The sequence below is a fragment of the Alligator mississippiensis genome, chromosome 2 (genome assembly GCF_030867095.1).
Source record: "Alligator mississippiensis isolate rAllMis1 chromosome 2, rAllMis1, whole genome shotgun sequence".
NCBI classification, from domain to species: domain Eukaryota; kingdom Metazoa; phylum Chordata; order Crocodylia; family Alligatoridae; genus Alligator; species Alligator mississippiensis.
In genome coordinates this window covers 7,354,681-7,476,576 of record NC_081825.1, presented here as the reverse complement: position 1 = coordinate 7,476,576, position 121,896 = coordinate 7,354,681, and the positions used below count along the sequence as shown (strand labels likewise).

Below are 121,896 nucleotides of genomic sequence, written 5' to 3'. Positions count from 1 at the left end.
AAAGCTGCTGGAAGCAAACCTGACAAACTAACTGCCCCTCAAGAGTTACATGACATGCAGAAAGGACCAGGGCAGGGAAGCAGAGAGCCATTGCAGCAGAAAGCTCCTCTCGGGGACAAGCCCCAGCTGCCTGCTTTAAAGTGAAGGGAGGTGCAGAGTGTGGCTGGCCTGGTGATTTGCATTGATCTAATCCAAATAATTTGCATTAGCCTCATCCACGGGCAGGGCCTTGTGCCTGGAGTTACGCACAGGTGGGAACTAACAAGCCCTTGTGTCTATCCAGGGGCCAGTTGCACGTGGCTCTCTCGCCACCCTGCCCATAGCGATCCAGATGCAGAATTAGCAAGGATGGAGTAGGATGGAGGAGGGACTGCAGCCGGCAAGGGCTGGTCCTGTCCCCGTGTGGGTGCTTCTCCTTCTGGGGCTGGCTCTGGTCCACCCCAGCTTGCCTTGCTCTGACCTCCACCTCCCCTTCGGCAGCGGCTGCGTAGATCCTGACGGCTGTTGGCTCTTCCCTTCTTCCTGGGGGCTCTTAAGTTTTTTTCAGCTCAGTCCCATGCCATGCACCTTCACCTGCTTGCGAGGAGGTATGCTGGGAATGTTTTAGTTCCTTGTCAGGGTGGAAACATAAGTCAACCCCTGCCTACCCTAGCACCTGGCTGCCCCATCCACCCCTGGCATGTGCCAACTCATGGGGAAAAACAAGGCTGAGACTGCCAAAAGCCTGAGTACCGCGGTTCTGGAGGTCTCGAGCTGCAGCACTGCAAAGGGGCTTGCTTTCCACCAGGGCCTGAGCCCCCATGCTCGGAAAACCAGGCTTTTTAAAGACCTCTCCAGGTGGTCAATCAAATCACTACCCACTTTCAGGCACCTGGACTTGACTGCTCAGGCGATGCCCTGGCCTGCCCACGCTGCCAGATCCCTCTTGCACAGGGTCTTCATGCCTTACTGGAGGGGATGTGACCGGTTCAGGACCCACATGTCCATGGGGACAGAAGGGGAGACACCCACCCCTCGGCTGGAGGGAGGAATGGAGGAGGAAACTGGACCTGGCTACTAATTGCTACTAATTGCCAGAGCCCTGAAGCCGAAGGATGGGGAGAACACAAGGCCCCCGTCCCACCCTCTTCCCCCACATTGCCCTGCTAATGTGGCTCAAGCCAGCCCTGGTGAGGAGTGGAGGGGGCTTCATCTCCCAGGCCCGTTCCCTTTAGGCTCTCTACACAGGGCATCAGTGAAAGGGTTAATCAGTGCAAATCTCGGCAGCTTGTTCTTGTGCGCGAGGTATTGGCAGGCGGCTGTCGGCACCTGGCCTGGGATGAAATCATCGTTCGGCGAGTGGGGGGAGAGCTGATTCATTTTGTCAGAAGTCACAATTAGGCACAACATGCCTGGCGATTAGCATGTTTATTGGGATAAAACATTTGCGTGTTTAAGGGCCCACAAATGAACAATCCCGCGTGGGCCAGGAGCTGCTTGCAAACCCCGCACGGCCCTGCCCACCCGCCCCCTTAACTCGAAGCAGTCACACCAGGTTGGGGTGGCCTCACGTGGATGCTACAGGTCCATCATTCAAAAGTGACACGTGCTTATCACGGACCCTGGATTGCTCTCACCTTGCAGTCCTGGCTGGGTTGTGATATCCTCTGGTTCTCTCTCATTTTATACAGGGACTGCGTCCTACATAAGCCTGAGAGCCATATGTGAGTCCTGGACCCTCTTTCTGGGGTGTGTTTAGAGCTGCTAGGTGTGTACCGCCCGCCCCAGGGTGTTGGGTGCTACTGCAAAGCAGATAACAAAGGGTTAAACTGACCAGGGCTTGACCAAAGCAGGTGTTTGGCTGGTGGGTATTTCTAGTATTGCTTAGCCTCTTGGTAGCACCTCTCATGCCTCGACCTCTGACTGCTCTGCCAATAGCTAACCAAGGCATCCCATGTCCTGGGTTGCAACATGTTGCGCCCATTTCACAGCAGGAAGGAGTGAGGCACAAGCAAGCTAAGGGGTATCTTTTTCAATGTGGCCTTAATATGGGAGATTTCCATTTTGCAGAGTCCTAGTGTCACGTGCAAGCGGTCCCATTATCCCAGGGACTGCCATGCCTTTCACGCCTGAGACCTGCAGCTGGGGCCGTGGGCCCTCTCTCTTTCTAGCTCTGTGAAAAATTAAGCCAGGGACTCTGAAAGACAAAGACCCTGCAACTGAGGGATGCATCAGAGGAGCCCAAGGGGGCTTTAGTGATGGTCACTATGCAGTCAGAGTCAGTGCTAGGGGGGAACTCGGGTCTCCCGGACCCCCATCCTGAGCTGCTCCCATTGAACTATGGCTCCTACCTCTTGGGTGTCTGAAGGGAGCTGGCACGGAGAAGAGCTGGAGCTGTGCAGTTTAGTGCACCTACTGTTTACTGTGTGCATGCATCTCAAAGCCCCCGTGCAAGAGCAGACCCGTGGTGCATCGAATCCAGAGGCCTGACTCTGTCCCCGGCCAAGCCAGGAGGTGGCAAGCCACCGACCAGTGCTAAGTCCTGGTGCTCCCACCGCATCCTTTGAGTGCTATGGAGGAAATTCTGTCCCGAGCTCTGCACCGATGCCCTGAAACACAAGACTCAATGTCCCCAGTTCTTTGCAACGTAGATCTGCACGGGTTTGGCCTGAAGGCAGCAGGGCTACCTGCCTGAGTAAGCACTGTCTTGTTCCTGGCCCTACAGCTATACCCACTGCCCAGTTCACATCGCCTGGGAGGTAGCTCTGCTGCGCTGCCTGGGCCTGTGATGCAAAGCGGGTGGAAGAAGCATCCCTGGCTTAGCCCTTGGCAGCGAGGACTGCGACGGGCTCTGGTCCCTATGGGAAGTCTTTCCACTGCCCGTGACTGGCCGCCAGTCCTGCACAAATGCACTTTGCTTTTGTCACGGGCGGCTTCCTTGGGCACGAGGAGTGGTTGGCGTCGCCCTTCATCTCGGAGCTTCCCACAGCCTTTGAGGTATGCTTGATGCCCCTTTGCTCCGATTCCAGGGGATAGCACAGGTCACTCATTACATTGTGCAATGCATCTGTGCTAGGGGGTGAAACCCAGGCTTAACTGAAATCAATACGGCGCTTGTGTTGCCTTCAGGGCACCAGGATTTCACTGCATCGATGTTGCTCCACTAGTCCTGACCCTCTCCCCACCCCCCAATCCTACCCGGCCTGAAATGGCCGCGTGCTCTTCCTTCCTGGAGCAGCTTTCCATCTGAGCATCTCCGTCTCCCCTGTGCACGTTACTTAAGCCTCGTGCTGCCCAGGCGAATGTTTTAGTCTTCACTTTAGCTCTAAAGATGCGGGGATGCAGATTTCCTAATTCATAAGACTAATAAATTATGAGGAAGTCACAGCCAACCCTCTCCCTTGACGTGCCTGGCAGCTTGGAGGCTGGGTACTAACTCATCAAGCTCATTTTAATTAGCAGCCTGCGGGAGCTTTTGAAAAATAAAGGCATCTCGAGGAAGTTGTCAAGCGAGCCCTGGCAGACCTGGCCAGGGGTTGAGTTTCACAGGCACGAGCGCTCAATTTAACGGGGAGTAGCCAAAGTATCTAGCGATCAGAGCGTGGAGCCAGGAAGGTGGGTTCGCTTTCTAGCTCTTCCTCTACCCAGGCTAGAAATTGCCCACAATTGTCTTTTACCTTTGCAAGAAGTGCAATGGGATCTTCTAATGCCCGTAGCTGCTCAGGACTTTGGGTTTATGCCTGATCCAAGAGATCCAGCCAATTCCACAGATTTTTTGGGAGCGGGGGGGAATAGGAACATAATTAGTCACTTGACCTGTGATGTAGATGCCTAACAGCTGGCACAGGACCTGGTCCAACACCTCCAGTAGTCCAAGAGCCACGTCAAGGATTGTTTCAGTGGGAAGGCAGCTATTTGGCAGATCACCACCAGGTATCACTACCATTGAAGTAGAGCAGGACGCTCCTCGGTCAGCTTGTGGGATACGAGGAGCAGGATCAGATCTAAGCAGGATGGAGCTGCTCAGTGCTCGGATGGTGATACCCACATTACCACCTACGAGCCAGGAGGTTTTGCTTTGAGACAGAGTAAAGGAATCGAAAGCATACCCCATCTGGAAACATCGCCGGGCCGAAGAGATGTGCATGTTCCTTGGAGACGTGTTTGCATGGGGACATTCACAGGCCAGGCTTTCAGATCCCCCTTATCGACAGGCACCAGAACTAGAAGAGCAATTTGGTGTCACCTCTGATCCCAGAGCCGGCATCCAAAAGGGATGCTTGATCTGGCGGCTAGAGCATGCGCTTGGAGCCAGAGCCGCGGGGTTTCATCGTTCCCTCCCTCTGATCTTAGGGAAAGTCACTTCATGGCTCAGCGGTTCAGTTTATGCATCTGTTAATAACACAGACAATAATTTCATACCTGGAGATAATCGTACTTGCCTGCCTCGCTGGACTGCTGTGAGGAACTGTTTGCGTTAGTCAAGTGCTCGGATGAAGCTCCGACGAAAGGTGGGAAATGGGAAACATTAAGAGAGCAGAACCGCCGAGAAACCCCATTCATTATCTAACAGCTAAATGCGTCTCTGAGACAGGCTGCACAATTGTTTGAGCGAGGCACGAGCCGGCCGCTAGAAAGGACAGCCCGTTTAGGCAGGTAAAATGCCCTGGCTTTGCACCCCTTCGCACGAAACCTGGATGTGGTCCCACGCCGTGTCACCTCAGTGCCTCGTACGTGCATAATTTGCCCTTCAGCTGAACAGCGCTGATGGATGCGCCACGAGGGACCGGACCCCAATGACAACTCAATGTTACGTTTGCTTCTAATTGCAAAAAATTGGGTATGCAAATATATGGAAACGACCGTAATCATTTTCCTCTTGTAGAAACTCGATGTGGTTACCGTGCACATTAGCACATGCTAATTAGCTCCCATTACTGCTCCAGCCACAAGCTTGAAGATGGATTATGCCACGCGTTAATAGGCAGCTTATTTACAGTTGTAACACATTTGAGAGCAAGATTAAAAACAAGCAAGCTCATAAGCACCCGGGGATTGACCACGTAGGACCAGCAGGATGGGAACTAAACTACTGGCACGTCCAGCTCCTAGCTTTACTGGTCTGAAATTACGGCAGACACCTTTTCCTCCTGTCCTCCCATTTTTTCATGGCTTCAGTTGGCAACGTAGCACTAGCATATGCACGGGCTTGCTTCCCGAGCGTCACTTTTTGCAAGAAACAGAAAATAAATAGTGAACCGATAACCTTGGCTGGTAACCAAGCACGCCAAACCTCCAGACTCCTCGCCTCCCCGCTCCTGTACATGTGGGTGAACTGGAAGCTGGCACGCTTTACCAGGAGCAAAGGCATGTTGCGAGATCAGCTGTTTGCTGGGAAGCGATAGATCATTCTCTAACCTTGCCTTTGCCCTCCACCGCTGCTCCCTTCTTGCCATAACGAAGCACTGCAAGAAAGTAAGATGCTGCTGCCCTCTCCCGGGCAAGCGATGGATTGGCTGGTATTTGGGAGAGGCGAGCATTTCCCCGACTTACAGACACTTGGGACACACCTCCTAGCCCTGTTTCGGGTCGGCAAGTGTGTTGTCATATAGGGGAGGGCAAGCAGGACCACTTGATTGTGCGATCTCATCCCTTCTACGGCACAGGCCCTTGGTAGAGTCAGATATCCTCTTGCACACCCACTGGCCTCGTCCACTGGTTACCTTATTACCTCGCATACAACACACCCCAGAAGAAGATGCGTGCGTCATTTTGGAAAGATAAAACAAAATCTTTCCTTGTAGGAAATAACTGGGTAGCCGTCACAAGGGAGCCCACCCTGCTCTTCATCTCTTCGGACTGCAACCTCTCTACCATAGGGACTTTATTTGTACGGTGTCTAGCACAACGTGCGCCACTTTTTGCCTTTTGGGGGTCCCCATCATAGGCACATTGCATAATAATGTTGTCTTTTAAGTGAACATTATCCCCATAGTATTACCACTGTTAATGATTACTCCTCCTGATGGTTTCTGAAGTCAAATCCTGCCAAGCGGAGTTTACAAGCTGAACACGTATTGCATGTGACAATGCTCTTTGCTCATGATTGGCTTCAGTAAAACTGTTCATACACGGAAATAACTCAATATGAAAGGGTCTTCAGGAATATAACCAGTGAGAAACCAAACTATAAGCAGGGAACAAAGCTATGGGGTGTCACTAAAACATTTTTTGCACTTGTTAAACTCAGGGTGGGTGCATGGTGGGACATGGTATTTACTTCTTTTAAGATAAATGGATGATGCTGTTGCTAATGTCGTGTAGTTATTGTGCCAGGCTGGATCTAAAGGAGGTCTCATTGGATAGGTGTCGGGTTTTGCAGATCAAGAGGCAAATCCTAGGCGTAGGAAGCGGCAGAGAAAAAGTTGTTCGTGGAAGATGAGGATGAACAAACCACAAGTGTTTTAGTCATGCTGCTTAATGCTCTAAAGAGAAGGGTTGAGGGCAGAGCAAAAACCTGTATAGGATAGGATATTAAAGTATTATTAGCAGATCAGAGGGGATAGGAGGCAACATGAAGGGACAGGATCAGCAGTGGGAAAGCAAGAGAGATGTGGGAGGTTTCAGAAATGATGAAGACTAAGAGTCACGTTTCCTCACTGCTACAATCAAGGGCTGGACCGTCTCGGCAGACCGCAGCTGGCCTCCTCCATTCAGATACGCGAGCAGCCTACCGAGCACACGGCGTTGTCTGGTACTTGAATCGGGATAGGGCCCCTGATACTTAACACCTAAAACTAAATTAACGACGGGCCGCACGGTAGAATGGCACGAGCCGCGCAGCACGTACTCGCCAGGTGATGGACGGAGAAAAGCACGGCCCGCTTGTATAGGCAGGCTGTTTCGTGACGCGAATGCACCCGAAATGAAGAACCGCCGACACCAGCCACCAAATCGTTCCAACTTTTAATAATTTTTTATGCAGGAGAACATAAGGGAATCTAATATCCGCACGCTGAACGACATACTATTCCTAGCACATATTCATTGCTCAAAATTAAAAGGCTATGTACTCTACTGCACACTTGAAAGCCCTAAAACACCGAACAAAATGCAAGTAATGGCAAATAACAGATTCCTCCTTCTGGGGAAAAATGGGGCAGAGTGAACCTAGGCATGGAAAGCTTTCGCTCCACGCAATGTCTTCTGATGCAAACGGCCACGGTGCTTCTAAGAAATTGCACCACGAAAGCCTTCCCCGGTTGCTTTCTCTTGTCTGTGTTGTGTCTGAAAACCATTTCTGGAAAGGATTTGGTCTACTGGTGTGGGGTGGGCACCTATGACTTGAAGAGAGCGTTGCTGGTTTCCTAGAGCTGAAGATCCCGACCCAAGTTTGCTGCCTCCCTTTTTTCACGCGCTCTGAGCCGGATCAGCAGGCGGCTGAGGAGGAGGAGGAGGAGGAGGACAAGACGGAGCAGGTTCTTTCCTGTAGACCAGCAATGCCCAAATGGCAAATAAAGACGCCAAGCTGGCTAAAGCAAAGGCGATGGTGGTCAAGTAGAAACTAACTCCTAGAACCGCTACGTAGTTCTTTTTCGGGAGCCCCTTTTCGGCCACGGCACGCCGGACCACGGATAAGACCGAAACACACATCCCCAGGACGAAGGCAGTAAAAAAGGCTGCGGAGAGACAGGAAGGAAAAGAGAGCGCTCTCTTTAGTGCCCCCGAACTCGTCTCAGAGCAGATCTTCCCAACTTTGGGATCTTGTTCAGTGACAGCTACTCTCGTCTTCTTCCCCCACTTACGACGGTGCCTGGAGCCCCTTCCCTTCCTGCTCTGCAGACCCTGCCTACCCGTAACATCTGGACATGGCAATGCCCAAGCTATGGCACAGGCCAGCGAGTGTGTAAAGGATGAAGGATAAGGCAGAACCAACGTGACTCAGCTAGCTAGTTGGGAATGGGAATGGTTTGGGGGAGTTGGGACGTGCCGGGAGGGGGGGTAGCACCTCCCATTTCGGAAGCAGGACATGGAGAGTAGTCTGATTTTGGGGGGGCCTGGTACAATTGTACACTTCCCTCCCTGCTCGTACTCTTTGGCGGAGAACGACAAGGGTGTGGGATGGCCCTCTGGTCCCCCCGCGCAGCCCCTCTCGAGGATATTGCCAACCGCACTTTCTTGAAGCAAACCATTCTGGTTTAAATTAAGATGAAAGAGCCTTTGAAGAAGAGTAGGGAAGAAATCTTCTTTTCAAACGGCAGGGTTACCTGTCAAGATATGTAGGGCAACTGCAATGATCAGACGTTTCCTTCCTAACTTCTTTACCTCGATGAAGTCAAGGAGGAAGGAAGTGAAGCCCGTGATTAGAGCCAGAATAGAGCCTGCTATTATCCCATCTACCTGGGTCCAATCATCTCGAGCCCACAGCATGATATCTGCAATAATTAAAAAAAAAAAAGAGACAAATGGTTAACACTTTTCCTCGTGCCCCCGCTCCTCCCCATGTGCTGTGGTGCCGCTGGCCTTCCATAATTTGTTGAAACGAATGAAATGATGTAGCTTACCTGACGGGTAGATGGGAATAGCCAGCAGCACACACTAACTTTGGGGACCTGTTGCTGAATATACCCAGAATAGTCAGTGGAGGACTCGTTAGCTCACAGTTTCCTTAGCAGTTTCATCTCTTACTTTATTTTTAGTTCTGTCATGTCTTCAGAGAAGGGATCATAACTTTGTTAACTATTTGAATAGCGCCCTAGCACAATAGGATGTGTTGTCATACAAAATTAAAACAAACCTGTATTTTCTCTCATACGACATATATCTTTCCCCCCCCAGATTCAGCTGCTGGACATTTCTGACCTGCACTGTGAGGCAATACGGGACTAGCGGTGTCTGCTTCTGCAGGGGTAAGCCCCAGGAAAGCTGCACGTGTTGGATGGGGGGCAATGTTCTGGCAGAGGCTCGCGCGGCAGAAACTGCTGCTCACTTCTTGCCACTGCGTAGCAGGATTTTTATGGGGAGATCATTTTTCTTCATTCTGCCTTTCAAACCCAAGGTATGAGCTTGACATTTTACAGAAATTACAAAAATTTTCCGGGTCACGTTGTATGCAAGCAAATACGGTAGTTACAGACTATACTCGTATGCAACACAGCTGGAGAGAGGCGTGAATTCTGCTGACCCCTATTCTCAGACTCCGTCCGTGGAGGAAGGGGAATCCTTGCTACCAACTCTCCCTGCAGAGAAGGACGACCCTAAACTAGCCAGCCTAAGCGTGGCTGCCAAAACCGCTCGACTGCTGGTAGATACGGGGAATAAGGATGCCAGCAAACCCAAGTGATACCAAGTATCCCTGACATTAAACTCCTATAATTCTCTATCCCACCGGTGCAACCGAGAGGCCCTGCTGCAGAAAAGACTCTGGCACATCTTTGCAAGTCAGTCTCTCTTTAGCAAAACACTCAGGCCTGTATTTATTTCTTTGCAGTCTCTCCCATCGTTACTGGAGAATGCTGCTCCCTTACCTTGATTTCTATCTTTCCTGGACAGCGCGTTCGAGTGCATGTTCCAGTTGGGATTGCCATTTCGCCACGTTTCTAACTATGACTCCTTCAGCATCTGGTTACATGACCTCCACTAGTAGTTTAAGGTCCTCCATGTTTTTTGCATGCTCTCGGCATTTATATACAACCATTTCAGTTGTTTCTAACTGGCCACACTCCAGGCCCTATCAGTAATCAAAGGGATCCTGGTTTTCTTTGGTTTAAAAAAATCCCCAATTTTCGATTAAAAAACAAACAAACCAATCCCAGATCCACATTTCTCCATGATTAAAATGAAACGCTGCTATACACACACACACACATATATATATACATGTACATATACACATACACACACATAATGTATTTTATATATATAATATAGATGTGTATGTATGCATGCATGTATGTATGAGTGGTGTTTCATATAAATCACAGAAAAATGTGGATTTGGGGTTACTTTTTTTTACCCAGAAACTGGGGATTTTTTTTAAATCGGAGAAAACCAAGATCCCTGGTAATCAATCGCCTACCCGACCGCTGTCCTCATCAGTATTAGCACTTCTGTCCTTGCTGTTCGTCCGTTCGCATGCTGACGCCCCTTTCTCCATTCCAGATCCTCGTTGACATGATTTTCCTCCTCCTGAAGAGTAAAACCAGGCATGAGGATGACATGAGTTTCCCCCAACACTTAAAAGCTCTTCCCATCCGTTGTGCCAGCCTCAGGCCCACGGAGCCGTGTCCCCCGGTTGTCAGGTGGAGACCATCCTTCCATACGAGCCCTCTCAGTGAATGTCCCAAACCTTGCTCTAAGTACCAGTCCAGGTTTGTCCAGCATGTTGGCCACCCTGACATAGTCCAATGCAGGAGGAATCCTGCTGCTTCATTTGTTCTCACATAAAGGTCGACTCCTCTGCTCTTTCAAGAGTCCTTTCAACCCTGCACCCATGGCTCTTACTCTTGCTTCTAGCAGATGGCACACCGTACTGTTTTCTGGACATGTTCTGGGTTACATGCCTGCCATTTCTTCTTAACAGGGAGTCCCCAGTGATGCAGACCTTCTTCTCATTGGTGTTGGTGGGAATATCCTATGTTGTCTCTTGCAGGAGGCTTTCTGTTGTCTCAATCTTCTGTATATCATCCTGGTTCATCCTCTGGCCCCAGTTCTTAGCTACCACGTCTGCACTGTCTCTTCCTCTTTTCTGGTGGGAAGAGCTGTTCTCCCCTTGCACAATTCGGAAAGAGTTAGCAGATGAAACTGCAGGACTGGGAAAAAGTACATCCAACAACTTCATCAAGTCAGGGGTGGAAGCACGTGCTTGGAGAGTACAGATGCAACACGTAGACTTTAGAAGGGGGAAAATGGCATTTGGACAACTACTGGCTTGTAAGTTTGATTCCCCACAGCATGCACGTTCTTAGAGCAGATCTTGAAGGAAGGGGTAATCAAAAATAGGAGACAGGATCGATCCTAGGACTAATATATTTTCATTATGATTAACGATCTTGGCACACAAAGCAAGGATTAGCTCATAAAATCTGCTGATGATAAAAAAGCTGGTCGAGGCATCATCAGTCCAGATGAGGATCTGGATATCGCACAACAACAGGTGACTGAGGATTGAAGTGATAGAAACGGGGTGAAATCCAACGCTACAAAATGCAAGGTCACGAACAAGCAAAACTTCTGCTTTGGGCTTATAGCTCAAGAGCTGAAGAGGGACTTGGGTGGCATAGCTGATCCCAGAAGGGCTCCACGCCAACCAGAGCATCCTGCATCAGCCACGAGAAAGGCAAATGTGACGAACCCTAAGATCATAAGAACTATTTCTAGTAGAGAGGGAGGGAAGTGTTAATAGCATTGTGCAAACGCTAGCGAGACTCTCTCTGAATGACTGTTTGTGCTTCCCGTCGCCCAAATTCAAGAAAGATGAACTGAAACCAGAGCTGGGGAATGGAAAGCCTACCTAACACGAGGGGGTGGGAATGGCTCGGCTCGTTTAATCTTACAAAATGAAGGCCGAGAGGGGCTGTGATAATGGTGCAGGAATACTTGAGGGTGGATAATATTGGGAGGTAACTAGTTAACCTTAGGGACAATGTTGGTACAGGAGCAAACGGGCTCAAATTTGGCTGTGAATAAACTTAGGCTGGAAATTTCAAAGAGTAGAGTAGTGAGGGTCTCCGACTTCGGGAGTAGTTGGGGCAAAAAAGCCCCCCAGACCCTAATCACTTAGGAAACGGGACATACTAAACTCGTGCCAAGGCTGGTTTGATGTGTCTGCAGCAGCAAGGTACCAGGCACGAGGACTTAGGAGCTCTCCTTCAGTTCACATGCTTAAATGCAGCGACGTCGGAAGCAGGGCATGAGGAAATGGTGTTCTGGGAGTAGCTTTAATTGGTTTTCTCTAATTTATGGGAGGGGATAGACACCCGTAATTTTCCATGAATGTAAAGAAATAATGAAGTCAGTGGAAAGGCTCACAGGGACTTTAAAGGAAAATCGAGCAGTTTGTTTAAAAAAAGGGTGCTGTTCACATGCACAGATCTTTCGAACTCTCTGGGGAGAAAGGGACCAGGCAAAAGACCCCCAAAGTTTGTCGCTCGAAGACAGCACTGAGAGGGGGCTAGTTATGGATGGTTTCTTAGAGGAATGCCCCATGACATTAAGCGAGGTGTCTGTATATGCTTGGGCAGGGAGAGACACAATTGTTATTAGACCCAATGGACACTGGAGAAAACCTTTGGGGCATACACCAATATATCTGATGCTGACAGTATGGCAGGGAAAAGTTTTTAGGAAACCGTCAGTGTTCGGCAATCCTTTCATCTTGATCGGGGGTCTCTCAAGAAGACCGTGAAGATTGGACAAATGCCTTCAGGACATCACCAGGGGAGGTGTCATGGCATGCTGTTAGTCACGGGCAACACTGGCATCTGCTTGATTTAATTAGTTACACAGGCAGATTTTTTTTTTTTTTTAAATCTCAATTCATCGCTTGCCCTTGCAGCCTCCAGCGCTTATTAGGAGATTTCTCTTCTTCTTGGACCGTCTCGTACAGCACGGGTGGAAGATGTCTGCAATTCTCTTGCCTTTCCAGGGCTGCGGGAAACACGATCCCTTTGGGTTGCAATAAAAGAGTCGGGCTATTCATTACATCAGCTCATCTCTTATCAATGCCCGGGCTCTCTCCGCATCTCTCGCCACTGAACTAGATTGTTCTCTAAGGAAAAGTCTTGTTCGTGTGACATACGCGGCGTACGGCAGACTCAAATAGGGAAGGACTGGTTGACTCCTTTGCTGTTAGCAGAGACAGACTGGGAGGAGGAGGCGAAGTGATAGTGGCTTGTGGAAGTGGCTATCTAAGGGGCCGGACCGGAGGGTCCTGCTACCCTATAGAAACGCACCTTTTTTATGCATCAGAATAGGAACATCACACTCCTACCTTGATTTCACGTTGGCTCATCAGGTGCAAATTTCCAAATTCAGCTCTCACTTACCTTGACTATGGGACAGCTGCTGATCTGGACTCCTCTGACCTAAACCAGTCCATGAAAGCAGGCAGGGACGTATCAGCCCAGGAGGTAGGAACTTTTTGTCTTCTGGCTCTGAAAGCTGATTTTTTTTCTTTGATAGAAACATGCTTTATTACTGTTTTTTTCTCTTCTGGTTGGAAGGGCAAGTTTGCCCTTGCAGGCTTTTGTTTTGTGGATCACCAAAAGGATGATGTTCCAGGTCTAATAAAAGATGCTGGCTTCACCCAAAGAAGCTCATCTGCCTATGTCCTTAGACCAGCATGGTGACAACCTACCCCCCAGCCCCATAGGATACCTTTTAGCACTCCTGGAAATCCAATGCTTGGTACTGGGCCCAAGGCAATGAATAAAATCTTCTGGCCTGTGTTAAGCAGGTGATCAGAGTAAATCTCAACTGGCCCTATGAATTCATGAAAGCCCGGTTTTACCGTCGTGTGTAGGAGCCCTTGTTCTGGACCAGAGGTTGGGAAGGAAAAAACAGCGATGGACAGTGCTTAATAGTAAGGAAAAACATAAAATTAGAACATAAAAGTGAAAACATTTCAAGACAGAGAAAGGAAAGGAATATTCCAGCCTTTGAAACAATTAAAACCTGCATTGGGCAAAGCACTAGAAATCAAAATATGCCAGGACCAATCAATCCTGAGCTCTAGCAAAGATGAACCAGATGACCTACCAGAAAACCAATCCGAATGACAACCTAAATACTAAGTCATCTATGCACCGGCCTTAATAGCCTTTAGAGTGCTTAGCAACCTATAGCACCCCGGTGCTTATTTACTAATTACAAACCTAATTAAATAAAGCTGCTTAGTCCATTAATTAATCCAATCCATTGCTGCTAATGCTGCAGAGCATTCAATAATGCTGGTGTCAGGAAAAGAAAACTAGAACGGTTTGGCTTGGGAAAGAGAAGCGTTAGAGGACACGGGATGGAAAAGGGTATTAAGAGATCGGCGCGGAGAGCAGTAAGCGGCCAGACCTCTATGTTTGGAACGCCTCACTATGGGAAAACTTGGCTTTAACCATGGGAAGCATATTTAAAACCAACTGAAGGAAATATCCCTGCTGGTTAGAGTCACCGTCCCACTCAGCCAGGCAGGGGTGTGATGCCCCGACGCCATGAGGCTGAAGTTCACTTTGAAGGCTCAAATGCACCCTCTGGAAACTCCTGGGAAAGCCGAGCTTTTGGGATCAAGTTTAACCCATGCCCCAGACTATTGCATCTTACCCTAAGGCTGCATTGCCAGACAGCTCCCCATCTCTCTCCCCACAACCTGGGTCCCCCCTGACACGCGGCCCCCCAGGTCCTTTGCTTGTAAAGATCACCCCTTTCCTTCCTCTCCTGGGTGTTACCTTGCTCCCAAAAGTTGGGCGCCACCGGGTTGAACTCCTCCGCCGACGTGTTCAGCCAGTACGCGGAGTGCAGGCTGAAGGGCACCCCGAAGGTGTAGGACACGGCCCAGCGCATCACCAGGCGGTCGTCGCTGTGCGCCCTGTACTCCAGCTCCACCCAGCTCAGGTAGGAGATGGCCACGCAGAGGGCCGCCAGGGAGATGCACTGGGTCGTGGCCGCCGCCAGGCCCTGCTTGGCGGTCAGGGGCAGCTGCCACAAGGACTCGGGCTTCTGGTCGAAGGCTCGCTTTTGGAAGGGGAGCGAGCGCCGCCATGCAGCTTTCTCCGGCTTGGCGTCCTCCGGCTTGGCTTCCTCCGGCTTGGCGTCCTCCTCGACTTTCACTAGCTTGGCTTTCCCTGGCTTGGCGTCTTCCAGCTTGGCTTCCTCCGGCTTGCCTTTGCCCGGCTTGGCTTTTTTCTCCGGCTTGGCGGTCTCCGGCGGGGCGGTCTCCGGCTGGACATCCTCCGGCGGGGCGGTCTCCGGCTGGGCCGCCATCGAGCCCCCCGGCACCGTGCGTCCGTCGGCTGAAGATGGCTTCCAGGCGGCGGGGGAACATTCCACCCCAACGGTCCACCGGCCGCCGCGGCCCCAACTGCTCCCGCCAAGCCCGCGGCGCCCGCGAGCCTCGAAAGCCAATCCCCTTCACCCACGCCAAGTGCCGGGATCCCGGGTTTTACCCACACGCGTCACGGAAAGCCAAGGTTAAAGCTATAGCCCCCTAGCCCACCCTGCGTAGCATCCAGGCACTGCCCCGTCTCAGCTCTCATTAATCCCCGTGCTAATTGTTTGCAGAAGTTTAAGGCTGGAAGGGACCTTGGGAGATAGTCAGATGTATGGTGCAATTTGAGATGCGCCTGTCACACCCCGGGGAGCTGGGTAGCTTATTGCTGATATATCTCAAAATGCAAACATTTCTCCCAAAAGTCTACCTGACCACCTGTGCCAGCACTACATAGACCGTCACCTACCACCTGGGCAGACCCAAGACGGGAAGGGCGGCGTGCAGACTGGCAGCAGGTCTTCTTGGATTTGCCGAGTTCTCCAATTTTCCCTCCAGCCTATATCCTGTGCTTATGGTCGGCTTATTCTAATAGTCTACTGAGCATCCTCCGATTAGTTTTATTTAAATTTATTTTGTTAAAACTTTGGGGGCCAGCCTGAACTAGATCTCTCGTGCACTTGGAAGGTGTCAACTGGTGGGGAAAAAAGAAGGGTTTCTTGTATCCTTCCTTCACCATCATGAAATACTGCTTAACACTCCTGTTTTCTCTTCACCATAGTTTATAGGTCTTCACTGCCGAGGCCGCTTTTTGACAACTCATCTAAGAAACTTAAAAATGTCCCGACATCAAATACATCTGCTTACACAACCCTACCTGCTAACATTTTAAGATAAGAGTTTCATAGTTGGTCGGGTCGGAAGGGACCTTAGCAGATCATCGAGTCCGACTGGAAAAAGTACTGGGGTCAAACGACCCCAGCGAGGTGTTCGTCTAACCAGTTATTCTACTGGATTTGGATGATCAAATATAAGGTCTTCTTTCAGGCCTTGCACTTCATTTAATTTGATCTCGTGACTGGTTTGGCAATGTTGACCATTTCCTTTCATGTCGTTGTCACGTTCACTCTGCTGTCACTCAGAACCAGGCTTTGGGGCCGTCTGCTTTAGCCACATTTCTGCGGCTTTGCTCGGGCCCCTTGCAAATGGCAACAGAGGAAAGCCCCAGGGAACTAGAGCGGAGGGCAATCAACCAGGAATTCCCAGGGCCGCTCCTGTTGATGTCCCACAGGCGCACCGATTAATCTCTGCACCGCAGATTTCCTACGTGAAAAATGTCTCCCGTTTAGGAGGGCTGCGGTGTGGCTAATGATCACAACTATGGACTGCACAGACGTTTTAGCAACCGTCATTGGGAGAGGAGCCTTGAACCCGAGGTAGTGCTTCCTTTCTTCAGAAAGCAGGGTGTTTGGTATGGTTTCTCTCTTGCTCTTCCTTCCTCACCTCCGCATGAGGCTGGTGAGCTAAAAGGAACACTTTCCTGGCCATTTCAGTAATTGCATCTGATCCTTGCTTCCCGGTACTAGATTTAATATCCCCAAAACTTCTTTGAGCAAACAGTCCCTCCCTCCCCTCCAAAACATTTGCAACGCAAACTGTCCTAGGCCCTGCCTTGCCTGGTCCTAAACTGCTTTCACTGCATGTGCTTCTAGATAGTTTGAAAATCTTTGAACACAAAAAAGGTGTTGTGACTAAGCTATGGAGGACGTTAAGTGCTGCACTGGAATGATGCTGCTATGGTTTGGGGGTGAACAGCGATTTCTGCCTCTTCCCCTTCACCACCCATCCCACAGGCACCCTTCCCTAGGCTTGCACTTTACTCTGTGAAGTGCCAGGTCCCCTACCTCCCCCCGAGCTTGCCAGGAATATTCAATAAAAGCATTTCCCTTGGGATAAGTGTGTGTCGGGATATCAGGGTACCCAACACTGAGTGAATTTGTGCTTACTTGGGTTTCTGTATATGCAGAGAGCTTGGAGGATTGCACATCTCTCAAAATCCAAAGCAGCTCAGTGCTAGTGGCAGGACTCTTTGAATTAATTAAGTGAGGTTAGCAGCGCTGCAGAAGGAAGCTTGCATTAAAAACACAGAAATGGTTTTGAACTCTGCTACGTCCAGAATAAGCGTGTACGCAGTTGGAGTAACCCCAGGGGTTTCAATGGAGGTCTCTGGACTTAACCCTGGGTGCTGGAATATGCCGCAGTCTCCATGATTTCTCTCACTACTTAAAGCTTTCTAAAACCCACTCATGAACGAAAAAAACCCCACACACTCCAACGCGTGCAATTTTCTCAAGTGGCTTTATTTCACTACAAGAAAAGCCTATTCAATGATAGGACAGAACAAAATAGCAATGCACCTCTGAACCAATTTGAAATCATTCAGACACCTTAAAAAGCTTTAAGAGCAACCATCTTCTTTGATGATTACCGACTCTCTCTGAGATGGTAAAACAGACCAGCTTTTGCATCAAACATGCATGGCAGCACTACTGCTCAGTGTTGCTGCCCAGAGCTGCCATGTCCAGCAGTACCAGCTGTTGAGAGAACCACACTTGATTTGGTTGTTGTACAAGTATCTTATCTCATTTACAGCAAGATGTCTATCCAGCTTAGTTCTACCTCAGCATAGCGTGTGCAAATAGAAGTCTGGTACAGCGAAAACCCCGTACCCGATTACTATGTCACACCCTCAAGCGCAACGTGTTTAATGCAGAAAGAAGGAAAAATTAACAAAGCGCTTATATGGTTACTTTTTAAAAAAACGTTAAACACGTCTTCCATACTGAAACTCATTTTTTCCTCTAAAGTAATTAACTTATTTAAAGCAAGTGATACAATAGCAACTTAGTAATATGCTGCTCGTGGCATTAATTGCATCACTGAAAGTCCTTCAAGGCAGTTCTCTGTGTTACTAGAATTTGAATACCCAAACCAGCCGATACACAGGTGTTTGAAACCAGCAGTGTCTCCGACTTGGCACAGGCCTTCAGATGGGTGGAACATCAGGATGTAACAAGAGAAACACACAAGGCCGGCAGTAATTAGGACCGACCTGTAAAATAAGATGGGGAGCTCATCTCTGCGTGTGTGGATGTTCCTGTCTTTCTGGCTACAGACACAACAAAGAGGGTTTTGAGCTGGCTAGCGTGCTTTTGGCATTCTATGCCTCCGATGGAGGTCTTTTATGTGCCACAGGCTGCAAAGATTCAATGTTTGAAGTTCTCTGAACCTGGGAAGTGCTATACAGAGAGAAAGGTCTAATCTCTTCTTTTTTATCTTCCTGGTCAATTCTGGAAGATACAGCAAAAGCTGCAGGTATCATGATAGATCTGTTTTCCTCACCTGAATCCAGGCATGCTAGACTACTTTAAAACTAGAATTTAGGCTGCACAACTAGCTGGATAAACCCCCTGCAATTTTGTTATGTGGATGTGAAGTGGGCACAGGAATCTGGGAGCCAATGGGTGTCTGGGATGGTGTGTACTTACCCAGAACAATCTTTCTGCCCACAAACAATGCAGGTTTCTGAGTCTTGAGAGGGATCTGGACTGCTTAGATGTGCTTATGGGTGTGCCTGGGGGTGAGGGCTATGCACTGACATGACAAAGTAATCAGGCACTATAACTGAAATCCCTGAGCCAGAGCAAAAGAGAGAGAGAGAAAGTGCAGTTTTGCCAAGTTCTTCTCCAGCATCCTTTGCAAAACAAAATAATGAAACCCCGTTTTATTCCAATTACCTACTCTAATCCATTTGGAAGCAGAACTCCTGATGAAGTCCCCCAATTCATGTTGGGATGTGACCATCATATCCCCTCTCACATCATTAAAAACAGACAGGTTTTTTGTTTTTTTTTAAAGGCCAACATTGCTGTGTCCTCCCACACCGTGGGATGTATCCTCATGCCACAGTCTGAGTTACTGCTTTGCTGTCAGGCTGCAGGTTGATCAAGGAATCGCTTGCTTGGGCCAGTTCGGCAATGGAGACTCGTCCTCTCTGTGTGATGTATTGAGCCACAGCGGCCATCTCCTCTGGGGTGATGTAGATGAACTTTCCTCGGTCATCGATAACACCTACAAGATAAAAGGTGACCTGGAGTCAGTACTGCAAGGCTGACTACATTTCCAAGTACAAGGCAGGAGAGGGTAGCACTGTAGAGACTAATTGGTTCAGAGAGGTATGAGCTTTCATTGGCAACAGGCTACTTCATGAGATGCCACAAAAATGGATTTGGAGAAAGACAGCATTTAAAACAGAGAGGAATTTACATACAAAGGAAAAGGGCAGGGGGAAAGGACACTGTGGTGATAAATGCCTCGTGGCATGGTCAGAACAGCCAGTGAGGTAGGTGCCTAAACATTTCTGAAAGACACGTTAGGCCTCTAAACACCTTTGCAAACAACTGGTCCTATACATTTTAGCTTGCTTTGCAAAAAAAGACAGTGGATAGACTTGAAAACGAGACACCAAATTACCGGCTGAAGTAACACACTGCACAGGGAGGTGTTTTGCAAGTTCCACTAGTGCATCTCAATCCTCACCTACATCATCTTTTCAGATCCAGTCCTGAACTTCGTTTTTGCACAGTGTGTTAAATGCACTGAAAGAAGCAGCCATTCTGTAATGCTGACAAGTGCTCCCTAGGCACTAGGGTGGTAATTAAGCAAACCGCTCAAGCCTGTGCTTAAGTATAAATGTGCGAGATGTTCCACTGATTCCAAATGGGACTATTCACCAGCTTTAAAGTTAAGGGCATATCCAAACGATCTGCTGGACTCTCTAGATAAACCCTGTGGACCAAGGGGGTCTTGCTGGTGGCTGCAGAGATTTACATACAGACAGCAACATGATGATTATGGGGGATTATGACCCCAGCACTTGTTCCTGCCCAGGGCAGGGGGCTGGACTTGATGATCTGTTCAGGTCCCTTCCGACCCTAGAAACTATGAATTTATTAGAATACAATAGGCTAAAATAATTAACTGTTGTTACAAGACTTCAATAGTAGAAAGCAAGTGCTCTAACCACTGGGACTATCCTACCTAGCACAGATTTCTTTGTGTTCTTCGGTGAAACAGGATACCCTGTGAAGCGTGGAAAATCTGCTTAACTCATTTTTCCACCCTTATACACTGGCAGTAACTTTTAACAAAAGAAGATAGGCTTAAAGAACAATATTTAGCAACAGCTTTATCTATTTTGGGCGCATCATCCATTTAAAAAGAGGAATGTGGGATTTTAGAATGACAGAATCACAGAAAAATTGGGCTGGCAGGGACTTCATGAGGTCATCTAAGTCCAGCCCCCTGGCTCCAGGCAGGACCATCCCTGACTAAACCCTTGCAAAAGAAGACAAGCACCGGCTGAGGGACTTATGGGTACGTCTACAACCAGGAACTATTTTAACTTAAAATTAAAAAAAAATATATAAATAGGTTTCAGGTTGCCAATGTCACCATCAGCTGGGGAGAAGAAACCGTGCTCTCAACCGTGGCAAAGTTCATTGCCCAGACTTTACTAATTTGGCTCAAAATGGGCAAAGCAACTCAGGCCTTGTCCAACTCTGGTCTCTGGGCTTTCACAATGTCCCTTACTGCTCCTGCAGGTTGTCCCCTTCTGAGACATCCCCCCGACAAGTATGAAGGGTTCTCACCCAAATCCTTTCTAGCCTCTAGATCTCTCCTCTCTGCCTCTTTTGTCTACAAGACACCTATTTCTGTGGAGCACAAGCGCAGAGGCATGCATGTGGCCTGTACCTTGAATTCCCAGTTTGGAAGGTCCCAAAGGCTTCAACAAGCTCACTGGGATGCGTACCTCTACTTGGCTCTGTTACGGCCACTGCCCCAGCCACCAGAGATTATATTTTTCAAACAGGTTTGCAAACTCCCTACACACACTTCATTTAAGATCTCTCATTCTTAACTAATTTAGATCCAGGAGACAGCAATTCACACTTATGTGCAGCACAGCAGTGCCTGTGCTATTTAAGGCCTTCACAGTAGGACTTAAATGATACACAGGCCTTGTGCAGGGTCTCTCTGCAGGTGAATGGCATTCAGGGTACATTATTTTAATACCACGCCACAGTTACAACCTTGTACCAAAGAGCTAGAGAGCCTCCCTCCAGCACTGCAGGCCAGTTTAAACAGAAAGACTTGACACAGGTGAAATTGGGGTAATATAGCACATCTACTACTTATGTCTAGTTGGAACATTTTCTTCCTAGCAGGTGAAGCATTTTCTAGGTCAACGGGGGCCAACCTCTTTGGCAGGCATGCTAGGAGTGAGCCCTGCACCCTCTGCAAGAGCCAATCCAACCACAATCCTCTGCCTAATATGTTGCTCTGCTTTCTTCTCTCTGCCATGTGCTCCCTGCCCAATCTGCTACTCTTTTTTTCTGTTTCCTACACTACCTGCTGCTATCCCTTCCCTGATCTCGTGTGTGCACGCATAAAGATTGCCGGTGCCACTTGTGGCATGTGCCCCAGAGGCTGGCCTTCTGCTCCTAGGTTATCTATTCACAGTCTAACCCAAGTAGATAGAAACATGCAATCTTTCTAGTGTCACCTGTCAGAGTACCATCTGCCATCAGGTCTTGTATTCTATTAATTGCATCCTGTTGGGGAAAGAAAAAACAGCCGGTTAAGAGACGAGAGGAGAGATTTCATGCTTTTAGACATATCAGAGAAATCGTTATTTCTGAGCGCTGAACGTTCAGATAAAACATGCATATCAGCATTCCCGCACAGGCGTCAATGATCAGCTGGTTGTCGGACAAGTTTCTGTCAGTCTCTGTAACTCTGTTTGCGTAAGGGGAGCCTAGAGACGTGCTCGTTCACATTTAATTAGAACGTGTCGGAGCAGACGCAACACCTCACTGTCACGTAGGTTAAGCCCCCGCAAAATGGCCACTGGGGCACTTTATCTAAACCCTGTCCAATGAGCTTTAAAGCATCCTGCAGCCGTTTCGAAACGCACAGGGGCTTAATACACATGACAGTGAGCCGCTTTAATTAGAGCGGCTATCCAGAAACGGCTCTAATTAAAACACGCCCCCTCTACCCCCGAGCACGTGTATAGGCAGCCAAGTAGTTTCCCCTTTGAAAAATTGTTACTGCAAAGTTATTTGGAGGTCAGGGATACAGTTCAACTATTTCTTGAAAGTGCACTGCACAGATTCCCAGAACAAGAAAGTTTGTGAGCGGGTGGAAAAATAATAAATAAAATCAGCCACATCAATCGAGCCACGTGCATTTATATTATATGCATTTGTATGCCTCAAATACATATACAGAATGTATTAATTCTGTTTAAGGTTCTGGCGTTGTCAACAGGACAGAGGAAACGCGCTAAATTTATCTCTAGAAATCCCTACGGCCCCGTGAGGGGCTGACTCAGTGTAATCAGATGAGGTTTTTATTATTCATGCAGAAACTGCACTGTATTAGATGCCGTGGAAGAAAATAAAACATGAGACCCCCCCAGAGTGCAGATGGAAGCAAGACAGAATAGGAATAAGCACAAGAGCAGAGGGATGGAGAAAACCAACTGGGAGGCAGAGGACAACGGGTATATGATACTGTGAGTTCACTTGGGAGGGGTCTGCGTAGGGTTTGAAGGGAAGTTGCTAATGAGTAAGGATCATACTACGAATATAACGATTTAAAATTATTTTTCAAAGTGAGCGACATGGAGAAGGAGAGGAGGAAAGAGGACAAGGGGATGCCAGCAAGGAATGAGGCTGTCAGGACAAATACTTTGGTATGAACAACACAGCTAGTGTTGCAGGTCTCCCACTCATCTGGACCGCTGCCGTCTTTCTCAACAATGAATATGCTGCTAGCTACATATTTAGGCAGCTTTGTAACCCAATCTACCCTAGACTGGTAAATCAGGAGAGGGCACGCGAACGTGCATTGGATGAACCTCAGAGAAAACCCAATGTATCTTCCACAGAAGCAGACCCGCATGGGAGGAACCCTACTTGCCACCTTCCCTCCTTCCTCCAAATGTACCATTTTCCATGTTCATTCAAGCCTTTAATCTTTACCTGTGTCCTCAAACCCAGATGGGAAGCCAGGTCCTCCAGCTGAACCACCTTTGTACTCTATGGGAACAAACAAAAAGTGAAATGCAGCTGAGGAAGTACTGGGTTAGCATGTTATTTGGCTAGCTGCAGAGATGTGAAGGACGCAGCTAGGCAGCAAGAAATTGCAATTTAATTCCACTTTCCTAGCCAACGTTTGCCTGGGGAAATAACTGGTGTTGCATCGTTTGAACGAAACAGCTTTGCTTCAAGAGAAGCTGGAAGCTCTTGCCCACCTGGGGATGGAGATTTGAATGCGTTTCTGGGCATCTGTTTTGAACAACCGCTTATTTTTACAAAGGCAGGATAAGCGCAAGCACAGCTTGGATTCTCTGTATGCAACGCCTTGTACAATGCCCCTGGCTCCGTTCTTCCTGCTACCTGTATTTCTTTCTATCCAACCACACTTAACTCAAGCTTCCAGGCGGCATGCTGGAGACTCCTTTTTATTTCAGTTTCAAGGATGGTGCAAAATACCTTTAAAAATTAGACTTGGGCCAGAACTCCTGGTGGCTCTAAGCTCTTTAGTGGTCTGTCTGCTCTTTGTGGTTGAATCTCCTTCACAAGCTAATCCCTTAGCTAATTTCTTACTAGCAGAAGCATATACCCAGTGCTATTTCAGAGAGGCAGCGCACACAGACCAGTGAAAAACCAGGAACTCTTGAGTTTTGATCTCCTTCTGTGACATGAATCGAGTCATTTAGATTCCAATTCACCACTGCTTTAATCTAGTTTTACTGTTCGGTGCAGCTCCATGTTGTTACACAGATGACTGGAGTAATGCCATGCAGTGGTGAATCAGGATCTGAACTTCCCCATGCCTTGGCTTTCCCATCTGTAAAATGGGTTAACAACACATACATCAAAATGCAGTGCAAAAAATTAACGCTGGGGAGGAACTTTTGAAAACATAAGAAGTGTTAAGTAGTCTTATTTATTTTTTCTTTTAGTCCTGACCATGATTTGCAATACTACAGGGAGCGGAACAACTTCAGATGCAAGTTTTGCCTTTAAATGATTGGAGATAATGCTTCCAAAGCCATGTTGCATTTGTTTTTGGCTTCTTTTAAGACTGCAGCGATTCTAACTCAGATGGACCTCTAAGAAATAAAAAGGCTGCAAAACACTCGCTGCTTTTCATTCAAACACAAGAAAAGAAAAAAACCACAACCCCGGCACCCAGATTTACTAGTTGTGAAGTCAGATACAGCCAAGCTAGAGAACTGACTACTATGGACTGAAGATATGAAGAGGGAACCAGTCCATGGAATTCAGTTCTCAGAGCTGGGAACTGCCAGATTGTGTCACATCTTCTTTTAGAAAGGATAGGGTGGGCAAAGCCACATTTAAGAAAAATAGTGAAAGAATAATAAAACAGAAGGACTGAAATCTTAACCTACACATATGCCTGCCCTGGTTTGTCAGGGGGTTTACTGGAAGCTTTCCAACTTACACATTTCCCACAGACAATATGCTAGAAGACTCGTTTCGCAACAATATACTGCAGTTATTAAGCCTCAAAGTCGGATTCAGCACAGCACGAAAGCGCACGCCGAATTTTTGTAAGTGCACATTTACAATGGGTAAAGGTCTTTGCTGAACTGGGGCCCCAAACTAATTTAATGGCATCAAGGGCAGGATCATCCTTGACTAAAGCATCTTACCCAAGTGTCTGTCCAACCTGCTCTTGAAATCTTCCAGGGATGGAGATGGCACAGCTTCTCTAGGTGCCTGTTGCAGCGCTGGACCACTCATGTAGCCAAAATGTTCCTCTTCATCTCCAACCTAAATTTCTCTTGCTGAAGCTTGAGGTCATTGCTCCTAGTCCTTCCTCTCCCCTATGGCCAGGGGCAAAAGCCCATCTCTATCCTCTGTTATCCATATCCATTTAATCTGTAAGCGCCCTTTAAGTATCTGAAGACTCTTACCAAATCCTCCCTCGGTCTCTCTTCTCCAGACTCACATCATCTTTAAATTTTGAAGTGTACTGCCTTCGTAACTATTAAAACCCCTATTAAGAGCCGGCGCCTCTCCTTTTAAAAAGAAACAGAATCGTCTACCATGACAATCGGCCGCTGAAGAAAGGAAACACGATGTTGGGACCCGCAGAGGAATTTAACAGTCAAGGCTGGGATTTTCCAAGCAGCCTGAAGAGCATCAGGTACTCAACCGCCACTGAATTTCATCTCCTACTCCTTTCAAGCTCTTGGAGAAACCTCATTAAAACACCCAGCAAGGCACAGGCACCGAAAGAAGAGCCTGCATGTAAAAAGTCTCTAAGAAAGGAATGAGACAAGCTGCCTCCACTCAAAACTTCTATTGTCAGACGCTATTTGAGAGAATGGCCAGCTTCAAATCATTTCATTGTTTCATATGAAACGATGAAATAAATAAATAAATGAAAATCAGTTGCTCGTTAAACTGATGAAGCCCAAAGAATTTGTAGACGGGTATTAATAACTTAGCACCCCTGGAGTAGACAGCTCTTAACGGCTACAAAAGGCACCAATTGATCCAGGTAGAATGGATGGTGTGCTGCCCTCATCTTTTATGAGCAGAGTATTAATTTTCAGATATAAAGGGAAAAACTATCCATTTTGAAGAAAACAACGCTCTGGCTTTTGGTCTCAGTGCTGCCAACCGTCTCCATTCAGCAAGCCACGTGCTTAAACCATGTGCTGAAGTCCTCTAAGAGGAACCTTAAGCACGTGCTTAAAGTCCAAGGGATATATATCAAAGAAAGGCAACTATAAATGGGTACTTAAACACTGAACAGAGGCTTTAGCGACTGATCATTGCAACGCAGAGAAGTGGCTGCAGCACCTCGTGGATTCGGAGCCAAAGATCCCCCTCCCCATTTTGAGTAGAAGGACGTGGAAGGAAAGGGCCTAATCAGTCTGCTCCCTGCTCTTCTGGTGCAGTTTATTTAGGTTGTGATTTGATGGGATTTTAATGTGCGCGTGCGTTCAAAATATTTGATCAAAACCCAGCTTTCATCACAGATAACGGCGGACACAGCACATGAAACAAAGCACGGTGCAGACACTTCAAGGCGCTCCTTTCCATCAAAGAGCTCCCGCTGACCTCGGGGGAAAGCAAAATCTCCAAGCTATGCTGAGGACCCAAGATGCGAGTTTTGCCCTTTGAAGGCCCATCTTCATGATGGAGTTACTTGAGTTTTGTCCCTGTTCTCTCCACCCAAAAACCTCTAGGCCAAGTTCAGTGGACTGGCCCATCTCAGATAGCCGGCCCACCCTTGGGTGAGGGCCAAAGACCAAGTACTGCTTTCGTTTGGTCCAGTGAGCTTCCCCACTCTGCAATGCAGACACAGACTCAACCGCTCAAGTGCGCGTTGGCCTACGCTTGCCAACAAAGCCACCAGTGCTCTCAGAAGGATATGCCGCATCTCACAAATTCACTGACAAGGAATGACACAGCACCTCAGCTTACTGCAGCACAAGCACTCATGTAGCAGAAAAAACCAACGGCGTACGGAGATGTATTAACAGGACTTGCACTTGCAAATCAAGGGAAGGGATTCTTCCATACGATTCAGTACTGGGGGGTTTCAACTGGGGCACTGGACTGCATCCAGTTTGGGGCCCCACGCTGCAAGAAGGATGTGGTCAGTTTGGAATGAGATCAGCACAGAGCAATCGAAATGATTAGGGGATACCTGGGAGGCAAGACTAACGAGGAAAGGCTGAAAATAATTGGGCACTTTTACACGTACTCCGGGGCGAGGCGGGAACTTTAATTAGAGCTGCTCTACTTAAAGCACCGCAGCGCCTCGTGTATCAGTGTCCCCGCACTTCAAAATGAATTAAAGCTCATTTGACCAACTTTAAATTATTCGACAAACACTTGAACTAAAGCTCATTTGACAAACTTGAGTTCAAATTCTGCTGTTTTGAAGCACGGGGCCGCTGATACACAAGGCTGCTGGAGCACGGTAATGACCACAGAGACTTGATTAATCCAGCTGCTCCGACTCGCTGCAATTGCAGCGTGTCCCAGCAGCCTCCCAGCATGTCTACAGGCACTCACTTCATTTGGAGAAGAGAAGACTGAAGGTAGGGATTTGACAACAGTCTTCAAATACCTAAAGGGCAATTAAAGAGAGGATGGAGATGGGAATTTTTTCCTCCATGACTGCAGGGGACAGGAATAGGAGTGACGGCCTCAAGCTGCAGCCAGGAAAGTTTACACTGGAGATTAGGAAGAACTTTCTGACTATGAAGGTGGTCAAGCATTGGAACAGGCTGTCTTTCCTTGGAGGCTGAAGAGCAGGTTGGACAGACGCTTGGCTGAGATGGCTTAGCCAGGGACAATACTGCCTTGACCAAGGGGGCTGGGGACTAGATGAGCTTGTGAGGTGCTCTCAGCCCTACTTTCCTACAATTCTTTTGTTCCTATGAATGTGCAGGTCCTAACACCACCCATGGCACGATACAACACTTGTGAGCATCCAGCACGTTAAGCATGGCTTTGCAGTATGATGAGGGCGGTGACCCAAAATGACTGTACAAAGACACACACTGTAGAGAAAAAAAAAATCTACTGATCACTCTGGATTTCCACCAGCGTCACCGATATCTGGGGTGGCTTGAAGCCAGATGCCTGTGCATGCAAGAGATATGAGTGCTAATGAAACTTTCCACGTGTCTGTTAAGCCGAGAATCTCGTTCCCCATAAAACTGGGATCAAGTTAACCAGGACTAATACAGGTAACTGCACGAACAGAATGAATATGCTCTTCTCCCTCCAGCTCCAGATAGGAAAATGTACTTTGAAAAGCAAAAAACCCCCGTGAGAGTTGGGGATTCTATTTTTAATTGAGGAGCAAAGGGGGGGGGGGGGTGATGTTCAAGATGATTCACAAACTTTAAAAATGCAACTAGACGAACAGCACATTCAAAAGAAGCCTAAGGCACCCTGACCTTTTCTATAATACACCTCTAAAGGTTAAGATGACACCATGCTTCTCAGGGGTATGAAGTTAGAATGGAAATCATGTTGAAGGCTTACATGACCTTTTACTGTGCATGCGTTTCAAATATACACAAAAGCAACAGACTACACACAGCTACCACGATCCTTATTCTCACTCAGATGCGACACCTTGGCTATAAAGGAATAATTGATTTTTTTTTTTTAAATCAATGCTGCGTGTTCACATTCAGAAACCCAGGGGCTGATTTAACCAGGCACTGAGCACCTTCAAGCATCTTGACTTCAGCATGAACAGGATCAGGTGCCACGGTACTTGCAGACACTATTTTTTCAAAGATAGAAACTTTTCCACTTAAAGTGCAGGGAACCTAACCAGGATAAAGGCGGACTGTTAATACACTGCTGAAGCCAGCCTGCTTCTCTATGAATTCCTTTTTTAGGCTGCATAAAAAGCTATTGCCAACTATTCGGGAGCATCTGATTTCTTTTTGAAGCGAGCTACTTGAAATGGAGCACGTACTTCAGCCACAGGAAAAAAAAGAGAAAATTTCAATGCAACATTTCCAAAGCGTCTTCTTATTTTTAAGGTTTATTTTAAACCCCTAGTTCCAAATTGAACCCCAGGTATACAGAACTCCACACTTCGGTAAAGGAGAGCCGTAAATTTGTATGTAAGGGCCAAAAACATGGCCACAAAATTAAAATCGAAGGTAAAAACTATTCCAGCAATTATGAACACAACACGAGCTGCTAGAGCACATGCATACTGGAGTAATTGGTGGCATTAGTTGGATACTTGCTTTATTAAATATATGTTTAGAACGTGACCGAACTTGTCTTCCTTTACACAGTTCTCTGCCAATAAATCATTTGACGTAATAAATATAAAGCAAAGAAACGAGACAGAGAAAGAGAGCGAGAAAAAAAATAGGAATGGTGGCTTACCTTGATGTAGGTGAGAAATTCCATTAGCAAGCTATGAGACTGGGTACAGCAAGGAAAATAATTATTAATTCAAATGAATAAAAATGTAATTCTTTGCAACTCCAAATTACTGAGAAAAAAATGGCATTATAAAAAGTGTTCCCTAACTATAAGTATACAAGATGTGCATACCCATGTGTGTGTCCAAGGACCAATTTTGATTTATGAAATGAGAGCTAAGGTAGTCTATGAACTTGAAATGGTTTGGTTCGAGGATCATTGGTACTTAAAATTAATGTTTTATTTTTGTCAAAGTAACTCAAAACCATCCAGTATCTGCACTGTGCGTCTTTATGGCACAAACAGCGGGCAACATCTCCTTTTAGACTGCGTTACTTTCTATATTGTCTAATAAATTATATCAAGTTCTGCTCTCTGATGTGGATGCGATTCCAATTAGATGCTGCTCGTATATACCAGAGGGCAGAATTTAGCCCATAACAATCATTGCATGTACAAACGACCCCATTTTTTCAAGCTTCAAAGGCAAAGGACACCCACTAACTTGAATATCGGTTGTGGGAGACACTGGGGCTAGAAATTAAGCCACTTTTATTCAGTGCCTAACTAAGTATTTAAGTGCATGTCTTGAGACACTGAAGTTTATTACAAACCCACGTGGGACAGAGCATGTGGTTGCAGCACGATACCAGGATGTTGCAGTACCTTGTACAGAACAAGGCAGAAAGGCACCTGGTTTTAGCTACATTATCATTCCTATACAACTGCATATCTTGGAGCATTTTTTACTTAATGGGTGTTTGGAAAAGGTACTTTATCAGTCACGTGTAACAAAACACAGGTTTTAGGTTGACAGTAAGGAACCCTTGCCCCAATTCCTTAAGTGTGTAACCCTCCCTCTCTGCTCCCATGGACACAGCTTCCCACCAAGAACAAACGAACTACAGTTGCATAAGCCTCCTTAAAAGGAGGTTGCTAATGAGACAGCTTTACTTCAGCTGTAAAACCATCTTCTAAAACCACCTGTGGTGCTACAGGGCACAGCTAACTAACTACAGCAGGTCACTTGGAAAGAAGCCCATCTTACCTGTGTCATACTCCTGGTAGGACTTTGCTACTTACAAGTTTCAAAAAGCCAATCACACAGTTTAGGGCTAGATTTTTTTTTTTAATGCCGGTTGGCGTTGGATTTGCAAATAGCTCAGAGGTGCTAGGCATCCAAACCCTAGTTTAAAGAGGAGCCAGGTATCTGACTGCCCTGTCGGTCTTTGAAAATACACCTCGCAGGTACTAACTCTAGGCGACTTCTATTTGGTCTTAATTAGGCACATGATAAAGCACTCCTGGGGGACAGACTTGGCTAGAGGAAGAAAGAAAGAAAGAAAGAAAAACAACACTCTTTGCTCATCATAATCCTATAGGCCCAAATCTGCCTCTACACAAGCCCTCTGGCTGTAGGATTAGGACAACGATCCAGTCGCTTGGTACTTTTAAACAGATACACCACAGTCAGATGCATTCAGTTGTCAATACATGGGAGGTGCAACCTCCAGGCCCCTCTTCATTTTATAGCAGTTCAAATTACAACCAGGAAAAATGCTAAACAGGGAATCCTGCCTTCCAAAACAGCACTGTAAAAAATGTTAGATAAAGTACCACATTTTATCGGCAGCATCCAGAAACAAGTTTCTATGTGGCCACAGAAGATGGGTGTTATGAGCCCTCTGCAGAGGGTAAGGCATTAACAACAGCAAAAAGATTAGCATTGCAGGGTGTACAGTGGCAGAAACACAACCAGAAACACTGGGGAAAGGAGCATCTAAAGCTTCATTTTATAAACCATATTTAAACATCAGCTTTGTTTCAGTTTTATTCATGTGACACCTCTCAGGGATTGAAGTTGGGAGTTAAAAATGTATTCGACTATCAATAGCAAATTGGAAGCAACCCCTGTATTCAACGTTACTTTTGCTCCCTGTTACCTGGCACTCTAGTAGCATGTTTTGTGTGTATTGCAGGGTTGCTGATTTTAGGAAGGCATTTGGATTAAAATCAGTCTAATCCAGCCCTCTTGCAAAAGAGGCAAAGCCCCACTCATTGATATATGGGCTGCATTTATTCACATCTACTTCTAAAGACTGGAATCAAGTATTCTAATGCTCCCCAGTAAATACTCTAAATTGACAATTATTATATATACACATATCTCTGCTGTTAAAGATGCAAGAAAAACCTATATGCACACTCTGCCTTCCCCCAGCCAAGTGCTTTTTGCAGGATATAAAATGCAAGAAGGATAATTTATACAGCCACAATGAGCCAGGGGGAGGGAGTCAGGGATTCTAGCTGCAGAGACAGCCCGACATACCTCTTCTTCGGTCATTGCTTCTTCAACACCTTCCTCTTCCACAATAAAACTCTCCTTCAGCTTCAGGTACTCTTCATACTCCCTCTGTTCCTCCTCCTCTTTGGCTTTCTTCTTTTCCTCTTCCTGCAGAAAAATGAGAGTGGTCAATTCTTTCCTCCCAAAGCCACGAGGACCTCCATTATCTAATTGCCTTCACTAGGCCAGGCCCAGAACAGGAAGATTTTTCTCAAAACTGCAGCTTTTAAATTCTCCTTTGATTGCCTCATTAATTTCACAAGCTGTTTGGATCCTGTCATTTTTTTTTTTTTAAAACAGTGGCTGACTAACACCTGGCAGCACAAGCTCAAAGTTAACTGATGTCCCTGGGCTGGCTCATAAAAAGGTCCGATGAAAAGAGAGGTACTCTTATATAGCAAACAGCTTCCTCAATTTGCATGAGTGTGTTTCTTTTACAATGTGGGTGGCAGGAAGTTCCTGCCCCCAAACCATACTTTGATGCAATTTAGCCATGTTCAGTTATCAGCCCCAACCCTGCACTTGCTCACATCAGTACAAATCAGAAATAACGACAAGGGCCTACTGAGTTATGCTGGTGTCAGATAGGAAAGAGAAAGAATCTGGTCAATAAAAATGTTCTTTCGAGGACGCACAACAAGAGCTGGTTCTTTGCAGGGGACAGGATGAATTGCATGAAGGATCTCTTTTAGGAACAGAAGGCAAGGCATGGCTGTACCGAGGCAAAAATTCTCCTGGGTACTCCGATTAGCCCAATTCTGCTTTTAAATCATTTGTAAGAAAAATACTTCTACCCCAGAAACCATTTTAAGTCTTGTGAGTTGTAGGCAAACAGCCAGCGCATCTCCAAGCAGCGCTGGCTCCGAGGAATCGCCACCGACGTACACAGGTGGGAGAACCAAGCTATACATAAGAAGCGACTCGTACCGGGAGGTACCGTGAAACGGGCAGAGACGAGACAAAAATCTCAAGGCTCCGTTCTTAAAGCACATCGTCCTGCTGCTTTCCAAGAGATTTTCATGCATTTTAGGACTGTCCAACTTCAAAACACAGCAGACGCTTTCTTTTTTTGCTTTGGAACAAAAAACACATGCATCGACGTGTTATGTTTGTATGGTACTGAATTAAACCATGCTCTGCCTGAATCAGGCCCTGGGAGCTATCACAGTAGAAATGTTAAAATTCAAAAAAAGTGTTTGTTTGATTTTTCTTTCAAACCCAATGCCTGTGCATTTTTCCTTGGCAAGGCCAGAGGAATTAACACCACGCCAGCATGCAAGCAATTTTTAAACAATTCTGCCGTCTTCGTTTCCAATTGCTTATGGTTCTTTCTATTCCATATTCCTTAGCCTTGCAATTATACAGTAATTACTTCTCAAATTGGGGGGAAGTGGAACAATTGCTCCATAAGACCTTTTGGGGTTTTTTTTTTTCTCCCTTCCCTTTTTTTGGCATGGAAAACTTTAACATGAAAGGCATCCCTAGATGCATGCACTAAAGATGCTATTTTGTGGCCAAACCCTGTAGGCTAGACTTAGGACCCTGGAACAAAGCATGAGATGCCAGTGCTGTAGCACAAACAGCCAGGAAAGTGTTTGTGGCTCCAACTCTCTTTGATCAGATTCAAAACAGACTCACTTGTGGGACTGTGGTGGTAAAGTGCCCGTACGGTGAAAATGTGACTGAGTAAAAGCACCTCATTACTTCACAGGGTTGATCTTTTTGGGCTTACAGTGTTGCAGAACAGCTTTGATGAGCAGGAAGGCTGTCAACCCGTCAGCTTTACTGCAACTTGTGAGAGCAAATGGGATATTTTCTTTTTCTGGGCCATGCAACATTTTAACAAAAAGCCAGTTGCAGAGTCTTTAGTATTGGTGAGGCATGAGCCAGAATCAACACTGACCAGTATTTGGGGCCGGTGCTGAGTCAGTAAGAAGGGTGGGGGGGAAAGCACTTTTTCACTTGCAAACTCAGCCAGTTTTGCCAGAGAATTACTGAAACAGGACAAAAGTCTGTCACAACCACCACTTTGTCCCTTCCCATTTGTTTGAAAACCCAGACCCTGCCTATGATTTTTGGATCGTGCATGTATGCAAGCCTGCTTTAAGGGAAGGGAAGGGAAGTGAAGTGACAGTAGGGAAGATTTCCCAGGCAAAAATCCAGAGGAATTGCTCTTAAAGCAAATAAAGAAAAGGGCAACCTGACCCATTTATAACCGAGAGACGTATTAACGGAGCATCGCTGTTCCCATTTCTAAAAGAAGCTGACAGCGAAACAAACCCTGTCTCGGTATCTCACACGCACGTGTCCTTGACGAGCTGTGCCTCTGGTTTCATGCAGACTAAAGCCTGCCAGTGTTCACACTGCAGTAAGGGCCTCTGTGCTAACACACGAGGGAAATGCACTGTTTTTTGGTCTCTTTTTACAGCCTGATCTATGAGTACTCCCCAGACCCGAGGTCCTTCTGGCCCGGTCTGCAGAGTGCTGCCTGGCGGTCTGAGAAGCTGCTTTGGTAGCAGCAGCAAAGCAGCTCCCAGCCCCAATTCTACCTATTAGTCGCCACCTTCTCTAGGACGCTTGGAGTTTCCAAAATTAAAACAAACCAAGTGTAAAAATCAGTCACAGCTATTTCATGAGCTCCAGTGAAAATTCAACCCCCAGGCAAACCTGCGAACACATAGGGAGAAGAGAGACAAACTTGAAGAAGCTCTGGGGGGGATCAGAGAGGGGTGAAAATAAATGCACGGAGGTGGACAACGGGCAGCAGAGGTGGAAGCTGGAAGGGGAGTGATGCAGGTCTGTCTGCTGATAGACAACGGGCTCTTCCCTGGCATCCTAGTCATCACCTTTCACCGCCCAAAGTGCAGCCGTGGAAGGGGGAAGGTGTGGGAGGTGCCCACGCAGGCGTCTGTCTCCTCTGCAAGTGTTCCACATCAGGAAACCCTCCAAAGGCCGCGGGTTTCTACTTGGTTTATTGGCCATTGAAGACATGGCTATATCCACGTTTGCTGAGAAACAAACCTGGCATGCTCATGCATGCCTGAGCCCACAGCACAGATAGCTCGAGTGGCCTCAGTGAGTCAGAGAGCCCAACCATGGCACTGGGCTATGCATGCACTTGAGCCAGGAACTGCCTTACTTGCAGGGCACGTCAGGCACGAGCGTGCTCATACTCGCGTGGGATGAGGGCAAAAGGGACCTTCAGTCCTGGTCCTTATTCCCAAGGTTTTGGGAAAGGGAGGTGGGAATTCGGGGAGAAATGTTTCTGTATGTGTGATGCGGGGAGATGAAATTAGAATTGAATTTCTGGACACAGTCGGCTCTCAACGCACTGCTCTCCAGCGCAGTTGCCAGGAGCTCAGGAGAGAGATAATGGCCAAGCTGCCTCCCATGAAGATGGGTGAAGTGTGGGGAAGTCCCAGCACCACGGAGATTCAGTAACTACCGCCGCTTACCTTCTTCATCTTTCAACCAGATATGTCTCATTCCTCTCCCGCCTCAGCATTACCCACATTGAGAGGCTCTTTATACCTTAAAGGATGTTCTCTGATCCCTCTGATGACGTGTTCACCTCCCCCCCTTACCCTTCAGGCTCTGACAAAGGCGCTCCTCAAAGCTACAAAAAAGGAAATCTCTTAAACGAGAAGAAGTTCACACTCTTCTGGGAAGGACGTCACACCCCGTTTCGAGACCCCTGACAAAAATCCCCATGTCTTCATGCTGGAGCGCTCCTACCTCTTGGTGCTTCTTAAGAATCTGCAAAAACCCTGTGTTAAGGAAGGAGCCAACAACTTCTAAGACAGATGTTCTCAACCTTTTCTGAATTTAGCAGGACCCCATTTTAGTGTATTTATTATACAGCTTACCCTCCTTGCACCCTGCAGCACGCGATTTGAGAATCACAAGCTAAATGAACAGCAAATGCAGTCTAGTCCAGATAACTGCAAACTAACAAACCTTACAAAAGAGACTACACGGAGGAAGTGTCTGGCACCCTCATTCTCCCTCTGACCCCCACAGTTTGTGTAATCCCCGAGCACAGTGGGCCTTGGGCTAGGACTGTGATAAAAACCACCCTTACTGTTAGATTTTGGTGCAGATTTTGTCCAACATGTCCATGGAAGCTGGTGGGATACCGCACAGCACTTTGCAGGGTCAGAGCATTGCACAAATCATGCTGCACCTTGCTTCACAGCACACGTGGGGAGGAGTGGGTTACTGTCCCCATTTCACAGGGATGAAAGCAAGGATGGTTGAAGTCATTTAGTAGAGCTGTGGCCACAGCTCAGGACATCCAACAGCCCAATTGCCATTCAGGTGGCTGCTGATGGTGCCTCAAGCTCATGCTAACTTCTGCTTGGTACTAGTCACACCTGCTCCTGTAGGCTGCAAAGTTTAAATATCAGGAAACTTGTCCTGAAAATGTCTCTTTGCATTCTAGCTAGAGTTGGCTCTTTCTGCTGTCTGCCCCCCGTCTATATGCCCCTGTCATCATGGCTGCTCCTCTGAGGATTTGCATGCTGGCACTTGTGGCCCCTCCGGTGAGCCCTGGGGCACAGTGGGAAAAGTGGGCACAACGAGCCAAGTTGAAAAGCGTGAATCCATGTCACCCACCTGTCCGTGGCAGAGCATGCTGCTCAGAGCACAAGGGCACAGCAGGCGCCCCCAGAGGAGCAGCTGTGGGTGCTGCTGGTTTGCGGGATACTGGGGTGGGTGCCAGGCACTTACCTCCTTGCACGCAGACCAGGTGCCACGGCATGCTTAAAAGGATCTTGCGGTACCTCAGGATGCTGCGATGAAATAATCACTGTCCTAGGCAGACAAGGTTCCTTGGGTGAATTTGATAATCCCTGTCCTAGAGCTTTTCAGCAGGAGCCCAATAATCCCAGCAGCCTGGTGCAGCGTCGACTCTCTGGAGCCCTTTTCAACAGATCTCCCCTTTGCAGCTCACTTTTCTCCCTTGATCTGCCCTGCACAGGCACCTGCTAAGTCAAGTCCAGATACCCTCCCTATTGCTAGTTGTTCTTTCACCCATCTCTGCCCATGCAGATGCTGGCTTGGCCATGAAGTCCCTTCCTGTAGTTTACTTCCCCCATTCCACATCCTTTTGCCCCATCTCTCTCCAAACCCTCTTGGTCTATTGTTTCCTTTACATCAGGTCCCTCACCACCAGCGGTGGGTGCAGGATGCCCAGGCAGCAGGGCTGGTAGCAGCAGCCACCCTCAGGGGTTTGCCAGGAGGCCAAGTCCAGCCGCTGCACTGCCCCCGCCATAACCTGGGCTGCTCCTCGCGCCCGGGCTGGGCAGGGCTGAGGTCCCACTCTGGGCTGGACAGAATCCCTTGGTGGGCTGAATCCAGCCCACAGGCCCAGCTCTGATCTATACACTGTATTACATTTTCACTCTTCATGCAACACACACTAACACTGTATTACATTTTCACTCTTCATGCAACACTCGCTATTTTTTAAAGCAGTTTCCCAATGCTCAAGAGCAGAAGGAATTTTGTTCGAGCTTTCCAAATAAACGTAAAGGAGCAAATAAATGTACCTTCTTGCGACCAAAGCCTGAGAAGTTTTCAATACAGCACGAATGTCTAAGAAGAGAGACTTAAAACTGAAACCATGCTGCAACTGTAACCAGTGTCCAGCGTGAATAGCGTGTGTGGCATCTTCTATACAAAACACACTACTGCAGAAGGTGGCCCCACTTTGTAAAAATTCAAGATTTCTGCCAATAAGCGTAAGAGCTCATTTTTAATGGTTTCTAGAAATCACTCCCATTACATCCAATAAAAAACTGCAAAAATCAACATTTTAAAACTGGATGCCTAAATTTAACATGCTTAAAGAGCGAATGAGGAGCCAAAATGCAAGTGGCCCAAATTGCAGAAGCGTAAGACACCCACAAATCCCAGTTAAATCAGTGGATGCTGCTGCAGGTCTCTGCCTTTGAAGTTGGGGCCATTTTTATGTCAGTATTTTAACATGAAGCTAGAAGCCTAAATCTTGATTACTCAGGGGAGAATTTCTGGCCACAGCCTTGAGTATGCAACTTTATTATCGATAACACTGACGCTAAGCTCCTCTCCATCAGTGGCGCAGCTTTTCAACACGCAGCATTTACACTGAAAAGAGCCGTTTGAAAGAGGAGCTAATCTTGTTTCCTTCTGCACGGCATCAAGGTGGGTGACGGTGAACTGGCTCTGCAAACCTCCCGATCCAATGCAGCGCTGTGTTACAGAACGTGCACCACGCCAGGTTACATGGCTCCATCGCTCAAAAGTGCACACCCTTTTTCACTCAAATTCTGCTGGGCTGGAAGAAGCAAAGTCTACAAAATCCCTGTGCACAGGAAAGCAAGCTCTTTACACAAAAGCTTTGCAGATCGCTCGCTGAGAGCGCTGTTTTGCAACATCAGAGGAAGTTCGCTCTCCTTGATAAGGTGTCGGTTGGTAAACCATTTCACCACCAAAAAACTCCAAGAGCAAAAGGGAAATCCCCAGGGCAGGGCAATGCTGAAGCAAATGCCAATTATAAAGGAGCTTCTTCAGGGTGACGGCCAATCAGGTTATTAGAGCATTGGAAAGGAAATATAAAACATACAAAAATACATTCTCTGGTTCGCAACGCTGGAGCAACGCGGCAGCCACATTTTATTTATCTGTGCATATAATTACATTTAAATAGCAGCTGGGGGTAAATTGGCGCAAGAATATGCAAGACTTGAGTTATCATGGCTCCTCTGAAAGGGCAGTTCTTTTTCACAGTTCAGCCCTAGGCAATGCTGTGAAGAAGTGCCCAGAATAAACAGGAGACGTTAACTCAACTGCTTGTCAGAGGGATTCTGGGATTTCACCTGCCTTTGTGATTCTCAAATGTCCACAAAAATGCCATGTCTGACCCACCAACTCCAGCTGGCTTCAATGAGATGAAAAGATTTTAAGATCTTTTCTAATTCCTCTATCTCTAGGCTGCAATTCATTAGTTCATTGGTGGTAACATGATTAAAATTCACCTGCCTTTTACCAGCTTCCCTTTGTAGCTTGACTGACAGTACAAGGATCATCAGTGATCACCGAGGAGGATGGAGGGATTGGCTCTGGGTGTAACTAAGCAGGCTGAAAGAAATGCATCCTCTCCAGTAAGTAAATCGCAAGGCTTATAGAAACAAAAGCTTTTTATAAGCTCTCCAAGAGACAGGAAAACAGAAGAAACTCTGCTTGCAATTCCCCTGTTTCACTGCTAGTGTGTTACATTGGCAAATAAGTTCTCCTGCATGCATGAGTCACGGTGCCTCTATGGCAAAGACTGACTTTATTTCAAGAACACCGGTTCACATCTTTTAATTTAGATCATATGAAATGATGCCACATGCATACAGAGAAGATGGAGATGGGCTTTTCCCTGTGGTCGCAGAAACAGGGACTAGGACCAATGGCCTCAACCTGCAGCAAAGGAAATTTAGGATGGAGATTAGAAGGATCTTTCTGACTATGGTCAAGTGTTGGAACAGGCTATCTACAGAAACTGCTGAAGCTTCATCCCTGGAAATTTCCAAAGCAGGTTAGACAGACACTCGGCTGGGAGGGTATATAACTGGGTTGATCCTGCCTTGACGAAGGGCTGGATTAGATAAATTTGTGAGGTCCCTTCTGGCCTTATTTTCCTATGATCCTACAAGATGCCCCTTTCACATTCATCACTGTGCTACATCATTTGAGCACTGAACCTACGGTCTTCTTTAAAAGCCATGAAAGCACATAAACACAAATCCTAGGAGCAGACTGGCTTCTCTCCCCTCAACCGCAGGAGCTAAATGTGAGGCAAAGGACCACCTTGGACATTGCTAAGAAACCTTAAGATTTTGTTAGAATAAACTTCTCATTGAATTTTGAATCGCTGCTGCTTTGCAGGACTATCACTGCCATGGAAATGTTTGAGGTACGAGTTCTGGAGGCTGACAAGATGCAAACACACAGACAGGGTGCTTTCTGGCTGCTCGCTCTCTTTTTAAATTCATGACTAATCAATCACTTCTTGCATAACCTTTAATAAAGCTGCCTTTCCATCTTCTCTTGAATGTGGGTGGTAGGAGTGGGGCGTGCTACTCCCAAGGATTCAACCCAGTTATAAACCTTCGCCTACTAGAAACACAGAAAAAGGTTCTTTTGAAACAATACATGAACGCAAACTGCATCGGACAGAAAGTGTCCGAGTGCATTATTTATTTTTGGCTCTGTGGGTGAAGTAAAAGGGTCGGAGGGGCAGCACTTCTGGTATCACATGCTAAGTCTGTAAGGGGACCTGAAACGAGAATGCTGTATATGTAAAGCCGTGATACTATGAATAGGTGCAGTTAGGTCTGCTGGGACCCAACTTTTTCTTCTCTCCAGCACTAAATTTTTGAAGTCCTGTTACTAAGATGCTCCCTGCAAACACTGCTCTGCCTACCAACTGGAGCAGGACTTTTGATCTACACAAAGTTTAGTTCTTGTGTGAATCTCCACAATGGTCCAGCTTCCTTTTAAAGATTGAGAGAACTATTAGATGCGAATACAGGCTTGAAAATTGCAAGAACACAGGTGCCTGACTGAAGTCAAGTGCTAAATATTGGCAGATGCTAGCTTTGCTGTTGAGTAGGAAGCACTTGCTGGTTACTTGGATACTGCACTTTGAGACGCAGGAAAAATGGAATTGATTTGGTGAAAATGGTGCATACTGCATGAGGCAGTAGAATACTTTTACCCAGTAAAGAGACTTGCTGCCCCATTAAAATAAATGAAGAAAAAAAAAAAAATCAAGAGAATTCAAGATTGTTTTGCTCCAGGAATAAACGTGTAGTCTTTACATGTAAGGTGGGATTTCCAAAGGAACTTACCTCAGGGAACTTTAGACCTGATTTTGAAAGGCATTCAGCTCTGGTGTCTTAGCACTTTTGAAAATCCCACTAGGTAAGTTTCTGCACCTTTAAGCACCTAGATACCTTAAAAAATTCAGACCCCTGATCTTTATATCTCCTTTCTTTTACCCAACCTTGTAAGATCATTGTAGAAATGTATATGCCCAAGAATAACAATCTGTCTTCCCTACCAATGCTCACAGTAAACAAACTAGGTTAACAGTGTTTGACTAATGCAACCAAAATAAAAGTTATACAACCCCAAAACAAGCAGGGTTTACAAGTCTGCTTCAGTCTGGCTTTTTTTTAATGTGCCAACTTCCATACGATGAGATCCTCATTTAAAGTTTCACACCTAGGTACTATACTCAACCCCTCAACAGTGAAGGATGGACCTGGTAAGCTGCTGCCCCAGTTAAACAGAAGCTACTGGCACTGGGAGAGAAAGAATCAAGAGGGAAATATTATTCTTGCTCTCGTTAGAGGAAACCTGTGTTTGGACTACTTGCATAAACTGAGCAAACCAGTTCTTGGTTAGCAATTTATCTGCTGTGCTGATCCTGGTTCTTGCCAGCTTTCAGTTTCTAATAACACAGGAATTCCTTGACTAAATCAGACCAGTCATCCATTTAGACCGTTAACCTGTTTGTCAGTGACTAGTTATGACAGCTTTTAAGAAAGAGGCATAAAAACTTCAGGTGGGTGCTTATGGCATAATTCAGTTCCTAGGAGGTCAGGAAGAAAACTTTCCTTATAATAAGAAGCCGGTTTGTAGGCCCTTCCAAAATGCCAAAATGCCAGGGTTTCTATTTTTGTTTTTTGTTTTAATTCTTGTTGCTATGACTCTGATAATCTCCCTATTCAGAAATCAGCAGCTTTCTTACTTACGAAATGTAAGACAGAGGCTTGGAAGAAGAAAGGATTATTCTATGCACAACCAGAAAGGGAAATATTTTCTAGAGGAGGAAAATACAATGCAAGTCCTGGCTGTGTTCTCACATTTTTTGTTTCTGTTGAATAACAAGAGCATTTTAGGAGCCTACTGTTGACATTAAAAAAAAGTCTGTTCTTTTAAGTGTTTTTTTTTTTAAACGACTTCCCCCAAGTCTCTTAACCAGAGACCTCAATGCAGTGTTTCATCTATATAACTTAAAAGGGCTAATGTAAAAGTAAGTCTCCTGATAAGGACTTGTCTCCTAATTTGAGCCCTGAAGCCACCCTACAGTTTGTAGAAGTGCTCCAAAAATGGGATCCTCGCCCACAGCTTGTAGCTGGTACCACAATAGTCCATATTGCTCAGAGAAGTCATAGAAGAACTGTTTGCCTTCTTGTCTTTTAAGGTTTCAATATATGCACAGGATCTGCTCTTCTACCCCAATGTGCTACACACACTACTTCACATGTAAGGGTTTCCAAAACAACTATTCTTAACACATTGGCTCCAGGACGGGCTGCTGCAGCATAGCACATAGTCTTTGATCAGTCTTTTACTTCCTACGCTGCTTACAGCTACCAGGGGTGGGCAAAATGCGGTCCATGGGCCAGATGTGGCCTTCCAGGTCATTCTATCTGGCCTGCAGGGCCCCTAAAAAACATAGAAAATTAATATTTATCTGCTCCTGGCTGCCTGTCATGCGGCCCTCGATGGCTTGCCAAAACTCAGTAAGTGGCCCTCTGCCCAAACTAATTGCCTGCCCTTGGTCTGGACCCTGACTAAGAGGCATTTCTGATAACTGAAACCTTCCTGCAACAATGCATCTGGAGTATCCCCTGAGGTCCATTATAGTCTCATAGGACCTTTCACCAAACAGCCTCCTTAGTGCCAGCTTTAAGTTGGTGCCTTGAGTGTCTGTTTAAAATGGCATTTGCTGAGCTATGAAACAAACAGTTCTTTAATGGGCAGACTGTGGAGCAGTGAACAACACACAGGACTTGCTGCAAGACCTCAGGGCGAGCCACTTCACTTCTCTGGGCCTTTCTTTGCAAGTGGTCAAGCTTATGTATCTAGACTTGCAGTCATTAGGCCAGAGACCATCTCTCCTGCAGCACCTTAGTGCAGCACAACAGGACCACAGCACACCCCTTTCAAATCTAGGGTTGCCAAACCTCCAGGATTGCCTTGGAGTCTCCAGGAATTAGAGATAAATCTCCAGGAGCCTGCTGAGAGTCACCTGGGAGATAAATGATAGGGCATTCATTAAAATAAATATGAAATGTTGAATCTGATTTATACAGATGTCCAGTGGGTTTTTAAAATGTAACAGTAATGTGCATTTGCCTTCCTGACGTAAAGCCATTAATGGCATTACATCGTGTGATGAAACCTCCCGGAGTAGATTCAAACAGAGGTGGCAACCCTATTCATGTTACTAACTCCTAGTCTGGAAGAAGCATAGTTTTCCAAGTGTGGCAGCTCTGCCTCTCATGATACCACTTCCTCATGCTGTACCGGAACAGCGTAGACATGCTGTAGGCGTTTGCTGCACACTTGGCCAAAAGGCCCCGAACTTGGCTGGCACCTCTCGGTGCCACGGTAATTCAAATGATCAACATGGCAACCAGAATCAAAAGGAAAGCCTGTCCGACAGGGCCTACAGCTGGCAGGGGGCTCTGCTCGGCAAGCAGGGGAGTCGAGCCATGATAAAGGACAACCTCGTTTCAGAATTTCCATCCGCAGACTTAGCCAAGTCCCACCTGTCTCTCTTCCTCAAGGCGCAATTTCTCCTCTTCTTTCCGTCTTTCCTCCTCTCTCTTTGACTCGAGTTTTTTCCGTTCCTCACGCTCTGCTTCTTCAGCCTAAAATAAATAAATAAATAAATAAAAGTAGGCAAGGCAACAATTATTCTTCCTCAATCTTTGGTTTCATACTTGAAGATCACCGGGTTTTTTTCACCAGCTTCCTGGACTCCAGAAATGCATAACTGACATTTTTATAGAGAGGTGCTGCCCTAGGTTTCTTTTGTCATCATCATTGGGGTTTTTTGCACTTGCTTTCTAAAATTTTTTAATATTTCCACTTATTTGATAAATTATGGCCCTGGCAACGTCATGTATTGTTTTCCTGGTCAAATGTTTCAGTTCCATGACATGTATGTGCCAGTTTGTTATTGTAGTGATGCTATGGAAAGCTAATATAAGCATTATTTCTCTGGTCATTTTAAATTTATTTAGAAGGGCATTAGACAAAGATTTTGTTTAAACTCTGCTTATATGTGAGAATTCTGTGTTTTAAATGTAGGTTTCATTTTAGTTCAATTAATCTGGACCGAGGCCCTTGCAAAAAACTATTAAATATAATTCCATTATATAAAATTACTTGGCTGTTAAAAATGGAAGGTCTCTCTCTTCTTAAGAAAGATGAAAATCCTATTATTAGAAACATTAAATTTAACCTGAAATGCAAAAAAACTCCCACTTGGTTAAAATACATAGTACATATAAATAGTTCCAAAGGGGAAAAAAAAGTTAAAAATGGATCATTTAGTATGCTATTTTATTTCAGTGTTTATTCTTTTTTCAGTCTTTGCTACATAAAAGACTTTAACTGAATTGCACAGTTGATGTATCCTCACACATGATTTGTAACGCTACCATTGAGAACCCCCTCCACCCCCGATTATTTTGAGAAGGAATTAAACGAATTCTTAAAAAATTAATTAAATGAATAAAAATTAAATGCATTAAAAGGGCCATCCCCTCTGCCCTTCCACAATGTTTTTCTCAAAGACAGATTAAACGATTTTGCTCAAACTTTCCATAAAAAGATGTTTAAGGCCAAGCCTAAGCATGGAAAGTACGTGACAGTTAAAATTATTAGCAAGTAAAAATAAGATTGTAATGGAAGCCTATATTTAAACGTGAAGTATTTTCTGCTGGCTAATGCTACTAGTTCTCATCATCGTAGAAAGCCGGGGGGAGATTCTCTCTCCCCCACCCCCGATTTTGGCACCATTTAAATTCTCAAATTAGGGCATGCATGCGACATCCTATGCTTGACGGTGATGCTCTGAAAGCAGGTCAGTTTTGCTCTGGTAGACTTGTGAGCTCGCTCATTTTGATCAAACCAGCTATTTTATCTGTTCTGTGCTTTGGCAAGTGTCTTCGTCATTATGCAGCACTGCAGAGTTACATCAAACCTCTGCAAACTGTCCTCCAGGCTACAGAACGGTTCAGAGGTTGCAGGCCAATAAAGTGGAACAGGAAAAAGAAATTAACGTATAAAAACCTGAGTCATCCACTGGTATGCTTTAGGAGGGCTTTTTTTTTTTTAATTTGCTGTTACTGATTAGTTCCCCCTCCAGCTTTACAGCAATTTTGTGAGTGTAACTGAAAATGCCGCGCTGCTTCGGTGGGTTATCTACTATGAAGAGCTCGAATTTCGGAGCTAGACCAGTATAAACAGCTAAGAGACTTCTGGTTTCTAGGCTTTTCACTTGCTGTCTGCTTTTTAAGGGCTGAGCCCCACCCTCAGGTCTGAATGCCTTGTTCCCTAGGCCGTACGCTCCCATCCAAGAAAACAGCTGGGTCTACAAAAGGGGCTGTGGGGGTGGTCACCATACTGAAAGATCCCATATGAACAGCCTTGGTGGCAGATGCCACCCTTCCCCTCTCGGATATGGATTGGGGGGGCAGGAAGGGGCAGATAGGAGAAAGCAGGACATGGCAGGGTTAGGCCCTGACGCCACTGACTTTACCCGGCACCAGGTACAGCAGTGATTTTCAGCCTCTTTAGCCTCAAGGCACCTCTCCGTATCTTTATTTTCTAGCTCAGTGATTCTCAACTGGGATGCTGCGAAATTTAGAGAAGTGATGGAGGGTGGCCTTGAGGCTAAAAAGGTTGAAAACCACTGCTCTACACTAAGTGACCAAACGGGTCCCACTCTCTCTTACAGCCAGCTACCATTAGTGATGCTAATCCAGTTTTGCTTTGTGCTTTAGACATGGCAGGAAATGCTTACCTCTCGCTGCGCTTTTCGGGCTTGTTTCTCCTCTAACTTCCTCTGTTTCTTTGCTCCAATTTTCCCAGAGACCTGAACCTCCGGAGCCTCATCTCCATCCTCCTCCTCTGCAGCATTTGGGTACAGAGAAAAACAAAGAGAACCGTTAGCACACCTGGAAAGTCCAATTTGACCTATATTGCTACTTCTGAAGAAGAAGAACTGGCAGAGGAGGAGACGCACATGTCTCAAACAGGATTCACGAGAATGATGGAGAATAGCAGCTCTCTGAATTTGACTAAGCCACAAAGATTTTACAGGGCAAACATAAGGAGCTGTGAAACCAGGGGTAAACTTTACTGAATCCTTTGAAGGAAGACTGCTTATAAACATTTTCTGCTTTCCAAAGGAACTGTGCATGTTTTATTATGTGTGCAGAATGGTGTGCATCACTACACGGGCTTTTACAATTTAACATCCAGCTGCAGACTTTTTTTTTGCTCCTATTACCTTCAAGCCTAATGCAACAGTGATGTCGATGCTGAGGAAGGCATTGAGAGGTTCATTATTCATCAGCGATTTATACTGTGGTGTTACCGACCATGACTCCCACAACGGTCTTTTTAAGAGAGAGAAAAAAAGAAGTCCTTCCAAAAAATGTAACAACTCTAGGCTCAATGAACAGCCTGTACACATGCATTTGCCATGATTGGGAGCATAAACAAAAGCAGTCTCTGACCAGACCAGTTTCTGCACCTGTGCTAAATTCACAAATAAGTGAGATCTTCAAATGTGAACCTATTTTTGCACACCTAAAATCTCTGCAGAGCAGGCACTCAAAGAGCTGCTGTCCTGAATGAAGAATGGAAGATGCCCTCAAGCACACCACATTGCTCCCCACTGTTTCTTTCACATTTATATTTGGTCTCTTTGGTACTCCTTCAGCATGGGCAGACCCCTGCGCTCAAGGACAGACTCATTCATTTCTAGGAGACTATACAGTAGAAAGATGCATATGCTGAAATCAGGCTGTAATGCAAGTATCCTCGATTGCAGGATGCTTGCTAGAGGGAACTGGGGACCCTGCTTAAGCGTGAAACATTATGCATATCTATGGTGCTGCTATTCAAGGTATTCACTGATCTATGAAGCTCTGAGCTCAGCTGGACTGCTTGAGCGGCAGTCTTGTCAACTCTCACTATCTCTCAGTGCCTGCTGTTTTTCTAAGCCCCGTGATCCCGGAGTCAAGGGATGACAGGTGGATTCAGACTATGTAAAAAGCTTCTTGCTCTCAGGGTTGTAAAGAAAACATGCACCTCGAGCACATCTTGTAGGTTGGCAACCCAGGAGGCTGGGGGCAGAACATTTGGTATTCTTTAAAAGTTTCCTGACTTTTGGGGTCTGACTCACAAATGTTGAATGTCTGGCACCGGTGAAACTGCAACAGTCCTTAGCTTTAAGTCTGATGGAGCAAATGATGGCGGGGGCGGGTTCAGTCAGGAGCCTGATTTACTTGCTGCTCTGGCAGGGCTAAAGTCAGGCACGCTTTAGGGCTTGATGCAAGAAACAGCTCTTTTCAGGAGTTTGCTGGGGCAGATGAGGATCATTTCTAGGACTGGGATTTGAACACAAACTCCAAGGCATGTTAGACTGGGTCAAATATATACTATAACGGGCAACCTGCCAGGAGACATCTCTACTGAGTGCCTTTCTGGTGTGCATGGATTTGTTTTTCAAACAATTCAACTGTTCTTTCACTCTGGAAGGTAATACATGTGAGGCAGACTTGCTAGCTCGGGGTTTCAGAGGAAGAGTGAAATCTGACTACCGAGATGATCAAAAGGGTTCCCCTGCCTCCTCCACACACGCACTCAAAGGCACGGGGCACTCAGCCTTGCAGTCTGCAGCCTCTGCAGTTTTACCATGCGTAAAAATAATCAAGCTCTGAAATGCATCTGTAACACAGGGCTAGCGGGGAATGTACCCAAAGCAAAAACATCACTGGCAGCCCTTGGTGCAACTGTACCCTTTGATTCAGTTAGTGGCTATTAGTCTTCAGGAGGCACCATGTCAGGTGTTTCTCACCCCTAGCCCAAAAGACAGATGCTCTTCCATTTAAATTTCTCTCCCAGTCCTGTGTCCATCTATGAGGAATACCTGAATTGGAGGGTAGCTCGTTCTAGCACTGGTTTTTAAACGGTGACCCCCCCAACTCCAAGCAGCAACGTCTTCCCCTCCCCAGCACTGTCAAAACCCTGACCCAGGACCGAGTAAGACAAGATCCTAACCTCTGACCAGTAACGTCTGCTCTCCCTCATCTGAAGTGATCCCACAAGACCCACTTCCTCAAGAGAGCAGCACATTTCTTTGAACATGCAGTTGCAAGCACCCTCCCTCTGGGTCAGGGTTTTAAGCCCACGATTTAGCAGAGCACTTCAAATTAAGGACGAGCTAGGTGTTTAAATACAGGCTGAACAGGACTTTGGCACATAATAAAGTGGCTCGCTGAATGAATTAACTATTAAAGCTGAAGAACCGTTCAGCCAAATACGGAGGAGACGTTAAATGAAGGTTGGTGGTGCAGATGTGACCCAATGAAATTATCATCACAGCAACCATAACTGCCACAGGCAAACACAGACAGTAAACTAATGCTCATTAGTTTAAAGGCTGAGAACCAGCTTGGGTATATAGCTATGGCTGAGAACCATTTCTGTTTGCAAGCTGATTTTCCTAAATGCTGTAAAATCCACAGATTTGCTCTGAATCTTAACATTTGGTGCGCCTCTTTGGGGAGCTGAGTAGGGGCAGCCTCCTAAATTTGGGATCACTTTGGCGAGGGAGTCTCATGATACATCCTCTCTTTTCTTAACTCGGACAAGTCCAGCTCCAGCCCAGAGAGGGCTTTATTGCTTGACATCCACCCTAGCAAAAGCACAAGTACCATTCCTCTCCTTGGGAAGCCAAGTTGAAAGTGATACTCAAAAGGAGTTTTTGGCTCATACCACAGTACCAGCCAAAGGCCAACAGACCCCACAAATTATACTGCACGGATGGCTTGAGAAGCGAGGCCTTCCAGCCTCGTGGACTGGGTGCTTTGGGGGATGCACGGTAGCCGCTGAACCTGACCTGAGAGAGGGCCTGAGGCCGAGCCCCAGCGGAAGTCTGGAGAGGAGACAGAAACCAGGTTTCTACAACCTGCCTCTGTCGAAGCCTTTTTTTTTTTTTTTTTTTAAATTTGGTGGAAATGTCGCTGAGCATCGCAGAGAAGTTAGAAGGTGCTTGAACTATTTTCAGAAAGAAAATAAATCATATATGCAAATGTTGGAAGGGAGAGGAGGGACGGAAAGGGTCGGAGGAGGGCAGTAAATGAGGATGCGGGGGAGAGGAGAGGGGGCGGGGGGTGCTCAGGGAGGGGAAGGGGATTAGAAAGGGCTGGCAGAGCAGGCCGAGTAGGAATACTTGTCAGCCCCCACTTCTCACAATTATGAGTGCCAAAGCCTGCGGACCCTGTTCTTGTGGGAGGGTCTGGGCTGCTTTCCCTGTCCCTCCCAACAGTTGGCACACATGGAGGTCAGTCCTTAACCAACCTATGCAAGTCCTCCCAAAAGAAGGTATCCTGCAAGGCTCTGGACGCGTGCCAAAGGTGGCTTCCTATGGACTCGGCTGTAATTGAGGACTTGATTGTTCAACCTGACAAGAGGGGAGCAGAGTCACATCCCTCCCTTGTGCACTGCTAGCTAGAAATCAGCATGTCTTACCCGTACTAAGCCACAGCCTGTTACAGCTGGGGTGGGTTTTGGCCTCGACAGAAGAGGGGCCGGAGCACTTAGGAATCAGGCAGCATCCTTTGCTAGCATCTCGAATGCAAGAGACATTCATTCTCATGACAAAGAACCTACTGAGTTCAAAGATGAGTATCTTTGGCTTGATGGTATCTCATACTTTCCAGCATGTAGAATTCAGCAACACTCAAACGTCTGAAAACCAGGAAGTGAAGAGTTAAGGTACGTGCCTTGTCTACCCTCAACTCTGCCGTCTTTGAACGGTTCCCCTTGCTCACCCTTCCCACGTATACACATGCTGCTTTTGAACTGCACTGGAGCTGCCTACGCCTGCTCTGCACTCAAGACACTTAGCTCACCTTGCACAAAGGACAGTACGTCTCTGCCAAACTGCTTCAACTAATCCCTGCATCTTTCCCTACACCACCACCTTGCAGGGTAAATGCAGTTGGAGGGCTTGCAGATAATTGCCACTGCTTATTGACAGCTCAAGGGACAGAGGCAGAAGTGGCCAGAGTTAAGGAGGGATGGGTGGTACATTAATGTTTCTGATTTTCAGAGTCTGCTGGTACCACTGAGCAAGCCCAACTATCAGTGGCATACTGATTTGGGGGGTGGGGGGGGGCGCATGCCCCAGGTGCCAGCTGGGCTCAGTCCCTGGTGGCACTTCCAGTCTTGCCGCTGGCACTTCTGTTTTCGCTACTGGCATTTCTGGGCTCGGCGATTGGGTGCTGGGGGACCCCCGCCGCTCAGAGACTGGCTGTGGATGGGGGCACAAATGCAAGCACGGGCCTCCAGACGCTGGAAACCCATGGTATGCCACTGCTAACTATTTATATTGAACACAACAGGGTGAGTGTGCAAGACGAGCAGTTAATGCTGGTATAGGAGCCACAAAGAAATGCAAAACTCTAGAACTTCTGGTTCAGAGATGATACTTTTTACTAGACCAACTAAAAAAATCGCAAAAAAAGAAAAAAAGATAATTTTCTGCAAATTTTGGGGCTCACACGCCCTTCCCTCAGGCTCAGGGAAAAATTCAAGATGGTAAAAAGTCCCCATAGGTAGGAAATAAACTTCATTTTTGCACAGAGGAAGCTGAAGCCCCATGTATTTTTGAGCTTCCCAAGGTGTACATGCTAAATTGCAAGACTACTACTTCTTACATGCAGGGGATGGGGTGGGTTTTATTCTGTATTTAGAAAATGTACATGATGTTGCTACACCCCTCTTATGGCTGTGCATTACTGGGAGATTATTCATCAGCGCTTTTATATTTCTCCAACAACAATTTTTGGCTGCTGTTGGACTCTGGATTCAGGCGTCACCACTGTCCCGTTTCCCTAGCACAAATGATAGGTCATCTGAAGGAAACTTATGGACACCAGAGAAACGGGAGCAGAATCTGACCACAAAGTTATGCATCTGACAATTTAAGACTGCAAAGGCTTCAGGGGAAGAGCCATTTCCTGCTAGGTGTTTGTACAGTGACTAGTACTATGGGACCCTGAACAGGGGAGGAGGCAGGCAAAACTCAAAAGCAATGCATGAAGCAACAAAAATATTAGGTTCAGAAATCCACCCAGCCTAGATTACATCAGAACCTTTGTTACATGTATTTGATAATGGGGACAGAAAGCAACCCACCATATGGAAAAATGTGGGCAATCACTGACGAGTAACATAATACTGCATTTGTACAGTCATACAGCTGCTTCCTTTTTTTAATGAAAAGATTGATCAGTGATCCATTTTAGGAACCGAGCCACTGACCTATTAACCAGCCCACGTCTATGACAGACCCATACAGTCTGTAAAGGGCACGGGCTGCTTTAAGTCTCAGTCGAACCACTTGAAACTCTTTCCTGAACAGGAACGTATGGCATAACTGAGAAGCCCCACATCTACCTCTTCTACTCATCATCTGGGCTTGAAGCGTCTCGAGGCCGAAATGCAGCCAGACACACAGCAAACATGTCTCTTACTGATTTAAAGGAAATCTAGGATATTATTAAAACCCCCGGAGAGGCTACACCAAGCAATTATTGCAGAGAGAACAAGCAAATCCAGGCTAAATTTTGATCTATCAGTGGTTCATTAATTAAGAACTTGGTTGTCATGGTTACAACACAACGTTTAACTGTGCATTGAGGAGTTTTTATAAGATTGATTTTATTTTGCTAAAGCTTCAGGCTTAGCTCAATGACTACATCCATTAAATTAGTTCTAATAATACCTGCTTCACAGGAATTTTATGAGACATCATTAAGTTTACAGAGCTCTCAGATCCTTGGATGCATGATGCTATTATAAATGTGAAAAATTACTACTTAATAGGCTGGCAGATTCACTGCAAATCGATCGTTCAAGTAAAATTGTGCCTTTTATTTGAGTTTACCACCTTGGAATAAAAAGAGTCATCTCCTATAGGCACATGGGAGATCCTCTCTTTATTAAAGGTTACAAAATTATAAGTGGATTAAAGATCATTTCAAAATATAGCATTATCTGTAGTGAACTGAAATGTTGTATATAAGCATTGTTTCAGATCTCCAAATTAGGAACCCCAAGTGCAGATGTAAATGCCACACAAATCAGCTATGCATTTTCAAAGACAAATAGGTTTATTTTTAAACCTGTCAGACCCCAGGTTGCACTTTCTGTGTTTTTCCAGCAGCATTTGGATGTAAAGCAACTAAACTGTCCAGCAAATGGTACAGTAAGGGTGGAGTGGTGGTGTAGTCATGATGGTCCAGGAAATATAGGACAGGCAGGAATTTCTTTGGCACTATCTTACACTGGACCAGCTGTATAGTTGGGAGAGATGCTAGACAAGCTTTCAGACACAAAGCATCCAGAAAATGTTAGACATGTAATATCTTCTAGGTATTCTACCCCTGGTCTCAGCAACTAAATAAAGGCAGAAGTATCATGATTTCATTTGCAACTTTTAAGCTGGAGTTTAAGTTTCCTTATCATATTTTGATTTAAAAACCAGACTGTATTGGTCCACATGCCAGCACTTGCCTAGGGGCTCTACTGGTTTCTGGTACGTTGATTATAAGGATAATCTTCCAAAGGAAGACCAAATTCTAACCCCCTCCCCCTGTCTGAACACAGACATCCAGAAATAGCAGCTAGGAGACAGAGGTGCCGAAAGGTCTCCAAAGACTTTTGCCATTACCCTTTTGGACTCAACCTGCTAGCTCCAAACTGGGCCCTTGCTTTAGCTGGAGAAGAACTGGTGATGAAGAGAAGTTGTTTCTTTGATGCAATCTTTTTTTAATGAAAGAAAATGCAACGTCCCCTTTGCTTAAGCATGAAAGGTATCACATAAAGCAGACAAGGTTCTTTGGCTGAAGCTGGTATCTTTTATTAGACCAACTTAAATAGTTGGAAAACAATTATTAAGCAAGCTTTTGGTTTCAAAAACCCTTCGTCAGGCTAAGGAAGTTTCAGCCGTTGGTGTGTGCTCTTCCTGGATGGAATGAAAAGTAAAGAAGCCAGAGGCTGGGCTGGTATGTCCTTAGACCAACACGGCTACAACCTACACCCTGTCACATAAATCAAGCTCCCATGGTCTGAGTACCCTAGCTTTTGCAGCCAGCATCCACCAGCAGCCGTCCCCGAAAGCCTTCTCGGGTTGTGTAACCTCAGGCTGTTCTAGAGAGTCCTTCTTTGTTTTTGCACTTCTGCTTGTTTCCTTCTCTCTAGCTTTTCCCCATCCCCACCTCCGCATACCCTCCAACATGCTCACTCCCACTCGAAGAATACCACTGAAGCCCTCCCGAGTGGCCTTTTACAGTCTGGAGATTGCTATCACTTCATAAAGGAGACTAACCATTTCTTTATGGCTTTCTCAGATAAAGGGCAGGGTTCCACCCACCAGTTTCAGGTTCAACCGAACCTCAACCATGTTTCTCTAGGGACAGCAGGAGGCCAGGTGTACTGGATACGAGTCTGAAGACCTGGGTTGTGCTCCCAGTGCCACTGTGAACCTTGGAGTCACTTCACTTCTCTGCACCCCAGTTTCCCCTCATTTGGGTCTGCTGAATGCCACTCACCATGCATCTGTACAAGCCTCTAACACAAGGGGATCCTGATCTCAGTTGAGAATTTGCAGTCATACAAGTAATAAATGATTCTACATATTAAGCTGGTGAGAGATGAAACAAATTAGCTCAGCAGAGTCTGTTGTGTTGAAGACTGCAGGGCTTATAAGTGCCTCCTTGGGAACTTCTGATCACCTGACTATTGTCTGGTCTACACAACGCAGTTCTTCCGTGGGGACAACACCTTCCTTTTTGCCCCTAGAGTTAAATCAATGCTGCTGAGGAAGGCTTTGGTTCCTGTCTGGCAGAAAGTGCAGCTGTAGGGTGAAGGTACATGGAGCTGCATGGTCATTCTCATGGAGGATAGGGCAGGTGAGGCCCATGAATTATGGCCTCAAAGTTTGAGCAAATATCCACTAAGCTGGAGACATTTCTGAACCTAGTAAAGCAGGGGCGTCAAACTCATCCAATCCTGCCAGTAGGATGAGGGTCTCTGGGCCGGTCTACAGACAATCCCTTGTGCAATGCCCACAGCACCAGGTCCAGCCCGTACCACACGCAGCCCATGCTGGCCCCAAGGCTTGCTGTGCATGTGGCAAATGCTGCCTGCAGTGCCCAGGCTGGCCTTGGCACTGCAGACAGCACAGAGGGTCTGTCTGGGGCACCACATACAGCCCGCACCCTGGAGCTCCATGTGCATCATGAAGTGCTGGGTCCAGCCCGCATACTGCAGGCAGCATGTGCCCCAGTGCCAGCCCAGCATGTGGCATGCACAGTGGGCACCCTGGGTCTGGTGTGTGCTGTATTTGGTGTGCAGGGCTGTACATCCTACATGCAGCACGGGGCTGGTGCTGCAAGTAGTGCCCTGCCAGACCAGCCCCATGCACCAGCTCTGGCACAGCTCAATCTGGACGTGCCCCGACCAGGCTCGGTCCAGTGGGGTGCCACAGCAGCATATGGGGCCGGGACCAGCACATAGGGGTGGTCCAGTGACCTACCATTTAGATCACACAGCTCCACAGGCCAGATCCAGCCTTCTGGCCATATGCTTACCACCCCGGTAGTAAAGGAAAACTTAAATATTTTAAATGGCAACATCCAGCTACTTAGGGATCACAAGCTGAGTTTGAAAACACAGCCACTGGTTTCTCAAAGCACTGCCTGACATCCGAGTAAAAGCTTTCAGCAAAATCCCTATAGATTACACAATGAAGAACAGCCTCCACAACAGCAGCTCAGGCTTTGGGCAAATCACGAAAATCGAGCCGGCAAAAGGTCCTCTTTACTTACCCGCGAGTCAACTAAAGAGTTTAAAGCCTCCAATTACAGACAATGTTCTTTACATGCAATAACCCTAATTTACCATCCTCCTTCCTCTCCCCTACTAGTCTGAAATACAAACATGGGGCATTCGGTACCTAACACTGATCTTATTGTTGTCATCTTTACTGCTCTGACACCAACCCAAGAAAGCTGTCCAACAGACGGGCACCCTTTGCTGGGTTATGCCTCATTTCGAGCTTATCCACAGTGCTGAGGCAGAGATGTTCAAAGCCATCTTGGGTATCTGCCCAGCCCTGCTGTGTTGACAAACACGAAAGACTGCAAGTTCCTCAATACATGGCCTGTACCATGTCTTTGCACAGAACTATGCAAATCTGTACAACTGTTAATAACAGCACTGCAGCGTTGCCGCAGCTGGGATGGTTCAGGGACTGTGCATGAAGAAAGATTTGTTTGAGGATTTTTTGCTAGACTATTTAATTGGGAGAGGCGCCAGACCAGCTTTTGGACAACAATTCTTCCTCGGGTCTGGGAAAAGGGATCTAAGGGAGGTCATTTTGTGCCCTAAAACTTATCTAACGTCTGTCTCAACTATATTAGTTGGCCCAATAAAAAGATATTACCAAATTTTGCTTCTCTCATAGTCCCTGGACTGCCATGGCTACAATAATAATACAATGCTGGTATTCATAATAGCTGTACAGGTTTGCATAGCTGTGTGCAAAGACATGACCAAGTCCCTGTATCGAGAAACTCATGATCTGTGCGTTTCATAGCAGCAGCATCCTCCACAGGGCAAGGCATGCCAGGCCGAACTCATTCTCGTAGGCCAACTCAGCAATCAGAAGATTGGAACGGAGCTGCCCCGGTTCACTCATTTTGAGAACTGCTTTGTCAGTGATGAAAAAAAAAAAAAATTAATCTGCCCAACAATTCTGACCGGAGCAAAGTATTAATAGCTGTTGTTACTTTCACAAGAGATGATCGTCTTGAAGTAGTCATCTAACCACTGAAAAATTCTCAGCATGGGAGAGTTGGCTAATATGCCTGTCTACACCATGTGGGGCAGCCCACGTGGAACTCTTGAATAGAGATCTTGCTTGCGAAACGTAGGGGGAAGAGTCTGTTGACATTTGCTACTTCAACCACCCCCCATACCCCCCTCCCAGGTCAACCTACATGCAATTCAGATGTCCTGCCCCACCCCAATCACAGGAAGCTGCAGCTGCAATAAGGAGTTTACTGATTGATTTTGCTCCACACATTCAGGATCAATATTTTGACCTGTTCAAATCAATCCTTTTCCATCCCTGTTTACATTAAATATGTGCCCTTTCCCAAGAGATACTAGCCCCAGTACAGAAAAAGTAAGCCTTCAACGAGTTTATCTTCATCTTTAAAAGCATTTGCATAGATAACACAGATTTAACTGGCTGTACACATGGGCTAAGCAATGACAGAGAGAAGCCATCAACAAGAATCCCCTTTGAAGCAACTTAGGGTTAAGATTTCTTAGTCTACATGAGATTTCAGTACTGAAGTGAGGCAGCAGAATCATACGGCCACACTTATTCCCTTTAAAGGTCTCTTATTCTAGTATTAACATTTAAATTGTCAAATGAAAAAACTCAAACCACCCACATCCAGTTCACAAATGAAAAAAATCATATGGGGGGCCCAAACCTCAGAGATGCTAGGGCCACGTTTTGCTAGTCTTTGGGTGGCAAAGTTGACCTTAAGTTAGCAGAACTGGCACCCTGGAGGTTTACTGCAGGCGGGAAGGGGGGGGTCGAATCTTCAACTGACAGTAGACTCCTATGACATCCCCCTTTCCAAGCCCACTGACCTCGGAGAGTTTTGAGAGGGGCATGTGAGCAAGCCACAGCATCTTTATGCCCCCGTGATCATCAGGTACCTTGATATCTTTGGCAGCTGGCTGAGATGAGCTTTAGGCCTGCTCCAACTTATGCCAGGACCCAGCCTGGCACAGTACCAGGAGGCTGCAAAGGCAGCCTTTGCCTTAATCACAGTACAGCTAAACCGCAACATCTGGCACACGATACAAGTTCAAAACATGAAAGCAGAGAGAAGACTATCTTATTTTAGCCAGATATCTGCTGACGCATGGATGCCTGCAACCCTTCCACAGGCAGTGGGCAGTGAGTCCACAAAAAGCAAGTCCAGCTATGGTCTGGTTTTAAGTGCTCATGCTCCTGCCAGGATGGCCATGGTGCTAGGGCCATGTGGCAGTGCTCAGTTACCCACAGAATTTGAATCAGCATCTGAAAGGAAAAACAGCACAGGGGAGCAAAAGATAGAGGTGAGAGAAAGGACATGGGAGGGCCGGGGGGGGGGGGGGTGGAGAAGAGGAACGTCAATTTAAAGAAAACTTTGTAGAAGAGTGAATTCGCTTGCATTTGATGTGTACCAAGTTGCAAAAGAATTATTCATAAGGGCTCACAACACGTTCTGCCACTGCTAACATGGCAAGCTAATAGGAGTGCTGCTTTGATAGCTTCACGGCTGGCTCCCAGGGAGAAAGTTTGAGTGGTCCAGGCCTCAGACATCAAAAGCAGTTCAGATTTCATTTTCTGTACTGGGTGCTAGCACATCAAAAGCAGCAGCTAAAGTTGAAAAGTTCAGAACCATCAATTTACCATTTGTGAAACTGCTAGACATTGATGACTTGGGTAACGCATTTACCTACCAGATGTACTCAAAATGCCTGCTGGAAACAGCAGGGAAGCATGTTTGCAAGCAGGGGAAGCATGATTCTCTCCAAGTCGAAGCTTCATGCAATTCTACGTATAGTGTCTCAAATAGTGCAGCTCAAACATGCTCTGCTTCCCAAGAACAAAATTTCCCTCCTGCCCAAACTGTCACTCAAGGTTGCAATTTTTGATACAAGCTCAAGCTCAACAGGATCCACCTTGCTCTGTACATGGTTGAACAGCCTAAAATGATGAGCTGGGATATGGGAGTCAAGTTGGAGTCTTCCGTTTGCTCCATTTGAGCAGGGAAGACTTTCCAAACTGAATAATGCTGTAGATCAGTGCTTCTCAAAGTGGTGGTCCGCGGACCGGCCATCAGTCGCTGGTTCGCAGCAAGTTGCCAGGAAAGAAAGAAATATATTTTCAGAAGTATAACATGGATATGTGATAGCCATAAATAGGGCACTGGTCCCTGGCCCACTGGAAAAAAAAAATTGCCGGTCCGCCACATCAGATAGTTTGAGAAGCACTGCTGTAGATGACACTGCAAGCCTGAGAGATGTAGTTTGCAAACCCACAACTGCGCTGGCTCTGCGTGGCTAGCAGGGGCAAAATGGAAACAGTCGTTTTGTGAGAAAAAAACAAGACAGGACTTGTAAGGAGCTCAGAGGGTTTTCCTGACCACAACCACGTCAGGATACCCTTGTTGCCATCTCTACATGCAAAACAAAAACCATGGGACTGTTCACACTGACCTGCAACTCTAGGATCTGATGCTGCAATCTAATAATTGTAAGCAGTAACAACCAAATAATTGAATAAATAAAATACACCTCTGATGTGACTGCCAGCTCAGCAGGGCCTGCGTGGATCCATATTTGGATGGGAGCCCAGGGAAAACCCAGATGCTGAAGAAGCGGTATGTGCATGCTAGTACTTTCCCTCAAGTTAGTGCTAAATCAGTGTCTTGAAACAATGGGGTAGCTCTTTTTTAGAACAGGTATAATGGAAAGGTGCTGATTCTATGCCCTCTCCTCCCATTTCTCCTTGCGATTTCAACTGGAAGGGGAGCAGCATTCTTCACACCCCTTCTAGAAACAGTCGTGTCATAGGGATGGCACAGAACGCACCGCAGAAACAGCTGCATTTCACTGAAGGGCGAGTGATCTCTTGAGAGAAGAGACTGAAAGCACTGGAGTAGCCAGGGGGGGAGTGCTATGTAATTCATCCTCATACTATCAGGATATTGAGGCAGATCAGACTCAGGCTGCAGAATCTCTGGAGAGCCCAGCTGACAAGGACTCTCTGGGAGCCTGCGCCCCCATCTCAATCACCTGCTCTTACAGATCAGTATCCATTTGCAGAAACAGAGCTGAATCAAAACTTACCATCTGCCCAGTTGTCTACCTGCTGCGCTCTCCTCTCAGCCAGCATCCTGGTCCCCATGTTCCTCCGGCGCCTGGGCATGCCTTCGCCCCGCTCCTCGGCATGGGGCCGAGGCCTGGCCACTGCTGCTGCCACATCTCGCTGGTGTTCCTCCTCGGCTGAAAAAGGGAGAACAAGAGGTGTTACATGGCTGTGCTGTTGCCACTGCTTTGCTCATCATCTGCCTCCTGCTGCTACTGCAAGGTGGGGGCAGACTTGGGGAGGTCTGCACCAGGTATTTTCAGAGATAGGGAATGCCAGTCCACACCTGCTCCTTATCCCTGTATGGTAACACCTACTGTTTTGCAGACTTAGAGCAGGAGGATCTGTGCTCCAAGGCCACATCCAGATGACCACAGTTGTGTGGTATGTGGCGCTGCAGACCCATCTGCGATGCCACACACTGCACATTCTCCATGCTGCTACCTTGCAACATGGGTTTTTTCTTTTGACCCTGAGAGATCCCAGCATCAAAAAAAACCCATGCTGGAAAAAAGCGGGGTGGCGTACATGGCAGCAGCACATGCCGCCCAAAACCAGAGCCTGGCCAGCCAGAGCCACCCTCCGGCTGCTGGCCATGCTTCTTGCTGTGACCATAGTCCTAGGAGGCCCCCAGGTAAGGCTGCTGGGGCCGGCACCTGCGCTGGTCCCAGGTTCCCCAACCCCACCTGCCACATGTTTGAGCATACGTGGCATGGGCGCTCCCGGGGGACAAGCAGCAGTGGCTCAAGGTGTGTTGCTGCTACTTGCCCCTAGGCAAACAAACGTCCATGCTTGTCTGGATGTGGCCCCCAGAGTACAAGTCAGGGGAACAGAATGGAAACAACATTAAAGCAAATTATAATCGAAGCAAAAATGATTATTTCATGCACAAGTCAAGCCAACACTGAGCATTTTGGGAACTTCCCATCTAATCCACCTGGATTTTTAAAGGTATCTAGCAACTCTAGGAGGAAGAGAAGGCTTAGGTGATCTTCAACCCTTCTCCTGCCTTACTTGCAGACTTCCTCCTTGTCCTTGCTTTTTGTTACATTTATCTCACTCGCACCTGTCATGACTCACACCCAGCTCCACCTTGCACAAAGGGCTGGGCTGAAGTTAATTCCACACTTTGTTCTCACAAGATGAATTATTTCCCTGCTTAATCTTGCCTGCAAAGCTTATTCCACCCCTCCAGCTCCTGTCCCAGCTACATGCTGGTGGGTCCCATGGGTATCCCACTCCCTTGCGATAGGCCTATACCAAAGTACCACACTGAAATAGTTGATCTCCAACATGCCACCCTACCCTGCACCTTTTATCTGCAAGCCCGTGGCCCTCTCTGGAAAATAAGTGGCATAACACTTGGTCTGTTCCAGGAAAAAAAAGACAGCTGTGTATTCCTTGGGCTGAATTTTCCCTTATTCAGTCTAAAAGGTGAATTGAAAAGAAAAACCACTACCACTTGTAGCACAGATGATATCTTTTATTAGACCAAAAAGATTTTTGGAAAAAAAAAAAAAAAAAAAAAAGACTTTAATTATAAGCTTTCAGGCCTGGATACCTGATGCATGGAAGATATCGAATTTTAGCCAGTTTTTTAAAATGAAATCTTCATATTTTCCCCAAGCAGGAAGCAACTGTGACCACTTGAAACCTGAGATCCTGCTCCTCCCTTTGTTTCAAGGTAATCTGCACCATCACAGATCCTCACTGGAGGTGAGGGGCTTCATACCAGCAATGAACTGACTGCCCAGAGGAGTTTTCCATCTACTGATTCCTCTGTGAAATCCTATGAAATATGAACTTGCATTTCTACCCCGGAGAACTCTGACAATCTTTTCTCCAATGCCTGATGAAGGGTGTTTGTGCCAGAAAGCTTGCAATTAACGGCATTTTTTTTGCAAAAATCTTGTTGGTATTAAAAGATATCACCTCTACTAGGAGTCCTGATCGCCTTTTCCTCTAGACCAATACGGCTATAACCTGGATACCTAAAACACCACCATTACTTCCCTGCATCTAGTAAGATGGCCAGCACAGTCATTTCAGAGATAGAAGAAGGTGGGGACCAGAAACTTTTTGCTTCCTTTTAGATAAATCAGATTTTTGGGGGGTTTTTTGCTTCAACTATTCAGAATGAGGTCTCCCTTCTCTGGATGGTTCAAACTGTGTGAGCACGCTCATGTTTTGGGGAGGGATGCGTGTATCACCGCACTTGTAACACAACCTGCCTGACAAATACAGACTGCATCCTGCATTCATGTACTGCTGCCATGTCAATCGGTATGGGGATACAAAGCTATTATCCCAAAACATATATGGATAGGCAGGGAGGGTGCTAGGGGAGCACAGTTAGGCAGAGGAACAAGCTGCCTGCATCACATTTCAAGTGTGTATTCAATCATCTTCAGATTCACCTTATTCCTGTTTTACATTAAAATATTACTGTTGGAGAGTGCTAGATGGAGAGAGATGGCCTCCCTTGTTCCCCACATCCCTCCTATCCCCTAGCTCTTCATTCCCAGTATCAGATTTATGCTTCTTGTTCTTCTTCCTTTCCAGGCCCTCCATGATTCCACCGTTAGTCACTCATGGGGTTGCATCCCTCGTCTCCAGACCTCTGCGGCTCTGGCAACACCACCTCTGATGTCTGCTTCTCCCACACAGTCGTTAGGTAACATTCTCGGAGTGACGGAGGGCTCAATCCTGCAAACTGCAAAATGCCCAGGCCTTGTGTCGGCCCAGTATCGGGTGCAATAAATTTTTATCGCGTGAAGAGTCCTGTTGCAGTCTACTGGACTCGTACACTCAAAATTAAGTGAATGCTTAAGTACTTTGTTAGCTCAGTTCCTTACAAGATCAAGCCCGGAGCATCTTCCATTCTGCTTCCTCCAAGCCACTGTCTTCACTTCCATCAAATCCTTCCCAATATGTTGCCTGCTAGTGGGATACCCATTATAAGAGAACAACACTTACTGTCAACCACTCATGCAGACACACTCAACCCAGATTAAATTAAGCTAAGTGAGATACCAAAAACAGTAGAGCCACCGCAACCCAGAGGTGAGGATGGGCTGCAAAACTCACCCAGGGGTCTGGGCAACTAGTAAACTTCACCCTGAGCAACCTGCTACTGTGGCTTCCCCATTACTATGTGGCTGGGATCATTTGAGCCTGGTTTTCTCTCCTGCCCAGGGAAGGGGGTTGGACTTGATGATCTACAAGGTCCCTTCCAACCCTACTTCTATGAATCTATGGATTTATTAGGAGCCCCTGAGCGAACAAGCTTTCAGCTAGCTTGGATATGCCTTGAGCACAACACACTGTGCTATTTGTAAGGGCATCTCAGCATTCACGTGCTCTTGTTACCCCTTCAGGCTCCTACCTCAAAATGTTCCTGTCTGTTTGGTGCCCTTGTTCCCTGCAATGTGCCCACAGTTTAGGCTGAATGCTCTGGGAGCGGCAAAGGCTGCATCTTTACACCTGCCATGTGCCCTCGTGTGCTTTGACACGCAAGAGAATAGGAGTGAAAAGAGAAGACAGAAGAGCACATCATTTACCCAGGCAGTCAGTAATGGTCCGAGAGGTTGTGCGAAGGCATTTATATACAACATAGGAGCATGGTGTTTCTTAGCCTCTAAAGACACCCCACAGTCCCAACCTGGGTATCTGCCCATCTAAAAGATTAAACACCTTCCCTTGGTAACATCTACAAAGTCCCTGCCTGGCCATATCAAGAAGTGCTCACTTATTTGGTATTCTCTTTTTTTCCATGAGCCCTGGAAAGGGGAGATTGTCATTTCACATTGTGATAAAGGGATCTATTTATAAGTTGCATGCTCATTTCGAGCCAGGGCGCTCAACCCTCAGAAGGACAAATGTGTGAACTGAGTGACCACATTCTCTTTATTCAAATCGCCCTGCAAGACAGGGCTTTTCCCCAAAGCACTAGCCTATTTACACAAACAAAAACCACCTGAATGTGGCTGACGCCTGCCAACTATATGAGGTAACCTTGCATTGCTGATTTATTCAGATGGGAACTGACTGAGCTTTATATTCTATATATTACCAAGCATGCTATAAACCACGCTAACCTAATGGTGCCTGTAGGCTCACGTAGGCCTCTGACTATTTTTGCTCCCCCAAGGCACTGTCTTGGTTACTGCTGCAGGAGGCAGACCAGACGGGGCAGACCAGAGCTCCAGGTGGTACCGAGCATACTCCTATCTATGCATCTTGCCAATACACGTGTATCAAAACCATCACCAGATTGAGAGTCAGGAACGAGTTCTCCCATCTTGGTCACACTAGCCAGAATCTCGAAGGCTTTGGGGTCTTTCCCTATGGCATGTGGAGCATTCACCGGCAGGGATCACCTGGCCATATCTCAATTCGCTGTCCATGTCTAGCATTTGTGGTGCCTCAGTCGCTCTCCTTTTTCTCTGCTCGTGACAGCCAGCATAATCTAACTGAAGTCTTGCGACTAGACACAGGAGCAGCCGTGCCAGACTCAATGGTTAATGCCATACAGTAGGGCAATCTAAGTGATTGAATAGTTCCTGGTGGCCTTGAACTCTACAAAGCCCTCAACAAATTATAAATCACATGTGACAAAGCCCACACTTACAAGACAAGGCCAAACAGATAATAAAAATTAAAAGCAAAAGACAGGAAAGCGGAGATGGCTTGGAAGCACAAGTTGAATTAGATACCCCTCCTGCTGGGACCATTTGACCCCAGCTGACTTCCTGCCCCTGGGGCAGGGGGCTGAACCCAATGATCTTGCGAGGTGAGGTCCCTTCCAGCCCCGATGTCTATGAAATCTATGACATTTTGTCAACACCTTTTTCTTATGATTCGGTATTTCTAGAGACAATGGACACATTTCAGGGGTGAACTGGATTTTCTTACTTATAAGATCAGCTTTACCTCCCAGTGGTGAAAACTGTCAGAATAGTGACACAGCTGGTACCTTAATGAGGCCTAAACAGCTCCAGCATGTGAACTGCATTGCACATTACACTATTTATATAACATTTTTTTCCACCTGGCTCTGCGGTGAACAGCAGCAGCTGCGAGTGCAGCACAGCGCAACAGGAAAGAATACCACCTCTCCCTGATAATATAGGAGGATTTGGGAAGCCACAATGCACAGTTTTAACGTGGAAATGAGCAAAGGCATTGCCCTTTATACCCTTAAGAGAGAGCACCACAAAGGTGTTTCACTGGATAGGGCTTAGGGCAGTGGTTCTCAACTTTTCCATACTTGAGGCACCATCATAAAATGCCAGCACTTGGTTTTTGCAAGTTTTTTGACTAACAATAGAGACGTTTTTCTGCTGCAAATAAGTCAGAAAGACCACAACAGGGCAGAATACTTTTAACTAGAGATTCCTATTTGAAATCTCTCCGTTTATCTTGTGAATCATGTTATCAATGGTAATACTGCATGGCACCGGGCCCGCCATGAAAGGATCTCAAGGCACCCTAGGGTGCTGCAACACTCTGGTTGGCAGTCACTGACTTAAGACTTCATTTTGACCTCCCATGCCAAAAAAGCTGCCTCCAAAGTGCTAATGAAGCCTGATGAAGGGTATTTGTGCCTGAAAGCTTGCAATTAAAGATTTTTTTCGCAAAAATCTTGTTGGTCTAATAAAAGATCTCACTTCTACCACGAGCCCCGATTGCTTTTTCTTCTAGACCAATATGGCTACAACCTGGATATCTGACATATGGAAGATATCAAATTTTAGCTGATTTTTTAACTGAAGTCTTCATAATTTCAGAAGCAAGAAGCAACTCTGATCACCTGAAACCCGAGATACTGCTCCTGCCTTGGTTCAAGGTAATTTGCATCATCACAGAGCCTGAGAGACACCTTAACCAGCTAAGAACTGCCTGCCCAGAGGAGTATTTCATTTATCGACTCCTCTGTGAAATCCTATGAAATATGAATGTTCACTTCCACCCAGGAGAACTTTTACGATCTTTTCTCCAATGCCCGATGAAGGGTGTTTGTGCCAGAAAGCTTGCAATCCAAGATTTTTGCAAAAAAAAAAAAAAAAAAAAATCTTATTGGTCTAATAAAAGTTATCACCTCTACCACAAGCACTGAATGAAGCCTGGCAAAATTTCTATTTGCCATGCACAGAGGACATTTTTGCTGGGCAAGCGAAATATCCTTCCCGCACCACATCATCATTCTTTATATTACAGCAAGTCAGCAAGCCAATGTTGTGTCTGGGCTTGTCGATGTTCACGATATTAAAGCAGCATTGCAAAGCTATGCTGGCTCACCAGCTCCCTACAAACTAAGAGGAAAGAGCACCACCTGCTGCACTTGAAGATATATGTGGAAAAGCAGCATAGCAACGTGTGCCTTCCAAACCTGCAGAATCAGCTGCCCCACAACACTTCCTGCAGTGTCCCCGTCTCCTAGCCAAATACTGTACTCGCTCAGCAAGTGAAATCTATTGAGACTGCAGAACAAAGCGGCATGGCTGGGAGCTGCATACAACTTTACTGAAAGGCATTTTTTTTTCTGAGATAGGTCAGCAATAGCTCACCTTGAGTTTGCTTGTATGGGGGGGGGGGAGTATTGACCAGATGATCCCCGAGGTCAGGGGTGACTTGGTGGCAGCCTATAAGTACATAAGGGGGGTGCATCAGGAACTGGGAGAACGTCTGTTTACCAGGGCACCCCAAGGGAAGACAAGGTCTAATGGTCGCAAACTGCTGGAAGATTGTTTTAGACTGGACATAAGGAAAAACTTCTTTACCGTCCGAGTCTCCAGAGCCTGGAATAGGCTCCCCCCAGAAGGTGCAAACACCTACTCTGGAAACCTTTAAGAAACACCTGGATGCTTATCTTGCTGGGGTGATTTGACCCCAGCTGACTTCCTGCCTTTTGGGCAGGAGGCTGGATCCAATAATCTTGCAAGGTCCCTTCCAGCCCTAACATCGATGAAATCTATGAGGTCCCTTCCAACCCTATCATTCTATGATACTGCCAAGTAGTATTGGCATATATCACTGGATGGGGTGAATTAGCACAGAAAGCAAAGATCTTCTTGTTCCCTTTTACCAAGCTTCAGTTTTCCAAACCTACAGTGACAGATAATGCATTGGTGGGTTTGCTAACTGGATGGCATTCTTCGTTCTCAGTAGAATCAAATAGCCAGGCCTGAAGTTAAGAGCACCATGCTGTTGGTGGTGGCCTTTCTAAGGAAATATGAAGTCCAGTTCTTGATTCCCTGCAGTTACTAAATGATTATGGCCTAAAGGAGGCTGGGTGGATTGCAACCTTTTTAGCATGTGTGCCACAAATTAGGCCTTCACCTGCTACTCTGATCCCCTTCCCCTGCCCAATCTGCTGCTCTGCTTCCTTCCCTGTGCTCCTTTACCCAATTTGCTGCTTTGGTTTCTGCCTGGTTTCATTCCCAATCTGCTGTGTGACACAAAGGCTGCCTGTGGCACCCATGCCCCAGTCTAAAGCTGCAGTCCTCACATATTTTCATACTCCGATTCCCATGACAGAAAGTTCTGAAGTTTCCCCATTTAGGCAGAAAGTCAGGGTGGGCAGCCCCACTCTCCTGAAACTAGTTTGCAATCCCCCTGGGTGGATGTCTGGTTGAAAGCTTTCTTCAAATCACAGTGCGGGACACAATGTCTTAACAGTTGCTGCCTCCTACCCAAGAAGAAACCGCAGGGCAGTGCCGCTGTCAAAAACTAGATTTTCTAACCACTGCATGTCAAGATACCCCAGCAGTTTTGGACAGAACTCTGTTGTTCCCTTCATGCAGACCTGCCTGCCCAGTCTGCTATTTTGCAGTGTGCCCTGAGATTATACACACAACACTAATTGAAAAATCAGTCACACCAGTTTTCTATTAAGGCAGGTCCAGCTGGTAACAAGAGAGATTTCCAAATAATTAAGACAATCCAAATATAAACCGACTAGCGTATGTATTTAAAAAAACCCAAACAGCCTGCGTGTGATCCCAGATTATTTAAAATAAATGCACACACTTCAGTGCCAATGGTTAACACACACAATTCCTGGTCTTTCTTACATCCAATGCTGAAAGTTCAGGAAATGCTAGATCTTCAGCCAGTTACCGGTATATCAGCCACAAAAGCTGATGTAGTGGAAACAGCTCCTGAGTTCCTGCAGCCTTAGAAAAGTTAAGGTCTATCAGAGAAAAACAAAGTATAAAGCAACAGCTCTGCTCGCAAACCCACCTACTAGAAATACAGCTTATATCAACAAGAAGTTTTCTTGCTAGCACAGAAAACACTAGCAAAAACACTTTTATGCTCATATAACTTGGTCTATAAAAGATATCAAACCCATTCAGCCCTGCAGGCAGGATGAATGGCATGGGCTGGACAAATGCCCCAGGGCTGCTCCACAGGCTGGATCAGATGCACAGACTAGCCCCACGTGCCAAATCCAGTATGCAGGACTGGCACAGAGTGGGTGGCAGATGCAGCGTATCCTGGACCGGTCAGAGCAGGTGTTGTGCCCAGCATGCATCCCAGACTGGTCCCACGTCTGCCTCAGCTGATCCAGCCCACACTACGTGTGGGTCCACTCCAAGACCTATAGGCAGTACCACAGGCTGGTTGATAGGGCCCCACATGCTGGATCTAGCCTACGAGGTGCATCTTTGTCACCCCTAGTCTATAATATTACAGCAACCACAATAACAGAGTTACCACTAGCAACACCCAGGCACCCCAACTACCTTTACCAGTCTCCAGTGCATTCCTCATGCAAGACCTCTGCTTCAAATGAGCACCCCCTATTTTCCCTTTTAAAATGCCCGGGTTCACAGATTACAGAGTTGGAAGGGACCCAAAGGATCACCATGTCCGACCCCCTGCCCCTGGCAGGAAAGAGGACTGAGGTCATACGACCCCAGCCAGGTGACTGTCAATCCTCCTCTTGAGGACCCCCAGGTTAGGTGATAGCACCACCTCTCTTGGAAGCCCATTTCAGACTCTGGCTACCCTTAGTGTACAAAATTTCTTCCTAATGTCTAACCTAAACCTACTCTCAACTAGTTTGCACCCACTATTCCTAGTTACTCGCTGGGGCGCTCTGGTAAACAGCGCATCCCCAATTCCCTGCTGTCCTCCCCTGATAAAGTTATAGGCAACTACAAGGTCACCCTCCAGCCATCTTTTGTATAGGCTGAAGAGATCCAGATCTCTCAACCTCTCCTCGTAGGGTCTTTCACAAAGACCACTAATCATGTGAGCGGCCTTCCTCTGAACCCTCTCCAGATCCTCCGTGTCCCTCTTGAAGTGCGGCGCCCAGAACTGGACGCAGTACTCCAACTGCAGCATTTCCAATGTCGCACAGAAAGGGAGCATCACCTCCCTCGACCTGTTGGTCATGCATCTGCTAATACACAACAAGGTGCGATTGGCTTTGTTGACGGCCTCGTTACACTGCTAGCTCATGTTCATCTTGGAGTCAACTACGACTCCAAGATCTCTCTCAGCCTCTGAGCTGCTGAGGAGGACATCCCCCAGCCTGTAGGCGTGCTGGGTATTCCTCCTTCCTAGGTGGAGTACTTTACATTTATCTTTGTTGAACTGCATCCTATTACATTCTGCCCATTGATCTAACCTATCTAGGTTGGCCTGTAACTGCTACCTGTCCTCTGGTGCATTCACTTTGCCTCATAATTTGGTATCATCCGTGAACTTGGAGAGGGTGCTCACCACACCCTCATCCAAATCGCTGATGAAGATATTAACTAACATGAGGCCAAGGACTGAACCCTGGGGAACCCCACTGCCTACCTCCTTCCAGGCCGAGAATGATTCGTCAACCACCACTCCCTGGGTGCGGTCCCTAAGCTAGTTAGCCACCCACCCCACTGTGTAGGCGTCCACTCCACAGCCTGTTAGCTTCCCTGTGAGAATAGGATGCGAAACTGTGTTGAAGGCACAGATGGTGATAGCGATTGTTACACTTGGCATCTGCTGCAGACACCTGGATTGCAGCTATGTCACCAGAGCTGCAATGCCAGGTCTTCTGCTCTTTCTTAGGGCAGGGCTACACAACGTGGGGCTTAACACGCTACTGGCCACCAGCACCTCATCTATCTCGATTTTGATCAATCTGAACTGGTGAAAGTAATAGTGAAACCTTTTTTTGCAAATTTCCTATGATGGACAAAGCAAGAGGTAGAAAGAGTGTCTGATCTGCTCCAAAGTCTAAAATACTGTTCAGGATCTTCACAGCACAAGCTGGAGTAAGCACTTGGTGTCCCACTTGCTGTTGGGGGCATGGCCCTATATGGGTCAAATCTCCTGATCCAACGCCATGACCTTACACGACCAGTGCTTTCCCTCTAGGCAAGTGCTATAGTGCTCAAGGGAATTTTGATTTTTCAGGATCAGCAGCTTCTGGCATGATTAACACCAGGGAAAGGCTATGAGGAAAATTGATAACTGGGTCGGCCTGTGGTTAACACACAATCCATAGCCTTTCTTACAACTGATGCTGCAAGTCCCGAGTTCAGGAAGAGGTACTTCTTCACCCAGAGTTAACTGTCATGTCAGCAAAGCGAGCAGAAGCCATGGACACGGCTCCTGAATGAGCTCCTGCTGAATTAGAAAGCTTATATAAGAACTGCCATTTACTGGGTCAGACCATAGGTCCATCTTGCCCACAAATCCCAGGACCTCCTGGTCAACCTCCTGGCTTTGGCCAAGCTGGCCACCTACCAGACCAGGAACAAGGCTCTGGCTGGGAGAAACCCGGTCAACTGTGGGGTATTGCTCAGGTCTCTGGGCACAGTTTTGCTGCTCAGCATCTACAGGCTATCGGCTCGTTCAGGAGCAGTGGGCGCTGGCAGATGTGCTCTGCTTGGTGTCCACTTCCGGCTTCCCTTGTTATTAACCTGCTACCCTCACTCTCTTCCCCGTTTTCTTTTTTTTTTTGTCCCAGGCAATCAGTTGATGTGCTCCTAGAGATCTCCCTTAGTAAGGGAGGCTCACAGCATCTTGGTAGGTATTAAATAGGCCTGTATCACGCAATGGCAGAGAGAGGAGGCTGAAAGGGAGGGTGAGCACAGTATGACCCGACTTTCCCCGCAACTCTTCCTCTCATTTGCAGCCTCCAAGATTTAAGGTCTAGGCAGCTCCAATTCAGAGGCCGTGCCCCTCGCTCCCACACTCAACGCAGACCGATGCCCCTTTCCTCCAAGCATATGTCCAACTCCTTTTTGAATATGGTGCAACTGTCAGCTTCCACCACATCTGGTGACAACATCTGCACACTTCAATGACACGCTGGGTGGAAAAAAACCCAATAAAATACAAAACAAAACACCTGCCTTTTGGTAGTTTTAAACTGACTGCCTGCTAGTTTCACTTTGCAACTCTTGGTTCTCGTCTGGCAACAGTTAGTAAAGAGCAAATCCTGATTTATTTTCTCTTCATGTTTAATTGTTCGTAAACTCTTTTATCACACCCCACTTCCCCCCACACATCTCTTTTCTAAATGTAGTAGGCCTGGTGTCTGGAGTCTGGGCGACCCTCCAAAGCACTCAGCACCCTTGCTGCTCTTCTTTGCACCCGTGACAAGCTTCCTCCCTCCAGGCCCTGGGTGAGAATCGCAGACACGCAGGCTGCCACGGACTTTTGTCCAGACAGGTCTTTACAACCTCCAAGGACGCAGATGCCATCACCTCGGATTTCTCCTCCTATCCAACTCCCTTGCTGCACGCGACAGGACCCCGGCTCCTTGCTCCGGCACCGAGCGCAGTCCGGCACTGCCCGGCCTTGCACCCGGCGCCTGCGTCGTGCTGCCCGGGACTCAGCCGCAGCTCTGACGGCGCCTTGACCGGACACCGCGCGGCCCCTTTGCAACCCTGCTCCCCTCCCCCCGCCCCAAGACCCCCCGACATCCTGGGGGCCGATACGGAGACCCCCCCCAACACCACAGGGGCCCCTCCCGAGACCCCAGCCCCTCCCCCAACACCTCAGGAGCCCCTCCTGAGACCCTAGCGCCCCCCCCCCCAACACCTCAGGAGCCCCTCCTGAGACCCCAGCCCCCCCCACACCTCAGGGGCCCCTCCCGAGATCCCAGCCACCCCCCCACCTCAGGAGCCCCTCCTGAGACCCCAGCCCCCCCCACACCTCAGAGGCCCCTCCTGAGACCCCTGCCCCCCCACACACCTCACAGACCCCTCCTGAGACCCCTACCCCCCCACACCTCAAGGGCCCCTCCCGAGACCCCAGCCCCCCCCCACACCTCAGGGGCCCCTCTCGAGACCCCAGCCCCCCCCCCCCGAGACCCCAGCCCCCCCCCCCACCTCAGGGGCCCCTCCAGAGACCCCAGCCCCCCCCCCACACCTCAGGGGACCCTCCTGAGACCCCCCCACACCTCAGGGGCCCCTCCTGAGACCCCAGCTCCCTGATAGCCCAGGTCCGCTGACACCCTGCTGCCCCATACAGATACGTCAGACCCCAGGGCCCCTCATGACATCCCAGGACCCCCCCCCCGAGACCCCTCCTGACACCCTGAAGCCACATATTGATACCTCAGGGCCGCCCGAGACCCCCTTGCTGACACCCCAGCCCCCCCCGAGGCTCCAGGGCCACTCCCATGCCCCTAGGGCCCCCCATGAGACCCCAGGGGCCACTCCTGACAGCCCAGCCCCTGCCCCCCGAGACCCTAGGGGCCACTTCTGACGGCCCAGGGCCCCCCGGCACCACGGCCCCGTTGCTCACCGGGCGCGGCGGGGCCCCGCAGGCGGGCGGCGAGCAGCAGCAGCGCGGCCAAGACCACGGCCAGCAGCGCGAGCAGCACGGCCTCCATCCTGCCTGGCCACGCCCCCCCCGCCGGAGCCCCGCCCCCGCCGTGGGAAGCCCCCTTCAAGGGTGGCTGCTGTAGTGCCTGTGCGCCGGGAGAGGCGCCGACAAGCGGGCGGGGGAGGCGCTGCCTGTCCAGCAGCCCCGCGGTGCCTGCGCGTCCGGCGCGGGAGCGGCTGCCGGCACCGCCAAGGGCACCTAAGGGTCCTTTTCGGGGAGGCTGCACAGGCAGGAGTTGGGTCTTGATTGGTGGCGTCACGGCGCAGGTGGCCAATGGCCGGAAAGAGCGTGGCGCATGCGGTCTGGCACTAGGCGTGGGAGATACCACTAGGGGGCGGTGTTACCTGGCAGGGGAGATACCATTTGCTGGGGGCGGGGGAGTGCATACTCAGCACACGTGGAAGCAATGCCTAGAGATGCTGAGCTGCAGTTTCTTGGACGTGGCATTTAATTGGCTACTGGGTACTTTGGGCGAGGGATGCAATGAGCTGGTGGATTTGCACTAAAAATTTAAAAAAATGCCCAGCCTGTTGCATTCAGGGCTGTGGTAGAGAATATCTTTTTTTTATTAAACCAACAAGATTTTTGCAAAAAAATAGAAGTCTTTAATTGCAAGCTTTTGGGTGCAACCACCCTTCATTAAGCGTCGGAGAAAAGATTTCTGCCCACCCAGGAGACGCTTTCTACCCAGGAGAACTTTACAATCTTCTCCCGTGCCTGCAGAAGGGGGCTTGTGCCCAAACGCTTGCAATGACAGGCATTTTTTTTTTGTTGCAAAAATCTTACTGGTGTAATAAAAAGAGGTCATCTCTACTACGAGTCCTGATTTGCTTTTTCCTCTAGACCAATACAGCTACAACCCGAATACCTGACAGCCTGTTGTGTGGCAGGTCAGGCCAGCAGCCCTCTGGGCAGTGGCTGGGGGTCCCACTGGGTGCTCAGACCTGCTTTCCTGCACCCACCCTGCCCAAAGCAATAAGATAACCCCATTTGGGCTCCCACGGGACAGTCAGGCTGGAAGCGACTTTGCATCGCGTCCGGCCCCCTGCTCGAGGTGGGACCAGCCTTGTCAAAACCATCCCAGCCATGTGTCTGTCCAAGCTGCTCTCTGAAATGTCCAAGGATGGAGAGTCCACAGCTTCTCCAGGCACCCGGTCCAATGCTTGGCCAGCCTTGTAGTCAGAAAGTTCCTCCTTATCTCCATATGAAATTCCCCACTCTGCAGCTTGAGCTCCTAGATGTGTCTTCCAGCCACAGAGAAAACCCAGCTCCATCCTCTGGTTTCCAATGGGAAAATGCTGGAGTGTTATTAGAGTGCTTCGGGCTGTAGCCGTACTGGCCTAGAGGAAAAAGCAATCAGGACTCGTAGTAGAGGTGATATCTGTGAAATCCTATGAAACATGAACTTTCATTTTTTACCCAGGAGAACTTTTCTCCAGTCTTTTCTCCAATGCCTGATGAAGGGTGTTTGTGCCCGAAAGCTTGCAATTAAAAGAATTTTTTTTTTTGCAAAACTCTAGTTGGTCTAATAAAAGGTATCACCTCTACTACGAGTCCTCATTGCTTATTAGAATGCTTTACATATGAAAGCTTGTCTAACTTAATCCCCATTTAGGACTTCACGATGTCTTTATGCTCCACCTTAGCAGCATCAAAGGTATGGCCTGCTGAGCCGTATCACCCAGCAAACAGGGCTGGGACCCTCTGCTAAATGCTTGTTACAGAGACTCATTGGGGACGTATATTGGCAATGTTGGGGCAAGCAATGAGTGCATTCATCCCTGCAGTTCAGGAACTTGTGGCAGTTAACACCACTACCTCTCACCTCACCACTGGAAGGGGGCCTGGATCCAGCTTGCAAAGAGCCCCATGGTTCGGATCCAACCCTTGCTCTGTCTGATGACAGCTGAAAATATCACAACTGTGAAGGCAGGATCCAGATCCTCCTGTCCCCTGTCCCCTGTCAGAACACTGTTCTTTAAGGGCTAGCTGTATATAACCAACAGTGTTATTATGTAGGCTGGCTGCCATCTGGTGGGAAGAAGCAGCAGAGCTATACTGCTTAAATGTATAAAACATAATTTCACTTAACCTCCCCCCAAAGAAAAAAGCAAACCAGGCTCTCCTTTTTAGTGAGTTGCTGACAATAACCAGCTGTTTGCATTTTCCATAATGCTGCATCATCAGGAAGTCTGTTTACAGGGTTAGCATGATGCTCAGCATGGAGCCTGGTAAGGGCATTATGTTCAGCTGGCCTTGGGGGTTCAGGGACATTGCCCACGCACAGAGATAGAGAACTTGCTAATTAAGACTCAAAGAATCATAGAAAATGAGGGCAGGAAGGGACTTCAGGCAGTCACGTCTAGTCCAACCCCCTGTTCGAAGCGGGACCATCCCCAACAACATCATCCCAGTCAAGGCTTTGTCTAGCTGGGTCTTAAACACCTCCAAGGATGGAGATTGCACCACCTCTCTGGGTAACCTGTTCCTGTGCTTTACTACCCTCCTCCTGAGAAAGTTTTTTCCTAATATCTAACTTAAACATTTCTTGCTGCAACTTGAGCCCATTGCTCCTTGTCCTGTCATCTGCCCCCACTGAGACCAGTCCAGCTCCATCCTCTTTGCAGCCCCCCTGCAGGGAGGTGAAGGCTGCTATTCAATCCCCCTCGGTCTTCTCTTCTGCAGACTAAATCAGCCCAGCTCCCTCAGCCTCTCCTCAGATGCCCCAACCCCCAAGTCATTTTTGCTGCCCTCCATTGGTCTCTCTCCCCAATTTGTCCACATCCTTTCTGTAGCTGGGGGCCCAAAACCGGACACAGGACTCCTTACCAGTATGAATAGAAGGGAATAATCACTTCCCTGGATCCACTGGCAATGCTCCTACCAATGCAGCCCAGGATGCTGGTAGCCTTCTTGGCAACCAGGACACACTGCTGGCTCCTATTCAGCTTATTGTCCACTGCCACCCCCAGGTCCCTTTAAGCAGAGCTGCTGCCCAGCCAGTCACCCCCAGCCTGTAGCAGCACATGGGATTGTTCCATCCTAAATGCAGGACTTTGTACTTGTCCTTGTTGAACTTCATGAGATTTCTTTTGGTCCAATCCTCCAATCTGTCACAGTCTCTCCTAGCCCTCCCCTCCAGCATATCTACCACTCCCCCCTCATCCCAATTCGTGTCTTCAAACATGTATCATCAGATAGCATGCTTTCCTGATCCTAAACCCAATGATTAGAGCCCACTGTAAGAACCAGAAAAAACATATTCTGAAGGAAAAAATTCTGAACTTTAAGACTTTCATAGACTTTAAGAACAACGCCAAAATCACGAGAGTTGGCAACACTGAAATGCATTAGTAGGAACATTGCCAGCAGATTGAGGGAAGTAATTATTTACCTCTATACTGCACTGGTGAGGCCACATCTGGAGTACTGTGTCCAGTTTTGGGCCTCCCATTATAGAAAGCATGTGGACAAGTTGAAGAGAGTTCAGTGGAGAGTAACGAAAATGGTTGGGGGGCTGGGTGACATGACTTGTGAGGAGAGGCAGAGGGATGTGGGCTGATTTAGTCTGCAGAACAGAAGACCGAGGGGGATTGAATAGCAGCCTTCACCTCCCTGCAGGGGGGCTGCAAAGAGCATGGAGCTGGGCTGTTCTCAGTGGGGGCAGATGGCAGGACAAGGAGCAATGGGCTCAAGCTGCAGCAAGGGTGGTTTAGGTTGCATATTAGGAAAAACTCTCACTAGGAGGGTGGAAAAGCACTGGATCAGGTTACCTAGAGAGGTGGTGGAGTCTCTGTCCTTGGAGGTTTTAAAACCTTGGCTGGGATGATCTAGTTGGTCCTGCTTGGAGCAGGGGGTTGGACTAGATGTGACCTCCTGAGGTCCCTTCAACCCTCATTTTTTATGATTCAATGAAAATCTCCTGACTGTCAGAGTAGTATGACAAGGGAACAACCCCCTCCCCAAGGAAGCTATAACATCTCCTTCCTTGGAAGCTCTTAGCAGAGGCTGGACGGGCACCTGTCTGGGCTGGTGTAGGAGTGTGTGCCAGGACTGGACCAGCCAGCCTTTCCAACCTCAGGATTCTGCAGGTGACGGTCACGGCAGACTAGTCGTACCAGAAGGTGTCGCTGCTCTTCCACGTCAGCACAAACGAAAGTGCTACGATTAATTCTGTGCAGAAAATGCGAGCAAGCGTGTGGGATGCCTCGGTGCAGTTATTCAGAGCCCTCATGATACTCTCTCATGTTGAAGACCCGCTGGACTGTATTTCGAAGGTGCTCAACCTCTGCCTAACCGGGACCTAAATAAATGGCCTGTCATTTCTTTCTACAACCCATTCTATTTCAAAAGGTTTGGCAGGGAGGGATGGGGTGAGAAGTTCATAGCAAGGAGCTGGGGGGGGGGGGGTCTCAGGGAACTGGTGGGTTTATATGAAGATTTTAACAGGAGGTGGAGGTTGCTGGCTGGAGAAGTGATAGTGAATCCCAGGGACACGGGGCAAATAGACACTTCTGACTGTTTTCTTACTGCCCCGGAGCATCATGTCTCCCTCTCGTGATATGCTGGGAATGGATAACTCCACTCAATATAGTAAATTTACAATACTCCATCTCTGACAGTACACAAGCCAGTGCAGGTCCATCTAAAGTTGAAATAAGTGTGGTACAATGATATGCTGTATTGACTGTGCAACAATTAGAGGCCAGTCCATGCCACTTAATGTGACAAACTGGTATTTCAGGAGGAAAGCAGGCTATCCAGAGCTGTCCTATCATCTCTCAAACAGTTCCACTTTACCATATTGCCTTCCCCCCCACCATGTTTACCTATAAGGAGAATGCATGCTAGTGTCTAGAGCTGCATTGGACCTAATCCTGGACCTCCACGGCAGCGAGGAGACGCAAGGGCCCTCAACACCTTCCATGTGGCACTGCGACCCATGTGCAGAAGGGGCTGCGTAAGTGGAAAGAACCACATCTGCAAAGGTATTTAAGTGCCGAAAGGTCATGCCAGGCACCAAATGAGACTGAAAGTCTCCAGAGGAGGTAAGCATTGGACCTGTGGGGGTTTTCTTGAAAACCTCATTATGTGCCCAACTGCTCTATCAGGTGCCCGCAGCGCCAGATAGCATCTGCCCCAAAGTGCAGTCGCTTTCCTTTGAGGTCCTCTGGAGCTCCCTCCCCGCCAGAGCTTTCATCTTCTCTAGATTTTAGGTCTGGTTCCTCCCCTAGATTTATATGACACATTACAACCTGCCCAATATCTGATTCACCAGGTACCTGCCAGATCTGACCTGTTACACTTTTCTTCTCCCCCCACCTCCTTTTCTACCCTTTGTCTCCCTAATTTCCAGCTATTTACTTTTTTGCAGACGGCCTCTTTTCTACCATGGAGAATTCAAGTCCAGTAGAGTCTGCCTCACTTCCCTTTGCTGGGTTGTCGGTTGTAGCCATGTTAGTCTAAGGACATAGGCAGGCAAGGGTCTTTGAGTGGGTGTGATGTCTTTTATTAGATCAAATGAGTAACTCACTCAGGTCCTGATGATCTCCACCCCCGAGTGCTGAAGGAACTAGCAGGGGTCATTGCGGGACCTCTGGCACAGCTCTATGAGCACTCATGGCGCTTGGGTGATGTGCCGGAGGACTGGAAAGGGCCAATGGGGTCCCCATCTTCAAAAAAGGGAGGAAGGAGGACCCAGGAAACTATAGGCCCGTGAGTCTTACCTCGGTCCTGGGGAAGCTTTTCGAAAGAGTTATCCTGGCACATGTCCAAGAAGGGCCGGCAGGGAGGTGATGCTCAGGGGCAACCAGCATGGGTTCATTAGGGGCAGGTCGTGTCAAATCAACCTGGTGGCCTTCTATGACCAGGTCACCAAGTCCTTGAATGCAGGTGTCGCAGTGGATATAGTCTTTCTGGACTTCAGGAAGGCCTTCGACACGGTCTCTCACCCCGTTCTCAGTAAGAAACTAGGACACAGTGGTGTTGATGCCTACACGGTCAGATGGGTCACTAACTGGCTGGAGGGTGCACCCAGAGGGTGGTGGTGGACAGGTCTTATTCAACCTGGAGGGCTGTGGGCAGTGGGGTCCCCCAGGGCTCAGTCCTTGGGCCCACACTGTTCAACATTTTCATCAGTGACTTGGATGAGGGGATAAAATGCACCCTGTTCAAGTTTGCAGACAACACTACGATGTGGGGGGAAGTGGGCACGCTAGAAGGCAGGAATAGGCAGCAATTGGATCTAGACAGGTTACAGGGGTGGGCCGAAGAGAACAGGATGGGATTCAACACTGACAAGTGCAAGGTGCTGCACCTGGGGAGGAAGAGCCAGTAGCATACCTACAGGTGGGGAACTCCCTTCTTGCCAGTGTCGAGACAGAAAAGGATCTTGGAGTCATCATTGATGCCAAAATGAACATGGGCCGGCAGTGTGGGGACATGGTCAGGAAGTCCAACCACACCTTGTCGTGCATCCACAGATGGATCTCAAGCAGGTCCAGGGAGGTGATCCTCCCCCTCTATGTGACACTGGTCAGGCCGCAGGTGAAGTACTGCGTCCAGTTCTGGGTGCCGCACTTCAGGAGGGATGTGGACAGCGTGGAGAGGGGCCAGAGGAGGCCACTCGCATGATCAGGGGGCAGCAGGGCAGGCCCTACGAGGAGAGGCGATGGGACTTGAACCTGTTCAGCCTCCACAAAAGAAAGCTGAGAGGGGATCTAGTGACCTGTTACAAACTAGTCAAGGGGGACCAGCAAGCATTGGGGGGGTCCCTGTTCCCCCAAGCACTCCCGGGAGTTACAAGAAACAACCGACACAAGTTGGCAGAGGGTAGTTTCAGGCTAGACATTAGGAAGCGCTATTTCACAGTCAGGGCGGCTAGGACCTGGAATCAACTTCCAAGCGAAGTGGTGCTGGCTCCTACCCTGGGGGTCTTTAAAAGGGGGCTGGATGAACATCTGGCCGGGGTCGTTTGACCCCAGTACTCTTTCCTGCCTCGGCAGGGCGTCAGACTTGATGATCTCCTCAGGTCCCTTCCGACCCAACCAACTATGAAACTGTGAAAGTAACTCAATTAACTCAATTACTGAGTTGGTCTAATAGAAGATATCACATCCACTCAAAGAACCTTGCCTCATTCCCGTTGGCATTTCCCTCCCTCCCTCTCCTTCTCTACCTTTTGTTTCCCTAATTTCCACCTATTCGCATTCTCATGGACATCCTGTCACACGTTTAGCTTCTTCCTTGGAGATCTCAGACCAGCAGAGACTCCCTGAAGAAGGGTGTTTGTGCCCGAAAGCCTGCAAAGAACTTTTTCCTAACTACTCAGTCGGTCTAATAAAAGAGATCACGTCTCCCATAAGATCCCTGCCTACCTGGTTCCTGCTCAGGCATTTTTGTAGCTGTTGTCCATGAGCGCAGCCATACGGGAACATGCTGCAGTCCCCGAGGAGCCGGCATCAAAATCTGCCTGGTCTTTCATCACCGCCCCTCTGAATCTCACTATTAGTCGCCATTCCCCCATTCTGCAATGCCCAGCTGCAGAGGACTTTAGGCATTTTGCTATGACTCCAAAACATGAGTTTGAGCCTCATCAGGCCAAAGCCTGCTCCCAGTCAACCCAGCTGTACATGAGCCCCTGGCTATCCTGGCTATCATATTCAGGTGTGATTCTAGTCACATCACCCCCTTGGCTGTGCAAATTAGCATGGAAAAGGTCCAATACTTGCAAATTAGCATGCCTTGATTATGCTAGCTTGATGGCCTGCTAGGTTTGGGTGGACCTTTGACTTTTCTCTGGTAGCACCTGCTGTACTTCAAGCTCAAAATCAGGACAGGCCAACCCTTGGATATGGTGTGCTTGGAGAGGAACCATTGACTGAGCAGGAGGCACCTTCCTCTGAGTCGGTACCGAAGTGATGTCCTACCGGGGAGTCGGAGGGGGCGACCGTTCACTTGTGGGCAACATTTCTTTTGCAGGAGACATCAAACCGAGGTCCTGATTGCTTCTAGTCTTTGGAAATACCACACAGCTTGCAACGGATCAGGCACGAATCCTTGCTCAAGCACTGCTAATGAAATCCTGAGGAGAGGCACAAAATACTTGTATCAAACCACAAACCCTCGCTATGCCACTGCTTCCATGAATGCCAATAAAGGACTCACTCACTGGGCTTTATTTTTCTGCTGTGCCAGTGGCCTGCAGGTTAACCATGGCTCAGGCCACTCCATGCCTCAGTTTCCCCATCAGATTGTATTGCCTGCCACTTTTGAGAGTCTTTGGAAAATGTACAATGCCACGCTAATGTGGGGTTTCAGGAACATATGCCCCAGAAGTGAAATCTCAGAAATAGAGATCCAGAGATTTTCATGCCTTTTGCTCAATCGCCTGTTAGTAAGGGCTCATCTGGGGGAGCTGGATGAGGACATAGAAATAGCCACGTGTGGGAAAGGGATTGCTGAGCCCATAAAACTTATTGAGATTTCAAAAATGTTCCAGTTCTGCGGCAGGAGGGAACCAAGAGCTTTGGAGGCTTTTCACAGAGGCCAGAGAAAGGATGAGCTCTGCCTGTCCCCGTCCAAGCAGGGACTTGAACTGGTTGGTGACCCTGACATTGGGGCTAGGACTCTAACTACAGCTTATTCTGGAAGGCAAACGTGTTATGTGTGAGCCGGTATATGTACACCCCCCTCGACCCCCTACCCCACCCATCCAGCTTGCTTTCTGTGGCTTTTGATCCATAATCCCCCAATCAGGGTTTGATCAAAATTGAAATGTTCCTGCAAACTTTTAGGTTTTGATAAATTGACGAGAATTTTTTGGCAAAATGTCCTCGTCCCACCCCTCACCCCCCCGCCCCCCGTCCATCTGCTTCCCACCCCCCACCCATCAGCTGTACCCAGCAATCTTTGTTTTATCCCTGATTCCTGGGTCAGTCACGTCACATCTCTCTGGTTAGGTTTCTGCCATTGCAAAAGGCAGTGTCATTATCCCTGTTTTACAAACTACTCTGCACGTAGCACATCATACAAAAGCTAGACATTATTACGGTACAATCAGTGCTATCCTCCTCTGATGATGTTTTCCATCCAGTGGTGCCACGAGCTCTTGGCTTCAATACAGCATTATGAGCTGTTTAGATAGCACCATAATGAGTGTCCTTTATCTTTTACAAACCTATATTATAGCCATTCGGTAAAGTATTATCAAGGAGCTTGTCGCATTCCACCCCCTTTTCATTTCTCCCGCCCACTCACTTGCTCCCATTAAAACCTTGTTAATTAAAAGCGCTATCTTGTTCTTGTAGCACTTGCTGACATTTGGAAAAAAACCAGGGCAATACCAGCTCTGCGTCAGTCGGTAGCACACGACACGCAAATGTGACACAGATGGTCCTGGTTCATCTCTTATGTGGATGGAAAGCATGAAGAACTCCTCTGAAGGCAGTGGATTTGTATCAAGGTGGAGAAAATCAGAGCCAAAGGCATGCCAGCTGGGGTTTCTTTGCTCTTTTTCTTTGTGACAAAGGACAACCAAAATCAGCTTTTGGTAGAGGAAACCTGGGACAAAGGACAGGTTCTTTCCTCTCATTTGGGAGGTGTGGGATCTGCAGTGCCTGCTGGAGGGGGCTCGGACAGTACTTCCTCCACTGCCAGGCTGCCGTAGCAGACTAGCTCAGTGGTTTGCAACCTTCATAGACTCAAGACACCCTTGGAAAGTGCCAGCTCTTAAATTTTCACTATTTTCTTATCATAGAAAAAAAAACTAGAGCAATTCTTCTGTTGCAAAAAATTCAGAAAGACCACAGCAGGGCAGAATGGTTTGGGCACTACGGATTCCTATTAGAAACCTCTAGATTTATCTTGTGTGTCCTGTTTGCACACCTAACAGTGCAAACACGGTGTGGCACCAAAGCACCCCGGAAAAGATCTTGCGGCACCCCAAGGTGTCATAGCACCCTGGTTGAAAATGTCTGGACTAGCTCTCGAGGCTTTGGCTTCCTTCGACAGGTGGCCGCTGAATTCCCCCCTGAACATCTTTAGAGGATCAGATGCTGACTTTGGCCAATTAGCTAATTCTGGACCTTCCCCCTTGCCAGTGGAAAATCAAGCTGCTATCCCCAAAAGTGGCTGGAGGGTTTCAAAGCTGGGCCGTCTTTATGCTCAGCTCCCAGAATGTAGGGATGGGATTTAAAAAAGAAAAAAAAAATGTTCAGATTTCAACCACTCTTTAGCTCTACTTTCAGAGCTAGGGGGTGGAAATAGTTTATTTTGGTCTGGCAACGAAAATGCCAGACATAGGCCATTTGGTCTAGCGGGCAGGACACTAACAGGGGTGTCAAGGGACTTGGGTATTGCTTTCAGTTGTGAGAGAGAACTGGTTATGCCAGCTTGGACAAAGCGCTCTCCTTCCATCTCTTTGTGCATCTGTTTTCCCACCTCTAAGAATGGGGGAGAAGGAACAACGATGCTTCTTGTCCTTAGTGAAGTGCTTCGAGATTCACAGCTGCAAGTCCTGATCCGCCCAAGGTATCAGCATGGTTATGATGGTGTAAAAATCCAAGCCAGAGAGCTGTGTCTGGCTTCTACCATCTCAAACCATCAACAGTTAGGGAGGAAGGTGATGGTTTGGATCGTGGCACATTTATTGGCTCAGACAGTGCAGCCTAGGCAAAACTCACATTACATGGAGAAAAGCCACTCAGGTTTACATGCCCGTATCCGACATGTGATGTGAACAGATGGACAGGTTCTGGGAACGGACAACTGCGACGGATTTTATACATACAGCACAGGTATGAAATGCTGTCCTGAATAACTGCCTCTAACAGGAAGGGAACAGGAAACTACATGATAATCTTATCTTCCTAAATTGTTCAAACTCCACCTTAAAACTCATTAGATTTTTTTTACCCACCCAACCCCTATGGAAAAACTGTTTCAGGACCTCACTGCTTTGATTGTTACAACACCTTTTCCCGGCATTTTTCCTCCCATATTTTTATCCAGAGCATCCCCTTCCTCTCCCAGATTTCATTCTGCCAAGCTAAACAGGACCAGCTTTTCTAACTCCCTTGTATAAAAAGGCATTTCCATTCTCCAGAACCTCTCCACACCTGTTTGAGTTTGAATTAATCTTTCTTGAACGCAGTTGGCCAGAACCGTACACTCTGTTCCAGATGAAGCCTCACTAATACTGTGAACAATGGTGTAATTTTCTTAAATGAGGGAAGTATTAATGTCAACATTAAATTTTGTACATACAACGTCTAGATCAGCGTGGACTATCAGGCTTAGAATTGCATGCAAAGATAAGGAAGCTGCATTTAAACTAAAAAAAAAATCAAAAAAATCAGGCAATTTAGAGACGTCTTCACTGACTTCTATGGAAATAGTTACCACTGAGAAGGCTCAAGCTAAGCAAACTGCATTAGCAACTTGCTCTGTTTACATTTCACCTTGAACTGTGCAGGGTTTGCAGATAACTTTGCAAGCCGGAAGGCCATTTTCACATGGTTGGGTATGATCTAAGCCCATTACCTTGCTTAGAAACAAAACAAGATTTTGGTTAAAAAACAAAGTGCTAAAGGTCATAAAAAGCCTGAGATGTTCAACCTTTTTTAAGCCACTGTCCAGCAAGAACAGAGCCTGGACCACCTGGAAACAGACCACCTGGAAAATGCAGGTGAAATGAATGATGTAGCAGTCAGCACCTATGTTTGATATATTTCCAGAGAAGTTAAAGACTGCATGGCAGGTTTGCCAACCCTAGAATTTTTTTACTGATAATCTGTAAGCTTTGTACTGACAGTCAAATTCTTTTGCTAACGCATTTTTATGGATATGTTTTACATAATGTAGATGTAACTCTTCTGTGAGGCTCTGCCCTGCTGCCAGGCCCCAGTTAGAATACCCAGGTTCAAATTTAAGGGTTTAACATCAAACACAGTAAAAAAGCTTGGTTGTCAGTAAAAAGTTTGCTATCTATCTATCTATCTATCTATCTATCTATCTATCTATCTATCTATCTATCTATCTATCTATCTATCTATCTATCTATCTTTTATGGCTGGCATCCCTGCTTGACTGCATTGATGGTTTTACACTGATCTTCTTGCCTTCCTAGGGGTCCCGTACTCACTCCCATACCCTGACTGCACCTTCCATCATACTATACTCTGCCCCCACAGTCCATCCCACAGCCTTATCCCCACCAGCTCCACTTCCCCCGTTTTGGCACAGACCTGCAGTGTTATAGGCAGTCTGAAACATTGCAGTGCAGTACATGGCTAAGAGTATGCTTCCTGCAGGGTGCTGCACTCCCAATTGAACACCAGGTGATTTGTTGTGCTCTGTCTGTTGGAGCATCAATCAAGCTGTACCTACTTAGTGTTTTTACTGGTGGCTAAAGTTCTTTTTACAGACTTTACTGATAGCCATTTTTAGCCTCCCCCCCCTTTTTTTTTACTGACATCAGTATGGGCCGTAGGGACAGAAATGCCTTCTCTCTGGTGCCTGGGGTCAGAAGTGAGATACATTAGTTGTGCCCCGAAGGGAAGTTTAGACAGCAGCTGACCATGTTTTACCTTATTTGTGGAATCACCAAAATAGATCAGAACCAAGCACCATTTCTTCCAGCGTCTTGTCTCTAAAACTGGCAGCACCAGAGGCTTGTAAGGACCATATTTGGGGGCAGACATGGGAGAATGAACCTCCTCCTCCTCAACCACCGTCGTTGCCCTCTTTCTATCTGCTGGAGTGTTAACCAGGAATCTTTCACAAGCAACAGAAAAGCCATGTTCTAGAAGAGATTAGCATGGCACGTAGAATATTTTAAACAGGTGATTGTGACATGTTCAGTAAATTTTAATACCTGATCAAGCAATTAAAAAAAAATTAGATTGAAGGGAGTAGGAGGCACTTTTGGGGATAGCAGCTTGATTTTCCAAGCGACAGAATTAGCTACTCAGCCAAAGTCAACATCTGATCCTCTAAAGTCATTCAGGAGACACCTTGGGGTGTTTCAAGATCTTTTCAAGGGTGTCTTGGTGCCACACCGTGTTTGCACTGTTAGGTGTGGAAAAGGACTCACAAGATAAATCCGGAGATTTCTAATAGGAATCCGTAATGCCCAAACCATTCTGCCCTGCTGTGGTCTTTCTGAATTTTTTTGCGACAGAAGAATTGCTCTAGTTTTTTTCTATAGTAAAAAATAGTGAAAAGTAAGAGCTGGCATTTTCCAAGGGGTGCCTTGAGTTTATCAAGGTTGAGAACCACTGAGGTAGTCTGCTACAGCAGCCTGACAGTGGAGTAAGTTGTCAGAGCTCCCTCCAACAGGCACTATAGATCCCACAACTCCCAAATGAGAGGAAAGAACCTGTCCCTTGTCCCATTCTTCCTCTGCAAAAAGCTGATACTAAAGAGCTGCTAGGGGAGATCAAGCACCTGCAACTGCTTTTCCATCTGGATGAGAAAAGAAGACCAGAGATGGCAGAGCAGTAGGAGAGAAGGATGATGCTGTACTCCATTGGCAGGCCAGGGAAGAAAAAAGAAAAAAAAAGGTTAAGAAAAAGCAGTACCCAGGGCAAGTTCCCTGTCTGGGCTTGGGCCAAGTTTCCACCACAGAAAATAGCCCTAGAGATACTTTAACGGGCCAAAATAGGAAACCTGTAAACATTTATTTATTTTTAAATCAGGGTTCCTTTAGTGCTACGAAGTCTTAAATAAGATCGTTATGGGGCACAAGATAGAGGTTGGCTCCCTTGTAAAGGGGTGAATTTAGAACATGGTTGTAGACAGCATATAATTCTTCCTCTTTAAAGCCAGTATTGATCTGCAGAACTAAGTTTGGTGGCATTGGATTAGACCTTTCCTTTAAAGGGCAGAATGTATCTCTACACAACTAATTTACACTGTGAGTTTATAGATGCACAAATAGATTTTTTTTTAAACTAAGCTATTTTAGATTGCGGCAGGGGGAGGGGAGGGAGAGATGTGTTAACCCGTTTGTTTCCGTCGGTTAGAATTGCTACTCAGACTTGGAGCTGCAGCATTTCAAAATAAACCAGTGCAAAGGGTGCACCTTTGGATTGCATGATGCTGAACTCTTGTGGGCTGGTCTTGTACGAGGTTGGCCCCTAACAAGCAGGAATCTGGAGAGATGAGCTGATCATAAATAATTAAAAACTCCTTGTAATAAAATGCTAAAAACATGCTCAGACAAAAATGATCGCGTTCTCGTATCATCTAAACTAGAAATATCACAAAGCGCAAAAGGAGAGACGCAGTAAGAGGCTGAACAGAACACTTGGGCTAAATACAGACAGTCAAAAAGCCCGAGGCTGAATCAATTCAGTCTTTGTAGATTAGTCTAAAATGCAGAGATTAAATTAAGAAACAACTGGAGAGACATTCACTTTTGATTCAGGGAATGCAGCCACATATCCACAGGGGTTCAGGCCAGAAGCCAGGTGGCGCTAGAGCACGGCTCTCTGGCATGTAGCCAGCATGGGCTGTGCGTTTGCTTCCTCTTCTTGTTGCCCCCGAGGTCTCTGGGATTTGCAGTTCAGAATCATAGCAGCAGGACTCTGCAAGGTTGCTCATCACTTCTTCTTCCTGCTTCCAGGTGCCTCTGGGATTTGTAGTCTACAGTCACAGCCAGCAGCAAGTTTAGCAGGGCTGGGCAGCTCTGTACTCAGGGGAAGAGGGGTTTAACCTTCTCCCTGGCCCCAGGTTTGGTTTCTGTCTCTAAACCAATAAAGGTGGATGTCAGGGAAGATAATGGATAGGGCGTAAAACACTCTAGATCTATGTGCTTCAATGCTCTCCCTCTAGCCTCCACTTCTGCCACTGTTGGAGACAGGATGCTGCGTGAGATGGACCTATGGTCTGACCCAGTATGACAATTCTTTAAGTTAGCAATTATACCAATTATAAACACTCTTCTGGGAGAGTCCAAGAAACAAGCAGGCCTTTAAAAAAGGTTTGTAAGAAGGAAACCACACAAAAAACCTCTGCTCCTATGAGCTCATGTCCTAAAAGCAGGCACAAAATTGTTAGGAAATAAAAAACGACTGACCAATCTGCATACATCTGCCCATGTCACAGTAATGCACTAATCACGAAGAGTTAACAGTGGCAGTGCACTACACTACACATGCACAGTAAAGTCCTGGCCCTTTGTTGTAAACCAAGGCCGCATTGGCTGAGGCCAAGGGGCAAAATTGCTACATAACATACGATTGGCTACTTCTAAACACCACCCATTGGCCGACCTAAAATTATACCCACTTGGCAATTAGTGATTGGCTTGCTAAACATACAGCGGTAAGAGCAGTTTCCGCCTTCGTTGGAGAACTCCGTACGCATCCCGGAGTAAACTTGACGGACTGATCACCCACCAACGACTCCCCGTCACTGGTCATACCTGACGTAATCCCACCTGGCGCGCAAAACCGACCTGACCCGGCTACCTAGTCTGTAACCGCTGCTTATGTTTGTACTGCAATCAAAGCCAGCTTCTTCCTATGCTGCATACATCAGCAGCGTAAGTAAACAATCTATTTGTAACCAATACGCATCCGTGCCTAGTTCCTGTCCACACATCGAAGTACCCAACCTGATGTGGCAGGCACCTTAAGAGGGCCTGCATAACTAGCCACCCCTCGTGGGGGGGAATCTCAGAAAGCGTCTGCGACAAAAATGAATCCCTTCCATTTTGTAGTCTATTCCACATAGAAAATTAGAGCCAGGTTTAGATCTGAAGCTTTTGGAAATCAAAATTTGGATTTACACTACACAAGTGAACACAAGCGACCACCCAGGAAGAGCACAGACCAACTGCAGATGCTTCCTTAGCCTGAAGAAGGGTGTTTGTACCCGAAATCTTGCAAAGAAGAATTTTTCCAACTATTTGAGTTGGTCTAATAAAAGATATCAGATTTACCCAAAGAATCTTGTCTGCCTATGTCCTTAGACCAGTGGTCCCCGGCATCCCCTTAGACCAGTGGTAGATTGGAGAGCCTCTTTTAGTTGATCCTAGGCTGGGGGCAGGGTGCTGGGCACGCATGCGCATGTGTGCACTCCACCCCCCGCAGCTCAGCAGTTTAATCTGGGGCAGGGAAGGGGCAGGGGCCAGATCCAGGCCTCCGTGGTGAGGGAGGGACAGTGCAGCCCAGCCAGGAGCAAGGGAAGGTAAGTGGGGCCCCAGCCCAGCTGGGTGGTGAGAGGATTGGAGCTCAGAGGCTCATCCAGGGGTGGAAGGGGTTCCTGCTGCTGGGTATACCCCCATCTCTGTGCAGGGTGGAGGTGACAGAGGTGGCTGCTGCATCTTAAGCTCCACTGCAACTGGCCACCTGTAGATGCAACTCAGCCCAGCGGTGGGATGCATGTGACGTGCAGCTGCTCCCAGGCCAGCTGCAGTGGGGCTCGGGGTGCAAAGTCCAGCCTGCAATGACAGCTGCCTCCACCATGCACAGATCAGGGGAGCACATGCCTCCCTAAATGCAGGGCAGTGAGGGCATCTGCAGCAGCAGTGAGGGAGGGAGTGGGGCTGGAGTAGGGGCAGCTCATCTGGGGGGCACGGGGAGGGGAGTATACATACCTTGGGAGGGCATGGGGGGGTGCATGCCCCCAGATCTGCATGCGGGGTGGGACAGGGCAGGCTGCAGCTGTGGGCTGTGGCTGTGCTCTTCCTGGCTGGGGGCTGGACTGCTGCAAAGGGCCCAGCTCGTGGTGGTGGCATTGAGAGCAGGGCGGGGGGGGGCTACAGCCACCCAAAATTCACTGCAGACCCCCAACCCCCTCTCCCAGCACCGCCACCACCCACCCCGAGCACAGCGCAGTCCAGCCTCCATTGGGAACAGCCTGAGGCAGCCTCCCAGCCCCAACCCACAGCAGCAGGTGCCCAGCTCCATGCAGATCCTGAGCACATGGCCACCATGCCCTTGCGGGGGTAGGGGGCAGGCTGCACCGGGCTGTTCCCAGCAAAGGCTGGGCTGCATGACACTCGGGGTGGGCGACGGTGGTGCTGGAAGTGGGGGTTGGGGAGGCTACAGGAAATTTTCAGGTGGCTACAGCCCTGCTATTATCTTCGCTCCCAGCACCACCACCGCTGCCATGGGTTGGGCTCTTCCTAGCGGGCTAGCCTCTGCACTGGGAAGAGCCCGGCCCCAGCCCACAGCTGCAGCCCACCCCATGTGCAGATCCAGGGGCACATGACCCCCATGCCCTCCTGGGGTGTCCACCCCCTGCCAGAACCATCCCTAGGGGTGTGCAGGGCCCAGGGCATATCAGCCTGTGTGGGGGCTGGGGAGGGGTGCATAGGCAAAGGAAGAAAAAATAAAATTGGTGGGGCTGAATGTGTGCAGGCACATCAGCCCCCGAAACCAGGGAAAAGTCTGTGGGGGGAGGGGAAAGGGCCACGGTGGGGGATTGGCATTGCCCGGTACTGTGCTGTGCCGGCCCTGGCTGCCTCCAGGTCCCAGCTGCACAAGTCCCAGCCCTGGCCCCGGCTCTGGCCAGCTCCTGGCCCTGGTTGCCTCCCCTCCCTGGCCCTAGCTGTGCACCGCCTGGGGGCGCCCAGAGCCAGGGGCTGGAGTGGGGCCAGCCTTGGCTGCCCAGTCAGGCCAGAGGGCTCCTTGCCTCCGTGCCTCCTTGCTGCCGGCTGCTTCAAAAGTGGTGGGTGCCATCATGTATGTCCAGCCGCTGGGCGGGCCGGGCAGTGAGGCACATGGCGCTGCGCCACACCGGTTTTGAAGGAGAGGAGATGAGGTGTGGAAGCAGAGAGCAGAGCGCAGCTCGCAGCTGAAGCCTGCTTGCCCCGTGCAAAGATCGGGGGGCCACGTGCTCCCCTGCCCCCTTGGCTGCCCAGTGCCGCATCTCTGGAGGGGCCGCCGTGCTCCGACTGTCCCGTGACCTGGCCTGGCGGGGCCCCAGTCACGGTGAATGGGGCCCCAGCCGGGCTGGGTCGTGGGACAATCCCCATTGTGCAGCAGGGAGGGGGCAAGGGCATGGGTGAATGATTCCCCTTCCCCTACCCCACTCTCCCCTGCACTGTGGGGGTCTCGATCTGCCTCCCCCTCTCCCCCAAGCCCAGGGTGATAAACAAGATTAAAAGAAAGTTACCTGTCTGCATGCGCTGTCTCTCCACCGCTGCAGCAGCTCACACCCAGACTATGCCTATGCCTGCCGCTGCCCTCCGTTTGTGGGGGCTGAGCCCCTGCTGGGGGGTGGGGGGCGGTAGATCTTGGGTTGCTTTTAAATTCCCAAAGTGATCTCCTACTTAAAAAGGTTGGAGACCACTACCTTAGACCAACACGGCTGCAACCTATACCCCCAAAATATCTGATTGCATTCACTTGGCCAATAGCTTTCTCTAGTGCAAAGCACTTTCTTGTGCTATTTTCACTTATGCAAATAAAGATTTGAAAAATGCAGATTCCACTATTAGTTTTCTTTTTATCCTTTAATTTCCTGAACACATACACATAAGGAGTCTTGGACCTTTCGAGAGATTTTGTTACCTGGTTTTTAACTCTGTTGTTCACGGATTTATTGCTGAATGGAAAACATGCACAGGTGACAGTGACAGTGACAGTGCTAATAAGAAGAAAAGACTCCCCCCTCCTCCCTCCGCCACCTTTTTTGCAGCTTTAAAACACAAGGAATAGCAAAACCTGAATGCTTAGAGTCACATGCGCATATGTTCTTTTGTTTAAAATCTGGGCCACTGCTGGTCAGTAATGGTCAGGGAATTTCCATTTGCTTTCATCTGCCTGAAGGCAAATGTTTACCTGCTTGTTGCCTTTTGAAATTGGCTTTCGGCAGGGTGTTTTCTGCAGATTTCCCTGTGTAATGCCTAATAGGCCTGTTATCTGAATAGTTCCTTACTCTGGTTGACACTGCTCCATTGCTCTTGCTGTGAAAAGGAGAGGAAACAGCAAAAATGGAGACCTTCTGCATTTAAAACAATATCCAAGGCAGAACGTCTCACAAAGACCTGGTCGAAGAGTGCCTTTAAGTATGCACAGAAATCCAGGATTACGAGGTATGTTTCTGCTTTGAAGGATGGAGAACGCATCAACTGTTTTATAAGGATTGGTATCCCATTAAAGCTACTATTCCACGGTCTGAACAACCATGGACTTCTTGCATTTCAGGCACCAGCAAGCTTCATTCAGGTATTCTCTGACTTTACGGTATCCAAACACCACTACATAGGAGCTGGCAGAGTAATAAATAGAGGAGAGAAGTCCATAGTAACTGTTGAGGATGCTGTGTTCAAAATTGCTCTCGATGAGTCCTGAAACAATGGCAATCCAGACCATGTCACTGGAGATCCAGCAGACCACATAGATGGACAGCAATGAAAGCAAGATTTTTGCGGCCTGAGCTGTGTGTTTATTCCAGCCGCTGTCCACGGTCGAGACTGCCCTCACTTTTCTCCTGTGTTTGCAGAGAAGGTCAATGATGAAGACGTTCAAAATGATCACAAGGATGATGACGATGAGATCCAAACTGACTGAGCTGTACGTGGTGAACTTCGTGATGAACTTCCCAGTGGAACTCATACAGGAGGTGGCCCCTAGATATATGATGGTCCGGTTGTTGTTTTTCTCCATCTCTTCGTCATATTGAAGGTAAGGGATGTGGAAGAGGATGCTGAATATCCAGCAGCCCACAAGGATGCTGTTCACGTACAGCCCCTGGTGCCTGTAGATGAATTTTGACCAGCGGTGGTTCGGTCTCTGAATTTTGATCAGATGAAGGAAACTCAAGTTCTCCACCGACCAGATGCTGATCAGCCTCAGCGTGTGGTAAGTGTAGAGAAGGACCCGACACGCCTGCTCTCCAAAAATCTTGATGTTGGTAAAGAAGAGGAGTCCGGGGATTTCCTTGTAGCAACACAGCAAGAGGTTCACCAGGGCCATATTGATGATAATTTTGTCCAAGGGCTGAAGGACTTTGTGCCGGATTGCATTGCTGATGAAGGCAAAAAGGATGACCAAGTTGCCTACCGTGCCAATAAGTGCTGACAAGTAAATGATGATAGCTGCAATATAGGCAGGGTCAAACACCATAATGATACCAGCACCGAGGGAAAGAGGATTTCCTTTGTGCTGCTTAAATTTTCTCTCCTTTCTCTTACCCCTCTGGCCTGCGTGGCATTTGCATATCACCTCTGCTTTTTGCCTGTTTCTGCTGCAGCTCTCCTGCCAAATCTTTTTTTGTTGCCCATCACCTCAGCACAAGGCTATTCTCCTCCACCCCCTAGCATTTGACAAGCTGTTTCATAGTCCACTGCACAAAGCACTCAGAGGTGTGATTGCTTTGCTGTTTGTTCAACGACCGTTATCTTCTTCCACTAAGAGAGGTCAGGTGGGCTTGAGATTAAGGGAATGACTAATGTGTAACTGGAACAGCTCTCTGATGGCAAGTGTGGTGGATCTGAAATCCCTATTACGTTTTCTGGACCACTGTATCCGAGTGAAACCTGCAGTAAGTGCCCAGCCATCAAGACAAAAGCCAGAGGTCACCAAGTGGCGGTGGACACTGATCTCCCGAGGTCACCGAGGGGAGGTGGCCGCTGATAGGAGATCAATGGGAATTGCACTGCAAGTTGCACGAGGCTGTAGGTGTGAGAGGAGAGAGAAGAAATGGTGCGGCATCCACCATTAGGACTATATTATGTTACCCTTGCTTGGTTTTTTAGGCAAGGCTCAGATGGAGAGGGCAGAAGGGTTATTTCCTCCAATAGTCTCAGAGATGAAGAGCTGCTGGAGCAGGTGAGGAAGCACATCCTCTCTAGGCATGCCTTCATTCCCAGCTCAGTCATTGACTGGCCCTGTAACTTCCAGAAAGACCCTTCCCTACCCCTAAAAAAGGATTTAGGCATCTAAAGTCCACCCAAGTCTAAAATAGTGGCCCAGAAACACCCTCCCCCCACACCACCTCAGCAGCCACCTGCCCGTGGAGGTGCTTTAACTCACAAGACGTCACCTAATTTGAATCAAAATCTCCATGGGCACTTAGGAACATTGCTCGATATATACTGCTTTTCCTAAAGCATCGGCACAGGCAAGCCTGACCAGTGTATCTGAACGATGCATGAAGTCCTTACATAAGCAAAACTTGGCACGTGGGCCAAGGATGCTTGGCTCTGGAAGTGAAGACTCACAATGACGGGAGTCTTCAGCTTGTTGCCTCATCCTCTTCCTAAAGGAGCTAATTAGTCTCATCCGAAGAAAAGCCAACCTCCTTGGGTAGGTCTACACCATAACTCGCAGCATATTGCATCAACCAAGCCAGTCCAGGTAACAGCTGTAGTCCAGCTGCGGCAGCACAGAGCCCAGCATGGGTTAAATACCTTGCTTAGATAGCTCAGTGCTGCAATATAGACATACCCCTTCCTCCAGCCAATTCTCATTATAATTGATCTCCACACAGAAGAGCGATGAATGGCAAAGATTCATTAACCAGCTCTGTACATCTGATGGTTCCCCTCCCCGTCTCCATGCGACTTTCCTCTGTTCTGTGAGGCTGGGAAACCTTTCCTACAGCACGGAGGGTTTTGTTTGTCTGTGACGCATCTGTTCGCTGCAGCCTGACAGTGAAAGCCGTGAGAACAGGCAGGTGTCTTGCGTAAATGGCCAACCCGGTATATACGGTATAGATCTTGTAAACACCGGCGGCACCTATATTTGGTTAGTCAAAGACGGATTCCAGGGGCTGGAATCACTTGTGCATTGTTGGCTGAAGGAAGGCAAGTTTAAGTAAAAAAACAAAAAACAAAACACCTCCAAACCAAAATCCCCCAAAGCAAGCACACATGCCAGCCCTTCCATGCTGACTTTGTTCCTGTTACACAGGAAAGGCCAAGGGCCCTCTTAGAATCACAGATTCACAGAAAATGAGGGTGGGAAGGGACCTCAGGAGGTCACATCTAGTCCAACCCCCTGCTCCAAGCAGGACCTGCCCCAACTCCATCATCCCAGCCAAGGCTTTGTCTACCTGGGTCTTGAAAACCTCCAAGGATGCAAACTCCACTACCTCTCTAGGTAGCCTGTTCCAGTGCTTCATAAAATCATAGGATCATAGAAAATGAGGGTGGGAAGGGACCTCAGGAGGTCACATCTAGTCCAACCCCCTGCTCACAGCAGGACCAGCCCCAACTACATCATCCCAGCCAAGGCTTTAGCCAGGTCTTGAAAACCTCCAAGGATGGAGACTGCACCACCTCTCTGGGGAGCCTGTTCCAGTGCTTCGCCACCCGTCTGGTGAGAAAATACTTCCTAATATCCAACTGAAACTTCCCTTGCTGCAACTTGAACTCATTGCTCCTTGTCCTGTCATCTGTCACCACTGAGAATAGTCCATCTCCATCCTCTTTCAAACCTTCCTTCAGGGAGGTGAAGGCTGCTATTAAATGCACCCCCTCGGTCTTCTCTTCTGCAGACTAAATCAGCCCAGTTCCCTCACCCTCTCTTTATAAGTCATGTGCCCCAGCCCCTGAATCATTTTGTTGCCTTCCACTGGACTCCCTCCAATTTGTCTGCTGGATTTGCCTTGACTTAGACTCACAAGATGTTTTCAAGCACATCCGGCTAGTCGAGGCTGCATCCTGGCACCCAGCAGTGCCGACAACTTGCTGGCTGACATGCTACTGAATGCGGCAGCCCCCTCAGGCTGGTTTTATTTGGTTTGTAGCCATTTCAGATAACCTCTTTGCTTCACAGGTTTACTGCTTTCTTAAGGGATTGTAACAGGGTGCATGGCTCAGGGACTGGAGCCAAGGTGCAGGGTAATAACCTGCCCACCTAGGCATCCTGGCCCAGCAGACAGGGATGATTGGCTAGTTCTGGGGGAAGTTAAAAGTTCCCCCGAGAGAAGATGCCGGGGAGGGAGGGAAGCTGGGAAGACAGCCAGCACTGAAGCACTGCGGTGAAGCCCTTGGCTTGGATACAAGAGATTGGGGGGTCTCCGTTGATATTTTGCTATTCTGCTTAGTTTGAGGTAGGAAAGGGGGAAGGATGGCTCCTGGGGTTGGCCAAAGGAATAACAACGCACTACAGGGACCGTAATGGGTTTAAGACAAAAGTCATTCATTTCCGCGGTATTTAGCTTGGGCTGTACATGCTTTTTCAGAGACTGGAGAAATGGCATTTCATACCTATAGGCTTGTCTGATGTCTCTCCCAATTATATAGCGTGTCCAATCAAAGATGTGACCCAACAAGTTTTGTTTCCGGCATGTACCCATTTACAGCTGGGCTGAGGTAGTGCAGAACTCGAACTCACACCCATGATCTGCCACTAGGTGCTTTAAACATCCTGCCACTGCTCTTCTCACCGCTGTCACGCAGAGTTCATCCAAGTCAAGATATCGGGGCAGGGAGGGTTGCAGTATGGGGAGAGCAGTGGCTTTTTCATCCTAATGTTTCTATAGAGCAGTGGTTCTCAGCCTTTTAAGGTTTAAGACATCTCTCCATAACTTTTCTGCATTTAGCCCCCCATTTCAAAAATGAATCTCACTTGTTTTCTGACTATAGAAATATAATGGAGCAATTTTTCTCAGACAGAGTGCAGCACGGCAGAATGGTTATTGATGCTCTGGTTTCGTATTTTAAGTCTCCAGGTTACTTCCATGAGTCAAGTGTAAATATTTGCACGCCTAACTGCTAGTATTGCACAGCACCCTTCGAAGGGTCTCGTGCAACCCCACTGTTGTAGAGGATAAAGAAATCCCGGTTTCTTTATCTCTCATCTTGAGGGTGGTCAGAAGGTATAACTTGATCCAAAAGCAAAGCGTCACCTGAAAAAGCCCATTTGTCTCAGAAAAAGTGGTGCTCATCAAGACATTTGGAGGATATCCTTGCCCATTAAAGACAAAGGATGTGTTATCGTTGAGGTCAATATTCTTATACATGAGGGATAGAGAAGTCAAATATATCTTGATTGCATGCTAGAAGATTTCCCATAGCCTCTATTTACATAACCAGGAAATACTTCTCCTCGAACGCTCCCTAACCAGAAATGGCATCATAGCTTCCACTTCTCTTTCTCATTAGATAACAGGCAAGGCCATCGTGACACTTCTGTCACATGGAATCCCAATGTGGGAAATCGCTCAAGAGCAGGAAATGCATTTCAGATATTAGCTCTTCCCAAAGGAAGAAGCACACACTTCAACATGAGAGATACCTTGACCACTGGTCTCAGATAAGCCGAGGCTGAAGTCCATGTGTCCCAGCTCTGAGGCATAATGGCATCTCTTCAAGGCATTGTTAAGCTCTTAGACAGGAACCTCTTGTGATTTGCAAGTGGGTAGATTTCCTCGCTCACCCTCTGGGCAAAAGGAAGCAGCAGGAAGGTGGGAGGGGGGCAAAGGGAACTGTAAATCACAAACGGCTCAGAAATAACTGGGTGGAAGACCCAGAAAATAGGAGGTCAAACGAGACAAACTCCCACAAGCTCCAAGAAATCCAGGCCGCCCCATTGGCTTTTACCCAAATACTGAGGGTAACTATGGTGAATAATTTAGCAAGAGTTATGGTAGATTCGCCACACTGAGCACTTTTAATTAGCGACTGCATACTTATCGAACAGGTCAGTTGTCATTCAAACAAATCACATCAGGAAAGTCCTAGGGTCCATATTAGGCAGGAGGTAGAGCAGAGGATCACAGTGGCCCCTTCTGTCTTTATAATTCATGACTCAAATTAGAAACAGTCCTTTTATTTGCCCTAGCAATGGCCCGCAGCTCCATGGTGGATCTAGACTTTTGAAGAAGGGGGTGCAGATAGTGTGGTGTGTCATCACACATAACTAGGGACCTACACAGAGACTGCAAAAAATGGTGATTTCCATGATCACTGCGAAAAATGGCATTGGCCGTGATTTCCCATGGAATCGACCCCCAAAAAAGATGCTTAGCAGAATACAAAGAAAGTGCAGCAATCACTGCAGCCATAGAGCATGTGATTTGAGAGGCTGAGCTAGCGACGTAGACTAAGTAAAGGCAAATTAAAGTGTTTTCATGTTATCTTTTAAGAAGCTAGATACCATGCAGCAATGCTCCCCTCGGAAGATGAGTGACTGGCTTCTCAGCCAATCAGCAATGAGGGATAGGGCCACCAGGGTTCCTCTGCCAATCAGCAGTGAGGGGTGAGGCTGCTGCAAAATGCCTGCGAAATCGGCAGCTGCGAAAAAAACCCTTTGTCTTGTGAGATTTAAGTAGGTCCCTACATATAACACAACGCACATTTTTCTCTTGTGAAACTAAAAAGTTAAAAGCAAACTCGAAGCTTTACTAATAGGCTGGGGATTTGGACCTATATTATGTAATTTAAGATGGAAGCAACCCTCCACCCCCCTTATTGGAGTGTGCATTAATTAACTATAGCATATATTACACATAAAAACTGAGAAAAAACAATCAAAAGACGTCGTTTCATGAGTAGCAGTTGTTTCATTCACTGTGGTCATCATAGTTAAATGCATGACACCTTCAGAGTCGTAAAACAAAATCTAGCCTTCTTGAGCATCTTGACAGTGCCTCCAGTGATTAGCTGAAAGTTATTTCCACACCTGAACTAATATTCACCCGAGTTACCCTTTCCACACCCGAGTTAATGTTTCAAGCTACAGCTAAAAAGCGGGGATGTGAAATGGGAGCCACATTACCAGGAGCAGCTAACAGAGAGCAGAACTGAAGAAGAAGGGCTCTCTTGAGTAGTGGAACCATTAAAGACCATTACCAAGGCAAGAGGGTCGTTAACACCTATGGAATGAAGAGATTAGAAGGAATCAGGCAAATTGCAATGAACTCCAAAAGTCAATTGACTCCCTTGCTGCTTCCTGACTAGAAATGTTGCTGCTACTGCCGGGCAGTTGGTTTAAACTTTGGGTGGAGCAGGACTCAAAGGGTACAAATGCAGCACTACGCCCTGCCACAGACCCACCCCTGTTCAGCTCTATATGCACACATGATTTGCTTTGATTCTGCACTGATGTCTCTCATTCAGCTGAGAGCCCTGAAGGATGAGAAATGGAAGAAGTAAAGAGAGAGAGAAAGTAAGGAAGAGGTATATAGGGAAAACAGAGAGAAAGGCGTAAGATATAACCGAGTCTAATAAGCTATAACAAAGCACAGTGGATTTAGAGTACCGGTACGGGGCTTTTGGTGTTTTTCTTTGCACATGATTGTTACAGCAGTAGCCTGGGTGGTAAATAGCACAAGAGGAAAAAAAGAGATTATTGAAAAATACAAGCACCTCACCAGGGTATAGCTCTGAAATGTCAGAAGAAGTTGTTCTCGGGAGGGCTAATGCCAATTAATAGCCTGGGCTAATGCTGTAATGCAGCCTTTGAAGTGAACCAAACATTAAAGGCCTCTAATAAGAAAAGGATCAAAGAAAGCTGTTATACTCCATGACTTCTACTGGATCAATAGATGCACAGCGAAGCTGAAGTCCGAGCACTCAGATGCTAAGGGCTGGATCTGAGCTCAATTAGAAGTTAGGCAAAAATTAAGTCTAAATTAATTTGGCACCTCCATTTTAGCCTGGGCCTGCTCAGTTTAAGCAGCAAGGCACCCAGCTACCACCAAAACCTGGCTTCATCTGAGATTATTGCAGGGACATGTCTGAACTCCACCTGGGTCCTCCATCTGTTGGGCACCCACACAGTTCAGCGCACAGGATAGCACCCGTTCACACTAGGGTGGGCATCATAGAGGACAGTCGGGTTATCTGCTACTCTGTCCTCTATTGATACAAAACCCAATGCCTGTATGTCCTCTATTTTTCTCTTTAAGAGAAAAAATAGAGGACATAAAGGCATCCGGTTTTGTATCAATAAAGGATAGAGGACAACCGGATGTCCTCTATGATGGCCACACTAGTTCACACTTCCCCAAACACTGGTCATTGCATTGTCCTCACAATGCTCTAAACTTTTTGCAGAATAGCTAAGTGGCTAGAGCACCTGACCAAGTCTTGGGAGAATTGGCTTCTAGGCTGTACTCGGCGCAAAGAGATTCACACCCATGTATCCCATTTTCCAAAAAAACGATGGTTTTAGCAGAGGAAGTAGGGGGCCCAGTCTGCACAGCTCAGAAGCTATGAATACCCTCCTCATTTGAGGGACCCCCGCTTACCACCACCGCTATCCATCCAAACAGCCTCTTGTTATACATAAAACAATCCTGCGGTGACCACAGCACGTGTCCCGCTGGTCGGCAATATCAAGGTCTCCTCTCACTCCAGCTAGGGTTGAGGAAGGGGCATTTGGGCCCCTCCTGCCCCACTGAGTCCCATTCCAGGGCCCCCATGAGCCTCACTTCTCCACAGTGCAATGCAATGTATTTCCCTGGAATGACCTCAGTCCTCCCAGATGCTGTTACCGGGGTCCTCATCCCGTTCCAACCTCCTCCATCCACAGCCACAGTCACTCTGCAGCCTCCAGCCCTCAGGGCAGTCTCCATGCAGGAACTTCTCCTCATTCCCTGGGAGCTGCCCAGCACCACTCCCCGGCCTGGGAGCACTTACCCCTTCAGCAGCCCAGTCTGAACTGACGCCCTTGCTTGGGTCTCTTCCTTTTATAATCCCAAGGGGCGGAGCCAGAAGTGGATGGACTTCAACATCTTAAAGGGACCTGCTACCCAGGCTTTGCTGCAGGTCCTTTTTTTTCTTGGCCAGAGTGCTCAGCCCCATTGCAATGCTCTAACCATGAGGCTATGCAATAGTCTAGGTGTGGGGGATCTCCACCCTGGTCTGTTGATGTTGGGCCATAAGAGGAGAAAGGAATGCACGTGTGATGGGGCGAGGGAGAGGGAAGACCGAGCAAGAGGGGGTGTGACCCTGCAGCATGGTGAGGAGAGCACTTGTTGCGGGGAGGGAGCAGGGAGGGTCCTGGCATAAGAGAGACTCTCTCTGGCTTGGTCTTCTTCTGACTCCAGTGTCGTTTACACCATGGCTGTCCCGTGGCCAGCTTCAATGGAAGAGAGGGAGCATGCCCCACTCAGGCTCCTTTACAGCTTGCTAGTTAGGGCACTCCCCTAGGAGGTGGGGATGTGGGAGTGAATCCTCTCAGGCTGAGGTCAGACCTAGGTCCTCCACTTCCTGAGCAGTCGCTTTAGCCACTAGGATATTATGCAAATGTCAAGAGCCAGGCTGCCACCAATCAACAGGCACCTCCGCTCTGAGTGTTCAGGATCCTGAGCCAACAGAGATGCCTAATGCTCACCTCCAAGTCAGATATCTCAGCCCCATGAAGGAGCAGGTCTTCAGAGCACCTTGGCTAGGTTCAGGCATTCACCTACATGCTCTGGATCAGCCTCTAAAAATTTGTTGCAACTACACCTGATCTTAGAAGTGTAACCCTGTAGACCTGGATCACCCTCCTGGGGCTTGATGGCTATATTTGAGGTGCTACAACCCACAAAGTGAATCTTGTTCTGTTTCCAAGTGAACAACAGCAAAGAGCTCTAGCAGCAGACCTTGAAAGGGCTATATGTAACAGAGAAAGCAGTGTATAGGCACCACAGTTAGCTGAATCCATGTGGACAGCCTTGCCTTCTCCAGGGTTACAGGACCAAGAAGTGATAAAACTACGAAAAAAGCTACAGAGTCCAGAAACAAAGTACTTTGCAGTCAGGGTGTCCAGACTGTGGAATAAACTCCCTCCAGAGGTGGTGCAATCGCCTATCTTGAAGATCTCCAGGCACCTCGCTGGGGTCACCTAACCCCAGTTGTCCTTCCTGCCTAAGGCAGGGGGTTAGACCTGATGATTTTGCGAGGTCCCTTCCAGCCCTGAACAATTATGAATCTATGAATCTAAAACTGATGCTTGGATTAGTCCCATGGAGTTGATTCTCCCTCTCCAAGTGACGGAGGGGGAGAAGTGATAAGATTTCATTGCAGAGGTCCTCTTTCTCTTCATCTTCTGTAAGTCTGGACTTTCTAGTGAGACCCCCAAGGAAACAAAACTAATCTATCTGTCTTCTTTGTAAGTCTGAGCACATTGAGTCCTTTTAACTTATCAAAAGATGACTTCAGAGCATCACACAAGTATCCCAGGGCAAATATCTAATAGGCTAATTGGCACTAATTGGCTAATGTCCCAATTCTCACATCTTCCGTCTCCTTTGATCACTGTGTAACATGGTTCTTGCGCTCTCATCTGATCAAAAGGTCAGAAATGCAATGCTCTCAATAAAAAACAAAGACAGCTCCCAACCTTTCTCTGAGGGCTTTCAGCAAGTTATTACATAACTTAACCATCAGCTGCTATACAATGAATAAAGAAGGTCAATAGTCTTCGGAAAGACAGAAGATTGCGAGGGCATGTCATATAATAAGAAAGATGACTACAGCTTACAGCGGTGCTTCTCAACCAGGGTGCCATGGCACCCTGAGGTGCCTTGAGAGTCTTTCAAGGGTGTCAGGCAATTTTAGCACCGTTAGGTGTGCAAACACAATTCACAAGATAAACCCAGAGATTTCACATAGGGATCCATAGTGTTGGAGCCACTCTGCCCTGCTGCAGTCTTTCTGGGTTCTTTACAACAGAAGAAAAGCTTTAGTATTTCTCTGTAGTTAGGAAAACAAGTGAAAACCAAGAGTTGGCATTTTCCAAGGGGTGCCTTGAGTCTAACGAGGGGGGATCTTAAGCCTAAAATGGTTGAAAGCCACTGGCGTAGAGGTATAATACCATCATGTGCTAAGCAAGTCAGGAATACTGCTGAGATCAAATGATCCCAGCAAGGTGTCTGTCCAGTCTCCTCTTGAAGACTTCCAAGGTTGGGGACTGCACCGCCTCCTTGGGAAGTCTAGTCCAGACTCTGGTCCCCCTTACTGGAAAGAAGTTCTTCCTTACATCCAACCTGAAACCATCCTCTGACAGTTATGGCCATTGCTCCTTGTCCTCCCCTGAGGCTCTCTAGTGAGCAGTTCTTCTCCCAGCTCCCGATATTCACCCCTGACATACTTAGAGATGGCCACTAAGTCCCCACTTGGTCTTCTCTTCCCCAGGCCCCTTAGTCTTTCCTCATACGGTTTGTCCTCCAGGCCCTTAATCAGTCTTGTGGCTCTTCTCTGGACCTGTACAAGATTGTCCACATCTTCTTTGAAGTGCGGTGACCAGAACAGGACACGGTACTGCAATTGGGGTCTCACCAGTGCTGAGTAGAGAGGAAGTATCACTTCCTTAGCTCTGCTCGCAACGCATCAGCAAATGCATCCCAGTGTGCTATTAGCTCTGCTGACTGCAGCATCGCACCGGAGGCTTGTGTTCATCCTGTGATCAACCATAACCAGAGGTCCCTTTCAGCCATCGTGCTGGCCAGGACGTCGCTGCCTAACCTATACTCATGTCACTGGTTACTTCTCCCCAGATGAAGCATTCTGCATTTATCTCTATTGAACTTATATATCTGCTTCCGCTTCACCCACCTTTCCAACTTGTCCAGGTCCTCTTGGGCAAGTTAAAAGGAATCTGCATAAAAATGACATGATTTAGCCCAGTGGCTAAGAAAAAGAGCTCAGTTTAATCCAACTGAGAGGGAAAACCGAATTAAAAGACATATCAGTGACCGCACCACTTAATTTTCATGTAATCTTTCCACATGCAGTATCCCTTGAGACAACAGGAAGAGTAATTTTAGCACTTGAGTGATGTTATAGCCACGATGGTTCAGGAAAGATGCAAGAGGCAAAGATTTCTGCGGGCGGTATCTTTACCCGGATCAGCTGCATGGGTGGCAGAGATTTAGACAAGCTTTTGGTTTGAGGAACCTCCAGCCTCAGAAGTTTGTTGAAGGTTAGACAAGCGCTTGTAAAGGATGATTTGGAAAGGGATGTTTCTGCCTTGAGCAGGGCATTGGATTACATGCAAGCTCCTTTCAAGCCTGACTTTTCTATGATGGGGGGAAAAAAAAAGTTATGATTTTTATGCTGAGCTAGCGGTTTTGCCAGTGAGGCAGAGGAGCCGAGGCACTTCCTGAATGCTTGGAATAAGCAATGCTGTGATTCTTCCTTTCCATCAACTGAGACATTTCTATGGACCTTGCCATATGTTGGATCAAGTCCAGGTCCTTCAGGGAGTGGTGAGTGGGTATCAGGTCCCTTCCTCCCGTTTTTGGGATGTGGGGTCATGCCTACCTGCAGATCTCAGCTGGGACAGTAGATCACGGGAGCGTACCTAAACCAGCATTAAGCTAACTAGCTCAGAGCCGGATAGCCGTAGAGGTGAAGCAGTGCACACCTCAGCAGGGAGCATCAAATGTATCCGAGACCCACCTGCTACGCCGGCAATTTGCTGGTGCTGAGCTGCACGCTACTGCTGCCACACCGCTAGCAATGCCCAGGCTTGCTAATTTAGAGCCAATTCAGGTGCCTGCTGTGCAGACTTCCCATTTACTCCTAACCTCACTGGTGCATTTAGGTTAGGTTTGCCGGTCATTCTCTTTAGGTACAAAGCATGTTCATTGCTCTCCTATTCCTTGCAGATGGAGGCATTGGAAGAGCAGGTTTCTTCCTGCAGTAGCATGAAGTAAACCTGGATCTGCTCCCAAATTACCAGAAGTGGTGGTGAGTGGCCCAGCTATTATCCACAACAGAAAAACCCCACTGCTGTCTCTGATGCACATTTTCCCTTTCCTCTGGTTCCAAGATGTATGAGCAGCCACGATTTGCAAAAGGGGAGATGCCGGAGCTATCGGCTGTCGTGATGATGGCCAAGCAGGGAAGCTGGCGGCCGGGATGTGGACGACAGAGGAGCTCCATCACATGCACAGTGGTCGGCTGGGACGTGTGACCGAGCACTTCTCACTGTGGCTGCAGAGTCTGGCTTGAAGCCCACATACCGACGCCATGAAGTATTATGGCAAACCCACAAAGAGAAGGTAGGGGAGAAAAAGGTGCGGGTTGCAAGGCAGCAAGCACCTGAGATGTCTTCACTTTGGGCACTAGCTCACCAACATCCTTCACACCATGCAGTATTTTAGTGTGTTGAATGCTTCTCTAGAACAGATTTCAGCTCAAAATGGTAGTATAAGGCTTTAGAGGTACACATAGGCATCTGGGGTCTCAAAGAGGTATGTAAGCATCTCCTGCTAGCATCCAGCCCCTATCACAATGCATGTGTATTAGAGATACTCCAAACTCCCCTCCAGCCTCCTCCTGGGGCTTGTTGCTACCATTTAGGTGAATATGAAACAAGCACATCTCAGCCTGTGCATAATACACCCTGGGCTGTTCCCCAGACACCACTGCTCTTCAGTCGCCTCTTCTTCAAAAGGGAGTGAAGACTTTTTTATGCTACCAGGCAGAAGGTAGCAGGATTCACTTGGTCCATCTAGGAGTATGTGCTTGCAACTGTGGATGCAAACACCAGCCCAGTGTTTGCCGAAACCTGCTTGGGGCTATTGGCCCTGCCATCACACAAGCACTGAATAACAGTTGGTTTAAACACCTTTAATAAGGCTGCCATGCAACACCTGGTGAATATTAGCACTTGTGGCGCTAGTGTGATACACAAACTATCGCTATATGGAGCATCGTGCTAAGTGCTGCTGATAAGCAGTGTCCATCACGTATCTGTCGACCTCTGGAGTCCCTTTCACAAGATGCCTCAACTGCAAATGCAGACACTGAGCCCGGGCTGGGAAGTGCAAAACAGGAGGAGAAAGAGAGAGAGAGAGAAATGAAAAGAAAGAAAATAGCCCCCAAAATTGCTGGACCAAACCCTCAGCTGCCATTTAGTATACAAGTAAAGCTGCTTGCGGCATATCTGCAGCGGTGGGGCTGAAAGAGCCCAGGGCAGTCAGAAGCAGCCAAAACCGGGTGTTTTGGGCCTGATACTCGGATGCGCTGAGCACTTACAGCCCCAGCTTTGTCAATAAAGCATCAACAAGTAGCATTCATTTGCCCTGAATCTCTGCAGTCAAATACAGGGGTTGGTCTGCATACGGCGTACAGCCCCTCTCCCCAGCTTTGATTGTACTGCCATCTTGCGGCCTTTTCATATCAAAACTACTATAAATTGGAAAACACAAACACCCAACAATTTTATTTTGCTCTTCATCACGTATTTCAACAGTGGCTCTGAGACCCAACTAAGCAGGTATAGGACACATGTACATCATTTGACTCAGTAACTGGTTTGGTAGATGAGGGGAATGCTGGACTTCACTAGCCAGGTATCCAGGTTGTAGCCGTATTAGTCTAGTGGCAAAAGGAATCAGGACTCATGGTAGGGGTGATACCTTTTATTAGACCAACTAGATTTTTGCAAAAAAAAAAAAAAAAAAAATCTTTAATTGCAAGTTTTTGTGGCACAAACACCCTTCTTCAGGCACAGGAGAAAAGATCATAAAATTCTCCTGGGTAGAAATGAAAGTTCACGTTCTTTGCACACAATGCCCCATTACAAGTCTCCTCCCCCCATCCCCACACAACATGAATCGATGCCACGTACTCACAAAGGAACAAATGCAACCTTGGGCTGCATTAACAAGAGTGGAGGTGTGCAAGACAAGGGAGGTGATAGCATCACTCTGCTCAGAGCTGCTTAGGTCTCCATGATAGGACAACGTGGGATTGTAGGCTCTGCAGGTTTAGAAGGGGCGTAAAGAAGTCGGAGAGAATCTGGAGATGAATGACAATGGTGATAAAGAGGTTGCAATGCATGAAATACTGTATGAAATACAGACCATACGCTGTAGTGGATAGGCAAGTGAAAGAAGGGCAGGGTTATCATCCTTGTTTTACAGCTGGGAGACATGCACAGAGATGGATGGGCAACTCTTTAAGGGCATTTTGGTACCTATCACCCAGGAGGTGCTGTTGAAAAGCCCACTAAACCCATACCTGCATTATTAGGTATTTCAAAGCCTTTAAAAATCAGTCTTGACAAGTTGCTGCAGTAGAGACAACAGGTTTTTAACTGATGGCGGGTGGCAGCATGCAGACATACCCCAGCAGAAGGAGCAAGCCACAGAGGATGCTGGTCAATTAGAGCCCCTTCCTCAAAGGTCTTTGTTATTTAGCTCCTGCTGTGGCAGCTCATGCTTTAGCTCTGAAGATCCTTGGTTCCATCCCTGGCAAGACGGCAACCGCTGCATTTGCCCATAAATACACTGGAGGGTCGGGATAGGATTCAGAGTGACCTAGACAAATTGGAGGATTGGGCCAAAAGACATCTCATGAGGTTCAACAAGGACAAGTGCAAAGTCCTGCACTTAGGATGGAGCAATCCCCTGCACCGGGACAGGCTGGGGGGGGTGAGTGGCTGGGCAGCAGCTCTGCAGAAAAGGACCTAGGTGACAGTGGACAAGAAGCTGAGTAGGAGCTAGTAGTGTGCACTTGTTGCCAAGAGGTTAATGGCATCCTGGGCTGCATTGGTAGAAGTGCTGCCAGCAGATCAAGGGAAGTAATTATTCCCCTCTATTTGGCACTGGGGAGGCCACATCTGGAGTCCTGTGTCCAGTTTTGGACTATAGAAAGGATGTGGACAAGTTGGAGAGAGTCCAGCAGAGGGCAATGCAAATGTTTTGGGGGCTGGAGGACATGACTGGTGAGGAGAGGCTGAAGGAACCGGGCTGATTTAGTCTGGAGAAGAGAAGACCGAGGGGGATTGATAGCAGCCTTCACCTCCCTGCAGGGGGGCTGCAAAGAGGATGGAGCTGGGCTGTTCTCAGTGGTGGCAGATGACAGAAGGAGCAATGGGCTCAAGCTGCAGCAAGGGAAGTTTAAGTTAGATGTTAGAAAAAACTGTCTCACAAGCAGTTAATAAAGTACTGGAACAGGTTACCCAGGGAGGTAGTGCAGTCTTCATCCTTGGAGGTTTTTAAGACCTGGCTAGACAAAGCCTTGGCTGGGGTGATGTAGCTGGGGCTGGTTCTGCTGTGAGCAGGGGGCTCGACTAGATGTGACCTCCTGAGGTCTCTTCCAACCCTAACATTATATGATTCTATAAATACAATAGGAACCAGGAGCATATTTTGTGAGATCTGGCTTCAGGGGAGTTGGCTCCAGCCAACTCATACGTCAAGGAGTTTTGCAAGATGGAATTAAAATTACTATTGGCCTCCTCCTGTACAGCAGGTCGAGTCTTGTCTTTACTGCTGATCAAACTGAGCCTGCTTACAAAACGAGGGAGAAGTTTTCAGCTGACTTGGATGGGCTTTGGATCAAGGTCATAATGTGTTTCCAATTTTGATCTGTGACGACTGGTTCTGATGTCAACTGGGCTATTTAAGCTCCTTATCACTGAAATATCTGAGCCCATCACAGTCTAACAGGTTGATCACCAAAAAATACCTGGGCGATAGGGCAGTGCTAGTATCCCCAGCGTACAGATGGGGAACAGAGACACAAGGATGAAGTGACTTGCCCAATACCACATGAAAAGTCAGTGGCAGAGCAGTGAATTGAAAACTAGTCTTGTTGCATGCAGCCAGCATTCACCCTTACTACCAGGATGTCCTTTCTCCCCACCAGCTTTGCCGGAGGGGCCAGACCAAGAGGATGCAATTCTTGACTGAAATCAAGTGCAGCAGCTTTGCTTTGGCAAAAGGCTTCAGGGCAACCTGCTTTGATATGTCACAGGAGCCAAATTTCTCTCTGCTTAACTCAGCCAATGCTGGGAATGAATTTACCCCAGAGAATAAAGTTGAAGCTGCAGGGACAGCCCCATCCTGGCAGCTCCTCACGCTTGATCCCAGAACAGCAGTCATTTCCAGGCTCTTCTCGCAGGGCTTTCGTTCACAAGGGATGTGGGATGAGAAACAGCTGTGCTGGTGTCAGGGGACCGTCCCTTGAAACCACATCGAGCCCACTCACCAGTCCTGTGCCATGTCACTTGTATTGGATGAGCAGATAAAAGACGCAGTCGTCCCAGTGCCCGGGACCCCACCGCAGGCACACAACAAAGACATGACCCCTGCCCCAAACGTGCTGGCAGCCAGATGCCGTGACTTTCGGACAGGCCCTGTTCCCTTGTGGCCTCTCGGACGATGTGTGCGAGATCCCTGCGGGGCTTCACTTAGGACCTAAAATGCCTTCTGGACTCAACTCAGCACTTAGCATATACGCTCTTGTGCCAGGGGGATGCCCTGTTACCAAGAGCGTGTGTGCATGCGTGCACACGCGTGTACACAGGGAGTTCTGCTCCATGCCAGCTGCTCCTGAGACACAGGGATCAACTCTTCTGTATCCCCCCATACAGCTTCTTCGAAGAGGACAGACCCCGTTTTGCATATTTGAATGAGTGGAAAGCCGTAAGCCTCCTAGGCGCTCTCTGGTCAGGTCACTAGGTGGCACCATCAGTCACGAAAAGCCACGGCATTCTCCACTTCCCTGCAAGTGTGCCTGGATTTCCCCAGGAGAAGGAGCGAGGATCTCTCTGCATGGGCCTTCTGCAAAGATTGAAGTGGGGACACTGGCACCTGTGCGTTTTCTTTTCCGGTCTCCTCCCCGTAGCAGCCCTCCTGCCATTCTCCATCGTTGCGTCTCCCTAGACTGTTTCTCCTGCATGCCGCATATCCCCCTCCTTTCTTGCTATGTAGCTCCATCCACACGTGGCCAGCCTTTGTAGGTCCCCAGATGTCCTCTCTGAATGTGCAACAAGTGCCCGATTGTGCCCCTCTTTCAACCTGCAGTGGGCACGTCTACACGAGATGCTTACTGTGCAGTAGGCTAATAACACTGCACTGTAGTGTGCCAGTCAAAAACCATGTTAATACACTACGGGGCAGAGTTATCAGGCTACTGTGCAGTAAGTGTCACAAAAACCCCCCCAACTATGCACCAGTGCTGCTGCGCAGTAATTGTAGCTACTTTGCATTTAGTTAGTACTTTGTTAGGCAAGTACTAAACTAAATGCACAGTAACTGCTGTGCATTTATGACCATGTAGATGTGCCCAGTGACCCCTCCTTGGATAGCTCCAGGTACAAATGCCACCATTTACAACCATACCTTCCCCCCAACCTATACAACCTGCGTAGCAATGCTCTGCTGTCAGGTACAACTGGCCCCTTCTTTCAGGGTATCAGTTGCTTCTCTTCATTTCAGATCATCTCCTTACATGTCCCAGTCTGTGCCATATGTTGTCACCACCTCCCTTCTTTGCATTGATGCGACATGCACCCATTCGTCAGGCCCCGAGATACGGGCAGTCAAGCTTAGGGACCAGTGAGGGATCAGCATTAGCAGGTTGGAGGGCTGTGGCACCAGAGCCAGGGTGGCAAAGCTAGAGGCAAGGCTGGTAAGCAGAGACCAAGAGCAGCCTGGGTCAGGAACCGGTGGGGCACAAGACAGGCAAGTGGCAGGAGTAGAGCGAAGGGCCAGGAAAAGCCCTGGGGTTGCTTGGACCACGTCCTGCTCCTTGGTATGCCACCATGTCCAAACACACCTTCCCCCCAACCTCTTGATTCTCTTTTTACCGGCTTTATCTGCTCCTTTCCACCACCCTGCCTCGACTGCCAGACTTTGGGGCAGCGAATAATGCCAGGCCCAGGTTTTGCACAGGTTGTCCTACTCCTATGTACACTTCAAGTTGCATTTGCGGTACTTCTAAGTGAGTTGTCTGCTGCAGGGAGCTGCCAGGCACCACATAACGTCTATCCTGAGCTCCTATGTAATCAGAGGGGTGATTTCCCCCTCTCCATCATTACCCTGATCCAACTCTAACATAAGGCTGTGCTTTCCCATCTCTGAGCTCCATATGTCCTCTCCACTGGGTCCATTCTCCTCAGATCCCTTCTGCCCTCTCCCCATAGCCCCCATCTAAATATTCATGCTTTTAGCTTCTGTCGTGTTAGTGGGGGGGAAAATAGCCCCTTGACCATCCTTCCCTCTCCATCTGAGGCTAAAGATGCTGAATTAAATGAAACCTTGGTTGCTAGGCTCTCCAGATCTGATCTTTTCCCCTCCTCCGAGCTTTTTCTGAAGCTGCCAAAAGGTTGCTTTTTTTTTTTTTTTTTAAACTATAAAGCCAAAATATTCGTCACATGAGTGATGATGAGATAGTTGCTTGCGAGAGCAGGCATCACGTGTGAACTTGCAGACCAGAACAACCCATCCTGCTCCTCCAGCTACATAGCTCCCCCTGTGAGGCGCAGACAGGCCAAGGTCCTTCATTTTTGAGACATGATCCTTGCTTTTGCTCACAGCCTGCTCATGAATACACTGCACTGCCCTCTTCCAATAAACCGTGCAAGGTCTCCATGCACTGGACTGGCTTATTGGAGCTGCAGCAGTGATGGGCTATTTCTTTGCAGAGACTATTGCTGCCTGCAGTAAAGTTTTCCAGCATGGCTAAGATGCCTCTCTGAATGGTTTAGCAGGGCCTCAGGTGTGGGTGATGTTTCACATGAGAACTAAGGGCTGTGTCACACTGACAGCTGCAAGTAGTCAGACAGCTTGCATCAGAGAGCCTGGGCGAGTGGGCTTTATTATCTGAAATGCCCATCCAAAGGCAGTCAGTCTCCCAAGTCCCTATCTAGGAGCTTAAATAAGTGGCTTGGGCTCTCTGACATGCTGCACAGCTTCCATTCTTCTGCTTCTATTGCTGAAACACTTGCATCGGCACGCTGCTTGAGCTTTTCCCAGGGTTGTGTGTCGTCTGCTCAGTCAAACTGATTGCCTATGCTTTGCTATGGGTATTTCCCAGGCTTCTGGGCTTTGCTGGTTGTCCTCTCCCACCCCATTCTGCTATATGTGTCAGGGTGTATTTTAGGCAACCAGGACTCATATCATCTCTACTATATCTTTTATTAGACCAACAAGATTTTTGCAAAAAAAAATCTTTAATTGCAAGCTTTTGGGTACCAACACCCTTCATCAGGCATGGAGAAAAGATTGTAAAAGTTCTCTTGGGTAGAAATGAACATTCGTATTTCATAGGATGTCACCGAGGAGTCAATAGGGTGTTTTTTAAGCCCTCTACAGCAGCACTGGGTGTTGGCTGCAGCCAAGGGTAGGATCGTGACTGAGCTGCATCCATGCTCCTGCTTGGACTTAAAGCCGGAGGTTCCTGGATAGAGGGTCGTGCCCCTTTGCTCAGGGTCAGATAAATTGCTATATTTAGGGTCAGGAATGAATTTTACCCCACGGTCTGGGACTGGGTGGTTTTTTCTGCCTTCCTCTACAGGGCGGGGCATGGCCCTCTTCCTGGGATCTCTTGAGCATCTATTAACAACCCTTTATAGAAGCAGGACATTGGATGCTGTGGTCCCCCTTCTTTACCTGTGCCAGGTTAAAGTGTTATGTCTGTATTGTGTGTTAGGGCTGATGGTAGTTTTATGAAGTGTTTAGATTACAGATTTGCATGGGATGGTTTAGACAGGGCTGATCCTGCCTCAGACAGGGGTTGACGTGATAACCTCCGGAGGTCCCTTCCAGCCCAACTTTTCTATAATTTGCTCCAGGGAAAAAAAATGTGGATCAGCATTGGTCTTCTTTCCTCTCCTAGGCTTCTACAATGGAGTCAGTAATTGCAAGTAGGTACTGAGGAGTCCAGGCAGGCAAATTTCAGCTTGGGTTTCCGAGCTGCTTGATTTACTTTTTACTATTTTTATTATTTATTATTTACAGCGTGTAAAACGATCAATGGTTGCATGGCATCCCCCCGACCCCTGACTCGAGGGCTAAAACCAAGGCACAAGAGACTAGGAAATAAATAGCGCAGAATGACAAATAATGCCCCTTTGATATGGCTCTGTGGATGAATAAATGGTCGGTGCTGAAATTTGTGAGACTTTGGGGATATGCACTCAAATGCTTTCAGGAATAAGCAGGCGGTTACCTGGCGACTTGCCAGAAACAGTATATGCAGCTGGATACGGTAGATGGAAACAAGGAACTCGATGCCATTAATTAAACAGCAAAACAAGCCTGGCACGTTTTGCAGCAGCAAGGTTCATAAATCCCCCTTAGCACTACTGTTCAGCCAGGTCCAATAGCCAGTTCAGCATAGAAAGACTTGTATAGCAAGACACGTGCAATTAGCCACTATCGAATCTAGATCAATACCTATTCGGTACTCCTCTGGATGGTACCTGCACACCTAGCAAGTCTTATATTGGTAGGGGTATCCTAAAAGCCCCTCTATCACCCACAAAAATCCATGCCTCTAACAGCCCCTAGACACATCCCAGAAAAGGATTAATCAATCAGAGGGAAGAAATTGTGTGGAGAGCATAATAATACATGTGTGTTGCATGTGATATGGGCTGTTTAGGATGATACCAGCTCAAACATACGGGGCTGTTGGGAAGTAAACACCAGATGTGTCTACACGGCAGTCACTGAATGCAGCTCACTGGGGGCCAGCCATGCAAATATTTATTCAGCTTCTCAGGCAGGCTTTGCAGCCCCTGCTGAGCGTTGTGGTGCTGCAGCTACATTGCTAGCGGATCTGGAACAGCTAGCGGGGGTATGTCGACACCACCCGGCAGTCCAAGGCTCAGACCTATTTGCTGATCAGTAACTCGTGCCTCAAGCAAAGCCTTTGGTTGGTATGATGCAAAAGCAGGTGGTTCAAAGGAGGGCTCAGAATATCTGGGCAGCTGAGCCCAAAGGCTGGGAAGCCAAGATGACTGGATAAAACATGACTCCCCGCTCCCCGGAGAAAGAAGAAACCAACTGACACCCAGAGATGGTCTGGGTGCCTACTGAAGAATGAGACTTGCACACGCATCTTTTTAAAAATCCTTTCTTGTACTATGTTTCATCCCTACTGTTAAAAGTTTCAGGAACTCTTGCGAGTGATCAGGCAGCTGTCTTTAGCCAACCACCAGTGGCTACAGACTCCCAAAAGGAGGGATAATAGGTGCTGAACCAAGCTGGCCTTGCCAGGTGAATGCAGTTGATACCTAAGGCCTTGTGGTCTGCAGCCACAAAGGGCTGGCTCTCCCTGTCCGTGCGAGCAGTAATGGTGCGCGATGAGGTTTTTGCAGGATGCAGCAGGTGACCCGTTCTGTAGGTCTCTATTCCACTTTTGTGGCTAATCTGCAGAAGAGGAATGAGTTCACCTGGGGGAAGAATCCCATGCTTCCACCCCAGGAAAGGTAAAGGCACAAGGCCCAGTACCCAAGGGATGCAGCTTGCCCTGGCACTAACAGCTCATTGACACAAGCAGCCAGCAAGAGCATCCTATTCTCTTGGCAAGAACAGCTGATGAGACATTGTCCTGCTGAATGAATAAGCAACATCCTGGATCTTGCTGGGGAAAGGAGGTGGCATTTCTTAGTCTGAAGATGGAAAGACTGGCCCAGCGTTCAGGACATCTGGGCTCAGTTCCTGTCTCTGCCCTGTGGGGTGCTGGGCAAGTGCCTTCCCCTTTCCTCCAGCTAATTTCCCTATCTTCAGACTCTTCACTTTGTGTCCTGCCTGTCTAGCTGGGGGGTAGGGGCTGTCTCTTGCCGTGTGTATGGAAAGCACAAAGCACCATGAGGCTCACATCTAGACGGGAACGCCATGGTGCTACCATAATGCAGAACGCAGATGAGTTCGATTCTTGCCTTTCCTGTAGGCTTGAATCTCTGCCTCCGAATGAAAATGGGTCGTGGTTTCTAGCCTGTCTCCAGACTCTCTTCCCGATTGAACTACCCTGTGCTTTGGGGGCTGGGTATGTCCTGTAGAGCAGGGCCTGACCTGATCAGTGAGACAGATCTCTTTGGGCTGCTTTGTTCCCCACTCCACGAGCACTTCCATTTAGGAGATCAGTCACAGCAGAAAGAAGACAGGGGAATTCGTTGCAAAAGGTCAGCTATGAGGGGGCTCCAAGGAGATGCTGCTTCTGGGGTGTGAAGTGACTTAAAGCAGATGCTGCTTGAAAGCAAGTGGAGAACATGACCGGGCTGGCACTTATACAGGCCAAGGAGTCTGGCAGAGGACTCGGTCCCTGGGAGGGGTGGACAGAGCTGCAGCAGCCTTGGCTGGTTGACTTAGAGACTTGCTGGAGGAGGGAGAGGAGAAAACTGTCTGACTTGCTTCTAGTACAGCAGCACCTGGCGGCCATGCGGGAGACCGGGGCTTCATTTTGCCATAGATAAGAACTGAGAGAACAATCCCACGTCTAAATGGGTTGGATGAACAGAGCAAATCTTGTCTTGGTTCTTGCAGGATGCTCAGCTGGATAGACCATTGGTCTCAGCCCTTCTGGCAAACCCTCTCTTGCCAGCCTCCAAAAGGATCACACCTAGGGTTTACTGCACCTATTAGACACCTAAGTGGGATCATATTCCACCTTGTGCCTGTCCCTGAAAATCCATCAGTGCATCTATTGTCACACGCGGCCATCTCTGCCCTAAGGCCAAGGCACAAAAATGCAGCCGAGAAGATTCACAGAAGTTAAGGGCTGGAAGGGACCTCGTGAGATCAAGTCCAGCCCCCCTGCTCTGGGTAGGAAAGACTGCTGGGGTCAAATCACCGCAGCACGGTGTGCGTCCAGTCTCCTTTTGAAGATCTCCAGGGTCGGTACCTGCACCAGCCCCGCTGGGAGTCTATTCCAGAGTCTGGGCACGTGAACCGTGTAGAAGTTTTTCCTTATATCCAGTCAGAAACCTTCTTCTAGGAGTTTATGACCATTGCTCCTGGTTTTCCTCTGCGGCGCTTTGGTGCATGGTTGCTCCCCTAGGGCCTGATGCTCTCCTCTGATACGTTTGTAAGCTGCTACCAAATCCCCCCTGAAGTGAAGGATTCACCCATCTTTTGTTTTCAGTAGAGCCAATTCCCGGTGATAATTCACAGGGTCTTGCTCCCCTACTGCAAGACAAAAAATTGCATATGGAGGGGAAGAGAGAGAAGAGAGAGCAAGGATTGGGAAAATACAACTTGTGCCTCGAAGGCTTGTTATTTAACCCCTGGCAACCCACAAGCATGGCTGCACTCCTAGATCCCTGGCTTAACCTGCCCAGCCTTGGGGAAACAGCTGGTGTGAAGTCTCTTACTTCTCAATGATGATAAAGGACTTGCCCCTCACAGAGATCAGGCTTCTCAGAACTCATTCTTCATTTGCCCATCGCCCTTGGCTGGGCCAACTGCACTCGGACAGAAAGCAGGAGGGGTGGAGAGGACAGAGGACGTTGGAACGAAGGAAGAAGGTGACAGAGACCATAGGGATGGATTAGCAAGAACCATCAGTCCCTGTCTCAGAAGGATATTGGTGAGCGGGATGCAATTTTGGTTGGTTTTCTCTTTCTCTGGCCAAGGTCAGAAACTCTTTTGGAATCACAAGATAGCAAATCCAATAGCAGGATGAGAAACTCTTGGGGTGGAGTTGTCCAGGGCAATGCTCCCATCACTGCTGCTTCCAGCCATGCCCGGCCCTTGGCTACCAGCACTCAGAAGTGCCCAAAAGATCCTAATCCTGATCCCTCAAAACAAGCTTCTTTCCCCCTCATCCTGCCCCGTCCCTTCACTTCCCAACTGAATGGTGATGCCTGCTGGGTGGGGCATGGCCCATTTATTTTGGGTTGTTTCCGTAAAGTACCTACAGAACCGGAGATTAGGGGGAACTTGCTGATGAGGGTGGCCAGGCATTGGAAGAGGCATCTGGAGAAGCTGTGGTGTCGCCACACTTGGAAACTTTCCAGAGCAGGTTGGATATATTTGACTGGGGTGGTTTAGTCAGGGACAATCCTGGCTTGAGCAGGGGGCTGGATAAGAGATGACCTTGTCCCTACTTTCCTGTGATCCTATGAGATGCCTAATTGAGTTCCAGCTTGTCCCCATAGCAGCAAAAGCACAGACCTCCCCCCGCCAAGCTCATGGGCTAAAATCAGGTGCACTCATTCCTCTTCTGCAGATTAGTCACCAAAGTGGAATAGAGACCTACAGAATGGGTCACCCACTGCATCCTGCAAAAACCCCACTGCGCAGCATTACTGCTCGCACAGACAGGGAGAGTCCAGCACAGTGCTTTCTGCTCCTTGAAGAGCGTCAGTCAAAACCCCCATAAGACACTACGGTATGAGCCACCTATACTTGAGCCCTAAACAAGATTTAAGCTCCTTTAAAAGAATAGGATCTGACAAGGCCACCTTAATTGCCGTGCCGTGGGGCACCCTGGGAGCCAACATTATATTGTCTAGTCCGCCCACAGGTTGACAGATGAGAGCTCATTTACTGGTGCCAGAACTCTTGCTTAATTGTTTGCTATTATCTAGAGTTTTTAAAGACATATTAAAAACATTTTTTCCCCCTCCTCCTTTTGAAGCAAAGCCAGGGCAGGAGTTACAGAGCGATACAGATGATCAAGGGAGAGCAGGAGCAGCCATGGCATGCAGTGGAGGAGCTGTGGTCCTCTCAAGGAGATGCAGACTGAGCAACCAAAGGGCAAGTCACTAGCTGGGCCCTTAGGACTTGACTATCCTCCAGCAGTGGCCAGCCAGGGCCAAGTACATGGCACCCTCCCCTGCCTGTTGGAGACCCCAGACCTGGTCATTTGGGCACAGAGGTTGCTCTGAGCTCACCCTTAGCGCCTTCTCAGGGCCTGAGAATACTGGACCCCAGATGGGACATGCTTTGCCCCATCCTTGCCACTACCCACCCTGGCAGCAGTATAAAGGAGCCCTTTCCCTTGCAGTCATCCTTGTCCCAGGTGTTATTTCCCCACAAATGTGCAACTTCCATTCACATTTTACTTTGCTCTTTTTTAATCCCGGTGCAGAATCTCCATCCAAGGAAGATTGTAAGGCAGGTTGGACAGACACTTGGCTGGGCTGGTTTGGACAGGGCTGGTCTTGCCTTGAGCCAGGGGGATGGAGTAGATGTGACCTCCTCAGAGCCCTCCTTGCCCTGTTTTCCTATGACTCATCATCGCCCACTCATTCTGCCTACAAAGCCTAGGATATTTTTATATCAGTAATAATAATAATATTAATAATAACAATAAATACAAAAAGGCAGTAACCAGAAGCACTATGCACATCAGGATAGCTTGTTCTTGCAATTCTTCACCTCCCACATTTCCTTCCTAGTCTTTATTTGCCTTCACCAAATCTGGTGCAGTTTGCAAATGCCTTTGTGGGATGTTTTCAGTCTGCCAAGTACGATGCCCACTTAAGGAATAACGTCTAAAATAGTCTCAGAGCATATTCTAAATCCCATTCGGAGAGCCACCAAAAGGGACTGACCTAGGACTTTCTGCAGCTGAAAGCACACATCTTCACCCCTTCAGCCAGGAGGGCAGGTTGTGCAGCAGACCCACATCCACTGGCAATGGGACCACCACCTGGGGCTGGGAGATGAAAGCGCGAGCACTAGCGTTTGAGCTAAAAGGACAAAGCACAAGGTGGCAGAAGCAGATGCAGGCTCATAAACCTTCTCATGTGCCGCCATCATCGAATATGAGCTCTCAGGAAGTCATAGGGTCATAGAGACGTGGGGCTGGAAGGGACCTTCAGAAGTCATCTAGTCCAAACCCCTGCCTGAGGCAGGACCAGCGCTATCTAAACCATCCTGTACAAATCCATTGTCTAACCTCTTAGCAAAATTACAGTCCACCCTGACACAACACAAGACATGACACCCGAACCTGCCATGGGCAAAGCAGGGGGACCACGGAAGCTAGTGCCCTGCTTTTGTAAAAGCTTATTAATAAATGTTTGAGATGTACCAGGTAGAGGCCACATGCCCTGCTACGGAGGAAGGCCAAGCCCCGCAGTCTATACCAATCTGACCATGGGGTAAAATTCCTTCCTGACCCCAAATGTGGTGTCTGTCTGACTATGAACGGAGACCCTTTAGGCAGGACCCTCCGTTTTTAAGTCCCAGCAGAAGCATCGGCACAGCCTGGTCACAATCTCCATCTCAAGGCAGGATCCCCACAGACTAAACCATCCTAGGCAAACGTTTGCCTAACCTATTAGAACAGCATGAATAACTTTTGCACAGCTACCAGGCCCAAACATGCCCAACAACACTCAAACTTGCCACAGGCACGTTCAGTGTCAAGGGCACCATCAGTGATCTGGAGGGAAACCGAGTCGCGTGCATGAGTTAACACAACCATCCATGGCACCAGGTGCAGTCCGTGCTCTGCAGACCTGCTGGAGTTAGCAGAGGGACTTGGTGGGAGAGGATCCTCCTGGAGGAGTCCTCAGTTCTGGAACAAGTTCTTACTCTGAGCCATAAAGCCCATCTTTAAGCTAAATTTTTTGCCTGGGGGAGAAAAGACGGTGGGACTGGATGGGGCATTTTCTGCACCCCGAGTGGCAGATGGGAGAGTGATTCTTGTGCCCTCAAAACTGGTGCTTGGAGCCGGTGACCTGGTCACCCATCCCTAGTTATGCTATTGTCCTCATATTCACTGGTGCCCTAGGAGGCAGGCGTGTCATCAGGCCCAGCAAAGCTAAGGACATCATGCAGGAGGTGCAGGAGTGGCCCAGGGACCCAAACCCAACTTCCCAGCCCAGTGCTCTGCTAACAGGAGAGATCTTCAGACACCTATTGCAGAGGATGGGGATGGGCTTTTCTCTGGGGCTGCAGGGGACAGGACTAGGAGCACTTGCTCCTTGCTCTGCCATCTGCCCCCACTGAGAACAGTCCACCTCCATCCTCTTTGCAGCCCCCCTGCAGGGACTTGAAGGGTGCTATTCAATCCCCCTCGGACTCCTCTTCTCTAGACTAAATAAGCCCATTTCCCTCAGCCTCTCCTCACAAGTCCTGTCCCCCAGCCCCGCAACCATTTTTGTTGTCCTCTGCTCGACTCTCCAATGTGTCCACATCCTTTCTGTAGTGAGGGCCCAAAACTGGACACAGGACTCGAGATGTGGCCTCACTGGTGCTGAATAGAGGGGAAGAATCACTGCTTTTGACCTGTTGGCAACACACCCACCAATGCAGCCCAGGTTGCCGTTAGCCTTCTCAGCTACAGGGGCACGCTGCTGCCTCATATTCAGCTTATTGTCCCCTGTCGCCCCCAGGTCCTTTTCTGCAGAGCTGCTGTCCAGCTCATCAGCTGCAGTCTGCACCAGTGCATGGGATTACTCCGTCCTAAGTGCAGGACTTTGCCTTTGTCCTTGTTGAACCTCACGAGAGTCCTTTTGGCCCAATCCTCCAATTTGTCACAGTTTCTTCGAATCCTAGCCCTACCCTCCAGCGTATCTACTACTCCCGCAGCTTGGCGTCATCTGCAGACTTGCTGAGGGTGCACTCTGCCATCTTCCAGGTCCTTGATGAAGACACACTGAACAAAACCGGCCCCAGGACCAACCCCTGGGGCACTCCACTTGATACCAGATGCCAACTAGACATTGAGCCATAGATTCCTACTCTCCGAGCCCGACGATTCAGCCAGTTTTCTGTCCACCTTACAGTGCATTCATGCAGCCCATACTTCTTTAGCTTGTTTGCAAGATTGCTGTGGGAAACCTTATCAAAAGCCTTGCTAAAGCCAAGGTCCTTGCCAGCCTGACTGTCCTACGGTCTCCACTTCATTTAACAGCATGCTTATTTAGGTCATTCTAAATGTAGAAGAAATAAAAGGCAACAGTTAATTCCCTCCTCGCCTCAAAGCAATGTAGATGAATCCAGGCCTGATTTTACATGCTGGGGTAAATTAAGATTAAAAGACCAGATGCACCTGAAGCAGCATTTCAGCCCAGACGTGGTTCTACCAAAACGGGTAACAGCTCATGGAGCGTGATACTATTTCTGGCGTGCTGAGTGATGATCTGAAGTAGCCCGTCACCTGTGAAAGCTGATGCCTTTCTGAACCAGCTAGTCTCCAAGGTGCCACCTCGCCCTGCCCTCTACTTAAATCTGAGTGGTCTGCCCAAGGTCACACAGAAAGTTGGTATCAGATTTGGGGACAAAACTCCATGACCAAAAACTTGCGGCATGGTGATAATTTTTCTCTTAAAAAAAAAAACAAACCCAAAAAACAACCCAACCAAAAACACAAAACCAGGCTAAGAATAGCAAGATCTATATTAACATGTATAGCCATGCAAAGTGCAGCCACCTTTAAGGCAAGTGCTTAGACGCTGCAGAAACAAAATCATTCTTTTTCATAGGCAGGAAAAAAAACCCCTCACCTCCCTCGCCACATAATTCAGAGATAAAGCTTGCTCTTATCTCCTGCATAGCTGGCAATATATTAAAGCGAATAGCTCAGCGAAGCCAGGATAAAAAAGCTTTTATCACAGAAGATACACACGGCCCAGGGCCATGCTCAGACATGCAGCATCACACTTTGTCTTTATGACCCATTTAAATGTTATTATAGCGAATAAAATGAATTGCCCGACAATCTGCCATTTCTTTCCATTTGACCTCTAGGGACCAAAACAATAAAAGTTATGGAGTTTAAATGAGATGGCAATGAGAAAAAATTCACGCCGCCGGGAGAAACTGGCAGCTACAGTCTGGCCGGTCCTTTGCCGACAGAGCTGTTGCAAGGGGTGCTGAGATGTGTATGCTTCCCCTGTCTGGGTTTCACATGCTGACGGTCACTGGGAGTGAACAAAATTAAACCAGCAGCTTGGTCCTGTCATTAGGTAAGATCTGGGACTGAAAGGGGCAATTATCTCATTACAGCTGAAATACTGTTTGCTTTTTTTGCTGTAATTTTAATGCTTGGCTCTGCATGGAAAACATCCTTTTTGTTTCCTAGATTTCCATGTGCCGTGCAAAGCACGGCGGCTACCATGATCTGTGTTGTAGAGATGGGCAAACTGCAGCTGACCCAGCTGTAAAAATGGGATGAATAACACTGATCTCTTTTGTGAGGGGTTGTGAAGTCCGAGGGAGAAAAGGCTCTGTACAAAATCATGGGGCTGATGCTACTGTTATAGCTGGAGAATGCTCTCTCCTGTATCACCTGGTTTTTGCCGGATGATCTTCTATTCAAAATGCGGCTCCAGCTCCTGAGTTTTTACCCGAAACATCCCAAGGTATAGCCAAACCTAGCAAAAAGCAGCCCCCCTCGTAGCTAACATCTGCTGTGCCGATCTACAAAAGCCTCCCTGAACTCCCTCCTTTGAGCCCCTGCCTACCCTCCATCTGATCATGCTGCCTCTACCTTTGATTTCTTCCACCCACCCACTGCTCAGCTTTCTCATTTGACAGGTTTTGTCACAGCAAGATAACAAAACACCCAACAGTTATTATCTGGCTGTGAAATCATAAGTAGAGACAAGGTATCCAGGTTGTAGCCGTATTGGTCGAGAGGAAAAAGCGATCAGGGCTCGTGGACAGAGGTGATATCTTTTATTAGACCAACAAGATTTTTGCAAAAAAACCCAAAAACCTTTAATTGCAAGGGTTTGAGCACGAACACCCTTCATCAGAGAAAAGAGTGTAAAAGTTCCTGGGTAGAAATGAAAGTTGAAAGACTCATAGATGTAGGGTCGGGAGGGACCTCAACAGATCAATCAAGTCCGACCCCCTGCCTGGGCAGGAAAGAACGCCGGGGTGAGACAACCCCAGCGAGGTGCTTGTCCAGTCTTGAAAATTCATATGTCCTAGGATTTCACAGAGGGGTCAATAGATGAGAACTGCTGCCCAGCGGGTTTGTCCATCCATTGACCCCTCTGTGAAATCCTAGGAAATATGAACTTGCATTTTTACCCAGGAGAACTTTGACAATCTTTTCTCCAATGCCTGATGAAGGGTGTTCGTGCCCGAAAGCTTGCAACCAAAGACATTTTTTTTGCAAAAATCTTGTTGGTCTAATAAAAGACATCGCTTCTGTCCACGAGCCCTGATTGCTTTAAGCAGAGACAAGACACTGGAAAGGTCTGCTGCAAGGGAGCTGGGCAGGGACAACATTATATCCCATGCCTTTGGGGCATCCTCATCTAGTTGGCTTGTGTTTCACTGCAAAGCACTGCATCCACTCTGGTTTGCCTCGGGACAGCTCTTGTGTCCGGGTTGTCCCACAATAAACAGCCCCTGTCAATGAAGACAAGCCCTTGCTGGGTCGTTTCCAGCTTTCTGGGCTTTGCTGGTTGCCACATGGGGCCGGGAAGAAATTGTTCCTCCTCCTATCGCTAGAGGCATCAGACTCTTTTTTTTCCCCTCCCCACCTTACCCAACCATTTGAGCGTCGGCTGCAGCCAAGGCTGGGGATTTGGGCTGGGCTGTGCCAGTGCTTCTGCTGGGACTTAAACCTGGAGAAGCTCTTACCCCATATCTCCGTGTGAGACCAATCACCACATTTATGAATTTTACCCCGTGATCAGATCCGCGTGGGCTGCGAGGGATTTTTCTTCCTCTATAGTGGGTGGTGTGGTCTTCTTCTTTGGAACTACTATTTCCCCGCCTTGCAGTGGCAGGACAGTGACGGTGCCCTCATCCCCCTGCTTTGCCCATAGCAAGCTAGGATGCTACTAGTGTTTTTAGGCAATTTGCCTAACACAGCTTACTGTCCAGTCTTAGGACTAGGTTAGACAAGGACTTGAAAGGGATGAGTTGGGTAGGCATAGTCCTGCCTTGAGCAGGGGGTTGGACTAGATGTGACCCCCTGAGGTCCCTTCCAGCCCTACTTTACAGTGCCTGCTGGAATCACAGATTTCCCCTTTATACTGGGAATGGGCTAAAGGTTTGCCTGTGGCAGGGGATTTCAACCTTTTTAGACTCCAGGCATCAC

The 121,896-nt window shown here is 47.8% G+C and overlaps 3 protein-coding genes across 3 annotated transcripts; all 3 read right to left on the bottom strand.

Moving 5' to 3' along the window:
• Positions 1–6,942: 6,942 nt before the first annotated feature.
• On the bottom strand, positions 6,943–15,006 carry LOC109285148 (uncharacterized). Its single transcript, XM_019495620.2, has 3 exons — positions 14,418–15,006; positions 8,247–8,414; positions 6,943–7,658 (listed from the first exon to the last, which is right to left on the bottom strand). Exons 1-3 carry the CDS (start codon positions 14,950–14,952, stop codon positions 7,390–7,392), a joined length of 972 nt encoding a protein of 323 aa, XP_019351165.1. The 5' UTR covers positions 14,953–15,006; the 3' UTR covers positions 6,943–7,389.
• A 2,289-nt stretch (positions 15,007–17,295) lies between these two features.
• Positions 17,296–71,336, bottom strand: DDRGK1 (DDRGK domain containing 1). The gene is made up of 9 exons (XM_014597092.3): positions 71,214–71,336; positions 58,439–58,594; positions 45,240–45,346; positions 42,976–43,077; positions 31,367–31,489; positions 28,999–29,037; positions 23,065–23,121; positions 21,582–21,630; positions 17,296–19,087 (listed from the first exon to the last, which is right to left on the bottom strand). Exons 1-9 carry the CDS (start codon positions 71,299–71,301, stop codon positions 18,915–18,917), a joined length of 894 nt encoding a protein of 297 aa, XP_014452578.1. The 5' UTR covers positions 71,302–71,336; the 3' UTR covers positions 17,296–18,914.
• A 19,076-nt stretch (positions 71,337–90,412) lies between these two features.
• On the bottom strand, positions 90,413–91,375 carry LOC106737382 (vomeronasal type-1 receptor A14). Its single transcript, XM_014597093.1, has one exon. The coding sequence runs from the start codon at positions 91,373–91,375 to the stop codon at positions 90,413–90,415; it is 963 nt and encodes a 320-aa protein (XP_014452579.1).
• Between the last annotated feature and the right edge of the window lie 30,521 nt (positions 91,376–121,896).

Excerpts from the sequence above, each read along its gene's own strand:
- DDRGK1 (XM_014597092.3), bottom strand. The coding sequence starts at position 71,301 with ATGGAGGCCGTGCTGCTCGCGCTGCTGGCCGTGGTCTTGGCCGCGCTG. Across the intron at positions 29,038-31,366 it reads AAGCAATGACCGAAGAAGAG|TCTCATAGCTTGCTAATGGA; the intron begins GTATGTCGGGCT and ends TGCTGTACCCAG. Across the intron at positions 21,631-23,064 it reads ATCTGGGTTTGAGGACACAG|GATGCAATTAATAGAATACA; the intron begins GTAAAGATTAAA and ends TTTCCCCAACAG.
- LOC106737382 (XM_014597093.1), bottom strand. The coding sequence starts at position 91,375 with ATGGTGTTTGACCCTGCCTATATTGCAGCTATCATCATTTACTTGTCA.
- LOC109285148 (XM_019495620.2), bottom strand. The coding sequence starts at position 14,952 with ATGGCGGCCCAGCCGGAGACCGCCCCGCCGGAGGATGTCCAGCCGGAG. Across the intron at positions 8,415-14,417 it reads GCCCAACTTTTGGGAGCAAG|ATATCATGCTGTGGGCTCGA; the intron begins GTAACACCCAGG and ends TAATTATTGCAG. Across the intron at positions 7,659-8,246 it reads TGCCCTACATATCTTGACAG|CCTTTTTTACTGCCTTCGTC; the intron begins GTAACCCTGCCG and ends GTCTCTCCGCAG.